Source organism: Lupinus angustifolius, chromosome LG02 (assembly GCF_001865875.1).
Source record: "Lupinus angustifolius cultivar Tanjil chromosome LG02, LupAngTanjil_v1.0, whole genome shotgun sequence".
Taxonomy (NCBI): Eukaryota; Viridiplantae; Streptophyta; class Magnoliopsida; order Fabales; family Fabaceae; genus Lupinus; species Lupinus angustifolius.
In genome coordinates, this window is record NC_032010.1 from 22,360,917 (window position 1) to 22,500,078 (window position 139,162).

The 139,162-nt window shown below is 32.3% G+C and overlaps 16 protein-coding genes across 28 annotated transcripts in view; 6 read left to right on the forward strand and 10 right to left on the reverse strand.

Moving 5' to 3' along the window:
• The window catches only part of LOC109340023 (probable methyltransferase PMT11), a 5,122-nt gene extending 795 nt beyond the window's left edge, over positions 1–4,327 (reverse strand). The window contains exons 1-8 of the mRNA XM_019577582.1: positions 3,530–4,327; positions 2,734–2,883; positions 2,376–2,646; positions 1,898–2,008; positions 1,190–1,349; positions 557–814; positions 345–467; positions 140–217 (exon numbers count right to left, since the gene is read on the reverse strand). Coding sequence (XP_019433127.1) covers positions 140–217; positions 345–467; positions 557–814; positions 1,190–1,349; positions 1,898–2,008; positions 2,376–2,646; positions 2,734–2,883; positions 3,530–4,312 — 1,934 coding nt within the window. The 5' untranslated portion in view covers positions 4,313–4,327. The remainder of the gene's footprint in view (positions 1–139; positions 218–344; positions 468–556; positions 815–1,189; positions 1,350–1,897; positions 2,009–2,375; positions 2,647–2,733; positions 2,884–3,529) is intronic.
• LOC109340043 (ultraviolet-B receptor UVR8-like) lies at positions 13,893–22,904 on the forward strand. 4 transcript variants are annotated; one of them, XM_019577623.1, is made up of 13 exons: positions 17,091–17,439; positions 18,115–18,188; positions 18,558–18,642; positions 18,787–18,918; positions 19,642–19,866; positions 20,017–20,256; positions 20,652–20,695; positions 21,282–21,320; positions 21,409–21,591; positions 21,990–22,080; positions 22,214–22,257; positions 22,410–22,542; positions 22,575–22,904. In XM_019577623.1, exons 1-12 carry the CDS (start codon positions 17,253–17,255, stop codon positions 22,518–22,520), a joined length of 1,455 nt encoding a protein of 484 aa, XP_019433168.1. In that variant the 5' UTR covers positions 17,091–17,252; the 3' UTR covers positions 22,521–22,542; positions 22,575–22,904. The 4 variants fall into 4 exon arrangements, with proteins under 4 accessions (XP_019433161.1, XP_019433168.1, XP_019433156.1 ...); XM_019577616.1 differs by lacking the exons at positions 17,091–17,439; positions 18,115–18,188; positions 18,558–18,642; positions 18,787–18,918 and adding exons at positions 13,893–14,241; positions 14,917–14,990; positions 15,231–15,315; positions 15,460–15,591 and having other exon boundaries at positions 22,410–22,904; XM_019577611.1 differs by having other exon boundaries at positions 22,410–22,904.
• LOC109340066 (mannose-1-phosphate guanylyltransferase 1-like) lies at positions 24,980–28,258 on the forward strand. Its single transcript, XM_019577638.1, has 5 exons — positions 24,980–25,143; positions 26,331–26,451; positions 26,772–26,834; positions 26,942–27,181; positions 27,264–28,258. The coding sequence occupies exons 2-5, from the start codon at positions 26,341–26,343 to the stop codon at positions 27,933–27,935; spliced, it is 1,086 nt and encodes a 361-aa protein (XP_019433183.1). The 5' UTR covers positions 24,980–25,143; positions 26,331–26,340; the 3' UTR covers positions 27,936–28,258.
• Positions 28,630–35,254, reverse strand: LOC109340032 (folylpolyglutamate synthase-like). Of its 3 annotated transcripts, XM_019577591.1 has the most exons (18): positions 35,146–35,254; positions 34,854–34,999; positions 34,697–34,762; positions 34,370–34,479; positions 33,926–33,986; positions 33,079–33,162; positions 32,905–32,961; positions 32,683–32,743; positions 32,475–32,521; positions 32,261–32,338; positions 31,708–31,872; positions 31,341–31,619; positions 30,534–30,612; positions 30,140–30,292; positions 29,625–29,776; positions 29,188–29,243; positions 28,956–29,031; positions 28,630–28,743 (listed from the first exon to the last, which is right to left on the reverse strand). In XM_019577591.1, exons 1-17 carry the CDS (start codon positions 35,156–35,158, stop codon positions 29,007–29,009), a joined length of 1,632 nt encoding a protein of 543 aa, XP_019433136.1. In that variant the 5' UTR covers positions 35,159–35,254; the 3' UTR covers positions 28,630–28,743; positions 28,956–29,006. The 3 variants fall into 3 exon arrangements, with proteins under 3 accessions (XP_019433136.1, XP_019433149.1, XP_019433145.1); XM_019577604.1 differs by lacking the exon at positions 28,630–28,743 and having other exon boundaries at positions 28,983–29,134; positions 29,176–29,243; XM_019577600.1 differs by lacking the exon at positions 28,630–28,743 and having other exon boundaries at positions 28,983–29,243.
• Positions 36,603–44,368, reverse strand: LOC109340073 (protein NEDD1-like). Of its 3 annotated transcripts, none has more exons than XM_019577658.1 (11): positions 44,359–44,368; positions 41,976–42,130; positions 41,631–41,743; positions 40,731–40,991; positions 40,540–40,644; positions 40,154–40,219; positions 39,803–40,024; positions 38,531–39,091; positions 37,462–38,088; positions 36,996–37,169; positions 36,603–36,922 (listed from the first exon to the last, which is right to left on the reverse strand). In XM_019577658.1, exons 2-11 carry the CDS (start codon positions 42,109–42,111, stop codon positions 36,815–36,817), a joined length of 2,373 nt encoding a protein of 790 aa, XP_019433203.1. In that variant the 5' UTR covers positions 42,112–42,130; positions 44,359–44,368; the 3' UTR covers positions 36,603–36,814. The 3 variants fall into 3 exon arrangements, with proteins under 3 accessions (XP_019433203.1, XP_019433197.1, XP_019433193.1); XM_019577652.1 differs by lacking the exon at positions 44,359–44,368 and adding an exon at positions 42,161–42,292; XM_019577648.1 differs by lacking the exon at positions 44,359–44,368 and having other exon boundaries at positions 41,976–42,292.
• LOC109340091 (serine/threonine-protein phosphatase PP1 isozyme 4) lies at positions 46,211–51,653 on the reverse strand. The gene is made up of 5 exons (XM_019577666.1): positions 51,348–51,653; positions 50,032–50,272; positions 48,638–48,956; positions 48,305–48,530; positions 46,211–46,637 (listed from the first exon to the last, which is right to left on the reverse strand). Exons 1-4 carry the CDS (start codon positions 51,541–51,543, stop codon positions 48,342–48,344), a joined length of 945 nt encoding a protein of 314 aa, XP_019433211.1. The 5' UTR covers positions 51,544–51,653; the 3' UTR covers positions 46,211–46,637; positions 48,305–48,341.
• Positions 52,708–57,284, reverse strand: LOC109340098 (mitochondrial substrate carrier family protein B-like). Of its 3 annotated transcripts, none has more exons than XR_002106753.1 (8): positions 56,886–57,284; positions 55,863–56,039; positions 55,588–55,737; positions 55,386–55,487; positions 55,229–55,299; positions 55,055–55,122; positions 53,038–53,491; positions 52,708–52,841 (listed from the first exon to the last, which is right to left on the reverse strand). XR_002106753.1 is itself a non-coding variant. In XM_019577674.1 (7 exons), the coding sequence occupies exons 1-7, from the start codon at positions 57,054–57,056 to the stop codon at positions 53,253–53,255; spliced, it is 978 nt and encodes a 325-aa protein (XP_019433219.1). In that variant the 5' UTR covers positions 57,057–57,284; the 3' UTR covers positions 52,708–53,252. The 3 variants fall into 3 exon arrangements, 1 of the variants encoding a protein (XP_019433219.1); XR_002106752.1 differs by having other exon boundaries at positions 52,708–52,951; positions 53,018–53,491; XM_019577674.1 differs by having other exon boundaries at positions 52,708–53,491.
• Positions 60,056–61,786, reverse strand: LOC109340110 (ras-related protein Rab2BV-like). The gene is made up of 2 exons (XM_019577683.1): positions 61,490–61,786; positions 60,056–60,758 (listed from the first exon to the last, which is right to left on the reverse strand). Exons 1-2 carry the CDS (start codon positions 61,652–61,654, stop codon positions 60,276–60,278), a joined length of 648 nt encoding a protein of 215 aa, XP_019433228.1. The 5' UTR covers positions 61,655–61,786; the 3' UTR covers positions 60,056–60,275.
• LOC109340116 lies at positions 65,086–67,045 on the forward strand. The gene is made up of 6 exons (XM_019577691.1): positions 65,086–65,288; positions 65,546–65,597; positions 65,720–65,892; positions 65,970–66,042; positions 66,632–66,690; positions 66,945–67,045. The coding sequence occupies exons 1-5, from the start codon at positions 65,145–65,147 to the stop codon at positions 66,646–66,648; spliced, it is 459 nt and encodes a 152-aa protein (XP_019433236.1). The 5' UTR covers positions 65,086–65,144; the 3' UTR covers positions 66,649–66,690; positions 66,945–67,045.
• On the forward strand, positions 75,139–77,003 carry LOC109340122. Of its 4 annotated transcripts, XM_019577719.1 has the most exons (5): positions 75,144–75,564; positions 75,658–75,951; positions 76,003–76,306; positions 76,429–76,539; positions 76,627–77,003. In XM_019577719.1, exons 1-5 carry the CDS (start codon positions 75,238–75,240, stop codon positions 76,734–76,736), a joined length of 1,146 nt encoding a protein of 381 aa, XP_019433264.1. In that variant the 5' UTR covers positions 75,144–75,237; the 3' UTR covers positions 76,737–77,003. The 4 variants fall into 4 exon arrangements, with proteins under 4 accessions (XP_019433258.1, XP_019433243.1, XP_019433250.1 ...); XM_019577713.1 differs by having other exon boundaries at positions 75,139–75,564; positions 75,670–76,306; XM_019577698.1 differs by having other exon boundaries at positions 75,141–75,564; positions 75,658–76,306.
• Positions 85,797–86,344, reverse strand: LOC109340142 (17.8 kDa class I heat shock protein-like). Its single transcript, XM_019577726.1, has one exon. The coding sequence runs from the start codon at positions 86,270–86,272 to the stop codon at positions 85,850–85,852; it is 423 nt and encodes a 140-aa protein (XP_019433271.1). The 5' UTR covers positions 86,273–86,344; the 3' UTR covers positions 85,797–85,849.
• LOC109340150 lies at positions 94,652–98,335 on the reverse strand. The gene is made up of 3 exons (XM_019577738.1): positions 97,868–98,335; positions 97,437–97,778; positions 94,652–95,304 (listed from the first exon to the last, which is right to left on the reverse strand). Exons 1-3 carry the CDS (start codon positions 98,159–98,161, stop codon positions 94,669–94,671), a joined length of 1,272 nt encoding a protein of 423 aa, XP_019433283.1. The 5' UTR covers positions 98,162–98,335; the 3' UTR covers positions 94,652–94,668.
• LOC109340158 lies at positions 104,735–107,570 on the reverse strand. The gene is made up of 2 exons (XM_019577750.1): positions 106,868–107,570; positions 104,735–105,128 (listed from the first exon to the last, which is right to left on the reverse strand). Exons 1-2 carry the CDS (start codon positions 107,233–107,235, stop codon positions 104,897–104,899), a joined length of 600 nt encoding a protein of 199 aa, XP_019433295.1. The 5' UTR covers positions 107,236–107,570; the 3' UTR covers positions 104,735–104,896.
• LOC109340167 (myb-related protein B-like) lies at positions 109,588–112,414 on the reverse strand. The gene is made up of 2 exons (XM_019577758.1): positions 111,409–112,414; positions 109,588–110,340 (listed from the first exon to the last, which is right to left on the reverse strand). Exons 1-2 carry the CDS (start codon positions 111,503–111,505, stop codon positions 109,934–109,936), a joined length of 504 nt encoding a protein of 167 aa, XP_019433303.1. The 5' UTR covers positions 111,506–112,414; the 3' UTR covers positions 109,588–109,933.
• On the forward strand, positions 112,082–115,668 carry LOC109328313. The gene is made up of 3 exons (XM_019561727.1): positions 112,082–114,283; positions 114,401–114,959; positions 115,058–115,668. Exons 1-3 carry the CDS (start codon positions 112,082–112,084, stop codon positions 115,666–115,668), a joined length of 3,372 nt encoding a protein of 1,123 aa, XP_019417272.1.
• On the forward strand, positions 136,981–138,806 carry LOC109340175 (60S ribosomal protein L35a-1-like). The gene is made up of 5 exons (XM_019577768.1): positions 136,981–137,108; positions 137,525–137,560; positions 137,726–137,954; positions 138,032–138,156; positions 138,594–138,806. The coding sequence occupies exons 1-4, from the start codon at positions 137,077–137,079 to the stop codon at positions 138,071–138,073; spliced, it is 339 nt and encodes a 112-aa protein (XP_019433313.1). The 5' UTR covers positions 136,981–137,076; the 3' UTR covers positions 138,074–138,156; positions 138,594–138,806.

Here is a 139,162-nt window from a genome sequence, read left to right on the forward strand (position 1 = left end):
GTGTATTTGTGTCACCTCATCTTACATTTTAACTTGGCTTATTTTCACTACAATACTCATTTTTCTTTCTTATCAGCACAAATACAACAATAATTAACATGTAATAAGATAAAAGAGCAACCAGTTACGAAAAGGGTACCTTTTCTTCTCAACAGAAAGCAGGTTAGCAGCATGCAGTAAATCATAGGTTCTTGGGTAGGTGTCAAATGGTTCACACCTGAATTGCAAATCACATATAGAGAAATAATACTAAATGCTGAGAAGTTCAGGAAATATCGGTACAAGATTAGGCATGGAGAGAAAATGAGTACACTTGTGCTTCATTAAATAAGTTTTGTAAATACCAGTCATGCATAACTCCAATCAGCCCACGGTCAAATATAACAGGCAAGGTGTTTGGGCCACTAACAGGAACAACATTCATAACCCAGCTGTCAAGCTTGTGATCAATCAATGCAGCCGCAAATCTGAAAAACAATCAAATATATTTATGACATTAAACAGAAAATCATTGGTACATAATATCTGTAACAAGAAAGCAAGATAAAAACAATACCCTCCAAAACCAGCTCTCATGTCCAGAACATTTCTTAATTTCATCTTCTTCCAGTGCAATGCCCGTACATAGCCTTCTATTATCTCATTCCAGTATTTTGATTCAGCCTTAAAAAGCTCTTTTCTGGATATGAAAGCATCAATTTTTATGCTTTGAAGCCTATCAGATGGGGTTTGCAAACGTTCAGGCCATCTGGTAACATTTGCTCCATATCCGTTCTCAGGCAATGGAGAGATGCATGCTTTTAGATTAACATACCTAAATTGATCAAGCAAATAATTAAATCACCAATAATGGATCTGTAAATTTTAATAAAAAACTGATGCATGTTAAGCTATTATAAAGTAGGGTCCAACTTGTTCAATTACTAAATTTTTTTATCTAATAAAACAATGCTAAAATATAATTTAACGTTTTAACATCAACGAAGGAACAAACCTATTCAAATTTTATAGGTTGTGTCAACCTACATGTTGGTATAATTCACTATTTTAAAAAATCATATATATACACACACGGTTTGAGGAAAGCAAGACGATGATAATAAACTTATATATTGTCTGTGACAATAATCATATAATTGGAAGAAACAGTCAGAATTATCAATAGATCAGGAACGCAACAACAAAATACCAAATATTGTCTGGATCATCACTTGGGTCGCATAGTGGTGGTTTGATTCCTGCCTCACGGTTTACATAGCAGCTATTGTCGGAAGGTTTCTGCCATATTGCAACGTACCCATCTTTTTTCAAAAACTTCCAGCATAGACGAGTAGTAAGATTAACCATCTCTGAAGATTAAAAAAAACCTTAAACAGAGTTAGACCAACGCTAATAAATACAAAATATTCACGTAAGTTCAATACGGGTAGCAGAAATATCTGAAGTATGAATGTCGCAGCAGATAAGCAGGTATTTGACAGTTAACACCACCACATTTTAAGATGGTTCTCATCAAACATCTTTTAAGTCACAGCATGCAGAAAAGAGAATAATAAATTATAAATTATTACACATGAACATTAAACAGGAATGTGAAATTTCAAACTTTTGCTTACAGCAATGAATGAATCATTGGGAGAGGTACTAGGTGAAAGGGTTAACCATTAAAAGATTGAATGTTAACTCTATTAGATATCCTGTGATATTTAAGGAAACATGGTAAAAAAAATTGGTTAGGCAATCATGGTAATAATTAATAAACAATCTGGATGAATACATCATGTCTGAAATTTTAATAGTAACACAATTGAGCAATCCCTAAATACTATAACTTTGTAGCCTGTAGCTAAAAAACATCAAAAAATTCAATCTACAAGGAAGTCAATTTGAATAATACCTTCCCATTGTTCTTCTAAAGCTTCCTCGTGCTTATAAACTGGTTGAGCAGCCCAGACAAAGTACCCTCCTGCCCTTAGAATCCTATTAACTTCAAGTAGCAAAATACCATCTTCATCAACAGTAAAAAAAACTGTGTTAGATAAAATTTAGAAAGAACGACTAACACGAAGGTGGGAGTGACACATTGAAATAACACTCCTTTTATTTTTACTAAAAGTGTTTTATTAATAAGATTTCAAGCAATCAGAAAGGAGCCCAGCATCCTCTTCATTTTCCTTTTCTATTAATAAGCCAAAGATGACATTCGCAAAAGATTGGCATTGAATGATTTGAATCTACATCTACAATTATTAGTTATTACTTATTAGCTTTCCCAATAATAAGACATCTCATGGGGGATGACATACGGGTTCAAGAAGAAAGATTCCAATTATCAAAAGAAAGACTACATGATCTTTGCTCGAAATAGTAATTACCATCTCGAGTCCAATTAATTCTACAGCGCGAACAATGTATCAAGTCAAAAGCTTGGCTTGGATATAATAAACGTCTAGTTGCAAATGCAGCCACCATCGCTGGTACACCACGCTCAAGAGCAAATTGGATCTGATTCTCATGAACGTCCTTGGGAGCTACAGACATAGTGATGACATTTCTTGACAATAAGTATGCACCAAAACTAGCTACGCCACAGCCAACATCAAGAGCAACTCTTACATGCTGACCAAATGTAATTTCAGGAACCATCTACAAAACACAAATGTATAATAACATCAGAATCAGAGAGGCTGCACCTATACCGATTTCAGAAGTGAAACCAAAATACATAATAACCTTAGAAATATGGTCCAAGTACTGATCAGCTCCATGTATAAACTGGGTACCTCCCCCTGGAAATTTAAACTTATCTTTGTCTTTGGAAATCCAGTTTTGACCCCCTTTATCATCAACAAGCCGAGTGTGAGGAACATTATTGTACCACACCTAAAAGAAGAAGATAAGAAAGATAACCTTGTATTAAGAAACCAATGTACCCAGAGAATAATATATACCTGCATACTAAATTTCACACATAAGTTTTCTAAGTTCTTATTTTTCTCAATAATTTAAGGGCCATAATAACCATGGTTTAAAGCTGGTATTGCATTTAAGCTGCAATAATAAATTTTACGCACAATTGTGGTTGAGGGAAAATGGGGTTGATGCGGCTGAAATTCAGGTAACAGAGATCTCTAAAACTGCAACTTTTAGACTCAGTAAGGCCAGAGTCTGGGTAGTTAGTTTAGTGTATGGTTGAGACATTGAGTAAGCTAGGCTGGTAGTTATACAGAGGGATCGATAGTTAAATAGACAAAACTGCATAGAGGGAAGCATTCTTTGAGTTTGTGAAGTTGTAAACAGAGTTTCTGCTCAGTTTGTGAAAGGGAAAACCTTTTTCATTTCCTTTGCTTGTTGTTTCTACCAATTTCTCTGTTTTTCTTTTTCTTTTCAAACAGCAACATTGTGGCCACGAACTGCAATTTAAAATCCTATACATAACTAAAACATATTTGGCTAACTAAAATCCAACTCAGTATAATCTGATAAATCATGCATTGATTCTTTTCCACCAACAAAACAGTATCAGTACCTCATCCCGGCTTTTCGGCCACGGAATTGGAGAACGGTATCCTTTAGGCGGAGGAACCACACAATCCAACCCTTTCCCCTGAGAAGGACAATGCCGCTCAAACCTCTCCCCTCTCTCCGTAGATTCGAGATTCCGAATCGCCTCTGCATTATCCAAACAAGGTATATACTCACTCATAGCACTAGGGCAAACCCGAAACCTCTTGATCGCGAAATTCTGAGCATTAGGCATTGCAGAATTCTCAATCCGGGTCTCGTTATCACTCTCACTATCCACCATATCCGGATCAAATTCCCCAACCTCGAACTCCTCAGACATCGTTCCATTCTCGTTCACAATCCCAAATTTCTTAACCAAATCCACCGGCGGCGGAGGCGGTGGTGAAACCGACGGTTGCGGTGGTTCTAGGGTTTGAATTTGGGCAATTAGGGCAGAATTGTTGAATGAAAGGTTGAAATTTGGGGAAATGAAAACCTGAGGGGACGAAACAGTTGTTGAAGTAGTGAAGAAGATGAGGTGATGGTAACCGTCGGATTGAGACCATTGTTTACCGAAGAAGAAGAAAGTTACTGCGACGAAGAAGAAAGCTGTGATTTTGAGGAAAATGGGTGTTTGGAGAAAATGGGATTTCATGATGAGATTCAAAATTGTTACTATTTTTGCATCTGAAGGAAGTGATAAAGATTGAAGTAGGTTGTGAACTGTGACTGTTATGATTGTTAAGGAGAACGAGAGTGATGTGGGGTAAGGATCTCTCAAAGCGCATGTCCCAACTAATGTCATATCAATTAAAAAAAATTAAATACTTATGATTTTATTTATTTCTGCTTTATCGTGATTGGTTAGGGACAAGTTTTGAGACATACTTGAGGACAACAGATTCATCGAAGTGTAAGCGGTGCTGAAACGGGAAATTTGCTGTGTTGAAACTTGAACCCGTGACACACCACAGTCATTAATGGACTTTCCTTGGATCCAAAGTTCCATATTTCATTTCTTAATCATTATACATTTTAAGGTTCTTTAGTGCTGGAATTCGAGGGAAAAAGGTGTTTTGTAATTTTAAATTTTATTTTATTAAAAATAATTAAAATCTTTACAGTAAAAAAATATTTGTCTAGTGCAAGCATCTAAATTCACTATTTCACTTTTTAGCAATGTTGTGATAATTGGATCAGACTAGACGCGGTTCGATTGATTTGACCACTGGTCGAACTTAAAAATGATTCTGATTTGTCCCCTTAACCGAGTGAGGGGTTGGATCACTTTGAACCAGAGAAATTCCGGTCCAACCATGTTAAACTCGGTTGAACCGAATAACTCGGGAAGTGAACCAGACGGTTCACTTAAGATTTAAAAAAATAGAACACTACTCTAATGTTTTATTTTACTTCGGTCCAAAAAAACAGAAAAATGTTACTTCAGTATAATTATTAATTATATAAAACTTTATATTTATATATAACTATATAATAAAAATAATAAATTATATATGAAATCTCCTGGTCTGCCCGGACGATTTAATCGTTTTAACTGATAAAACTTAATACGAGACCTCTTCTAATTTAACGTCCGACTCAATATTGATTTTAAGTGTTAGGAGGATCTCTCCTCACATTTTAAACTCATAAATGAACACATGATTTTACCACCAAGAATAAGGTGATTGGATACATAAGGAAGCATGAATCAACTATGAATATTGAGTTTTGAAATGGAAAACATCTTAGACTTCATTTTTAATCTAAGACTTGCTTTATAACTAGGTTAAGACTAGATGGTAAAATAGTCCCTTTTGCACATATTCGCAAAATTTTAACTAGAGGCAATATCTTGTATTATCTTAAATGAATAAAGTGTCATATCATGTTCATTTTAAAATGATCTAACGGATATTTGACCAGCCCACAGACGCTGATAAACAATATAGAAAGAAAAAAGAATTATAAAATATTAAAAAAATGGTTAAAGAAATTTTTTAAATTTTTTTTGCTATTTTATATGAAGTTGAACAAATTATATTACAAATTTTTTGAGACAATAAATCACATATTTGATAATTTATTTGAAATTTTCTTCATTTTTTATCTTACATACACCCACAAATCATTCATATTGCCTAATAGAAATGTTTTTGGATAACAACATGACTAAACGTGCAAAAAGACAAATTTTATAAGCTTGCTAGCAAAATTTTGTGAGCTACATTGGCCCGGAGCTTTTGCCTCATCATATTGTATTCATTAAAAAAATACATACACCAATCATATTATCTTTCCATCCGAGTGAGAATTAGGAAATGAATATTCTCATGTAAGATCAACACTCAACTCACTTAGTTTAATATAAAAAGAAATAATTTAAACACAATTTACATTAGTTCTGCTCATGGAACCAAATAGAGGAGTTGGATACGCTTTTTCCTTTTTAATAGGTGATACTATCTGATTAGATGAATGCTTTATACTCATGATAAATTATTGTAAATAGTGATACATGTTGTTTTCTAATACTAGGAAGCTAATAGAACAAAAAAATTTATTCTTATTTGGGTCTCACACATTATTTTATAATTTATTATAATTCCCCATAAAATAAGAACATTTACTTCCTTCATAATTCTTATTCTTATTTGGGCCACACAACATACCCCACACTTTTATATTCTACAATAAATATAGCAAAGTATCAAGAATAAATACTTATTTATTTATTAATAAATTAAAAATGTTATAATTTATTACAAATATTAGAAATCAATTATAAATAAAAATATAATTTTGTTGTTGACATATATGCAATTGGTGGAATTTTCGTTCAAGGAAGACGAGTTGAGGTTCTTCCATTTTTTTAATTTTCGTTTCTACAAAATTTTAATTTTTTATAATGATTTTGGACTTTTGATATTTATGGAGATTTTGATGTTTCTAGATATGATCGTGTTTGTATTTATTCATGAATTGTGTATTTTCCTAGTTTTCTTTCCTCAACAATGAGTGTTCTTATTTAAGAACAAAACACAAAAAAAGAAGAACAGCCTTAAAAAACCATGTATGTGCTCTAATGAGTTATATGAAATAACACAAGTCACTTTTAATGGTTAGAAAAAATTTAGAATTTTTTTTAAAAATGAAATAAGATTTGTATTCCTTCACCCCTTCTTTCTCTCTTCTATTCATTTTTTGTCTTTCTTTCCCTGATATCAAACCGAAAATTGTCGCTGAAGCAGAAAAATATAGAATCTGTAAAAATAATTTTGGTAAACAAATTTGTATTAAAGAAATATAAGAAGGGCTAACTCAATATAAAAAAAATATATTTTTTTGAAGAAGTTAAAGGTACTTTTGATATGATACATATAAAAGAAACAACATAAATTATAAATCTGTTGCTATGGAAGCATGTAAGACAGTGAGAAACATTAATCTCTTCTCGAGTGTTAGGCTTAGAGATGGATTAGAAACTTTAACCTCTAGGAAAAGAACATGTTTTCTGTATCAGTGTATGATTCGATGATACAGATGAAAAAACAGTTGAAACCTTAAAATAGAGAGTTCAAGTAAACATTATATTATACAGTGAAGTAGTATTTATAATCTACACAACACCATTTTTTGTTTCTAATAAACATTCAAGCAAAAAGTAGTATATATAATCTACATTATAATTTCCTTGTTTCTTACAAACATTGAAACATGTAATTGCACTATGTATAATTTCCTTGTTTCTTCATGACTTTGAATGTGTAGGCCAAAGAAAAGCACCCATAGCAAACTCTCTTTTGTAGGCCAAATCACCATGTGTAGGTAAACCATACTCCTTCAGGAGCCGGTCCAGCTTCCACTCAGCCATGTCCTTGTAATCTTTCTGGGTATATCTTGGATAGTGAAGAGGCATCTGAAAGAAACTTACATTACTTTGCTTAGGGCTTTCCATCTCTCTCTTTTTTCTCAATACTAGTTATTATACTTAGCCACAGTTTGAAGATGCTGCTGCTATATATATATATATATATATATATATATAATAGTGTGTGTGTGTGGAGTGTTATTAAGTTGATGTTAGGCTCTGTTGGCATGAAGGGTATCACATGAATGAGTTGGTGTACCTTCTTGCATGCATTAAGTTATAGTGGCTCAAATGTTTCATGTCATGTGTGCCCGTGGGTGGGTGTTTGAGAAACTAATTAAGAGGACAAACAGAAGAAAAGGTGATATATGAGCATAAGAGCATCACATTACACATGTGACCTAGCTGGGATAGGGATCACGTCTCTCCAATAGTGTCACATTATCTATTCCAAATCGATGATATATTATCACATGAATAAAATAAAAAATTTGAAAACAAAAAATAATATTATGATTAGCTCAAACAAGACAATGTTTGTTGCTCTCATGGATGCACCAATTGCAGAAAAGGATCCAAGGTATTGGTATTTTATGAGTAAAACAAATCTTGTGTCTAAAAATATTTGCTAGTAAAACAACTGCGCTTAAAATTGTTATTTAACAATGTTTTTATGGCGTTTCTATGTGAATGCAGTAGTACATAAAGTTATATTCAGCAATGTTTTTTTGTAGCTTTCGCTTACTAAAGCAAGCGTTGTTAAATGTCTAATTTATAAATAAGACAATATCTCTCTCAGACATTCTATCAAACAAATGATAAACATGCCAAACTCCACCACATTTACAATAGATTTGTTAAATCACCAACGACTCTAGCTATATTCAACCTTAATAGATTCCAATGTTATAATAAAATAACATATGAGTAATGAGATCTTACGCAAATTGTTCATTCTTTACCCTCCAATTAATGTGCAAGTCCTTACAAAGTGTCTTGTGTTCCTCAATGATCAATGCAAGCTGCAAATATAAATAAAAAATGACATTTTTAAACAAATTGCCAGAGTTATAAAAAAAAATACAAAATTAGCAGTAATTCATAAAGAAAATTTACCATGTACTCAAATCATGTCTTCTAAACCAATGAACCATAGTCAAAAACCTAAAACACCAAAGGTGTATAACTTCACAACAAATAAATATCACATCATTAGTGAAGAAAGAAATAAATAAGCTAAAATAAGATAACAATTTACCTTATGCTTGAAGAGAAAAATGAGAAATTGAGAACTTGCTTGAAGAGAGAAACTAAAATCAAAAGAGAAAAAAAAATGTAACTTATGGAGAAGAAAATGAAAGTAAAGGAAATAATAAACGAAGTGATATGTGTATTATTGTATTATTGTGTGAGGTTTTGTTTTTGAAAAGATTTTCTCTCACTCACTAAAACAAGCGTTTAACAAAGCTTATTCAAAAAATGATATTAAATATATGACCACCTTTAACATCAATGTCTTCAATAAGCACTGTTAAACATAACACATCTAACCGCGCTTACTGAAGAAGTGTATTATTAAATATATGAACTATGACATTTAACAGCGCTTTCTTTAATATGCGTTGTTAAAGTTGTCAAAGATAACACATTTAATAGCGTTTTCTTCAATAAGTGATGTCAAAGATAACACATTTAACAACGATTATTGAATAAATGTTGTTAAATACATGAAGTATGACATTTAACAGTGTTTGCTCCAATAAACGTTCTTAAATGTGTTATCTTTAACAGCGTTTACTTCAATAAGTGTTGTTAATTCTTTTTCACCCTACATTTAACAGCGTTTAACACATAAACATGGTTAAATATTAATTTTCACACAATGAATGAATAAGTTGATATATATAACTTACAAGGCTAGCTATTAGTCATTCATGTGGCATATAAGCAAAAAAAAATTGGATCAACTTGTTTGTGATTCCCTACAGAAGGTCCATTAATTGTTCCCATTCCCAAGTTTGTTCATCAATTAAAAGAAGCGTGCCATGTGTCATAAAAAAACTACTAGGTCGCCTTAGCATGCAATGTGTCATAAAAAAACTATTACGTGGCTTTAATGTGCAATAAAAAATAGAGTAAATTATACTGTCACCTCCTGAGTTTTAGTGAAATTATATAAATTATCCCTTACTTTTCTACACCTACACAAACCCCTCATTTTTTATACTTTCATTACGCTGACCACCCCTGCATGAGAAATAAATGTAATTTTGTGAACAAAAATGCAATTAAGTTAAACAAAACATGATATACTATGGAGACAAGTCCAAATAATATATGAGTTGATACCTCTTTATTATTTTTGGTTTGTTACGATATAGTATAAGAGTGATTTAAACAATATCTTTTCAAAATTGTTGATACATTTTGTAACCAAATATAATAAAGATACATTAATTTGTATATTATTTGGATTTTTCCTCATAATATACCATGTTTTGTTTAACTTAATTGTTTTATCATATTTTTTGTCTAAAAAATTAGACTTATTTCTCATGCAGAGGTGATCAGTGTAATGAAAGTATAAAAACTACGAGAGGTTTGTGTATGTGTATAAAAGTGAAGGGTGATTTTTGTAATTTCATTAAAACTCAGGGGTGTCAGTGTAATTAACTCTAAAAATTATCAAATAGGATAAAAGAAGAATAGAAGTAATTAAATAAAGTCATGTACTTTTCACATTACTTTCACTTGGTGATTAGTACATGACCCTACCCATTCAGCCTGTTTAACTCAATCATTATTTATTCTAGGGTTGAAATCGAGTTCAAAAGTTAGACCCAAATAATATTTATGGTCAAATATGAACAAGAATGACTCATCCTGGCTTGTCTCATGGACATTAACTTATCAGGTTAATATGTGTTTATATTCATTTGTGTATAGAATAATGACATCGCTTTAGTTGAAATATTATTGATTCTCTATTTTTTATCATATATACATATATTATTTGATATATCAAATTACACATCCATAATAATAAGTAAAATATATCAATCAATATTTGAGGTCGAGTTAGCTTTGTGTCTAAGGTCGGATTATGTTCAAGAAAAAAATCCTAACTGATAATATTTAAGGTCGGATAGGAGACAAATCTTACCCGAACCAACCTAACCCATACTCACTCCTAGTTTTACTGCTAATTTATAAATTCATCCAAAAATGTCCTTGAACAATGCTGGAAAAGTTTCCCAATATGAAATCAATCCTTTATTATATATTGACATGACAATGGATTTCTACACCAAAAAGAAGGAATTGTAAGATGTCCTAAAGTCAACCTGAGAATAAAAATTTGATCAAAGCTCATGTCTACATCTCTTTCTATATAAAAAAAATTCAAAAATAATGATTTAGGATTTGAACCTTAATCTCACATACAAACAACACAATTTATATTAATTATGACAAATCACTTTCTTCCAACAAGCATTTCAGTGAAGTTTTGAATTTTCTTTTTTACACATATTTTTTTTTATTTTCGTTTCCATCACCAGATAAAACTAATTGCTCGAGCTTAACCAAGTTTACTTTGTTACACTTGTTATATTATCATTACTACTACTCCAGTTAAGATCCCTTGTGATTTCAATAATTGAATCATGAAAAACTCCTTGTTATGTCACTACACAAACCATTCGTCCACACATGCATGCTCACCACACGATCTAATTCCAAAACGCAATTACCACCATCCAATGATTGATGAGAGAAACATCTAACGGTTTTAACTGAATGGGTCCCAATCTGATACTTCACTATTACCATGCTTCTCATGGAATGCAACGATACACGTCGTTATTAATCAAAGGCTCAAAATTAAAAACGTGAAGGCACGTGATTGCCTCAAACTTCACGGAAACTGTACTTGATAAACGGTAGTAAAGCATTTACCCATCGCCTTATCATGGGTCCGACCACACTTAATTATTACCGACTTATTCTTCACCTAGTTATCCAAATCATAGGGCCCGGCCCATACGACTATTGGTGGTGACTGGTGAGGTTTGCGTCACACGTGACGTCATAAATGCGTGGGCCTGATTCATGATCTTGATATTTGAGGCCCAAATAGCAATACCCATAATTATAATTATATAAAATTAAAAGTTCAAAAGTTCAATTCATGAGATGAGAGTGACACTTGTTGGGAGGAGCAATCACGAACCCAGAATAGATTAGTTTCTTATGCGAAAGAGTGATGAGATATCCTTGATAGTACCAAAAATATCATCATATAAAATAAATAATCTAATTTTAACAACTCACTGAGAAATGATATATGAGCGTACACCAACATGTCTATAGTAAAAGTTAGGCATTAAAACATACACATGTTGATCATCTTATGAATTTTAAGGTTTTTTTTGGGTACTATCATGACTATCCTTTCACCCAAAGAGTAAAAAAGTAATCATTTTCGGTGTATATGGTTGTCCTTTTCAACAAGTGTTGTTCCCAAGAATCTAAACATTTGATCTTTTGATCATCTTAAGAATCTAGTTGGGTCTTATATCACTAAATCAATATCTTGATAGACACTATGAAAGTCATGTCAAAGAGGTAAACTCATCCTAATGACTAAGTCCTCACTAATATGAAAGTAACTTAGTAGAACATATACACATAATGTTGATAACTTATTCTTACTCTAGGAATTGGTTTATTAGAATGTCGAACAATACAATTAATGATGAGTCAGACTTAGGTAAGGATTGATAATAAATAGGGATTGGTATGCTTTGATTTGAACATGAAGGTGTTAACCTTTGCTTCACCTTTATGAGAGTGATGTGGTGGTTGTGACTTATGGTTAATACAGTTAACAATGACATAACTAGTGATGTAACTGAGTCTTATTTGTGGCTGTAAGGGAGCAACGAACCGCAAAACTATTACGTACGGTTAATGCATGTGGTTCATTCGTGTGCACATATATGTCAATTTCATCAACAATTATTGAAGAAGCACCCATAATAAGAATTTGGACCTTATTCTAGAAATAAGTTAATGAAACTGTAGTGTTGCAAAAATCTTAATGTATCCATCACAAAATCTTCAAAAAACAAAGTTTTGGGACCCTCCCATGTAAATATATGAGATTCCTATTCACTTTGCACTCTTTAGCCATTTGCCTTTTATTTCGCATTCTGAAAACTGTGGTCACCAATGGCACTATATATGTATGCAAATTAGTGATGGAAGTGATGGAGCACACTAAAAAGTAGGAAGTGGGGAGAAAAAAAGAAAGTCAATAAGGACGTATGCTAAAAGTAATTCAATATGATAAGCGTAGAGGGACCATAAAAATTAATGCATGACATGTTTATATATGATGACTTTTCTCCATAAGATAAATAAAAACTTTACATTAAAAATGTGTAAAAGAAATTTAATCTTTCATTTTGGTAGTCATTTTTTGAGCAATGTCACCAATCCAAATTGTATTAAGACTTGTGGATATTTACATTGTTGATTGAGCCATTGTTAGTATTATCCTTTATTTGGCTAAGTCTACTATCCAAATATGATTGATAATTATATAAATTGGATCTTCTATATTGATATTTGGCCGAGATTTATGCCAATATAATCGGACATGAAGAACAATTATCCTGGTAACGTTTTTGGTATTTTATTAAGAATGAAATGATGAGGAATTTCTCGCCCAAAAAAGGAACAGGAAGAGGAGTTTGAAGTGATAGGTTACAACTTTATTTCCAATTAATAGTTAATCAATTATTTGGTGTGGTATAACATTGTTTTTGAATAAAATCACCTTCATCGATGAAAAAACAAATATTTGTTTATTATTTATTTTTAATAACAAAAATATAAATTTATTGTGATTAAAAAAAATGTGTCATTAAAATTTTTATTAGCTCATTATTTTCATATTAGTTACAACTTTATTTTCAATTAAAAATAAGTTTAATGTCAGGCTTACATTTTCGTTTTTTAATTAATAATAATTAGAAATTAAACATGGATAGTAAAATATTTATTGTTAATAATATAAAAAATATATTGTACATTTATACATCTAAAATCCTTAAACAATCATCTAATTACTCACAATAATTAAAATAACATGAATAACAATAATTTTAAATAATGACATTTCTTTTAAAAAAAATACTAAATATTAGATTGTATTTTGGTATTTAATACAAAAATATTGAGTAGTATTAATTATTTTTATTTCCTTTTCCGGCATACAAAACAACACGTAGCAACACATAATGATTGGAGTTTCCTTCTTCGAGCACCACGTGGCGAAGAGTGGAAGCAACACGATAGCTCTTAAACCCACATGAGTTCCAGAAACTTCCACGGAACTAGTGGCCAAAAATAACAGAGCCTTTTAGAGGCCAATATAAAGCCACGTGTTCAAACACCCATGTTAGCATCCGACGTGGCAAGCTGAAACTTATATTAAAATAAAGAAACTCGTGACTACTCCAAAGTCCAAACACACACAACACAATCTCTGTTCCTTTCAGTTTTGTCTCTCCAAACAGAAGAAACTGTCACAAAACAATAACGAGAAAAATAAAATCTGAAGGGGAAAGAGTTTTAAGTTTTAAGGAAATTTGGTTCATTTGATTTTGCCATGAATGTAAGTGGAGGAGTTGAAGTAAGACATGGTCAGAAAATGGTTTACATGTGTGGTTATCTTCCCGGTGCTACGACGCAGAGGTTGCCTCTGTTGTCTCCGGTGGCGGTTAATTTTCCGGGGACTTGTTATTCATGGAATGATGTTTGTGGTGGTGGCTGTGGATTTGCAATGGCTCTATCTGGTGTCTTATTCTTATTCATCTTTTCTCCTTATATGCTCGCTTTAATTTTGAGTATCACGGTTTTATGAGTTTTTTGCGTCTTATTAAAATGTTGTTGCCTTGAATTTTGATACTCAAAGTGGTTGTGATGAAAATGATTAAGTTTTTGCATTTTATGTTTCATTTACTTTTAATGGAAACTCAACTTGGTTTCAGATGCTTGAGCTTATTTGGTTTTATTCTCGATAAAGTAATGTCTTTTTTCCCCATGTGTCCATGGTTCTAAATCTTTTGACTTTTGTATTCATCCACATAATTTAAATTACTATTTTTGGATAAGGGTGTGTTCATGGAAACTAACCTTATTCATTAAGATTCTTTAAAGAGCATTGCTATATCCTCCTACTATATGGAGGAGGATACACTAGGAGGATATATCATTTTCCTTTTTTAAATAAGGAAAAAAGTGCATTAGTTTCGTGGGCTTTAAGACATTAGTTTTATGGGTCTTTCCTTCTTATAAACTCTTTCATTCCTCCTTGCATATTCAATGTGCCCACAAGGCTAAATAAGCTTGACAAGCTCTTCCAATAGCCCTTCAAGGCCATGTTTTTTTTCCTTTACTTCTACTGTCAAGTTAGTTAGTTATGTCTATCTCCTCTATTCATAATAACTCATTCGTTCTTCCTTAATCAGAGTCAGGAAAACTCATCACATGGGGTTCAACTAATGATCTAGGCCAAAGCTATCTAACTTCAGGCAAACATGGGGTAATCCATAACCATATTCAATGACACTAAGTAACTATATCGATGTCCCAAAAAGTTTGTCACTTCATGTATCCACTTGCTCTTATTGGTCAGAGATATACATTTTTTAAAACCTAACACATCAAGTGATGCATAGAATGATACATTTTTTTATGACAACATATATGGTTTAGTAGTTATCACTCATCTTCTCTTTTGTATGTTTGTAAGCCAGCTAACTTTTCTAGTTTAATTGTAAAGGAAATTCCGGAGCCTTTCCCTCTTCCTCCTGAAGCCTATATCGTAAATGCTGCAGCTGGATGGGCTCATTGTGTAACTGTAACAGGTTGGTTGGATTTCCTTATAATGTGTACAAAGTAAATTCAACAAATTAGTATCAATATATCTTCCAATTGTGAAGGATTTTATCCATTAGGCTAAGCTTTCTTCCTGGTCTTACCCGAAAAGTATGTTCGCTGTTCTTTTTCAGATTGTGGAGAAGTTTACACATGGGGATGGAAAGAATGTATACCCTCTGGGAAGGTATTTGGTGAACCATCTATAGGGATAAGTCTTGAACAAGATGTACCAGGATGGCAGAGTTCATTGTCAACAGAGCAAGGTATGTTTGCAATGCACTCTTTACAATGGCCTTTTATCTACTCTACCGCTATTTGTCTCTCTCAAGGAATGGTCTAAGCTAGCTAAGATGTACCAAGCAAGGAGTAGGGAAGCAAAGATATTGGATGAAATCTTCACAACCCGAAAAGAAAGAAGAAAAGAGTTTTAAGTTTTAACCCTTTTATGTTGAGCATTACTTCCCCTTCCCGGTGCCTCCAACAGTTCCTCTCCGGAGGTTGTTAGATATATAATACACAAAGCCATTCAGATGTATTCACCTAACAAGTCTTGCCACAACATTAAGGTTGTGGCATTGTGACATGGAGGTCATAAGTTTAAATTCTAGTAATTGTCTCTATGCTTACGGGGTTTTGTACGTTTACCCTCTCGAACTCCCACCACGTGAGCCTCGTGCACTGGATTGCTGATGATATATGTCTTCACCTAACAACTTAAAGCTTCGGATTAATAGTTGATTCATGGGCATGGTCTTAGAGACTCTATGACCAAGTGGGCTAGAGTTCGATCCATGCTGCTCTCATTGCATTGTCCACCCTTTAAGTTCAACGCGTTCTTGTGAGGGGATGAGTTAGATGTATAATCTTCTATATTGATATTTGGCCGAGATTTATGCCAATATAATCGGACATGAAGAACAATTATCCTGGTAACGTTTTTGGTATTTTATTAAGAATGAAATGATGAGGAATTTCTCGCCCAAAAAAGGAACAGGAAGAGGAGTTTGAAGTGATAGGTTACAACTTTATTTCCAATTAATAGTTAATCAATTATTTGGTGTGGTATAACATTGTTTTTGAATAAAATCACCTTCATCGATGAAAAAACAAATATTTGTTTATTATTTATTTTTAATAACAAAAATATAAATTTATTGTGATTAAAAAAAATGTGTCATTAAAATTTTTATTAGCTCATTATTTTCATATTAGTTACAACTTTATTTTCAATTAAAAATAAGTTTAATGTCAGGCTTACATTTTCGTTTTTTAATTAATAATAATTAGAAATTAAACATGGATAGTAAAATATTTATTGTTAATAATATAAAAAATATATTGTACATTTATACATCTAAAATCCTTAAACAATCATCTAATTACTCACAATAATTAAAATAACATGAATAACAATAATTTTAAATAATGACATTTCTTTTAAAAAAAATACTAAATATTAGATTGTATTTTGGTATTTAATACAAAAATATTGAGTAGTATTAATTATTTTTATTTCCTTTTCCGGCATACAAAACAACACGTAGCAACACATAATGATTGGAGTTTCCTTCTTCGAGCACCACGTGGCGAAGAGTGGAAGCAACACGATAGCTCTTAAACCCACATGAGTTCCAGAAACTTCCACGGAACTAGTGGCCAAAAATAACAGAGCCTTTTAGAGGCCAATATAAAGCCACGTGTTCAAACACCCATGTTAGCATCCGACGTGGCAAGCTGAAACTTATATTAAAATAAAGAAACTCGTGACTACTCCAAAGTCCAAACACACACAACACAATCTCTGTTCCTTTCAGTTTTGTCTCTCCAAACAGAAGAAACTGTCACAAAACAATAACGAGAAAAATAAAATCTGAAGGGGAAAGAGTTTTAAGTTTTAAGGAAATTTGGTTCATTTGATTTTGCCATGAATGTAAGTGGAGGAGTTGAAGTAAGACATGGTCAGAAAATGGTTTACATGTGTGGTTATCTTCCCGGTGCTACGACGCAGAGGTTGCCTCTGTTGTCTCCGGTGGCGGTTAATTTTCCGGGGACTTGTTATTCATGGAATGATGTTTGTGGTGGTGGCTGTGGATTTGCAATGGCTCTATCTGGTGTCTTATTCTTATTCATCTTTTCTCCTTATATGCTCGCTTTAATTTTGAGTATCACGGTTTTATGAGTTTTTTGCGTCTTATTAAAATGTTGTTGCCTTGAATTTTGATACTCAAAGTGGTTGTGATGAAAATGATTAAGTTTTTGCATTTTATGTTTCATTTACTTTTAATGGAAACTCAACTTGGTTTCAGATGCTTGAGCTTATTTGGTTTTATTCTCGATAAAGTAATGTCTTTTTTCCCCATGTGTCCATGGTTCTAAATCTTTTGACTTTTGTATTCATCCACATAATTTAAATTACTATTTTTGGATAAGGGTGTGTTCATGGAAACTAACCTTATTCATTAAGATTCTTTAAAGAGCATTGCTATATCCTCCTACTATATGGAGGAGGATACACTAGGAGGATATATCATTTTCCTTTTTTAAATAAGGAAAAAAGTGCATTAGTTTCGTGGGCTTTAAGACATTAGTTTTATGGGTCTTTCCTTCTTATAAACTCTTTCATTCCTCCTTGCATATTCAATGTGCCCACAAGGCTAAATAAGCTTGACAAGCTCTTCCAATAGCCCTTCAAGGCCATGTTTTTTTTCCTTTACTTCTACTGTCAAGTTAGTTAGTTATGTCTATCTCCTCTATTCATAATAACTCATTCGTTCTTCCTTAATCAGAGTCAGGAAAACTCATCACATGGGGTTCAACTAATGATCTAGGCCAAAGCTATCTAACTTCAGGCAAACATGGGGTAATCCATAACCATATTCAATGACACTAAGTAACTATATCGATGTCCCAAAAAGTTTGTCACTTCATGTATCCACTTGCTCTTATTGGTCAGAGATATACATTTTTTAAAACCTAACACATCAAGTGATGCATAGAATGATACATTTTTTAAAACCTAACACATCAAGTGATGCATAGAATGATACATTTTTTAAAACCTAACACATCAAGTGATGCATAGAATGATACATTTTTTAAAACCTAACACATCAAGTGATGCATAGAATGATACATTTTTTTATGACAACATATATGGTTTAGTAGTTATCACTCATCTTCTCTTTTGTATGTTTGTAAGCCAGCTAACTTTTCTAGTTTAATTGTAAAGGAAATTCCGGAGCCTTTCCCTCTTCCTCCTGAAGCCTATATCGTAAATGCTGCAGCTGGATGGGCTCATTGTGTAACTGTAACAGGTTGGTTGGATTTCCTTATAATGTGTACAAAGTAAATTCAACAAATTAGTATCAATATATCTTCCAATTGTGAAGGATTTTATCCATTAGGCTAAGCTTTCTTCCTGGTCTTACCCGAAAAGTATGTTCGCTGTTCTTTTTCAGATTGTGGAGAAGTTTACACATGGGGATGGAAAGAATGTATACCCTCTGGGAAGGTATTTGGTGAACCATCTATAGGGATAAGTCTTGAACAAGATGTACCAGGATGGCAGAGTTCATTGTCAACAGAGCAAGGTATGTTTGCAATGCACTCTTTACAATGGCCTTTTATCTACTCTACCGCTATTTGTCTCTCTCAAGGAATGGTCTAAGCTAGCTAAGATGTACCAAGCAAGGAGTAGGGAAGCAAAGATATTGGATGAAATCTTCACAACCCGAAAAGAAAGAAGAAAAGAGTTTTAAGTTTTAACCCTTTTATGTTGAGCATTACTTCCCCTTCCCGGTGCCTCCAACAGTTCCTCTCCGGAGGTTGTTAGATATATAATACACAAAGCCATTCAGATGTATTCACCTAACAAGTCTTGCCACAACATTAAGGTTGTGGCATTGTGACATGGAGGTCATAAGTTTAAATTCTAGTAATTGTCTCTATGCTTACGGGGTTTTGTACGTTTACCCTCTCGAACTCCCACCACGTGAGCCTCGTGCACTGGATTGCTGATGATATATGTCTTCACCTAACAACTTAAAGCTTCGGATTAATAGTTGATTCATGGGCATGGTCTTAGAGACTCTATGACCAAGTGGGCTAGAGTTCGATCCATGCTGCTCTCATTGCATTGTCCACCCTTTAAGCTCAAAGGGGTCTTGTGAGGGGATGAGTTAGATATATAAAATCATTTATGTACATTCACCTAACAATTAGAGAATTTGGAATAGCTGATTCATGACAGAGGGACAGTGAGCCCTCTTTCTCAAGAAATGAGTAATAACTGATGCAGAGTTGTTTTGGAACAGTGAGCCCTCGTTGTCAAGGTTCAAGATCTACCGAAGGTACTGCCTCGACTACCAGCGGAGAAGATAGCATGAAGCGACGGAGAGTCTCTTCAGCAAAGCAAACTGCTGAAAGCTCGTCATCCGGTGATGATACTCTGACAGCATTGCCTTGTCTTGTAACACTGAATCCGGGTGTAAGGATAGCAAGTGTTGCTGCTGGTGGACGTCATACCTTAGCATTGTCAGGTATAGACTTTGATATGGACTACATAAAACCTACCGAAGATTTTATGTATGTTATTTTTACTTGATTGTACAATGTGGTCATGTTTTCACTGAAGCGCCATTTTTGTAGTCTAAGACTTCTCTTTGATTCTAATTTTCTGAGAGTTTCAGATATAGGACAGGTTTGGGGTTGGGGCTATGGAGGTGAAGGGCAACTTGGTTTGGGTTCCAGAATACGTATGGTCTCCTCTCCTCATCTTGTTCCTTGTATTGATTCCACTTCTTATGGTAAAGATAGATCTACGACACTGGCTCGAGGAAGAATGTGTTCAGAGGGACAGGGTTTAAGAGCCCCTGGAAGTTATGTAAAGGGCATTGCTTGTGGAGGTCGACACAGTGTGGTGATTACAGGTACATGTTCCGGCATTTTAGTTACTTCTCAAAACTTAAACGAGGATATCGATATGATTGGTTTATACTGTTGCCTTTTACCTAGCTGGTATCATGATTAGTGCTTAAAGGTGTTTAGAATGAGAAAACAAGTATTACAATAGATGAGATGGTCATATACCTGCAGGAATTGTATGATTTGATAAAGAGAAGGAGAAAAAAGTATCCCTACAAAATATCCTCAATTTTGTGAAATTATCTACAAGTGTTGTTGTCTATGTAGATACTAGGTTTAAAATTGATTGGTTACAGTATTGAAATCCGAACAACTTGCTTAGTAGCTTATCAAAAACAATTATTTCTTCGGTTAATTTCAGGAATACTAATATTTCAATATCTATCTGTTGAATTAACAGATGCTGGAGCTTTGCTTACTTTTGGTTGGGGACTCTATGGGCAGGTAATTTAAACTGAACTACCGATGTTTTTGATCGATTTTGCTCTACTTGGCATGCTTATTCTATTTGGCAACTAATCTTGCTGAGTTTTTAGTTATTTCCTATCTCCAGCATATGGCCAAATTATTATTTTTATGGCTTTCTAACAAAGAATTACAAGTGAAGAGCTTTTCCTATTCAGCAACTTTTATCACTATTAATCATAATTGAAATCTTATGACGTGTTCCATGTCGGAAGCATGTAGTTGCTCCGGTGGGTGCTAATATTATTATTATTAGAAATTTAGAATGCATGCACTATCTGGTGCAAAGTTCCTCTAGGAGCAAACCATGAACTTTACCTTCTGGCAGTAATGGACCCATAAATTTTAGCTACTCTGAGCAAAAATAACATTTAAATACATAAACACAATTCTATTAAGGTGGAAATAAAAAATAAATTTCATATACAATAGAAAGTTTTCCAATTTGAGTGGGGGCAAGTGCCCTCACTCTACCATGCAGATGGGTACCTAAAAAGAAACATGATGAAAAGAAAATTTATTTTCTTCGGTGTCTATAAATTGAGCTAGTTATTTTTCAATGTAGAATATGGTGGACAAAAGCAATGTAGATGTTGAAGATGAGGTTCACTCTAACAAGGGATAATCTGTTCTATTCTCTTATAATATTTATTCTTGCTAAACTATATTGATGTCATCTTGTTTTGGTCAAGTGTGGGCAAGGAACTACAGATGATGAACTAAGCCCGACTTGCGTATCTTCCCTCTTGGGTATCCGAATAGATGGAGTCGCTGCAGGACTATGGCATACCGTATGTACATCTGCTGCTGGTGATGTATATGTGTTTGGTGGGAATCAATTCGGGCAACTGGGAACTGGCTCTGATCAAGCTGAGGTATGCCCTGATTATTGTCATCCTATATATTCCTCGCTCGGTTTGTCATTAAAACGACAGAGTAATGCTAAACAACCAGGAAAAAAGGCCAGTTTTTGACAAAACTACAAGGGTGGTTGTTGGATGGAAGAGTAGTATGGACCACTCATCCACCCAAGAATCAAGAAGAATGCTACATTGTTATTGCAAATAGTTCTGGCTCTCTAACATTTTTATAAAACCAAACATTTTTACGAGATTACATCAATCGCTAGCATAGTAGCGTACTATGATTGTTTCACTCATCATAGTTTCTGTAACCCAAAGCTCAACTATGTATGTCATTTTTATATTTCTAATAGTCAAGGGCATATACTATGATAGTCGTTTTTTAAGTGTTAACTTCAATTTTGAAGCAGGTTCTACCGAGACTAGTAGATTCTCCAAACTTGGAAAACATGCATGCAAAGAACATATCTTGTGGTTCTCGTCATACTGCTTTACTAACAGGTATACCATAATACACAGACTTCAAATGGCATGTACATTGATGTGTTTTTTTGTCCGAGATCAAATTTGTGTGTCTATTGTTTTAGAGAAAGATTCTCATTAGTTCTGTTCCTTTTGCTTGTGTTTCTTCAAGAGGGTGGCAAAGTCTTCTGCTGGGGATGGAACAAATATGGACAGGTACTTATATCACTCTACATTTTTGTTATGTATCTCCTTTCTATTTCACATTTTAATCTAACCACATGTATCTTAAGTGATGTTCTAATGTATCATAATGTTCTAAGTTGAGGTATCATAATGTTCTAAGTTGTAATTTCTGGGTGTGGCAGCTGGGCCTCGGGGACGTGATTGACCGTAAAATTCCTTCTGAGGTCGCCATTGAAGGTTATGTCCCTAAAAATGTTGCTTGTGGTTGGTGGCATACTCTTCTTCTGGCCTGAGTCCCCTAATTTTGTTGAATAGTTAGCACTTAGCAGTTCTCTTTGACAGGTAAATCATAAGTCACGGATATATGTACATGCAGTAGTGTTATACATAAGCATATATGCTTGTATTCCTCGGAGCGACACTTGTTGGGAGAAACAGTCACGCACCCCGAATGGAATTAATTCCTCACCAATAGTGTGAGGGGATACCTTTGGTTATACCGAAAATATATATGCTTGTATTATTTCATGGTGTGAGTCACACCATGAATGGTCTAGTTTTTAAGAACACATGAAAGCAATTTCTGACTTGAGAAGGAAGTATTAGGTCCTTTTCATGTATGTAAACATTCTGCACCGTTCTGTACATTTTAATTGAATGTGTATACTTTCAAGTATAATTAGATGCCATAATCAAATGTATGGTTCAGATTTGTGGCTTGTTTGGTCCCAATAATCCTTGAACAATCTACTTAAAGTAGGACTCATTCCATTAAAGCAAAGTATTGAATATGCTCTCGGATCCATATTTCTGGTAATTCTTCAATTTCAGAGACATTGGTTGGACAGTTTCTATGATGTAACATAAATTAATACTTCATGCTCATTAAATTCTTATATGCAAGTACACCCTAAAGAACCTTTACAATTTTTTGGTAGATCTGCATTCAGACATAATACACAGTCGATAGCCAATAATTTTCTGAACCCGTGATTTGCAGTATTCATATATTTCCTTTAAGTAACATTAATCTATAAAGTAGGAGGGAGCTACATTACATCAAGCAATTGCAGCGTCAGTTTTTGTATTTGGTTCATTGCTGGCATTTGAACCAACATATTATCATAACAAAGAAATAAGAGTGTAACATTTTCTACCATTTTCATTTAAATTACTTTTATTTAAGAGTCAATAACAATTAAAAATAGATAATAAATAATACAATAATAATATAAAAAACTCGTAAACTCTTGGTGTATACATATATTTCTCTTTCTCAATCAATATAATCAATTGGATACATAACCATATCAAAGTATTTGAACAATGAGATGACAGCTAATCTAATCCATGTGAAGGTTGAGGCCACACATGACAAACATTTACATATTCATTGCCACAACAACCCAAAGTTAATTAGCATTAGAATATTTATCTATGATACAATAAGGTGCATTATAATGTTTTTCTAATAAACGATCCAAGGTAAAAGCATATTTAATAACTCACTTTAAAATAAAATAAAAACTTACTTTACACTTCATAGAATCCAAACACATGTACATATGCATGTGTATAAGTTGCAAAACCCGATGATATAAGAGGAACATGACCACTATTGACCAGATTACTAACTTGCAATTTTGTCAAAGGGAAAATGCCAGTCAACGCGTATAGTTAGGTACTGTATAAAATTTTAACATCAAACTCATCCCTTAAAGAGACTTTGACTGCAATTTAAAGGTAACATAAAATAAATTGAACTGAATGGAGAGACAAGTCACTTTTAAATTTGTATGTTAGGATAAAAATATCCTCTCATTTTATATTAAATAAAATTGCCAATTATAGTACATTTTATTATCTTGTTTTATGTGTACTTATTGATCCTAACTATGCAAAACCTTCATGTGTGCTGAAGGTTGAGAATATTTTAACAAGAATCAATAAGAAGGACCAAAATGATTTTATTTATAAATAAAGGAGTAAAATAAATCCAAATTGATACCATGTTAATGATAATACTAATATATATATATGAGATACCATATTCTTTTGGGCTTTGTTATGAAGTTTTTTATATTGGTTAAAAATATATAAATTTCATTATAATTATTTTTAGGTTTATTTTCTTTCCCAATTTAGACAGGTGTATCTTCTCTTTATCTATTTTTTAAATATAAAAAGTGATATACAATTATTCACAAATTTTAAAAATAGAAAATGACGAAACAACATAGGAGATAGGATCACTTAATAATAGATGAAGCTGTGTACTAGTAAGCAAGAAAATATAAAAAAGTGATGCAAGCAAGTGTAAAATTGAATACATTATCACATGATTAACAATTAATAGTCTTAAACACATTTTCATTGTTAATATATAATAATAGCTTAAAGTTAAATTGATTTATTTCAAATGAATAATGTGAAAATAGTTACACATGATTGGTTTTCAACCATATAATATTTTATAAAAAGTAATACCAAAATTTGAAAGAAAGGAATTGACCAAAGTGTGAAAAACATGGAAGGATGCCACCGACGGTATTGTCCTAACAAATAAGGGAAACCCCACACCCATGCCTACAGAAAACAACTTGCTTCTCAATAATTCAATTAAATGAATAATTAATTTTCAAATCCACACAGAATAAATATTATAATAAATAAAAAATGCATGAAAAATAATAAATAAAAAAATGTTTTGGCGCGAGTGCGGGTATATAAAGAAGCCTCGTTGGCATTGGTTCATTCATTATCTTAATTTGGCTCGTTCTAGATTCACTCACTCGGACTCGGCGCGTTGACTCGGTCCGTGTTGAGGTTTAACCGTGAGACTCTGTTCTGTTTTTTCGGTTTTTCTGTTTCTCGTTTTCGACGAACGACACAGATCTAAATAAATAAAATATAAAGGTAATTCAATTCTCCATTCTCATTCTAACAATGTTTCTTCGTTTTGTTCAGTTTTTTTCTATTCCTTTTCGGATGTTTGGATTTGTTATCTAATTTCAATTTCTGTTAAAAAACTTTATTCAGATCTGTTTACGTTTTATGTGTTGGATTCGTTTATTTAGTCACTGTTTTTACTTCCGTTTTTTCATGAATCTGGTTAATTTCTGATCTAATTTGCAGCATAAGAATAAATAGAGTAATGTGGTGGACCAAGAATTTTTCATTTGCAAAAAAAGTAGGTTCATATGGATAAATAAACTACCATTCAGGATAATTTTAAAATGCAAGGTTTTAAATCGCTGTTTAGACTTCCAAAACTTTCACACAAGGGATAATTGCGGTTGTGATTCAGTTTCAGCTAGTCCCAAAACCTTAACATATCGGGCGTATCACGGATACAGATTTAAAACCTTGTTAAATTGTGTCAATTTACTCAATGCTACTTGTTCTATGATATATAGAATTCATAACACATCACTGCATCTTTTGATTGGGGTTTTCTTTTTATCAAGTAAGTTTTTAACTTTTTTGGTTTTAGATTTTGTTGAGAGTAGTAGGCCATGTAAATTGTAGAATAAGGAGATTGATTGAAAGCTACCGTTCCTTTACAACTCACTTTCTTCCATGATAGCCAACCTAATATCTTTATGTTAAGTGTATTTGGTTCTCCTATGTTGAATCAAAGCAATGTGCTTTACTTTGAAGGATTTGAATGCAGAATTTCTTTTAATAAAAGCTATATAAAATAGATTATTCCATTGAGAGAATGAAATAGCTGCATATTTTAAACTCCCTGTTCAATGTAGTATACCAATCATTTACCATGCACTGTGAACCCGGGTATACATTTGTTATTATTCTGTGCATAAACTTACCTACTTCAGAACTCAACCATTTTGTTGTTCTTATTAAATGCCACCTCATAATACAACCTTTCCTGGGTTTTTGCTTTCCTTTCTAGCTTATGTCTATGACACATATAAGCTCGGTTTCAAGTTACTTGCCAGTTGTTCACTTAAGAATTCTGTGCAACTTCTTCTTTCTTGCCATTGTTATTTTTAGGACTGGGTGGAACCTATCTTATCATATTTCAGACTGTGTTATCTTTCGGCTTTTGTTGATGTACTTCAAATTTTATAAATTTATAGGAAAAGCAAAATGAAGGCATTAATTCTGGTCGGAGGGTTTGGAACAAGGTTGAGGCCATTGACACTCAGTTTCCCTAAGCCTCTCGTTGATTTTGCTAACAAGCCAATGATTCTTCATCAGGTAAAGCTATTTTAAGTTAATTTTCCAGAACTCTTAAAACTGTTATGCTAGATATGTAAATTAGGGATATGATTTGCTTTTGAATTCCTTCTCTATGCAATATCTGATGTATTTATTCTCGACAACATGGATCTGTCAACCTTTGAAAAATTAGAAGACTTCTCTTTGTATATTATAGATATATGATAAGAAAAAAGCAACTCTTTTTTGTAGGTGCATGAGTGAGTATGGCTTTAGGTGCATCTTTTATGTCTATTCCCATTAGAGTGGCTTGATAAACCATCCTACTGATATACCTTTTAATTTGACTTATTTTTCAGATTGAGGCTCTTAAGGCCATTGGAGTTACTGAAGTTGTACTAGCTATCAATTACCAACCAGAGGTAAGAGTCTTGGCTCTCATTACAACACTTCTTATGCAATGCTTAAAAAAGTTTATATGGATGAAGTCTCTTCTTTGTTTTGAGTCTGTTGATATTTTCTACTGCAGGTTATGTTGAATTTCTTGAAGGATTTTGAAGCAAAGCTTGGCATCAAGATCACTTGTTCTCAAGAAACTGAACCACTTGGAACTGCTGGCCCCCTGGCCCTTGCCAGGGATAAGTTGATAGGTGATTCTGGAGAGCCATTTTTTGTTCTCAACAGTGACGTTATCAGTGAGTACCCACTGAAAGAAATGATTCAGTTCCACAAAGCCCATGGAGGAGAGGCTTCTATAATGGTGACAAAGGTACCTTAATTGACCAAAAAAATATCCATTGCAATCATGTGAGTCCCTACATTTAATTTATCATTTTCCTCTATATGTGTAGGTTGATGAGCCATCGAAGTATGGTGTGGTTGTGATGGAGGAGACTACAGGGCAGGTTGAGAAATTTGTCGAAAAACCAAAGTTATTTGTTGGCAACAAAATCAATGCTGGAATCTACCTGTTGAACCCTTCTGTTTTGGATCGAATTGAACTGAGACCCACTTCTATCGAGAAGGAGGTTTTTCCGAAGATTGCAGCAGAGAAAATGCTATATGCAATGGTCCTGCCTGGATTCTGGATGGACATTGGACAACCAAGGGACTATATTTCTGGCCTGACACTCTACTTAGACTCATTAAAGAAAAAATCATCTCCCAAGTTGGCAAGTGGCTCTCACATTGTGGGGAATGTCATTGTAGATGAGACGGCCAAAATCGGTGAGGGATGTCTCATTGGACCTGATGTTGCTATTGGTCCTGGCTGCATTATTGAAGCAGGAGTTAGGGTCTCTCGCTGCACAGTAATGCGAGGAGCTCGGATTAAAAAGCATGCTTGTATATCTAGCAGTATCATTGGGTGGCATTCTACTGTCGGACAATGGGCTCGAGTAGAGAATATGACTATCCTTGGAGAAGATGTCCATGTATGTGATGAAATTTACAGCAATGGTGGTGTTGTTTTGCCTCACAAGGAGATCAAGTCAAGTATTCTGAAACCAGAGATTGTCATGTGAGTTTAATGTTCAAATTGGTTCTGAAGAGGTAGTAAGTTATCGAGTCTGGAATATGTTTGTATGTTTGTTTTATTGTTCTTTATTCAATTCCTTTTTATTCTCCCTACAGTGTACAAGTCAGTTTTTCCTTTAAAATGAGTGATGCCATTACAAGTTATAAGGTAAAAATCTTTGTAAGGGGCATAAATTTGGTCTTTTGTGCAAAAGTTGTGTATTTTTAATGTATGGTCACTATGGTGTGTATAGAAATAAATTATTATTTGTTTATCTCCTATCATTGCAACTTGACAAGTGGGGCACCCTAATATAAATGATTAGTTGGTTAATGATATCTTGGAAAACTAGTCATGTGGTGTGTTTCGATGAGTTATTCTGGTGTCTGATTGTCTTGACATGATTAAGTTTTCCTTCAGTTTAAGTTTGTGTTTGTCTAATGGTTCAAAGAGAAGGGATGGTAGTAAATGGGTAGTAATCTTTATTCCACAATTTTAATTCGTTTCCTATATTATTATCATTATTAATCTAATTTATTTACAAAGCATTTTTTGAGTTTAATATCATCAATGCATATTGTCAATGTAAAATTTCTTATGGCGTCAATGCATAATTTGTCATTCATGTGTTACTTTTATTTAGAAGTTGATGATGATTAATACATAAATGATATATGATGTGCTTACCGTAAAAGACACTCTTCAACTGTGAGTGTAGTACACTCATTTTTTATAATGCAGACTTCAATAATTTATGAAGGAGTTTTCACCTGTGAAGATATGCTCTCTGGTAAAGGGCTACAGGTTTCAATGCCCCATTTTTTTTCTGATGTATCTATTTATGTGTGAAACTTATCTCCCTTCATGGAGAAATTACTGTGTAGTCGTGGACCAAGGATTCCAAACACATATATCCTATTGATATTATAAATATATGTAAATATAATTGAATAATGCATAATCAATAATGTGATGTATCTGGGAGTATCTGTCCCAAACCACACAAATTTCTCCGAGCGAAACAGACATATTTTCACACTTGTCTGCATTCCAATATCATGATCGTGTCCCTTATTGGTCATAAATTGCTTCCATGGATCCAAATGGCAAGTATAATATAGCACAGGAAATTACAATGAACTGTTAGTGCCAGAGAAAACTCATCTGCAGTAAGGTCATGAACACTATCACTTCACATGTTTAGAAATTAGAGTAGACACCTATCTTGAAGGAAACTTCAAATTTGTCCAATGAGTCACTTCTTCACTAATTTCAGCACGTCACCAACAAGATGCAAAGAACCAGTCACTAGGACCTGATGCATCAACCAAGCCACATAAAGGGTAATCATTTTTATATGAAGATTTATAATTGTATATATTTCAAGAGCTATTTGTAGATATCCATATTCTTTTCTTTACCCTGCCTATGTACTAGAAGAGAATAGATCAAGTCTGACATGTAGAAAAAGATAGTGAAAATTTTGAGCCAAAATTCAGAATATAGTATATACTATATATACAATCTTGCATCAAATCTTTCAAGTAAAAGAAAAACTAGTTTAAAATGAGACCTAACTGTGTGAAAACATAGAATAACACATACCAAGTGCACATTATATAAGAATGAATTTTATAATTAGATTTCTTATCTTCTGATGTGAGTAATCACAACTCTCCGGCGTAATTTATGTTACCTGAAAACGAACTGATCGGTTTTGTTGCACTCTGTCCCGGATCCATTTGATAGCAGCTGGCAATGAGGGAAACACAGCACTATGTTCACAATTACTGGCACTCATTTCCACATCATCTTTTAGCTCTTCAGAATCAATCTCAGTACTTTTACCTGCTAAGTCAACAGATTGGTCAGAAAATTTTCTAAAGCTCTACAACTTAAAAGTCATGTCGAGGAAATAAAAATGCAAAAAGTTGGGTATTAAGAAGGCATTTTGCTATTACTCCACCTTTTAATAAATCTCAATGAACCCAAAAGAAAAGATAAGTTTAGAAATGAATGTATGTGAGTAATGAGTGTTGAAGAGGCTTGATGGTGTAGAGTTAATCATGGGCCAGATTTATGTCATAATGAGGGGATATAGTGAGACAAATGTTGGAAATCAACTCCAAGGCCACTGTAAAGCTTTCATTACATGAAGATGAATGCATCAAAATTTAAATACATACATAACAAATGTTTATTGATCAATACCTTGGTTATCTTGCATGAGATTTTTCCACACTCTCTGAAGGGTGAACTGCCATGACAGATCAACATTAGGATCACTCAGTGTTAAAGCCTGGGATCCAACTTTGTTATAGACAGATAAACTTGGTACAAAGAGGGCCTTCTTGAAGTGGACACCTACAATTTCAATTTACTTGTATCTTTATTCCATGGATAAAGAATAAAGAAGTAAAAATTGCTACTGAAAAAGAATATTTTGCATACTTTTCTACCGACGGAGAGAAGTAACCACAGAATTAATAGAGGAGAAAATCACTTTTTTGCTAAATATTACTAATGTATCAAGTTATTTTAATTCATTACTGGACTAGACCATTACTGGGAAATTATGTTCTAGAAAAGTCCCGAGACTACTCACCATGATCAGCACATGTTTTCATCAGGCGAGGAAGAAGCATCTGAGGATCTCGTACTGGCAAACAATTGAATAGCAATATCTGCAAGTAAATCAATGACTTCAACTCAAAAAAAGTTCCATGAAGCACGTCAATTTTATTTATAAAAAATAGTAGCTGTTCCACTCTTATCAGTGTGAGAAAAGGGCCCATGAGTCAATAGATGTGAAGCAAAAACATAAAAACTGGGTGTGTTCTATAGAAGATCGACCAAAGGTCGTCAAATATCAATCAGGAAAAATGTCCAAACTAACTAAAATTAAAATGCACACAGATAACAAAGGTGCAAGTATAACTCCTTTGCCAAGAGTAAAGAGTTTAGATACACCAAGTCCCAATGTCCCATGGCTGATTTAGTTAAGATAATGCTAGCTTTAAACTGAAATCTGAATAGAAGATTATGGTAAGTTTACCAAGAAGATGATCAATTCACCCGTCTCAAGTTAAATACTTCAGAAAGAAAGGTCTAGGAAGTTTGAACAAATTGATAATGTTTACTATAATGGTTCCTGATTAAAATCAATCTTACAAGCCTGAAGATAAAATTAAACACTTGACAGTCTCCCCAAATTGTGATTATCTAACTGAGGGCATACTAAACATTAGTTTTTCTTATTTTCGTTACTTCGCAAGTTTCATATTGACATTCTTAAAACTTCTGTGCTTGGTCAACAGAATAGAAATTGCAAAACTTTATTTTATAGTGACAGATCCAACTTCAGCTGTTATTTTCTCAGCTACATATATAATATTTTAAATATGCACTCTACCTGAATGGATTTTCTCTGGACTTCGCTTTCACCATTATGAATCTTCACTGCTTCATCAGGTTGCTGATGAAACAAGGTCTGATCCAGGTTGTATTCCTTAATTGCAAGAGAGAACCACCTTGCACATACTTCCATGCTTTCTGGACTATGAGCACCATCTAAAAAGAAGACAAGTTCATTTGGTTTTTCATTATTGATGTGTTGGTCGGGAACAATCTGAGCCCTTCCTTGCAAACTTGCACTTGTTAACCCTTTTATGATCGGCTCTGGCAAAGTATTCTTCATGCAGGTATATAGACTACTTCAGCAGTAACGCATAAAAAAGGAGAGAGAAAAGAGTGTAAAAAGAACCACTTTTAAAACTTACAGTTTGTTCTAAATCAGTGTCTCCAAGATGTCCTGTCCTTTTCAGCCATGTAGAGCACAATGCAACGGCAAGACCAGCATTTAGATACTGGTGCTCACCCTTAAGACCAAGTGCTAAACCATTTAGCAATTTGGCGTCTAATGGGGGTGCGACTTGAAGAGGTACCTGAAGTTAGCAAGATTTGCTCAAACATTTCCTGAAAAAGCTGCTGAGTTGAATTTAAAAAGTGCACAAAATGTGAAGACTGAAGACACACCCTAATCAAATGCCACATGTATATAAGGCATGCAGAATTAAATTCTCGATATAGAAGTTTTAAAGATATATCATCCATTAACAGAATAATCAAATGTGCTTGCACAATATGCAAAATTGCTATTGAACTCATCACATGGCAAAATAAACTTGGACTTTTGATCTGAAATAAACATGTGCCCAGTTGTATCCTTTTATTTGATTTTAGCATGCCAATTTAATACAGTTACACCAAGTTACCAGCCATTCAAATATATTTCAGAAGAAGCAGAACAAAGTCAAGAAAGAACATACTTACATTTAATAGAGAAGCTTTCTCTTCAAGTACATGCATCGCTTCATCAGGCTGACGCACTGTGAAAGCTGGAATCCGGTCCTACATCAAAATCAAAATAGAAAACAAACAAATAAAAGGACTTCATTGGGAAGAAAGTGCAGATTATTGACACATGACAGACTTCCAAAGTATTTTTCATTATTGAAAAGAAGAAATATTTTACTCCAAAAAATACCTTGAATATGCCAGCCTTCTCACCAGCAATTTCTCCAAGAGTATTTCCTGTTGATAAATCCAGAAGAAGTAAACCAAAGTACCCAACTGACTGAATAAATCAGTGACATTGCAACATTATGTTCAATCATACTCTAAGTAAGAGATTGTATCAATTTTAAAAAGACATATTTTCATAAGCTATATGTATGCATTAAATAAGTGATCACCTAGAATCTCCATGTGGTCATACCCAAGGGATGTTATACCACAGACAATAGGTTCTCGAACCTGAAATATTAACATGTCAATATGAGCTCGTTCGGTCGTTCCTACATATTATCATAGTAACTTCGAAGAAAATATTAACACAAATACCAAGATTCAATACTCAAGCAGTCGTATAGTGTTAGGGACCGATAGATTTCTGCTGAAATGAAAACTATGCATACCACATTTGTTGCATCATATTTGCCACCTAATCCAACTTCCATTATAGCAACATCTACCTGCACAAATATTGAAAATAAAGTAACTTTAATTCATTAATAACAGCATACAAGAAAATAGTGTATCATTATCTAGAAAACAATTTTGCTTAGAAATTTAAAGCAAAGGCATCAAACCTTCTCTGCTGCAAATATCTTGAAGGCAAGTATAGCAACGAAGCGAAAATAGTGAGGCATTGGAATATTGTCATCAGTTTTTTCCTGTGCACCATATGAGAAACCAGTTATATGAGTACTATGAGCAAGCACATCAAATAAGAAACATTCTCTTCAGAGATTGTATCAACATTTCTAAGTGATCACTATGATGACCAGGCTTAAATAAAGCTAACAATATGGTATTATTACTGTTATACAACAACATAATTGTAATTATTGTATTAAAATTGTGTTGCTCTTTTTTCATTTTGTTTTGTTCCAGATGACATTCAAATTGATAAAGCCTTAACAGTTTCAGCTTCAAGTTCAACAGTCACAAATCACAACCTTTTGTCCCTTTCTCAACTAAATGATATTCAAGACCCTTTTTCATCATATGCTTTACAAGCTCACACTAAATATTTGATTAGGGCACCATCAGGCTTAAGAATAATAATAATAATAACAAATATTATTAGATGATATAAGATAGAACATACAAGAAGAGGATAAAATATCCCTGTGAAACAAAAAGAAACACCTAAAAACTAATAAACAGGGCCATCATGCCTAACTATTTCCTCTTCCATCACAACTATCTTCTGAAGTCAATGCAACTTAGAAGAGAATAATGGAATTGCTTCAAGACTTCAACAAAATTAGCTTATCCTTTTGTCATTCTTAAGACTAACTGGAAGACTTGTTTGTAGAACTTCAAAGCTAAAGTTGGGATAAGCTACCAGTATACAACTATAGTAGAAAAACAATTTGGTTCTGGTTCAAAATAAAAGACATTCAAATGAAGTGTACATGCAGAGAAACGTACCTTTAGTCTATCATAACACCACCAGAAATATGCTAAGAATTTCTCTTCACTGATATCAACACTGAAGAAACAACAAGAATAATTGTAATGAATCAGGGAACAATAGCTATGTTACAATAAAGGCACCATGCAAAGTATTTTACAGGTCTGTGAAATGTAGTAAGAGAACAAAAGTACAAAATCTAGGACTAGTACTAAAGTGTAAAGAATAACTTTGTACCAAAACAAGTCTAGTTTTAACAAAATTATCAGAATTCATAAATTTAATTGGTAAGCACCCTTGATAAAGCAGATGACAGACACATAATCAAGATTGAAGAATTCAAAATTGCCCATTCAAATTAGTTAACGAATTCAATATGAAAAGTGACACGAGTTACTGGTGATTGATGAATGCATAGTAAAAGCCTAAAAGGAAATAAAATGAGCATATGAAACACTCGCCCATCTAAACGAAATCTTTCCCGGATATCAATGAGGTGAGGAGATGTGAATAGACCGGTGTGAAAACCGTAGTTACGCAATATAGATTCTGTAAAGGTACATGTAGATCCCTGTGAAAACCAAAGTTCAAAAGAACAACTTTCACCATCACAATAAGCATAGAATTGCTAATCACAACAAAAACAAAAACAGAGAATTATAAATTCATAGAAGCCAGAAATCTCTCTAACAAACTATAAGAGGTCATAAACTACCAGCTACTTATGAATCATTGCAAGAGTTTAGTTGAACCTCTTATGATAGCTTCATGTTAATAAAAAAAAGTACCTTTCCTTTGGTACCAGCCACATGAATAATGTTCATATTTGAAATTGGCTCCTCCAAATCTAGCATCTATGTAGTTTCACACACCATTATTAATATTAGCACTACCAACAAAATTACCTTAACATTCAAAATCAAAACCAATTCACAAACTTTTTACCTTAAGGTACTTGAATAGCACTTCGAATTGATCCTCCAATATGCTACTATCTACACGAGTGCGTCTAATGATTAAAGAGGACAAAACCTCCAATGCTTCTTCATAAGGAGTCAAAGATGAAGAGTTTGGGGACCCATTACCACCCTCTGGAAAATAAATAAATAACATAAAGATCAAAACTTTAACTTGAATTGAAGTACCCAGAAGCTAGAAATGAAGATTAGATTGAAACGAATCATATCTGAAAATTGAAAGTATATTAGTATACAAAGAGATCATTAGGGAATAGCACCTTGTTCAGACATAGTGATTGAGGATTTTGAAATCTGAATCAAACAGTGAAGAAATTGTGAATGAGAACTGAATGCCAAAGGGTATAGAAAGAGTTGTCTCTTGTGGTTTGCGTTAGTTTAATTGATTGAATAATAAAAAAATTGGATGATAATATAAAAGTTTTATATATCGTCAATCAATCTCTTGATATGATAATAAGAATAATTAAAATTATATGTATTCTTTTGTCTACAGCAATCTATAATTGTGTTATTTAATAGAGAAAGACGATGTATAAGATTTATACATTGTCATTGTATCATCCAATAACTGATGTTCAATTATTGTTGACTCTATTCAATATGATACATGTATACATTATAAGCTTCAATTGACCATAATGTGATGCTCACAACATATGATTGTAAATTGAGCTTAAAGCACTAAATGCTATTTCCATGTCTTCCTAGTGTTTTACTGTTTTTTGGTAAAAAGAATTCTCTTAATTACATTTATCAGATGAGATGTTTTTGACAAAAGTATGTCATATTAAGGCAGTAACCAAATTCATATTCATGCTTATTCACAACATAAGAGCTCGCACATACAAAACTTCTTCAAATATGTAAGTTTAGCACATAAATATCATTATATAAACTATTGAAGAGAAACTGAACATGAATCACATGATGCTGACCAACGTTAAATATTCATCAACTGGTTTTTATCATGCCAAGTTATAATCCGTCAGTTTGAGTATATTTGTGAGTTGAATTTTAGAATGAAAAGAATAGAAATGTTCATTTGTAAGCTATAAAATACATTTATGATATTAATATTTAAGAGTAATGATTATCTAACTAAATTTTATTATAAATCATTATAACCAAAAAAAAATATGACATATATCTCTTGCAAAGCAATCATTAATAAATAAATTACTTTATGAGATATCATTTTCTTTCTTTAAAGGAGAAATATCATTTTCCAATATTTAAATCTAATCCGCTTTGTTTTAAAGGATTTAAAGCCCATCTACCATCAATTTCATACCATAATTCGTTGGTCATTTGATTTAGTCAAATCTAGGTACATGTACTAAGGTATGCTAATGAATTTGACGGAGGAATCCTCTAAAATCCAGTGTAAATTGAACCGGTTAAAAATTATAATAATGCAGCATTTCTTATTTAATCAAGGTGTATTGAAATTTAAACCCACTTTACTAATCAACTGCAGGTATATTAATACTTTATCAATTTAGATTTGAATCCACTTTACAGGAGCATTATCCTATAATATAAAATCTTAAAACCATCTAATCCATCTAATCCATCATGCATGTAAATTTGATTTCGTATCTAATATAATATTTCAAAATTCATAACTAATATTCCAAAATCAATTAGCCACTTGACTTAAATCTCTGACATAAAGGCAAACATTAACCAATGTCTCAAAAGAATAGCAGTAAAGTGAAAATAGTAGCTTAGGTACCACTGCAAAGAAATTTTCACATTTTGAATAGTTTTTTTTTTGTTGCAATTTTTGAACATCTTTTTGGGATAGAAAGAGGGGTTATAAGATATAGATCAGATCAACCAACAATTCCATAATTGGAAAAGTATAATCTCTGTACATTTTCAATAACCCTATTCCATAATTGGAATCTTATATATTCACATCAATCAAAGCATTTGTCTGAGCTGTTGGTTTTCCTTGCGAAGAGACTTCACTTCATTTAACAACTCAGCTTGGTTTTCCATAATAGATTTCATCACACTTGACATTTCCATCTGTTCAATGTGATAATTAATTAGGAGAAGAATTTAACAAAATTGAAATAACCAATTAATTCTAGATGCACACCTCTTGCAGATGAAACTGTCTTAAAATTTCAATATGAAGGTTTCTCATGTCCTCGTGTATGGATTTCTGAAATGAATCTAGGGTTTCTTCCAGGGTTCGCTGAAAAAGCTGAAGCGTAAATGAAGATCCTTGTTGTGCATCTGATTGAGATGCTTTGTGTTGTGAAATTACCCCCTGTCATAAATTTCACAAATCAATGAACATAAGACTATAGCAACTAACATAAATATGTATTACCAGACGTAACGGATTCTATAGAAAGAAAAAGAAAAAAGGATTATGATAATGGATTCTACAACTAATTTACATTCTGAGTGACACCAAAACTAAAACAATGTATATCAACTAAATCAATGTATGGCCTGTACTATGATGGAGAAGAGAAAAATGTTCTAGTCTCTTCTAAAAGCAAACAATATATGCAATGCAATCATGAGATCTGATTAACTTGTATATATTAACGCACATTTGTTAGTGGTAGTGAGCTTGATTCAAGTGGAGCAGAAGTATCAGACTTTGACAGAAAACTATTTAGAAGTTCTTCTCTGGTTTCGGCGCCGGATTTCTTTATCTTAGGTGAACTGACTGAAAGAGATACTCCATCGCCAAAGGTAGATGTAGTGCTGATTCTTTCCGCATAAGTAGAAAATCTCCGAGGAAAAGGTGACATTCTTGGAGAATCAAGGATTCTTGGGGAATCAATATTAGCTTGTCCGATGCTTGTTTTTGTATTGATGGACAGAGACGAAGAAGTAGAGAACAAGTGATCAGGAAATCCCAACGAAGTCTCTTGGCTTGTAGAAATATCCTTAGAACGTAAGTTGGCATAACTCAGGCTTGAACCTGTATAGGAACCGATACCCGTTGATGAGGATGTACCCTGCAATCCAGAAAACATAGATCCTGCTATTTGACCACCAGAAGCCAACATCCCAAAATGAGATGGTGCATTGATAGGCTGGCGTGAGAAATTATATTTATCAGATAGCTTTTCACCACCCCAAGCTTCTGGAGGAGTTGTGGAAGAATCTTCATTCTTTGAAGATAGAAGAGGAGTTGATCCCACAAGTGAAAAGGAAGATTGAGTTATATCCTGTTTTAAGTAAATATATCGATCAAAATAGGACGAATCAATGAATAAAACAGACATATTCTCAAGCTCGCAGAACTTCAATTAGAAGAAGCATAAACCATCAAAATAAAGATGGGACTTATATTAGTGGTGCAAATAAGATCTAAGATGATTAAAGTAAAAACAACACAACCAACAGTTTGGCAGTGTTCTTGGTCAACAAGGCACTTCTTAATAAAGAGGGAAAATGAAGAAAGAAAACTGACATTTATATTTAAAGAATTCCAATTAAACAGCCTATATCAACAGCCAAATTCTCCCATTGTGAATTATGGAATTCAGGGGCAATACTGTTACGTAGATGACATGGATAGCAGGATAAACAATTTGAGCTTTGAATTGAAGGTATGGTTTTGTATTTCAGAGAAGTTAAATTCAAAATAAGGGCGAAGGAAAAAAGAACCTGCTTGGCATTTGAGCTAGATTTCCAATCTAATATTGGGTGATCAATGCTTACTTCCTCTGAATTAGGAAATCTCCGACTAGAAGATGGAAACTTCATTGATGGTTTTCTATCTGCAAACATACTATCCTTCTTTATTCCATTTTCATCCCATATTGATGGTGTAAATGGCTGAACATCCACAAGAGGGGAGAATACCTCCATGTCATCCTTGACATTATAACTAGAATGCGGAGCATGCAACCTTGACAGTGTTCCAGTTGGCCATAAAGAGTTTCGATGCGGTGTTTCCTCTCCAGCAGACACATTTAGTAAGGCCGATGAAAATTCACTGTTGGAGGCAGTAAGTGAAGATGCTTCAAAGGAGGCACCCAAACGACCAGGATTCCTTGCGGTGGACACCGATGTCGATAGGAAAAAATTTGAAGTAGCTGAAGGTAAAGGATCAGGCATAAGGATTGAATCTTCAACTGCATTCCCCACAAGGGCAGTCTCAGGAGTGCAATTCCTTTCATCAACAATAACAGGTTTTGACCTTTGCCAGCATAAGCTAGTAACAGCCTGTTGCATGCCAAGAGAATTTATAGTAGAATAAGATATTAAATTCACAAACATAAATCAGAGTGCTATAATCAGGGGGTTGTTTTATTCAAAACAATTTCATTTTATAGTATTCTTGAATGACTAATGACATAGGAGTGCACCTTTACTACACACGAAGTACTTGTCAAAGTGATTTAATAGAACAAGAAATCTCTGACTAATGACCCACTGACTTCTATTAATTTGAAAAAACCATATGATTGAATAATAGATTTTGAGCAATAAAAATTTATGAACGTGAAAGAAAAAAGACACGATTAACATAGATTTGTGAAGGAGCAAACACTGGTGTAGCGTTGCTCAATAAACTATGGTTAGAGAACTATGGTGGAGCAAAAATTAGGAAAGCAAGTACTAGCTGTTGATCGGAAACCAAAGAGCCACTAGTGAATCGATCTTGTATATCACTATATCCTATAATGCCAACTTTAACCAATCCCGGTTTGAGAGACATTAAGTACTTTGGGATGCTTAAAGTAGTTTGCAAAGTTTCATAATTCCATGTTAGTCATATGCAAATTTACAAGATAAATCAAGCAAGTGGACAAGTGCTTCCACAACCATTAGTCCATCTTATCAGCTCACAAATACTAAACTGTAGCCAACTGACAGGGAGTGCAATAAACCATGCAAATCAAGACAAAATATTGTAAATGAGGCAAAACTTACCTCTGAACTACCATGAGCATGAAGAACAACGAAAGGTTTTGGTTTTCCACGAACATCATAGAATGCCACATGGCCATTGCTAGTTCCAGCAGCCAGCATCAAACCATCATCTCTAAAGGCCAATGAGGTGAAAGGAGCTTCATAAGATATGCAAAATGATGGTTTTCTAGAACCAGAGTCATAAGTATATAGTTTTTTGTCAAGACCCACACTAGCAAGGATCTGTCAATGGGAGAACAATGTCAGAAAGTAAAAGTATCCTCACTAAAAAAAGGTTACTGATAGTAGGATGAAATGGTCCCACTATGTACATATGTATATAAACTTAAAACAAGCCATGAAAAATGAAACCTTGTCATTGGATGGAGAGAAGCTAATACCAGCAGTTGGTGCAGAATGCTGCTTCAACCATGAAACCTTTTTTTTCAAAAAGCAAAGGGAAAAGGAACAGAAAATATATATTGTCAACTCAAAAAGATCCACTTGAAATCATAATAAAATAAAAAGAAAAGCCGAGAAAGGAAGAACTTGCTACAGGAAGAGTTAATTTTCTGAACTACAATGTTATTTGAAGGTAGTATGAGAAAGATGATAAGAGAATAAGTTATTCTCTATTACAAACCCTAATGGAGAAGATCAAATAATTTCTTCTAATATGAACCAATTAAAATGACTTTTCATAATTGTACAATGTTATAGCATATGCAATATAATTATTAGATAATACTATTGCACACCTTAGGGCTACGACCAGTTGTATCCCACAAATGTACTGTCCCATCATCACCAGCAGTCACTAGAAGGTGACGACTAACCCGAGAATAATCAAGAACTCTCAACATCTGGTCTTACAATTTCAAATATGAGAGATTAGTCCACACACTGATGCAAAGCCAAGCACCAAGAAGTTTCAACAAAGCATAAAAACCTGTTGATTGGGATCTTTGAGATCTGCAGCCCTAGCCCCAGAAGCAAGGTTATGAAGTATAAGGTCCCCACTAAGACTGATAGAAGCCAAATGTTCATCTTTACAATTGTACATTACACCTGTGACAGTATTAGTATGACCCCTCAGCCATTTAATGCAGCGTTTCTTTTGCAAATCCCATATCCTTACAACTTGACCACTTCCTCCAGAACACATGTATTTGGATGCCTTGTTGCTGAAGCTGATAGCTGATATAGACTCCTGAACAGGGGACCAGACAGCATGAAGTAACCCAAAAAGAAACAACTGGAAGTGCTTAATTTTGCAGGAATCATGTTAATGTCAGGACCACTAACACTAAGGAGTGACCAGATAATTAAAGCAGATAAACCAATAGAAAGAACGTTCTTATGAACCATAAGCAACTCTAATTACAACACAAGGCCAGACTAGAATTTTGGCTATTTCTCTGTACCGGCTTAAAAAGTTGAAGCAGATACCAAAAGATGAAACAAAAGTATTAAACAAAAAAGGTGTTGTTGCCTTTGTTGCTTCCTCTACAAAAATTTAGAAAAGGAAAACAGCCAACTTTGACAGGACAGGACAGTTTTCCCCTATGCATAAATTCTTTGAAAAAAGGGTTATAAGACCTTCTTTGAACTAAATTCATTTTACACTTGAAAACACTACAAAATATATGCCAAGAGTTTTCATATACAAGTTTATATTGATTATAACATTGCATTTAGCATGTCTGAAGTTATAAATACAACCACTTGAAACAATGCTAAACAAGGCAACGATTCAGCACCAGTAGACCCCACGTCAGGCTTTTGAACTTTTGCAGAACGTTCATTATTTTGTGTATACACAACATATTCCAACAACAGCAGAAATTACCTCAATACCATCTCCACTACCAGTGCCAGCAACATGAATGGTTCCCATGCTGTTTCCATTCTTATGCCACAATGAGATCTTCTTATCATCTCCAGCACTTGCAACAACCAAATCTGTTGAAGAAACCAAATTCAATAATAACCATAAAAAAGAAGCAAAAATTGCTTAGCCATAGCACATTTTTTTGTTCAGCTTGAGCTCAGTAAGATTTTGACCACAAAATAACACAATCTATACACACTTAACATAAAAAAGAATCATCCTATTCTATAATTTTGAATCTACAACAATTTGTAAAAAAACAAACCCTAGAAATCAAAAAATGAGAGAGAGAGAGAGACTCACTAGTGTGGTTCCATTTCACTGAATTGACTTGATAACCAGGGGAAGAGGTGTAGCTAAGAATGCAAGGATCGCCGGGCTTGACGGAGGCGTCAAAAAGCTTCACGGTGTCGCCACCACTTACCGCCAACAAGGACATTGACGGATCCAAAAAACTTCTGACACTGTCACTACCAAACAAGATCGTATGAAATCAGAAATGGATTTGAGAGATTTAGGTGCAAATTTTTGGGGAAATCGATTTGGTTTTGATTTTTGGAAATGGAAAACCCTTCAACGGTTGAGACTTTCGAAAATTTTGAAGTAAAAGAAGTTATAGAACGTGAGCGCCTTTATATGCATCATTTATCACATTTTTCCATTTATATTTTGTACTTAGGCTTAGATCTGATTTATTATTTAGATGTATAATATAATTTTAAATTGTGTGTTGTCACAAGTGGAAAAGTTTGGGTCCTTTGAGCCATATCTACTTAAAAATTAATAACTTCTCCAATTATCTTATATATAGAGCAGCAGATAAATTAATTTTCTGATCACATAATGAAATTGTTAAGAATTTCCAAAATATGAGTTATATGGATTAAGAAAAGTCTTATAATAAAACTTCTTGAATATCTCTTATAGTTTTGAGCTCCTCGTTAATAACAAGTAGTATAGAGTTGAATGTTCGGTCCAAATAAGTATAGAGCCGAATATTTGATTCCTCATTTTATGTCTCAGTCCATTTCGAATATGTATTGAAAGTCATACTAAGAACATGGAATAAGATGGAGTGTTCAATGGACAAAGGGATACAACTAGAGAATGAAAAATCTATCATGAGCTGTATGGAATAGTGGGGAAGTGAACTAAATCTTCTTGACATTATCAAATACTCCAAATTGTTTCCACTCAAGGGGAAGTGATCATATGTTAAGGACTAACATTTGATGAGAAGATTATTAGGAATTTTCAAGTGTCAACTATGTAGATAAAAGAAGTCTCATGTTCAAAGAGAATATATAAGATAAAATTCATATAAATGATAAGACTCATAAACCTAATACCTTAAGGTTTTTGATTAATGTATATATTAAGATAATTTATATAATTCATCACTTAACCCATTTGATCATATACCTTTGGACTCACCCATTCTTGAGAGAAAATTTGTTTTTTCCATTTTACTACTTAAGTGAGAAGTTTATGTTTATGGAAGAAACATATTGGGTAAAATCCCCACCGTAATAAGTGAAAGGGACAGAAAGGTGAAAATACAATATAAAAATTTGATGTTCAAATAATGAAAGTAATAAAACTTTTAATGTCGTACCATATTGTCTTTGTTTGACACAACTGATTGGCTAAAAAACTAAATACATCCTAAAAATGGTTACACCCTGTAAAATTGGGGATTGAAATGCTGATGAATTAACTTATTGAACCAGAAATGTTTTATTAAACTAGCTAGTAAATATAAAATTATATAAATAGTTTATAAAATATAAGCCTGCTTATAAATCTAGGACTTTTTCTCAAAACCTCATATAACCAACTAAGGTTAAAAACATATTTTTCATAAAAATAAAATCTTTGACTCACTTAGGTCCAAGCTTATAAACCTATAAAAACAAAATTGTAAAGAGAAAGACTCCCATATATAGTTGTAAACATGCATACGAATGGCGTAACCAAATATAAAACGTTCGACTGTACCAAAAATATTAGAGTAATTATACCGACACCCCCTGAGTTTTAGCGAAATTATATAAACTACCCTCACTTTTCTACACCTACACAGACCCCTGATTTTTATACTTTCATTCCATTGATCACCCCTACATGAGAAATAAGTGTAATTTTTAAACAAAAAATGTGATAAATGCAATTAAGTTAAACAAAACATGGTATATTGTGAAGACAAGTCCAAATAATATATGAGTCGTTATATCTTTATTATTTTTGGTTCGTTACTATATAGTATAAGAGTAATTTAAACAATATATCTTTTCTTTAGAATTGTTGATGCATTTTATAACAAAAAATAACAAAGATACATTGATTTGTATATTATTTGGATTTTTCCTCACAATATACCATGATTTGTTTAACATAATTGCATTTATCATATTTTTTTGTTTAAAATATTACACTTATTTATATTTATCATGCAGGGTGATCAGTGTAAATGAAAGTATAAAAAACTAGGGGAGGTTTGTATAGATGTAAAAAAGTGAGGGGTGGTTTGTGTAATTTCACTAAAACTCAAGGATTTAATTAACTCAAAATATTAGCAGTATATTAGCAGTGTTTATGAGAGAAAAGAAAATAATAGTTTGACAAAAAGGAGATATTAAGGTTATTTGTCCATAAAGTAAAAAAAGGAAAGGAGAATAATGCAAACAAGAAATTTTGAAATCTTAAAGAGCTATATTTAAAGAATACAAAATTTGCATTAAAATTGGTGTTTTCAAATCTTGAAATTCTTAAAACTATTTTAATGCAAAATTTATATTTATTCGATTCTTACACAATTGTAACAAAATACATTTTAAATAAAAAATGGAAAAGTTAACGTGATGTTTGAATTACGAGAAAACACAAAGCAAGACATGTTATAGGCTTGGACCATGATATGGCTTGATGGAAAATAAAAGGTTGATGCATATTATTAGTCATCTTTTTCATCTACTACAGTATTTCTTCTGATAAAAATAAGTTCAAATAAAAAATTAAAATCTTCAAAGCGAAACATAAAACTCAATAAAAAAATAAGAGAGGAGGCATTGGAATCCACACATTTAACTTTTTTATACAAGATATAGATAAAGATATAAATTATGGCGGTGGATGAGTTAAGCAAATGGCCTACTAATAATTGAGGCATAACCATGTATAAATTCTTTGGTAAGAGCACAGGATTATAGTTAAGGTAATGGAGATGAAATGTTGAATTCCATTGCAAATATCAATTTTAAATGTCCCTTCTTATAACCTTGTATTTTTTTTTTTAAAATTAATCATATTCATTGAAACGTTTTATTATATCAATAAAAGGAACAGAACTTACACATACATTGGTTTCAGTTTGAATAAAATTATTATTCCTAGCCCTTAAGATAAAATATTAAACACATTCACTACATCAAATATCCAAAGCAAGGTTGTTAAAGCATAGAGTCAACCTTGGAGCAAAAGGGTGGGGTAGGATCGTAGAAGCGGTGGAGCATAACACGAAGCATAGCTCTACCTAAAATACAATGTTACATTAAAAAAAGACACGGTTGAGAAAGTAAACAAAAATGTTCAGGAGGGAGAAGAAGGAAAGTGGGGATGGGTTGCCCTTCTGTTTTAAAAAGGGGAGGGAAAGTGTTTTTATAAAAGAGAAGGGAAGGTGAGGGTTGTAGTTGGATTGAGCTGGGCAGCAAATGTTTATAAAAGAGTAGGAAAAGTGAGGGCTAAATTACTAAAAGCCCCATGCTACGTATTAAAAAATAAGGGCAATAATAACTTCTTATTTGTAAAATTAGGGTTTTCCTTCGCCAAAACAACTTGGAGCGGGTTCTGACCCACAATTTGGAGAAGAAAACCAATGCTCTTCAACCCTACAGCAGTGACGGCTCTCTACACTGCTAACCATCATTTTGTAGCGTTGAGGGGCTGGCAACCTCCAAAAACGGAAGTCTTCTTCCACAACTCGAAAACGCGCAACGATTCTACGATTCGATGCTCCAACACGTCGCTCTGCCACTGGTTCGCTTTTCTTCCCGTTTCAACACGGTTTCCACCATGAAAAGCGTTGAATCGTGCGATTCAACGCTTTGGAGCACGCTTTAGATAACCATGATGCTAAGGTATTCCATTGTTTCATGGGTCAGGTTATCATGGTTAATGTGACAAATAAAATAACATGGTATGCTGACTCACACAATGTAACTTGTCTCTTGGGTTGAGCAAAGAAAAAGCCTTATGTTACTTGGAATCCAAGCAAAAAAAGCCAAATATCAATATTTCTGTATTCTGATAAGAGAAAAAAGTATCTCTTCATAACATGAAATAACTTATCTCCTCCCTCCAGTAAAAACATGACATGTGAACTGTTTTATTTAGTTTTAGAAATATTTTTGTAGAAAATAATTAATTATGACCCGTGTGATGATTTTATTGGCTGGAAGAGATAACTTATATCCTTATCACATGAGATACATTATTCTCTTATGATAAATAGCATAAGATCTTAATCTAACAGTGCAAAATACAAACCAACATGAATCCATAAAATCCAGCAAAAAACACCTTTTCAATAAAATTGGCTAGAATCATCAACACAAGCTGCTTAACTGCTTCATGAATGTAAATTGATAGTCTAATACAATAAGAGACCTTTCAGTGCAAAGGATGTCATTTCAAAGGGCCATCTACAACACATATATGTACATATTGTGTTGTAGCATAATTATGAAAAAACTAAAGAAGAAAAAGAGAGATAAAAACCTCTTTGCTTTATGGTCATCCAGCAATGCTTAATAGCCTATAACTAGTAAATTATGCTCACTGTCTGCTTGGATGGATAAGGCATTAATTAAAGATGCTCTTTGTCACCACGGAATGGATAAAACTCAAGACCAGATAATCTAAATCATCTTCTGATTTTAGTTTAAGTCGACAAATCAGCGAATATGCCTGCACCAGAGGAAATAGAAATAAAGAGGATAAAGGTCAATAACTATGATGCACCAGCTGGTGAAATCACAAATTAAGCACATGATTGGTTTAACATGAATACATAGAAGCAAAAAAAATAAAGTAGTTTCCTTTTATCATTCAAGAATACTGACCGAGGAGATTCCCTGCTGTGTGCCAAGATAATATAAGAAAATCAATACCTTTGACACTCGGAAAATATTCAGGTACACAAAAAAGTGGAATATACATACTTCAGTTTTGACCTAGTTATTTTCCAAAATACAGAGAATTTTGAAGAAAAAAACTGAAATTATTACTTGAAGAGAACAACAAAACAGAAGAACATTCATGAGGCATATTATGAAAAACCACACAACAAAGCAGCCTCTAAATATCACTAGGTTTGTATAGTTTTGGAATGCCGAATGAAATGTCCAAGTTTTCTGACTAAAACCACAGACAGGTGATGTTATATTTGCATGTAGTGCTTCCTAGAACGGTTTTATGGACTATAGAAAGCAATGAAATATTGAATTCGCAACAACCAGCAAGAGTTTGATTAGTTAGCCACAGAAATTTTGGTCGACAATGTCACGTTTTCCAATATGAATACTCTCATACATTCTAAGGCAAGGTCTTCGATTTTTTCAGGTGGGGTGTGTGCAATGGCAGTCAAACTAGAGGATGAAAACTCAAATTGAAGAAAAAGTTTCCTATGGGAAAGAACTGAAATATATGACCTTTTTAATCAGAAGGGAAAGAACTGAAATATACTAAAATAAATCATACTAAAAACATGTTCCTAATTAATAATCAAGATAACGGTACTACAGATTCTAGAGGTGATCAAAGTTGGAGGCCATAAAAGAGTCATCTTTCACAAAATTGAACTAAAACATGATGCCAAAAATTGGGTTTAGTCAGTTTGGTACGAGAATCAATAAGAGATGATAGGCAAACAATTACAGGCCAAAGAAAAATCCTGCTTATAAAAGATGGGGTATGTTCGTGAATTAGGAAAGCCTTGCAATTTTGTTCTATGCTGATGAACAACATGTAAGCAACCAAACAAGTATACTGGAATTATGAAGAACGATAACGAAGAAGAAAGAGAAGGAAGAAAGGTGGAGTCGAACAAAAATCACTTGATGTAGGAAAATCAACGTGTTAAGTAGAAAGGAAAGAGGTGGAATGTTAAATTAGCTAAAACTCTAGGGGGAACCTGCCACGTATTAAAAAGAGGGTCAAAACATGTAGCGGGTTGTGACCCGCAATTTGACCTATGATTCTGCTGCAGCTTTACCTGTTATGAGCAATACAGCCATCTACACCACTATCCCCCATGGCATCACGGGGAATGGCTGAAAACATGTGACCCTCTGTTGTTGCACGCTATTGACTACCTAGATGTATAATTTTTATAAGTAATCAATGCAATCCCCCACCATAAACATGACCAAAGTATACCTTTCTTTCATTTTTGAAAAGCAATAGAAAACTTTTATGAAAGGAAAGAAATATTCTAACTTTGCAACAAAAAAAAAACTGAACGGTTCCAATACAAAAACCAGAAATCTGAAATTAACAATACTGCACATTTTAAGAATATAAGTTCAACTAATGCACTTATAATACCATGAAAACAAAAGAAATGATTAACAGACCATAGTTGATTAAGGAAAAGTGATGATCTTTGAACCATCACATTTTGTTTGGCATCATGAACTTTGTCCTTTTCTCTGCAGGCTTGAGAATCTGGAAAGAGCACATCAAGTTTTCATCCACACTCATCATTGCACCAGCATTGTCAAATTCACCACAGTAGTTTGGAGCTGAAAATATTGTAACGAGTTGCCGATCTGCAAAGAATTCATACCCATCCTCTACAACCTATAGAAAAATTATAATATCAGCTTCTAGAGAAGCACCAAAAGTTTCCCATTTTATTGGAGAAGAAAAAATGGAAGGGTGACAAGAGGTGAAAACCATAGAGTGACCTGATGAGCACGACAGATCAGGTCCAAGTCATGCTTTGCCAAAAACTCAGCCACCATATCAGGGCCAAAGGTGAAGGAGACTCCTCTGTCATTCATACCCCAACCCTTCACATCTCTACCAGGATCCGACCAAAGCAAATCACAGAGCAAGCCAGTGTCCGGGATAGCAATCGGACGGGGCAGATTCCTGATTTCATCCAAGTGTGTAAGTTCAGGAGAAAGACCACCATGCATGCACAATATTTTATCATCTATGAGGGCTGCCACAGGAAGGCAGTTAAAACAGTCTGTAAAGGCTTTCCAAAGCCTCACATTAAACCTTCGTTTACATTCATCGTAAAATCCATATATTCTGTTAATGGAAGCACACTCATGATTCCCCCTCAAAAGGAAAAAGTTTTCTGGATATTTGATTTTATATGAAAGCAAAAGACATATGGTTTCTAAGCTCTGCTTCCCACGATCCACATAGTCTCCTAAAAAGAGATAATTAGCATTAGGAGGTAAACCCCCATACTCAAAGAGCCTTAACAAATCACTGTACTGCCCATGAATGTCCCCTGAAAAAGAAGAGAGATATTTCAACCATACCAGAAATAAAAGAGTACAGGCAACCCAGAGTACAGACACAGTAAGCTTAACAATAATCAGCAAATCAGATCACGAAAAGCCAAGGGAAAATATGTCTAAAGATGAAGCAAAAACATAAAAACATTGAAATACTACCTGCATTGGAGATGAATAACTTAAAATATGGACCAGTATTTCAAAATCAGTGGAAAGGTTAAACAAAGAAAGCGATTTAGACAAGCTTAAAACAAATTCCTGAAAATTTCTCAGATTTGATTTGCCGTAAGAAAATTTTACCCACGATTATAAGACCTACAATGTCATGAGACTGAATGTTGGCGGTAAAATGTGAACAAGAGAATAAACTCAATATAGCATAAACGAGAATGTTGCAATGGATAAGTGAACACGCTAGACAATATAGGATTATGAATGAATGCATTATAGAGAAAGTTGAGGTAACTCCTATTGTAGAGAAGATTATAGAATCGTGTCTTAGGTGGTTTGGGTTGTCACCCAGAAAAAAGAGTTCAACTGTACCAAAAAGGAGTACAGGCAAACACCAAATAAACTAAACTAAACAGCAATCAGCAATCTACAACATGAAATGCCCAAGGCGCATGGGCAAAAAAGAAAAATGTTGAAATATTACTAGCATTGCAGATAAATGTGGAAATGTTAAAATTACATACATAAGATTAAAAACAATTTTTCACAATCCTCTCCTCCACAATTTTGTAAGCCCTAAATACTACAAGGGGAAACGCCAAAGGTAAGCATGGCAAACATGGTCTGTAAAGGCTTTCCAAAGCCTCACATTAAACCTTCGTTTACATTCATCGTAAAATCCATATATTCTGTTAATGGAAGCACACTCATGATTCCCCCTCAAAAGGAAAAAGTTTTCTGGATATTTGATTTTATATGAAAGCAAAAGACATATGGTTTCTAAGCTCTGCTTCCCACGATCCACATAGTCTCCTAAAAAGAGATAATTAGCATTAGGAGGTAAACCCCCATACTCAAAGAGCCTTAACAAATCACTGTACTGCCCATGAATGTCCCCTGAAAAAGAAGAGAGATATTTCAACCATACCAGAAATAAAAGAGTACAGGCAACCCAGAGTACAGACACAGTAAGCTTAACAATAATCAGCAAATCAGATCACGAAAAGCCAAGGGAAAATATGTCTAAAGATGAAGCAAAAACATAAAAACATTGAAATACTACCTGCATTGGAGATGAATAACTTAAAATATGGACCAGTATTTCAAAATCAGTGGAAAGGTTAAACAAAGAAAGCGATTTAGACAAGCTTAAAACAAATTCCTGAAAATTTCTCAGATTTGATTTGCCGTAAGAAAATTTTACCCACGATTATAAGACCTACAATGTCATGAGACTGAATGTTGGCGGTAAAATGTGAACAAGAGAATAAACTCAATATAGCATAAACGAGAATGTTGCAATGGATAAGTGAACACGCTAGACAATATAGGATTATGAATGAATGCATTATAGAGAAAGTTGAGGTAACTCCTATTGTAGAGAAGATTATAGAATCGTGTCTTAGGTGGTTTGGGTTGTCACCCAGAAAAAAGAGTTCAACTGTACCAAAAAGGAGTACAGGCAAACACCAAATAAACTAAACTAAACAGCAATCAGCAATCTACAACATGAAATGCCCAAGGCGCATGGGCAAAAAAGAAAAATGTTGAAATATTACTAGCATTGCAGATAAATGTGGAAATGTTAAAATTACATACATAAGATTAAAAACAATTTTTCACAATCCTCTCCTCCACAATTTTGTAAGCCCTAAATACTACAAGGGGAAACGCCAAAGGTAAGCATGGCAAACATGAAATATTACTTGCATTGCAGATGAAAGTGGAAATGTTAAAATGACATACAAAAAGCTTAAAAACAATTTTTTGACAATACCCAACAATTTAAAAACCCTAAAACTAAGAGGGTTGCCCACATTTTCTTCTACCCCTAGCAACCAAAAAAGATACCCAGAAACTAAAATCACAAACTTGCAACAAATAAACGATACACAGCACCATCCAATTAGAAAAAAATGTAAATTTTAAACCCTAAGAGCAATTATGAAACAAAAATGAGAAATGGGTATACCACAAATCTTAATGGGGGCTTCGAGTTCAAGCAAATTAGGTTGGTGGAGGAAGATATCTCTAGAAGCAAGACAAAGTTGTTTGATTTCGGATTCGGAGAGTTGAACCTGTTTACCGGGTCGGGCCAATCGGACCTCCGTGAGTCGCCGGATTATGTCGTCCAACACCGCTTCATCAATCCCTATTTGTGTGCTCATCGCAAATTCGGTAATTATGAACCCTTTTTCTTCTTCTTCTGAGTTCTTATGTTCTCACTTGTGAAACCAACCAAGAAAGAAATAGGACTAGTGTCTTTTCTTGGTTTCTTTTTGCTCTTCCACTCTTCTTTTTTTTTTCTCCATTCTCATTTTTTATATTTAGGGCTTGGGAAAAAAGTTGACACTTTTTTTTTGCCTTTAATAAATTAATTGCGTACTTTTTTGAATATTAGTACTTTTTATTTATTAAAAATTATTATAAATTAGAAAAGATAATGAAAACAATGCACATGGTTCAGCCAAAAGATGATGCTTAAGACTATAGTATAAAAGATCATATGAAACGTGTTACTTTTGGTCCAAACTTGACCAAAAAAATCAGTACATCAATGTCTTGTCTTAAATAAAATGTGTGATATTTGAATGTCATTTTTTATCAATATTGTCTTAGATGTTCTAAACAATCATACCATACTTATATACAAAGATGGATCACATTGCACCAAAGCAAGTGCTTTCAAACTATCTCCTAATGAAATATCTTCCTCAATTAACCATTGAATATGTTATTTGAGATACAATTATACAATTATTTGAGCACATTAAACATGGTATCCTTAATCTGATCTCATAATTTATATATATATATATATACTTGACTTGAGAGATCATTCTCTCACTAGGATACTCTAAAAACCAAAAAAAGTAACCCGGTTTATTTTTGTCAGCATATTGTTTAGGAATTAGGAGTATCAATATTGAATTTACTCTAAACCATGTTTTGGATTCCTCTTTAACATATTTGACATCTCTAAAAGCTTGTTAGTTTGGAATCCACGACTTCATTAGATAGTAAATGAAAACTTATGATTTCTCCATTAACAAAGACTTTGCTTCAGCTTTCAACAAACAGTAATATTGGTTGAATAAAGAGGTAAAGTATGCCTATGACACCTGTACATGGCATTTTATTATAATGAGAAGTACATTTCCAACAATTCTATTTTAAAGTTGATTTCTCATATTAACAGAAGCAAAGTTAATCATAATTTGTATCACCCCGAAATGGATTAATTCTTTATCCAAAAAATGATGATAACGTATCAATGGTTATATCAAAAAAAAAAATACTTGTGGTATGACTGTATAACAAGTCAAGAGTTATTGATAATAAAATTATAATTTGCCAAGTGCAAAGTCTTGGACAATGGAGTATTAATCACCTAAAATGACAAAAATAAGGGATCTAAAGTACTCATGTAAGTGTCATTAATACATGTTAGTTCTCACAAGATAATCTCTCGAGAAATTACAACCGCAAAGCCTTCAACTTCACTTGCTGATGATGATCAAACATAGATATATTGAACAATGGCCTCTGAAAAGCTTTTTCCTTTGAGGCTCTCACTTGCACATTATAACACTTCCATGCTTTCTTTCTCACAGAAAGATAGCAAAAAATAGACCATATCACAAGAGTTGAAGACCCATTACATCTAATATTAAATGTTGTATGTATAAGTAAAACTATACAAGAGAAAATGCAATCCCCTCAGCAGCATTACAAAATTGCCCACCATGTGAATACATTAAAGAAAATGAACTCAATTGGTAAATGTAACTCTAACCCATTTGCATGGGTGAATACCGAATAACTTAATCGAAATTACTTGTAGATGTAGACCATCCTCCAAAGTTGAAGGGTGTAATTATGCAGAACAAATATCTGCTAAAAGCATCTTCAGTGTCTCATAAGTCATAAAACAGATACCTACACCTGGCACCACCTTGTAGTATTCGGGTAAAATTCCTCTATATAGGCCACGCACACCTTCTGTCCGGATGATTTGCCTAAACACACCAAAGAGACCCATGTTATACACACGAGCTCGCCCACAAGCCCCTTCCAATTGCTTCCTCCGCCTCACAAGATCCAAGGGAAATGTTGCTGCATATAGGATAGCAGATCAGTTGAACAGTCAAAAGAGATCTACTTTGATATGGGATTTTATTACTCAACAGTTCATGAATCTTTCTTACCTATCATAAATTATAATAGTGATAAATTAACTAAAGTCTAAACAATTCCAAAACCAATGTTGAAATCAAAAGTCACTACATTTGAAACAAATAAGCCATGCAAAAAAATAAGACTTTCTTATGGTACCGGACAAAGTTGCGAGTCTGCAACATTATATGAGCTAGTCTAAAGAATAGCCCCAGCAAACATATTATAGGAACTATGGGGGGATCTTCTCATGGAAGCATTAAATAAATCCAAAGCATGAAATAGTACTGCTTGCAAAATTGGCACTGGAAAGCTGCAAAGCAATAACAACCTTACTTGAACATGTAATTGCTGTAGCATAGTGGTAGAAAAGTTGCATGAAGCAATTGATGAATGGGCTATTACTAGGGTTTTGCATGCATGAATACTTTGGAGGAAGGTAGTTAGTGTCTATATAATAAAGTTTTGATACAAGAAAGATCAATCCCCCTAATCAACAATATTTGGTTTTTCTCCTATGAAAATATCCCCAGCTCTTTCCTTTGTTATAAATTGATGATTTCATTTATCCATTTATTTATGAGTTTTGTTATATCCTAAAAATTCTCCCATCCGATGTCTTGGGAATGAAAAGGTATTCCATTCTTTATTTAGTGAGTAGAAAGATTTGTATGAGGACTGACTAGAGGATTTAGAATTATTCTTTACGTGTATCCTGAGCATACTATAATTTGCTACCGCATTTTCCATCATTTAGGATTATGATGAAAGCAATAAAGAATAGATTCCTTGTAAACAGATCAACAAGGGCCAAAGGATTTGGATACCGATCGAAACAACAGGTGAAGGTTGCCTAAGTGAGAAGCATACCTCAAAGAGGGCACCTCTCACATTTGGTAACTGAGGGAATGACACAGGTTCATCCAAGTAATGCTACCTCGAGAGGTAATCCACTGCATAGCTTGGGGAGATGTGTGTCATAGTATAAAACTCGGGATGATGGTTACTCGTGCAAGATCTTTAGAAAATAATTGAGTTACAGAAACAACAGGTGAAGGACTTTTTCTTTCTTGTCTTCCTTACTAAGTTCTCAATGCAGATAAAATAACAACTCCAACCTCATCTCTGATTCTAGAGGTCAGTCTGGTTAGATAGTTAGTGCAGTACCTGCACCAAACCCTCTTTCTCTGCATCAAAAAGCATAGTGAAGCACTACATATATTAAATTCATGAATATTGTTGGGTTCCGCAAATTCAATAGTTTGACTGGAGGATTCCAAACTGTAATTTGCACATCATATTCATAACCACAATTGCAAGGAAACACTGTAAGTGTGAAACTGCGAATTGCCAAAAAAAACATTTGTATGCCAAGTAACATCACATGTGCAACATATCAAGAATACTTACCTGACAAAGCACATCAAAGTTAAAATTATCGAGAATATTTTAGACAAGGAACATAAAAAATGCAAGTTCGCTATTCGCCTTACAACCACTCACTTGTTGATGATGCAATGCCTGAAAGGCTGCCGCAGGCTAGACTGACAACAACTGTTGAATCGTCGGATCTGATGTATACAGATAATAATATCAATCTAATGCTAGCTATGAAGTACATGATATAAGGAAAAATTAGAGGTAATAGAGTGCTGAAATAACGTGTGGACTGGTCACCTATGAGACTGCCAAAAGGATCTTAATGTTTCATATACGGAGAAGCTGATTGCTATACTTGGCCCTACAGTCTGCACTAGCACCATAGTTGCAGCTAATTACACAATAAGAAATCATCTACTTTTCATGTAATTTTAAATTGATAATAACAGCATACCAATAGTGTAGTTCCGAGACCCTTATATAGGCCAAGCACTCCCTCTTCCTTGACAATTGTTTGTAAAGCATGCCAGATACCTCTATAGTAGATAACATTTGTCTGCAAAATATTACCATAGCTAATTGTTAATAAGCAGAATATGAATGCCAAATGCATGGAGTCAAAAGGAGAAAAGAACCAAACAAATCAAAAATCTCACCTGGGCAGCAAGCCTTGTTCTTACAAGATCCAAGGGATAAGTAGATGTAGCAGCAGTTATTCCTGCCAAGCCACCACCAACAAAATGTACGCAAAGGTCTGAACTGGCCTTATCCCTATGACCTTTCAGTCCTGGAACCATCTTTAATAACTGTACACATAAAATTCTATCAAATATAAATCAATCTGAGAACAACAGTGCTTTCAAATACAGCTTTCCCTGTAAGATAGTTTAACGGAAATAAGTATATCCGTACGAGTAGTAATGCCAATAACCTTCTTGTAGTGCTCGTATGAATAAAAGTTAACAGAAGAATAAGGCAGGCGGTGAGCAATGGTAACCAGATTCCCTTTCCAGAAAGCTCTAAACCCCTCTTCATGGATAATTCGTGAAGCCTCATTCCACATGCTGGCTTTTCTCAAAGTTGCAACATTTGAATGCATACCTTGAATCTATAAACATTGCACAATCATTTTACAAAATAAAAATATACCAGTTAGAAGCTACATTATCTCATTGTTTAACATTGCAAAGAACACACATAAAATATCCATCCCACTAATATGTTTCGGCGTCATGACATTTCATATGGAAAATTTCTAGTAAAAAGAAAAGAAATAACAAAGAAAATTACATATCCAACTCCTCCTCACAGGAACTACACAAAAATATAATTTTCTAGTTTTCCAGCGTAGAACTATCCACTATCACTAATTTCTTGGGGTAAAGTCAGAGGCTCCAAATAGTATTATTTTTTTTCCTCATACAAATTAATATTGCGTACATCTACCCTACCCAGATTATGATGTCACAGGTTCAAATCCTAGAAATAGTCTCTCTGCTTGCTTGTGGCGTAAGGCTATGTACATCTACCCTCCTCCGACCCCAGTAAGTGGGAACCTCGTGCACTGGGCCGCCCTTTTTATGCAAATGAATACTGCCATCAACCTAAGGACTACATGCTTAAGGGACACAAACTACTTACATGCTTAAGGGACACAAGCTCCTTCCAAAACACATCTGTACAAACAGTACAAAAGTATATGACACAGGATTGGAGTACAAATCACATACTGTAAGAACATATATAGTACACGACCTAATAAGCAAACACGGTTATCTCTCTCAAACAAACTCTATCTCAAAAACTCTTTAATGAGAACATGAGAAGCATAAAATAACAACTTATCACTACTAATTTCAATTCAAGTAGCCATAACAAAACGACCGAGGTTTAAAAAATTGAAATTTATCCATAAAAACATCAAAACTAGACTAAAAAAGCAAAAATTTGGAACCTGAAAGAGGATAGTGAGTCTAGCAAGTGGCGCCGTACAAGTTTTGCTAAGAGCGCCGGCAACACCTCCAGCGAGAAGCTGAGAAACAGTACCAACCTGCTTCTTCTGCGGCTGCACCAACTTCCTTACTCCTCCATCCACCGCCACACCAACCCTAGCCTCTGTTTGCATCTCCACCTTCACTTTCACCACTTTCTCAACAACAAAATTGAACCTCTTATAACAATGAAACGTTTCAAAAGAACGAAACTTTACTATCAGAAGAAGAAGGAATCGTAACTGGGTATGCAGAATATCTTCTCCCTCGTTTCAAACAAGGGGTTTTCTTTCTGTCACGTTTCAATTTCACCTGGTTGTTGAGCTGGTTTCAGCGACGTCGTTTTAAAAACTCGGCGATTTTGAAACGATGTCGTACTAAGTAGGGTTAGTTCACTAGAAAAGTGGTTCTATATGTTGCGGTAGGTTGCACGGTAGTTTTGTGTTCTGCGTAAATCAGATTTGAGTAAAGCGATTACGTGTGTAATTCTAAAAGGTAGAAGGAGTGTTTAGCGTGGAAGCGGATGCATGAGAATATTTAAAGGTATTTTTGATGTGGAATATGCGTGACCTCTACATTAAGTTGAGAATGGGTTAAAAGACAGCTGTGTAAGGTCAGCTAATGTCGGTTTAACCTTGTCTCCTGTTAAAGTTAAGACAGGCGACATGATTTTCGTAATATTATATAGTTTATTTTGTTGTTTCAGGATCAACCGCCCCGTTTTCATTGTGCTTGCAAAAATTTAAGTCGACACAAATATGTTACTTAATTGATAAATAGTATATAATGTTCGTTTTAAAATAGACTAACAGTTATACAAGTAGACTGCCGACGTTGATGAGTAATTTAAAATTAAAAATATTATATAATAAAATAAAAATAAATTAAATATAGTAGTTGGAAGAGAACAAAATTTTAAAAAACTTTGATATTTTTATAAAGTTGACTAAATCATATTACATCATAATTTTTTGAGACATTAAATCATATTATAGCATAATTTATGGAATTTTTTTTCTTTATTTCCTTACAATATGTATGTGGGCTACTCGCATTATCCATTAGAAAAACTCACAGGTTTCGTGGGTAAAATGGTCGAGCAAAATAAATAATGAACAAATTTTATATGTCATGCGGGCAGGTCCACTAGCAATACCATTTTGCAATGTATAATAAATTCTAACAAATAAATTAGTCTATAAAAATAATAAATTGAGTTATCACATCTCACTAAAAAAATTATCAAACAAATTAGGATACCGTCCATGTCCTGGAAATTAGAATCCTAGATTTCCTTATTAAAATTCAACAATATGCTTTACAAATTAGTGGAAATACTATAATGCCATTCCTTTTACTTCAATGTCTTTATTATTTTAAAGATATTCCTTCAACTATTAAATTATATCACTTCAACACCCTCTCTTTTCTTTAGAGTTAACAAAATACATACATTAACAAACGGCCATTCATCCTGTAATAACCATATTTATTCAAGAAATTACATTAAACCCCTAACTATTAAGTGCCAAATTGTTAAGTAAATTCATATGTTTTTGGATACTTAGTGTACATTTATGATGTAATTGTATAAAATTTCTTATAACTTAGTAATCTTGTTCTGTGTAGGAAATTTTATGTGTTTATGTTATTTTAGGATAAAATTTAAGAAAAAAAGGAGAAAAAGAATAAGATTGGTACTTTTGAGCACTGCAAGCCTCGCCCAAGCCACAAATAGGAGAAAAATCACCATATATCACTGTTGTGCTTGCCCAAGCGAGGGATTGTCGCCCAAGCGACAATTGGAGCAAAAATGACCTGATGTCAGGCCTGATCCTCGCCCAAGCGAGGGATCATCACCCAAGCGAGATGCTTGGGGTCTGAAATCGGATCATCACCCAAGCGAGATGCTTGGGGTCTGAAATCCTCTTATTTAGTCGCCCAAGCGAAAATCTCTAGCTTGAGCGAGGGCTTGGAAGTTGGAACTAATATTGGCGGTTTTCGGAAGTCAGAGGGGTCTCTATTCACTTTCAGAACATATTCTGCACGAAAAAGGAGAGGGAAAAAGAAGGAGATTATGATAGAAACCATGGAAACGATTCTACTTCACATATTTTCTTGTATGATTTCATGATTCAGTGTTGCAATAGCGAGAATGAGTGATTAGATCTTGCTGAGGGATTCGAAATGTAATCTTCTAACCTTTGTACTCCTGGATTCGATGCTATTGTAATTGTTATTTGATTTTGGGAAGTTAATCTCGTTCTTAATGCATGAATTTAATTTGCTACTAATTTCTTGTTCTTGGGTTCAAGTTTAATTAGGAAGTTAAACTTGACACTGAACTTGGATCATCTTCCTTCATACATCATTTACTCTAGGAATGGAGAATAATGCATGAATTATTTTTACATGGAACGTAATGCTAGTTAATTAATCAAATATCCAAGGAATTGGTATTTGAGCAATTATCTAAGGATTTTACACTCAATGGATTGATGTGAATGATTTGAATGATATGAATGATATGTGCATCTGAATCAGTAACTTCATAATTCACTTGGAATTGAATCTATGGATGTCATTGGGAAAGAACGATGCATTTCGATCCCAATTTATTTTACTTGCATTTTGTTCAATTTATGATTTTTTACAATTAAACAATTAAACATCAAATTTTATACAAACACCATTGCAAATATATACTCAATTCATTCCTGTAGGAATTAGTGTAAATCCACTCTCCTCCCTAAGGACGATATTTTAATACTTTATCGGATTTTATTACTTGTACGATACGTGTACTTGCCATTCCCTAAATATATAACACTAACTTTTCTTAGAATGTATTATATGATGTCAAAAAGTTTGTAGTTCAAATCACACAACTCGTAAATACAAAATGATGTAGTAAAGGAGTGAGACTCTAGAGGAAGTACTTTCAAATACCAAAGAAAAAGCAATATGCATTTACATTTGTATCCTTTGAATTTATAGTGACATTACATTATTACCCTTGAAACTAGAAGAAAAAAAAAGTATTTTACTCTCCATTAATGGAAAGGAGTCTCACTAGTAGTACATATTGAAAAATGAAGTGTTTTTTTTTGGAACATGCACAAGAACAATACAAAATAGAAGCAATATATTCATGGAATATTTCACTTTCAAATGTGACTATTGAAGGCTATAGAAATATGCATCTTCCATCTAACAGAAGAAATAAATACAAATCTGGCAAAATTAAAGGTAGCAACTACCGAACTAGCTACTATTCCTCATATGTTTTCAGACACTAAAATTTCTCAGAAATCTTGTTTTTCCTTCTCTTTTCTACTTAGTTACCCTACAAATTAGTTTGAGCAACAAGCTTTATTGCCAGTGTTACTTGACATATTTGAGACATTTATAGTAGTTCCATGAGGAACACTAGTAGAACTTGCCTCTTGAGTTGCCAGTGCTTTTTTACTTATAATATGATATATATCAAACAAAATGGTTTGAAATGCTTTCTCAACATTATAAGCCTCCAATGCTGAAGTCTCTAGAAAGGACAAACCTTCTTTCTCAGCCAAACTTTGAGCATCTTCAGTAGACACTGCTCTCAGATGATTCAAATCAGATTTGTTTCCAGCCATCATTATAACAATGTTGGAGTCTGCATGGTCCCTTAGTTCACGAAGCCATCTTTGAACATTATCAAATGTTTGTCTCTTGGTTATGTCATAGACCAATAATGCACCAACAGCTCCTCTATAATAGGCACTAGTGATAGCTCTATACCTTTCTTGGCCTGCAGTATCCCATATTTGTGCCTTTACTGTCTTACCCTCTACCTGCATTATTAATTAAACATGCATTTCTAGTTAGGAATTATGCTGGTAATTACTGGGATAAGGTATCAAATTGATGTGAATTGGTTATTTATTAAGAAAAATACTAAAATAATCTTATACTTTCACCCATCACAAAAAAAGAGCAATATTATCAATTTCAACCTCTCTCAGTTTAGATATGATTTTACTTTGGCCGAAGGAAATATAGAATTATGTTGCGGCATGTCTTATGATTTTAGTGATTGGTTTAGTATCTCCAAATTACCCACAAGTTAATTTCCTATCTGATAAGCTCTCAAACAATTGTTGTAACTTGTGAAACCTGAGATAAATATATTTTTGCCAATTCAAAACAATAGCAATTCCTACTCTCAGAATATACCTATCTAAGTAATCTAATAAGAATAACACTTCACATTAATTAATTATAGTATACCTGAAACCATGAATATGGATCTTTTTTTTCTTAAGTGTAGGGGGTTACAAATGTTTTAATTTGTTGGTGATTTCACTCAAAATTTATGAAATTCCATGTATAATCTTGTGTTGATCTCTCTTAAGTTTTAAATAAATAACAATCGGTGTTAATGTATATACTTTACAAATAAGAAGGGTAGTCAACATTCAACAACAATCACAGAAAACAAATGCAGAAGAATAAGATCATAAATTATACCACATATCAATAGAGAGAAATATAAAAGAAACATGAAGGAACAGAAACCAAATACCTGCAATGTTCTGGTTGCAAATTCAACACCAATGGTAGACTTAGACTCCAAACAAAACTCATTTCTCGTAAACCTAGAAAGAATATTGGACTTTCCAACACCAGAGTCCCCAATCAAGACAACCTTAAAGAGATAGTCGTATTCATGGTCCACTTTGTAAGACATGCTGTGCTTTGATTCCTATAGTAGTTGCACCAGAAAGATAAAAAATGATGGGTTGAAGAATGAAAAGATTTGCAGAGAAATGAAGAAGGATTGAGAGAGAGAAGATTAGGGACATTGCAAGGCCAAGAGGAAACCGAATAAACGGACCACAAACTACTTCGAAACTACCCTACATGCTCCAAAACCAAACCTCCGCCAAACTCGCAACATGTTTTTCTATTATTTATTCATTATTATTACCGGCTTCAATTGGCATTACTAATTTTTTATATACTAAGCAATAAAATGTATATATATTGAGAGATTAAAAAGGATTTAAGAGTTTCTTGGTTTATCAATAATTCTAATGTTGGACATTATTATATATATAACTTTTTTTTTTATTGGGAAAAGAAGATTATATTAATAAAAGATAATTACAAAGGAAAAAATAAAAAAATAAAGCAAAACAAAGAAAGATAAGAACCGATTACACATTCAAATTAAGACAAGATATTGGATTAGAAATTCAATCCGAGTAAGAAAAAGAATTATTACTCATTTGACCATTAACCCAAAGCCAATAATTAACTCTTGCAGCTTCAAAAATCTTATGAAGAGAATGATTGACAGTGTTGAAAACAAAGTCATTTCTAAAAAGTCATGTAGCCCAAGTTGAAGCTAACCAGATGATACTCCAAAGATTTGAACAAGTGTTGTTTGATAGCATACCCATGTGAGTAGTAAAGTGGTTTATGGATTGGAAAGGATGCGTTATGCTAAAGTTCAACCAATTGTAGAATAGCTGTCAAACCGAATAAGTGATATTGCAAGTAAAGAAAATATGATTAGAAGTTTCTGCATACTCGTTGCATAAAAGGTATAAGGGACCTCCTCCATGAGATAAAGGAACCCCCTCTTGTGAAGAGCATCCATTGTACGGAGTCTATCCTGAAAAAGTCTCCAAGCAAAGTTAGTGGCTTTTAAGCTAGCTTATGATTTACAAAGGAGACGAAGATGGTTGATGTTAAGAGCTGATTGTTGGTGATGCTAAGTGAGAAGATCGTAAGCAGATTTTACCGAATACTGATTGGAATTGTCATGACGCCACTCCCACGAATCAGTATGCCATCAAATTGTAGACATTAAAATAGTGGGGCAACGTATAGGAATGGAATCCATTTACTCTTTAATATTATAGGGTACAATATTAAATGAGATGTGGACACATATTCTATACAAATAATTAATAATATAGATTTTAAATTGTTTTTTAATTATAATTTTTTATAAATCAACAAGTTTATTATATTATAAATTCATATTTTAGATAAGGGTCTACTAGTAAGGAATATAAATTTCCTGTAAGTGTGCAAGTTGTTGTGGTTGACAAATAGAAACAACAATCTTACCAAGTCATTATCCATGTTTCACAACCTCTACAATTTTAGTACAAATTTTTCTATCCACAATATATTATTTTAAACCAATATTAATTAATAAATATCATTTTATAATATATTGTGAAGAAAATCTTGTTCCTGACCTTGACACAGTTTTGAAGAAGACACCAACATCACCAAAAAGAAGAAAATGAAGAATATTTATAAAGACAATGAAGATTCAAGCTTCAAGATATTCAAGACTTTTAGTCTAAGTCTAAATAGGTACTTCTATCATATACTCTTAATTATACAATAGTAGTAATGCTCAAACTATTTTTTAAGAAAAAATAAACATTTTAGAATACTTAAGATAATTTTCAAAAATAGTGTGTAACATGTTACCTCATCTAAGTAACAGGTTACAAGTGTAAGAAAAAGTTATTCAACTTAAAATTGATCAAAGTAATCCATTGCTGTCTTTGAGTAACAGATTACTAGAGTTATTAAAGTTGAGTAACGGATTACTCAACTTGTTGTAGTCGATTACTCTAATTCGAAAATAAATGATCAGTGGACAGAACACTTGAGTAATCAATTACTCAATGCTGTAATCAATTACTGAGAGTTGTTATATTAGATTTTCAAATTCAAAGTGGATGAGTTTTAATCCAAAAGACATGTTTTCATTCCAATCAATTCCTACATTTTCAAAGAAACATTTTGTGTGATTGGAAAGCCTATATAAAGGCATTGAAACTCACAATCACAACACAGCATATATATAACTCTTATAAAAATTTCAAAAGCTGTTGCACATATTCTGAAATTATTTTCCGCACTTTTTGCAACAAGTTCTTAAACTTTCAAAGTATATATATATATATATATATATAAATTTGTATAAACATTTAATAGGAGTATATATTATTTAGTAAGAGAAAAAGTCATAAAATATTATAATAAGATCCAACATTATTTATGGAAGGCCAATTTATCCACTCGGATATGTGACCACATGGTAAGCTTCGAGAGGGCCTTTCATGAGTAAAGGTACTGATATTTTGATTTAGAGAATATTTGTAGTTAGTTCCCTAAAATTATCCCATGCATGTCCTTTCCTTATCCATAATTATCCAGAAGTAACCCCAGGAAAATAAGGAAATTCTTTCAGCATCGGTATAGTTATGTTGTGTGTATATATTTAAAGCTGAAATAAAACATGGGCACATTTTTAATTTAAAAAAAATAAGAAGAATAGAGAAACACAAATGTTTTATTTCACATTTTTCCTTTTTTTCTAAAAAGTATGTGTCTATGTTTGATATCAACTTTAGATGCACACATAACATTATTCTCACCATATATAATTTCATATGATATGATTCCCACATATAAAAAAATTCTCCCAATCCCTTTACATGCATATTCCTCCATTAACTTGGTCCACCCTTCATTTTTGTGTGTGTATCCCGTGTGACCTTCTAAAAACATTCCTCCATTTCCTCAAACTATATTTTCTTATCTAATACTCATGCATATCAAGTTCACTGCATTTAAAGGTAGGTCATAAATGTTGGAGAAATATTATTGAATCTTGTTATGAATTGTTTTGGTGAATTAACTCACTTGAGAGGTGAAATCTCATATATTATCACACATCAATTCTAATAAAACAAAAACAACAATAATAATAAATATTTAAAAAAATTAACCGACATATACATGTGCTAACTTCATGTGCTCTCCCACTCCTCTTCTGAACAAGGATAACATCCCAAAAAATTCATTATGAGCTCGTGTCTCAAGTCAATCACATTACATCAAATAATATAAAAGAGTTATTTTTTACTTAATTTTTTTTAAATAATTGATATTTTTTATTGGACTGAGACACAAATACGACAAGTAAACTTCATTCCTTCTCTACCCACTTCCCACCTCTCTATCTTTATGCTTATCTTCTTTTATTTGTTGGATCCAATGCTTTCCCTTATTCTTGTCTTTGGTCGTTAGCGAATATAATACTCATCCAATTACTAGTTTTGTTTGTTGATTGGTAAAAAAAATATCTACGATCAAAAGCTTGGTATATATCTATTAATAGCATAAGCCCCCCTTGTATAAACATGGAGAAGAACAAAAAGAAAATAGTTGAGGGTTCTTCTTCATCAACCATGAACTTTGATTATCTTTTTGGTCCAAAGAAATCCTCCTCTACTTTATCTTCCTCATCCACTCTCTTTGGCTCCATATTCCCGCCTTCATCATATGTATATGCATCACCTTTTCTCATATATACTTCTTCTTTTGTTATATATACTCATGAAGATGGTTATGATCTTATTTATTTTAATTTATATGCATGCTTGTAATATATATGATTATGATCAAGGCAACCTTTGATCAAAGTTAATAGCATCTCTACGTTATATATGATTATATCATACCTGTTTTTGTCTTATATATATTTGATATATCACATATGTATCACACATACTCAACCTTGTTACTTTTTATAACTTGGAAGGTTGGTGGGAGAGATTGGAGAAAGCAAGAGGGCAAAAATTATGGAGCATCAGGTTGGTTCATAAGTATAAAAAATATCAAACTTTTAATTTATATAACAAATTGTTATTAGTGCGAGACAACATATAAGATATGATATCTATCATACAATATATTTCAGTTGGATTATTTTCAGGAACTCATAGTAGCAAGGATGAAAGTAGCGGTCGAATTTCTAAGAAGAGTACTAGTAACAATTATGAGAATGAGGCAGTGGAGCCTAGCTACTTCAGCTCTTCAATCTACTATGGAGGTCAAGAAAATTATTTCCCTAGAAGCAGGACCATCACTGAACCCCACCATGTATTTGTGAGTGCCATAATTCTCATATTTATATATGGTCCTTGTGTAACTATTTTCTAGCTTATTTGGCTTCATCTTCGCAGTCTAAGAAAGGTGAGGATGATGATCCAAATGGAAAAGATTCAAGCACTGCTTCAAGAGGGAACTGGTGGGAAGGTAGAAGCAACACACTTTCTTAGAACAATAGATCAAAGGAAGTATAAAGAGAATAAAGTATATTATAGTATAAGGAGATAAACTATCTTCTCTAGTCACTAAAATTATGGCATATGTCATATTTAATTTTTTCTATACAAATATTTTTATAACTAAACAAAATTACTACAAATGTTATACTTTTATTGACTGGAAGAGATAAATCATCTCCTAATATGAATATGGATACTTTGTTCTCAACTATAAAAAAAACAAATTTAGATATAGAGAAATTTTTTACTCAATCACCTAATTTTTTAAATTGTCACTATTCATTTATATTTAATTATCATTGACTAATATAAATGAATGAGACTACTCACCGTTATTAGAAATGACAATTAGTTGAAAATATAAAAAAATTCAAAAAATGAAGACTTTTATGTTTTATTCCTTTAATTTATATTAATATTACAAACAAATAATAGATAATATAATAAGTGTATAATTTTTTCCTTTTTCTTCTTTTGCCTATAAAAAAAATCTTTACTTTTTTCTAACTGAAACACAATTTTCTGACATTCATTTATATTATTTTCTGTTTCTGCAGGTTCCCTTTATTATTAGCATCACTTAGACAAAGTCAAAAAAACAAACTCATTCTGTAGATCAGGTATATATCTATTCATCTTCTTTAGTTGCCTAGCAACATGTATACATAGAAATGAAGAGATTAACAATAATCATTGATTAATCTGGTATCTAACTAAGGTAATGGGTATGAAGGACCAACTCTCCTAATTAAAAGTTTAAGCTATTTAAGTTATATTTATGTTGGGATCTACCATTATAAGAGGCTAAGAACTTATGTTCATTTTAATTAATTAATTGGTCAATTACTCAGCTTACATATATGGATTTTGTTGGCAATTTTGCAGGATGGTGTTCCACTCTTTATTATCATGTTTATCCCATGGGAATATAACTATCATTGTGTAGAATAAGAATATATCGATTTTCTCAAGTGGTTACAATGTCATGGCTTTATTTATATCCTTCAAAAAGCCATGTAAAAACCACATGAGAGTATATAAATACTATGAGTCTAGTACTCTTTCATAGTCCAACATAGATTTTCTCCATTTCCCAAACAAGTAAGATGTGAAAGGAAGGGAAGGGTTGTCCAAGCACATTCCAGTATCAATATATTAATAAACTCCAAATATATAGTGCAAAAGTTAACTATCAGTAACTATTTAAAATTTTATAAAATGGCATTTACATTTTTTGACTATTTTATCTTAAGCATACATTTCAGCTTAAGTAGTGCTCTTGATAGCCATGCTGTGTGCTCTTGTTACACAAAAGAGCTAGCTTCTATGCAACATGTAGTTCATATTCACACACAAGAAATATAACTTCAAAAACAATTACGCCGCTGCCGGAGATCGAACCCGGGTCACCCGCGTGACAGGCGGGAATACTTACCACTATACTACAACGACTTATTGGAAAATATTTTCACTTAATAGTAATTATTTTATGATAATATATACGACCAAAAGATAGTTAATTCGGCAGAAGGGCCCATGAGAAATTCATAATGGCTATTTATTTTTTGTTTTCATGCCATCTAAACAACTGTTTTAATCTGATATAACAAATTTTCAAATAATTTTAGACAACTAGTTACAAATTTGGACTATTTGATAAATTTTAAAAAAATGAAACAAGTGTAACTCTCTAAGTTAAAGTATATTTTTAGCCTTTTATCTTATTAGTAGGTTTTGATTTGATAATTTAACCAAAAAGAACCGAATTGATCCTATCTTTTATAAAGACTAATGTGAGTCGTCACTCTATTCTTTATAAATCAATTTGATCATGTCTTTTATTTTATAAGGGTTGATGTAATTGTTTACTTTGTTTTTTATTGTATTAGGTTAATGTGTACAAAATTAGAGAATTGAATTTTTTAAATGTTTCCTATTGTACTTTTCTCAATTCATGTACTCACCTTACTATGTGTTAAAGTTGTTAGTTGATTTCAGTTTGTTAATTGTAATATTGTTTTCGTTAATTGATTAAGAGTTTAATTAATCGTTTAACTATTTAGTTATTAGTTAGACATTGTAATATATAAATGGTGATTTCATTATTCTTTGTAACTCAGTTCAATATAGAAAGTTTACATTTTCTCATTCATACTTCTTGATTTATCAAGAAGCTTTATATTTTAACACTGTGCAATTATTTTTTCTCTTTTCGGAATAACCAGAGAGTGAAAATATAACTGATAATTAAGTAATTACTATTGTTTTGAACTTTAATAATGCCAGATAAATATAAAACAATCATGAATGTCACTCTCTTCTAAAGCTTCTGGTCCTGTTTATACAAACTTATGTTGGTGCCATTATTTATGATTAATCATAAAAACATTAAAATTTTAATTCAAATATTTTTTTTAATCAATTATAAACAATAACATATAGAGCATTGATGGGACAGCGATCCAGAATTCTAATTACCCACTTCAAGAATGATGTCTTATTTCAATGAGTAGTGTTCAATGGTGTCTTGAATGTTCTCGGCCCATTAGGAACCTCACTCGTTATTCTTTTCCATGTCCTATTAATAACATTTGTCTACCTTACTTTGTATAAACAGGGGGGAAACTAAATTTTCTATTAATTATTAATAACATTTGTCTACCTTACTTTTTATGAATATATAATGATAATTTAAAATAAATAGTAAATAATACAGTAATAATGTGTAAAACTTATACATTATTAGAGTATATATTTTTTTCTTTTTTACTATTAGCACAATTGAACAATCATTCTGTGAGCACTAAGGTGATTATAAATGAACCTTAATCGAATTCTAAGCCATTACTCAATCAACATTTTGTGAACTCTTCCAATAATATATTATCGGGCAATACCTAATGGATAACTCGTGTCTACAACAAGACACGATAATGTAATAGAATAGCTTGTAAAAGTGAAGGCATGTGCAACTTCGACAGTCGTAGCACGCCCATAAATGTAGCAAACCAAGGACAACACTTTAATAGAATAAATACTATAAAGTAGAACCTTAGTACCTCATGTTTCAAAAAGTTTGCGACCAAGACAACTCTTATTTACATAATACGAATCATTGTCCTTTAGTTGCAATTCTTTGCCCATTAGTTTTTAATCACACCAAATAAGCTACTAAGTTATTTGTTTTGATATAGAAGTATAGTGGTCAAGTTCAATGAATAATATTAATAAAAATAGTAAGAAACGACTTTTTTCAAATCTCTCTTCTGTAGTGAGAACTAACAAAGTGGCATGGCATTACGTAATTTCCACAAATAAAAGGAAAAGGCGATTGAAATGAAATCAAAACTGAAAAAGAGGTAAAACCAAGTTAAAATATATGTTAAAAAATTATGTATAATTAGATAATAAATAATTAAATATAAAGTATAATTCTAATTTCAAGAAACAAAAATTGTTTTATGGTACTAATATATTTTCACTTTAGGTAAAGAACTATTTTTTTTTTGTGTATAGCTGCATTTCCTAATAAATATTGCTTCCAAAAATTGTATCTTTAATTTTTCTAAAAATATAGTGGAATATTATATCACTATATCAACAAGTTGTTGATATAAACAAAAATGTTTGAAATGGGACTGATATGGTGTGAGCTTGAGATGTGAGTTATGGCATGTGAAAATTGGACCCTACAGAATATAAATGTTGAAATTGGCAGCTTAGAGTATGAGGTGTTATTAAAAAAAGGAGTTTTGAGATTATATACGGCAACAAAGATTGAGGTTGGTACCTAACAGCTATGATCATATCTCACTGGTCAGTATCCACTGCTGGACACCAATGCCAACATCAAAACCTTTTAAGCGAGTGTGTTGCAGGATAAGGATTATGTGTGTTTTGGTATTTTAGATTATTTGCTATTTCAGCTTTTTTTACATCATAATAAAAAGCTTATTATGAATGGTGTTTTATGTTTCGCATGTGTTTGAAAACCCGGTCAGCAAAGTTTAAGATATGGGTTTAGACTTTGAGTTGAATATTATAATTTGTAATTCAATTTATTGGAGTTAGTTAATTATTCAATTTAATTTTTTGAAAACTGTAATTCAAATAATTACTTACAATTACTTTTGTCAGTAAAATATATAATTAGGGCATAATCAAAGAAATAAATTTATCATGTTTAGAACATAATATATAAAGTCTTTGAAAACTGTAATTCAAATAATTGAATTACTTACAATTATTTTTGTCAGTAAAATATATAATTAGGGCATAATCAAAGAAATAAATTTATCATGTTTAGAACATAATATATAAGGTTTTCATGAAAATAAACTTTTATCAATTACATTCTTTTTCTTGTAATAATGATTACACAAATTTTATTTATATGCTTTTTACCTAATGATTAAGATTAAGAAGGAATAAATTCCCAGAAAAAAAGAATGTAACTAATTATTATTACTTTAGCCATGAATATTTATACTAATAATTATAACTGATGTGTAATTAAAATAAATTTTTTGATCCAAGATGAAGAAAATTTGAATTTATTTAAGGTTTATTGAGAAATAAACTTAAAAAATATATTTGACCCCATTCTCAAATAAATAATAGCAATGATAAAGTCTTAAAAAATATATTTATGTCATCATGATTATAATAAGACATTTTTTGTTAGAATGTATTTCAAAACTATTATATGCTTAAATTCTTTTGATTAACAATCAATGTCATTTTCATTTGATCCTTTTTACAGTTTATTTTGTATACGCAGTTTTGTTCAGAGTTAATAATGTACAAAATATAGTATCAAAATAGTAATATAAAGTACCAAAAAATAATGCACAAAAAATATATAATTATTATATTTTTAAATTGAAAACACCAAAATTTTAATACAATGCCTATAGAATATTAGCTATAAACCAGAAGTTTATAGAAGCTTGTTATCATATTGAAGTGTAGAAATGAGGATACCCTCATTAGATTTTTAAGATAATCAAAAGATAAATCATTCAATTTTTGATAATGTTATTTATTTGGAAAGAAGCCACACACCTATAAAGAAATTAGTTTCTTTTAGCTTTTCATTGGTAGAGGGGAAATAGAGGAGAATGAGAGAGATTATCTCTTTCATTTGGCTAAGAAGAGACTTTAGAAGAGAGAGTAAAAAATTATGGAAAAGTATATAAAACTCTCATAAACTTTATCTTTTGCGAATAGGTACTATAAACTTTTTTATTCTTCCTGAATACCCCTTAAACTTTATCATCTAATGAAATTAATCCCTACATAAACATATTGTTAAATTATTAGTGATAGATAACAAGGAAATTACTTTGAATGTTTTTCTGATGTTTAATCATACAATCTTTATGGTCATTGTAATAATAACAAAATTTTGAAAAAATAAATTAGAACGATAAAAGATCCATATTGTTTTGTAGTAGATAAATTATTTTCATTTTCTTCGGGTTAGGTGCATCATGCATGGCTGAAACCTGATTAATAATTTTATACGTAATAGTCATAATGTTATGAGTGTTCTTCGATTATATGAAAAAAAATAAAAAAAGAAGAATGTGTAAGTAAAATAGAAAAGGAAGGATTATCGTTATATAAATTTCTTCAGTACTTGGACATCAATATAAGTAAATTTCTTCCCTCTAATTTGAAGAATAAATCATTGAATTCTAAACTATTGAATGAACTTCAGAAAGAAAAAAATAAAAGTGCTAAGCAGTAAAAAATTGTTGAATCAAAGTTGAAACAAAAACAAGCAAAGAGATGATATTATGAAAATTAATTGTTACACATGTTATCCCCCATATCCTATTATTTTTTACAATTTTACAAGAAGCATACCCAACACTCTTAGTATCTCTCCCTAATATTAATTTGCATTCAAAGTAATTTCTTTTTTATCTATGACTAATTAAATAAGATATTTATACATGGATAATTTTATCAAATAATAAAGTTTATGGGGTAATTAGGAAGAAAAAAAGTTCATAATATCTATTTGCAAAAGCCATAAAGTTTATGGGGTTTTATGCAATTTTTCCAAACAAATTAAGTAAGGTCTACCAAATTTTCTTATTCTTATTTGTGAATAAAAAGTGGGAGAGAATGAGTAGGGGATTTGGACAAGGATTAATCGTTCCAAAAATTCTTATCCCCATGTTTCAAGTTAATTATAAGTAATATAAAAAAGTTATATTTTATCTTTATGATTTTTTTTATTAACAGTCACCTTTTATTTGGATTATACACAAATAAAAAACCAAAAGTAAGACATATAATATCTATTCAAAGACTTTAATAACTTCTTTATTTTATTTTTCTATAAAACCAAAGAGCACAAAATCTACCTTATTTAGCCTTATGAAGTATAAAAAAATATTCAAGATAGAAATTTACCAAAAAATTCAATATTTTGCGTAATAATACCAATGTATTAAGCTCCCGCCATTTGAGTACCGATGTTAATTTGGCGGGAACCGGAATGAATGAAATTGAATGATGAGTTTGGAATCCGAAGTTTATGCGCAACTGGTTATGAAAGAAATACTTGTTTACTCTCCTTCACGGGATATTTGTGGAAACATAAACAGGCATAGAAGCTTCAATAAATGCCACACGTTCTCTTTTATATTTGTTGCAACACAAAATTCTTAAATATGTCTTGATTATTTTATATTTATTTATATTTTTTAATAACTTAAGTTAAAATCAATTTTAATAGTGTAATTTTATTTATATTCTTCAATAGACCCAACAAACCTACTATATATTTATTTTTATCTCTCTTATAATTATTTTTTAATGTTAATTACAACTTTAATACCGATGCTTATTTAGCTTAATGTGAAATAAGATTGTCTCCTCTCTATTAGCGAACTTATCTTGACATTTTTGTTATGGGGCATAATATACTTCCATCTCTTAAATATCTTTTCATTTTCAAAGTAATCCATTTAAGAAAGATCCAAAAGAAAAAATAATATTCAATTGGACTAACATAAATTTATTTAATATATATTGAAAATTGAATTATAAATAAATAAAATGAAAAAATGAATGAAAAATAATATCATAATTAAAAATTAATAAATGTTATTGAGCTTTCACAAATATTAAAAGATTTATAACCCAGGCAATTAAAACATTAATTTATTTTTCATTGACGAATAAAAACAATCAAACTTTTATCTTATAAAGTTAATTTTATTACATGAATAGAAAAACACACACCATAATATTATGTTACATATCATATTTGCATATAAAACATTAATATCTACCAATAATTTAAAAAATAGGTGAGAAACTTAACTCTAATTACAATAAATCTAAAAAAAATCTTGCGAAGTACCAGAATCTACTAACATCAAATAAAGACAATGAAAAATGAAAATGGAATTTGGTGACTTAATACCAATTCCCTCAATAGTGCAAATTTTGTGAATTTGTTTGGGAAAAGATGACAAACATATGGGGAGAAAAAAAGCAGCAACTGTAGACCCATTTCATGCCAGGATTATTATATGCTATTTTTTTAATGTTTAAAAACTGTAAATGTGTGGATTAAAAGTTTTTAAATTTACAAGGTTTTTCCGTATTACATTTTGAACTAATTCTAATTTTATAATTGTTTTTCTCAACAAAGTTGTTGCTATTAAAAATAAAATATTTAATATTTTAGTTTTTTTAAAAATTTAACTGAATATTACACCATCAAATCAATGTTTTTTTGGTAAATGGTTGATTTATTATTGAGTAATTGAAATCAAACTAAAAAATAAAACAATCCATATATGATATATCTTTCACTCTGTAACCCTACCGCCTTATTATCAATTTAAAAGTTGGAAGAGTAGTGATAGAGTGTACAAATGGCAGATGGGTAGCACAAAAGGACATATGTGTCCAACTGAACCACATCTGTTGTACAATAAAGTGTATTACTATTTGTGATTAGTTAAAAATATATATTCAAATTAAAAGTTTAATAGTTAATTATTTTTTGACTAATCACAAACAATGACAAATAAAGTGATACATTATTTTGGGACAGCAGATATCCATCTGTGACCCACCACTGGGCCACTATTCCAGTTTGCCAAAAATCCACATTTTTCTCTCCATTTGCCCCTTGCCCTTTGTACACTCAAATACTCCTCATCTCATCTTTCTATTATCCCACTAATTCTTATTATATGTAGTAATCAATTTTATTAAAAATATATTATAAGAGCTATAATATTACTCACTGACATTATATATATTATTATTGTATCATCTAATATTTATTATAAACTATTATTGACTTATTAAAAAACGCAATACAAATGAATAATTAGAATATATTGATTCTATATAAATCTTTAACTCATTATACATTATGCTAGATATTATATAGTTTAATCAAAGATATTATTAACTTATTAATAAATCTTTACCGTCATTGTACGTAGATATTATGTAGTTTAATCATAGATATTAATATGACAAATGAAAAAATGATGACATAAAATTTCTAATAAAAGAGAACAAACAAAACCCTATAAGGAATCTTATGTCATGGATATATTTTTATTAGAAAATGTATATAATGATAGTATAAGATATTATATTATCTATTATTTATTTTTAAACATTATTTATTTTTAAATAAAAGTAATATAAATGAATGGTGAATAATACATTGATAATATATAAATCTTTATACAATGATATATACATATTACACTCTATTTTTTTGTATTATTAATAGTATCTCTCACCCTTTTGATAAAGAAAATAAAGAACTAATCTTTTTAAATATATGATGTCATTCTAACAAATATCAATCATTCATAGAAATCAAATATTTAATTTTTTTATCATCATTCTAATTTAACATATCATTATATCATAGACCAATACCTTATAAATATTTTTATTTTAAACTATGTCTTTAATATTTGATAGTGATTATAAATAAATGGTAAAAGTAGGGTTCTCTTTGCCTTTGAAAGGACCCTCTATCCGGAGACGTCCTTGTGTGTGGTGTGACCTTGAATCCCTAATAAAAGCAACTTCTCCTCAACATTCTATCATCCTTCCATTCAATTCAACTTTACTCCCTCTTCACCCTTTCCCCCCTTTATTCTCTATGGCTAAAGCTTCTCACTATGCTCACTTCGATAAGGACAACAATCACAACGGTTTCAACACTACTGAGTTGGAAACCGAGTTTGGTTTCCCTTCAGAGTTCCCTTACGAGTTTGACTCGTTCGGCTTGGAAAATCTGAACTCGCCGCTTGAGTCGGTAGAAGGTTCTACTGAAACAGAGAGCAGCGACGAGGAAGACTTCTTCGCTGGGTTGACTCGCCGGCTGAGTCAAGCTTCACTTCACGAAACTCGCCTGAGTCAAGCTTCACTTCACGAAACTCGCCTGAGTCAACTCACGGTTCCCATCAGCAATATCAACAAAACTGAGGTAACAAAAGTCAAAACTGTCTTGTAAGATTTAAACACTGTTTTTACCTTAGTTTCTTTGTTGCTAAGTTAACTTCTTTGCTTGTTTTCGCAGATTCAGAAGAAGGTTCGGGTCATATCCGGGTCACCCCAGTCAACACTGAATGGAATAGGATACTGGTCGGGTCAGAGTCCCGGGTCGGGTGAAGAAAGCCCGAACGAATCTTCTCGTGTTCCTTCTCCAAATACGACACCGTTTGCAAATGACGCTTTGGATTCCGTATATACTGCCGCAGAACATGTTGCTAGGTTGAAGATAAACGACGACGTTCCAAACCATGATTTTCAGAAGAGAGGATTTCATAGTATTTTCCCTCAACACGTTGCAGCTGATAATCACGCCACTCAGTTGTTCAATCACAATAATCTCAACCACGCTTCTCGAATGAGTTATTTTCAGTTGAAAGAACAGTGTGGTTCTGTCTGGGGAAGAGAATCGAACCCTACTTTCTCAACTTATCAGCAACAACTACAGGTTCAGAACAAAGTTCGGGACTTTGGGTATGGTTGTGTGAAATGCACGCACCCTTTACCTCAACCTGCATGGAACTTTCAGCAACAAAACCAACTTGTACAAGGTCATGTCGGATCCGGGTCAAGACCCGTTTTGAATGGTGGATCTAGTGTAAAAAGGGGTTGTGCTGGAACTGGGGTTTTCTTACCTCGTCAGTATGTGGTCCCTTCTGAACCTCGCTCGAAAACAAGTAAATAATTTACTAGAATCTGTTTCAGTTTATGTTGATTCTGTTACATTATTTAACTAAACAAAGTTTGTTCTTTTTGTTTGTTATTAATCAATTTGTTGTGCTTACTTTTTTGTTAACAGCTTGTGCTCCTGTCATAGTCCCGGCAAAGGTTATTCATGTTCTGAACTCTAATATTGAAGTCCCAAATGCCACAGCTCAACGCTTTGTTAATGCTTATGGTGCAGATTATAGTAAGTACTTAAATCTGCCTTCAGTTTTTTTTTTGTTTAGTTCTTTGATGTAATTTTGTGACTTACTGGTTTGTGGGTTTTATGTAGATGTGTTATTAGCAAGGAGAAATGCGATTCTAATGCAGCAGAAGTTAAGTTTAGGTCGAGAAGAGGCAACAAGCTTTAAGATCCGCTTGCCTCATGAATGGACTTATTGACTCTGTTGATTGTTCAAACAAGAACATTCAGTTCCCTGGAGAAGAAGCTAGTAAAGTTTGTAGGGTTTGTGATAGAGTAATTAAAGTTAATTATTTCTCTATTAAGACAGATTGTGGTGAGATTCAAGAATGTGTTTTGACTAGTTTAGTTTTAATAAATCATCTGTTTTTTTGGGAGATGCAGCTGTTTGGATCTTAGTGTTAGTTGGATAAACAGTTTGAACTTTGAAGGAAAGATAGTGCAGTGGTAGTTTTGGGAAAGCTTTATTTTTTATCTTTGATTACTAATGTTATTAGTTATTAATTAATTATCCGTTGTAGTAGTTGTAATTGTAATCATAATAATAATAAGATGAAGGGTCGTTTTCTTCCACGTGTAGTTTTTTGTTTTTGGAATACGGGGGGAAGGTTTTGTGTCTTTGTGATGTTGGTTTTGGCGTTAATTTCAAGTCATTTTTTTGTAAAATTTTGGTAACCAAGATTAGGTAATATTAAATATTATTACATACTATATCGAGTAAAAGACAGCTCATCGTTCGTTCAGTTCCTCAATATCCGTTCTCTGTTTATCTTCTGGTTTATAATTTTAAAAAAGTTATTAATTAATCAAAAAGAAATAAGATTTCACATATTTAAAATATTGATATAATTTAGTAATGTGATGTTAGAATAATAATCCCTAATAATCGCTTACGAAACAATGATTGAATGCATGAACGAAGAGATATTTTGACTAGAGTGAGAAGTGATTGGTGGGGAAGAACGCAAAAGTAAGCATGGCAGAGTATATAACTTGCTGAGTTGGGGAATTGATGCAAATGGGTCCCCCAAAACGCAGTGTATGGGCCCCTCTTATATCGGTTACTGCATCTCCCGCTCAATTTTCTCAATAAAGCAACTGTGAAGAGCGAAACATTTTGAAATTTGTGATTTCATTTCTCTTCTGAGTTTGACTAAGTCAAACTTATCGATTATGATATTAGTGTGTATGTATATGAATTTTCAATGTAAACATTTGTGGTTATACTCAATACATCAATTCAAAAAGAATTTAGGAATACTTTTTTTGTAGTATCAAAAAATACTCAATATCAGTGATTGTTTTATTTGTTTTTATTATTTTATTTAAGTGTCAATTGTAATTAAATGTGAGTAATAGTTGATATTGGAATAATGTATAAAATTTTTACATTGTTAGAAGGTATATTGTTTCTTATAATTTTATTGGCAAAAGGTTAATGATATTTAAGTTAGTAATTATTTTTTGGAAAATCCAAAATATAACATTAGTAGAGTAAAAAAGAAAGCATTTTCAAATGTAAACTTTTATAACTATTTTGTTAAGATGTGTTATGCCACATACATTTAAAGTTATATTTTCTCGCTTAATGCCTTAACAAGACTCATACTCATATAATAAAATATTTCTTACAATCATTAAAATCATCATGTATGTCATTTAATCATTTTCTACAAAATATTTTCAAAACAAAACAAAACAATACACATGTCAAACTTATATCAGTGTGAGAATATAAGTTATCTTATGGTATAAGGAGAAATTTTATTCTCCATTCTTATATATATATATATGATAAGATATCCGTTTACAGCCAATTTAAGTTATACTAATTACATACGATTTCAACCCTTCATTTTTTTAAATCCAATGGACCGAATGGGTGAAACTTAAAAGTTAGTTAATTTTTTTTCTTTCTCTCTTATCATTTATTTTACTCACCCATTTGATATGTTGGATTTAAGAAAATTAATTACTAAGATAGAGTGTAATTAATGTAACTTAAATTGGGTGTAAACAAATTCATACTTTATATATATATATATATATAGATATATATATACCATTTTCAACTAAAAAAGAGTTGATCTAGTAGTGTAATTTCATGCTAAATTTCCGGATGATTAAAAGCGATTCCTGAGAGCGATATTTGGTTGAGAATGACAATCATGCACTATTGAAGAGATTAGTTATTTACCGTATATACTAAAAATAAATTTCTCTTTTCATTTTGATTTTTTGGTTAGTGCCCTTATTATTTAGGATTTAATATGTATATACTGATAATGTCACTGTTTTTTACATTATCAGAAAATTATTCACCATTGGTTTGTTAACAATATTAACTCTAAAATAAAAGTAATGCAAATCAATGATAAATAATCTGTTAATAATGTAAAAAACTTTTACTATCGATGCACAATTTTAAACTTATTATTTATCGGTATGAAATAGTAAAACCATAAATACGGATCTGTTACGGGGTATTGAATACCATTTGTTCGTTTCTATTGTTTGGTCGCTTACTTCTTGATCAACCCAAATTAGTGTCTTAGATTTGTGGTCATTATGGAACAACAAAACAAAGCACCGAACTTCCATCTGTTAAAAGTCAATTATTGCTATTCATGGTGATTGTTTATTTGTTCTATAATCCTATTAATTGATTAAAGCCATTAAACTATATTGTTGAGTTTCAATAGGAAAAGACAAGAATAAACTTATTAGTAAAAATATTTAATTATTTCCTTAGTTAATATATAACAACACTTGTAAGTTATAAATGAAAGAGTGGAAATACACTAATAACTTGTCCTTTTCAAATTTTTTAGTTGCCCTTTCTTGTTGTTATTGGAACCCATTTGGATTTCAAGAAACTCTCTTCATTTGACTTTTTTGAAGGGTCTATTTGTGAATTAATATTTTTGAGCAATAAAATACATTTATGAAATTGTTCCAATGTCTTTCATTTTATCTTTTTATTCTTTAAAACTCAATTCGCAAATAGAATTTAAAAAAAAAAAATATATTTATCAAATTCATCTTAGCTTTTAATGTTTATCCACTCTAACCTGGACTCGGCTTTGGCATCAGTATAGCGAGCAAAGCCTGCTAAATAATTTAGAGTAACATGCAAATAGAAGAATCTCTGTTAACACGTGGAGTGGTTATGACATCTAAGCTGATAATGCTTACTTTTTCTTTAGGTTATGGATAGGTTCCGTCTTAATTCATCTCTGGCCCATATATAGCCGTCAATCACGTTTCATATGGGTCCTAGGTCCATAGTACTTCTATACAGTTATGGGATGGCTCTCTTTAAATTTTTTGAAGTGTTTGTGAAATTAAATTGTATATTTGTACAAGAAAAAAGTAAGTAAATGGTATGTATAGTATGCTAAATACAATGCTGAAAATTTGATATTTAAATATCATAGCTTTAATAATAATACTCCTTACAAACTACAATTAAACTATAGATAATCAAAGGAAAAAAATATTTTTTTTACCTACCCAATTAAATATAAAACATATATTTTTTAGAAAAAATCTTGTCAATATTTTATTTATTATTGTGGATATGTAATTTAACATATCAAATGATACATGTATATATATTGTTAATCATGTATATATGAAGAATTTTTTTGAGAATTAATAATACAGTCGACCTAAGAGATGTCATTAATTTATACACAATTGAATATATACTATTCTTTCCTGTTAAGAGTGGTTGGTAGGAGTTGAGAGCGGATGATAAGAAGAATGTAGGAGAGCAGATGACTTGGTCGGATGATCGTCTGGACCCGTCGGGGGAGGTACTTGAAAAGGTTCTCCGACGATCAAGTCATTAGAGTATTCTTAGAGAGAGAAGATGAGTAAACAAGAGAGAAGTTAGAGCAATAAGTGTAGCAATAAATGAAGGAAAATGAGAATTAATTATACTCCCTACGTGGTCTCTTCTATTTATAGAGCTTAGGAAATGCTGAGGTGACATTTGGTCATTGACCAATATCTAACGGGTACAAAGGAAATACTCTGGCCGTCCTTACTTTGACATGTGGATCTGACTTTGTCGGGGGCAGGTGGAATGTGTAGGCGGTGTGGTATGCGACCTGTTATCCGACATTTGAGGCGAGTCAGAAGCACATTAAATGGTGGGTCAGAGATGCATTAAATGGTGGGTCATAGATGCATTAAATGATGGGTTAGAGATGCATTAAATGGTAGGTCAGAGATGTCAATGCTGTGTCAAGAGCATTTACGGCTTCTTCTACAAATAGGTCAATCTTAAGGCGAGCGACGGGGGCCGTGCGGGGCAGTGAATATCATGCTCGGGTCTGATGGGTAATTGCCCGGTTACGAACGGGATAGAACAATTGCCCCCAGTCTACTAGGCCGGTTAGGGACGACCGAGTTAGTGGACTATAAGGGTGGGTTGGAGGTATACTGGTTATGGCCAGGCCTGGTTTAGGTGTGTAAGGATAGGTCATGATAGCTATATGTTTCTAAGTTGACACGTGGGTGTTCAATCAATGTGTCTGCACGTTTCGGTTCTATCGTCTGGGCTTTTGTGCTACCGTTTGATTGTTCTCGAGTGCTCTAGAACGAGCGGATTTGCATTTCGAATTGGGCTTCTAGGTAGACATGGGCTTGGGTCTTTTATATAAATAGGGGTTCTTTCTCCCCATATTCTTCATTCTCATCTCGCCGACCTTTCAACCATCTACTGAATATGGGTGTATTTTTTCTATCTAGAATAGGTTGAGGCGCATATTGAACTTGCATAGTCGGCCAAAGACGACATTCAGGATTGTTACATGATCTTCTATGGGTAGACTCTTGACGATCATATTGTCCACATAGACTTCCATGTTCCTTCCAATATGATCTTCGAAGATGGTGTTCATCATTATCTGATATGTAGCCCATACATTTTCAGACCGAATGGCATGACTGTGTAATAGTAAACCGCCTTGGGTGTAATGAAGGTGATTTTGTCTTGGTCTGAGGGTACATGAGGATCTGGTTGTATCATGAATAAGCATCCATAAAAAACTGAAATTGGTACCCAAAAGAATTGTCAACGAGATGATCGATGTTGGGGAGGGAGTATGGATCTTTTGGGTACACTTTGTTCAGGTCTGTATAATCTACACACATCTGCCACTTTCCAGATGATTTCCTGACTAGCACAATGTTTGACAACCAGGTGGTATATGTTATTTCTCGGATGAAGCCGACCTCTAAAAGTTCTGAGATCTTTTGAGTAACCTTGTTTTTCTCTGGGCGCCCATCTTTCTTTTCTTCTGGGCCACCGGTCTTGCCCCTGGGTTTGTTGTGAGTCGGTGACAGGCAATTGAGGGGTCAATTTCGGGCATATCTGTAGCGGACCAGGCAAAAAGATCTCTGTTGGAGTTCAAGCAGTTGATTAGTTCGAACTTCTAAGCTTCGTCAAGAGTACTTCTAGGGATGGCAAAAAAACCTGACCTGTGGGTACCTGTGGAAATATCTGCAACGGGTATCCACAATAATAGCTTTTGGACGGGAGCGGGTTTTATGATATCCGCCACACGGGTACCCGCAAATTTATATATTTAATTTTTAGTTAAAATTTAGATATATTTATTATTATTTTAAGATTATATGTCATATACTTTATTATTATTTCATAACAAATTACACCTATTTGACTATGATCATAAATGTATTATATAAATATCATATTATTAATGTAACAATTATTTTTATATATTGATTATTACAAATTATTTAAATATATAATTAAAATTAAAAACCCGTTGGGTACTCGCAAATACCTGCTACCCGCATGGGTACTCGCAAATATTGTGGGTTTGGACACGGGAAAGCACAACCCGCGTCCGTTGTCATCCCTAAGTACTTCCAATATGCACCAGATTTTCTTTTAGGGGACCGAGTTGAAGGGTTTTTTTCCTCTTTTTGGCCGAGGTCGTAGGTCTTCTGCATCTGCCGTGCCATCTAACTCCACTAAGTGCACGCCCTGTTGTTTTTTCTTGGGGGGTGGTGCCCGTAATGGAGTGTGGTTTGGCTGGAGACTCATCTGATAGGAACTTCTTGCGCTATATTGGTCTCCCTTAACCATGCATACCCGAAGGTCAGATGAGAGAAATTTCATGCAAAGGTGTGGGGTGGAGATTATTGCTTCAAGATGGTTGAGCGTTGGTCGATCGAGTATGACGTTGTAAGCTGAGACACAGTCGATGACCAAGAAATTTGCTGGAATTGTCCGGGTTAGAGGCTGTTCTCCGACAGTCAACCATATATCAACATAGTCCCTGGGGGTGATTCCTTGTCCCGTGAGACCGACAAGTTGTCCATCATACGACAACATATCTCTGTCTTTGAGTTTCATCTTGATGAACAGATCTTGAAACATGATGTACGCTGAACTGCCTTGGTCAATAAACAAACGTCTCACCTTCTTATTATTCATTTTGGTGGTGATGACGAGGGGATCATCATGACTGCAGACGATGCCTTCATAGTCATAGTCGTCGAAGGAGATCAGGGGCATTGCTTGGTGGCTCTGGCTCTAGAGGGGTGTGCAGATGGTTGATTGCATGACCTCTTGGACATACCTTTTCTGGGCTGCCCTAGATGTACCACCAACAACGAATCCGCCAGATATGGTGTTGATGTCCACTGGATCGACGCAGAGGTGGTGATCGATCTTGATGGGTCCGAGCTATAAATTTTCGAAGGTGCCCGACTTGTATCAGGTCTTCGATAGTGCCCCATAATTGGGTGTAGTCTTCTGTTACATGGCCAAAGAAGGTGCATAAGTCACAGTATTTTGAGCAGTCTTGGGTCCCTGGTTTCTTGCTTGGATTTGGTTTGGAGAGTTGGACTAAGTGGGTGGCCATAAATTCTTGTAAAATTCTAGTTCGACTAGCATTGAAGGGGGTGTAAGAGTTGTATTTGGGTTTTTTAGGTTGTTAGGGTGGATCATCTCGAGGATGTTCATGTGTTTTTTGGACTTTTCGCTTCATGTGAGGGGAGTTGATATTCTCTATCCTCAGTGGGTGGGCAGTTAGGTTGGGTTTCTTCTAGATTGATGAATTGTTGAGATTTAGATCGAAGCTCTTCCATTTCGAGGTCTGAATATTTAGCCAATTCTTGTCGGAAGAGGCCATTCTATAAACCGATCACTAAAATATGCACCGCCACCTCGGGGCTTAGGGTGTGAACCTTTATGGCCTCCGAGTTGAATCTGTCTAGGTAAGCTCGGAGGGGTTCATGGGATTCCTGTCGTATACCGGACAGGGTGTAGGAAAATGAGAATGCTCTCTACTTGTTGTGAAGCGGATGTTGAATCCATTAGCGAGAGTGGCCTATTGGTCGATACTGTTTGGTGCGAGTCAAGTAAACCACTGTAGAGCAGCGTGTTTCAGAGTGAGGGGTAATGCTCGACACATGATGGGGTCGGTGGCCCCATGGAAAAGCATCGAGGCTTTAAAGGCATTGAGATGATCCTTTGGGTCACTTAATCCATCGTACTGTTCGATGTTGTTGGGTCGGGTAAGGTGTTTTGGGAGTGGCGAAGACATAATAGTTTCTGTGAAAAAGTGTTTTGCTCGTGAGGAGCGGTAGTCGGAGGGTTGAGTTATCTGAGTGATTTTCGTGTTTGTGGGGCTACTAGCCTAGAGGCTTCGGCGGATTCCGCGGAGTGCTCGTCGACAACTGGCCGTGAGGGTCCATTATTGGGATTTGGACGATGTTGGCGAAGCTCCGCTAGTAGTTGGGCCTTTTATTGGATAATTTGGCCTTGAGTTTGTATCATGTGAAGGAGTTGTTGGGTAGTGGGTGCTTATGGGGTGGCATTTGGGGGATGACTTTGGTTGGCCTGGTGAGATGGTTGCACTAGTATTAGAGGTTCGATGGAAGGGGTGTCATGGTTCGGGTTGAGTGGTTCTGCATGGCTAGGTGGTTGAGCTTGATTACAGGTGGTCATCATGTTGTAGGTAAGCCACAGACGATGCTAATGTTCTTTCCTATTAAGAGTGATTGGTCGGGAGTCGAGTGCGAATGATCGGAAGAATGTAGGAGAGCAGACGAGTTGGTGGGATGATCATCTAGACCCGCCGGGGGAGGTACCTGAAAAGGTTCTCCGACGATCAAGTCAATAGAGTATTCTTAGAGAGAGAAGAGGAGTAAACAAGTGAGAAGTTAGAGCAATAAGTGTAGCAATAAATGAGAGAAAATGAGAATTAATTATACTATTTGCATGGTCTCTTCTATTTATAGAGCTTAGGAAGTGTTGGGATATCATCTAGTCATTGGCCAACATCTAATGGGTTCAAATGACGTACTTTGGCCGTCCTTACTTTGACTTGTGGATCTGTCCTTGTCGATTTGTTGGGGGTAGGTGGAATGTGTAGGCGGCGTAGCAGGTGGCCTGTTATCCGACATTAGAGGCGAGTTAGAGACGCATTAAATGGTGAGTGAGATATGCGTTAAATGGTGGGTTAGAGATGCATTAAATGATGGTTCATGATGGATTAAATGGTAGGTCAGAGATGTCAATGCCATGTCGGGAGCATTTATGACTTCTTCTACAAGCAGGTCAATCTTGAGGCGAGCAACAGGGACCGTGCGTGGAAGTGAATACCGTGCTCTAGTCTGATGGGTAATGATAGAATACTAAATACATGCTATCCCTTTGTTATAGTTAGCTTAAAATGGTTTCAAAATCAATTATACACTGATCAGAAATCATAAAAATGATAACATTATTAATAATAAAGGATAAGAAATTAAGAAGGATGAAGAATGAATAAACAAACCCTATTATAATAATTATCTCTGATGATATCTTTGTTGGAGACATGCAATTTTGTATTCGTACGTAGTAGCCACTTATTGTTGATTCGACTTGAAAGAAACTTATAAAATTTGATTCAAATGATCTTTACAAAACATAGTAGGCATGAAAATCAACACAGCACAAAACAAAAACCATAGAACCCAAACACCATATCACAACAACATTCCTTGTAAGAACTGAGTTCATATACGTCTAACTCACACTGCTAGAACGAACTCAACTACTTATACTTATTTTTTACCTACACACCACCTTATTCACATTACAAGCTGTACAAATTTACTATCCCAAATTATGTCTCAATTCTTGTTCCACACCAAACACAATAAAACAAAAAAATAACAAATGTTTAATTTTTTAGTTGACATTATATATTTTTATTGGTGCGAGACAAAATTTGAAACATGTTTTGAGATAGCAAATGTATTATCATGGTAGTTACCCAACCTACCCTGTGATAGGAACAGGCTTCTTGACCTCTTCCTTTGGAAAAGTGACAGTGAGAACCCCATTCTCCATTGAGGCCTTCACATCGTCAACTTTTGCACTCTCCGGCACCCTATAGCGGCGGAGGAATCTGCGGCCACTGCTGCTACGCTCCATGCGGTGGTGCCTCGCGTGGTTCCTTTCCTCCTCTTCATTGCTTTTCTCAACACTGATCTGAAGAACCCTACCTTCTATCTCCACCTTCACCTCCTCTTTCTTCAGCCCTGGTAGATCAACCTTGATCATGTGTTCCTCTTGTGTTTCTTTCCAATCCTTGTGGCTGTAGGGAATGGCCGTAATAGTCTCCTTGGTGCTGCCAAGGGAGAATGGGTCCGCGAAGTTGGTGCTTCTACCGGTGCCAAAGAAGCTTGGAATTAGCGACATTGTTATGTTTGTTGGCTTTGTTGTTTGGTGAGTTATATATTTGTGAACAAACAGTGAGACTAGAGGTATTTATACATGTTGGAGGATGAGGATATTTTGGTCATTCCACACGAACAAGTTGTGCTATTGTGCTATATACTCATTTTGGCGCAAATGGTTTCATACGAAAACCAATGTGAATGACGCGCATGTTCTTTTAGTGATTCGGGAATTCTTACTTTTGGTAATAATTTGAATTTGTTAATTATGATAAAGAAAATGAAAGTAAGAGGAATATTATTAGGCGAATAATGTAAAGCCGCGGGAATATTAAGTGAAGGAGGAAAGGAATATTGTTAATATTAGCTGCATTTATTGATACTTATCGTTTTAGGCAAGGTAAGAATATTACGGAAAAGAATAAAGATGAGTTTACATGAGTTGATTCTTCTGATTGGTTTCAATTATAGTGGCATAGACATAGGGAAGAATGAAGATGTTTCGTGAGTGTTCTTAACTTATAATTTTGGATATCCACTAACGTAGCATTGCAAAAGATAAAGAAGAATAGACATGGGTAGGTGATATCGTGCGCATGCATATGTAGGAGAATCTATTATATATGGATGACACCCTTACAGAGAATGTCAGCTAGGATTAAAAGAAAATCACAACCATAAAGAAGTATGATGTATCCTTACTTTGCACTCAATTCTAATGAGCTATGTCCTATGCTTTTCAACAATCAGCATTAAAAATATGATAGTCCATTGCTACGTACATGTACATCTTAAGAATGAAAAGTGGCAAATGAGAAATTATGTTTTGAACTAAAATTTTAAAGTAATAGTTCTATTAGTCTTTTTCACTTATAAACTCTTATTCATCCATTTATAATGAATATAAGACTTTCAACTTAAATATACATAACAAAAAACATATCCAATTGCATATGATTATTTTATCTATTTTTTAAAGTAGAGTATCCTACCATGTAAAGAACTAATGAAGATATTGTTAGCAATTAATTTTTTTATATATTTAATTTAAAATTTAAATATAAAAATGAAATAGGAATGGAAAATATTTCAAAGTAAAAAAATAAAGTCTTAATTCAATTTGAAATGACTCTAAAAATCGATAACCTTTTTTATAAACAAATGCTAGTTCATTAGTATTTATAGTGGGTAACCCGAATTTTCAAACTTTTTATCACTCCCACAGTTATTGAATTTTTTAAACATGCATTTCTTATTATTTTCTAAGAATAATGATACAGCTGGAAAATATTTTTGTAATGCAAACTGAAATATAGGTTGATATAACAAGAATAAAAAAATATTGCTTAAATGTTATTCGATTGAAAAGTATTTAAATGATAAAAAATATATTAAATTAAAAAAATACAGTTTTGAGCCTATTAAAATTATGAAAAGAAACCAAATTAACTTTTTTCACCTTGAAAAAAATCTCAACGAATTCAGAAGGGGTTAGAGAAAGAAATTAGTTAGTTTGATTTAATGTTAATTTATTTTTTATATCCTAAGTTAGTAATGAAATTCACCAAAAAAAAAATGATGATTGTTTATCATTTTCAGTATATTCGTTTGACACGGATGATTTTCTAAAAACCGCAATGAACTGATGCGGCTGTTTTTCAGTCATTCCTTATGCTGTCTGTCTATAACAATTTGCATTTGCATCTATACAAAAATGAAAGCAAAAAGAATATTAGTTGAATATTGTTTGGCCATGAACATTAAACGAAGAAGGAAAGGACACGTTTAGGTTCGGTATAGAAAATTTTACGAGTGTTCTTAATTGTAATTATGGATAACAACCAAAGCCCATTGGAGGGAATAATGATGTGATTTAGGTGATATACCTTGTGCGAATGAAGCTTGGACAACAACAGTGTTACATTTCTTGTCCTAAATCCAAAGTCAATAACGTATTGTTACATGAATAAAAGAATTTTTTTTAAAACAAAACATATCATTCTTCAAAACAGGATCAAAGCTATGTGAGAAATGGTATAAAGCATCCAATAGATATGGATAATAAGTCAGCTAGGAATAAAGCAACCACAACTATATAACAAGTTGTGGGATGTAGTAAAGAAAATTCTAACCAATATCATAACGACTTAAGGCACTTCTAGAATCAGTTTTTATTTATAGAAAAAAGGCACTGCCAGAATTTTCCTAATTATGTCATTGAAGTTGTTGGTAATGTTAAAACATCGTCAGTAAAAAAAAATTATAAATAGATTATGGACGATTTCAAAATAATAGATACTACATGTTTGGAAAAATATTATTGTATGGTATTGAAAGTTGTTGATAAACACCAAAAAAAGTATTTGATGGCGGTAATAATAGATTATGCCACAAGCAAATTTTATTTTATATGTGAGATGAAGAAATACTAGAGTTACAACTCTAGGAAAGGTTTTACCCCACTCCGATCCAACAACTTGTTGTGGGATTAATTACAAAGATTTGAAGTTTCAACAAAAAAGGATGAGAGTGAGAGAGAAAAACCTCAAAGAGAAAGTTTGAGTGAGTTTTTCAATAGACAAATATTAATATGTCAATCTTTTATTATGGACGACACTCAAATCTACAATCTTTTTCACTCCATTTCTTAAATTTTTCGTTCTAAATATCTGACTACCAACTCGAGAAAGCTTGAATGGTGCACCAAAAACACTAGGGTACGGGAAGGATTGTTACGATGTACGTGGCCAATTACATTGATGAGGGAAAGTTTTTTTGACATGATAGAATTTCATATGATATAATTAAGTTAAAGATTCAAGTTGTTAGTTAAACATTTATTAGTTTAATAATACAATATAAATATTAAAGTTGTAGCACTTGTATGAGTTGAAACAACAAATAGTCATGTAAGTCAAAATAATTATAATATAAAAGCAAAAAATAAATGTGAAAGAACAATTTAAAGTAATAAATTTTAACGATATAACTAACATTTTTTGTAATTCATTACATGTGAGGACTTTGAATAATAAGGGGATTAATGCGAAAGTTCCCAACAACTAACAATGTGAAAAACAATAAAATTTAAGGAACATAAATGAATACACAAACAAAGTTTATGATATACATAACAACAAAATCTACCATGGATTTGTAAATCATGATGACAAATTAGTTGTTGTATTTTGGATTACAGACTCCACTATTAAAGTAACCATCATTAAATTTCAAGATGTACCTCTATGTGATTTTTCATATGGGTAGGTAGGTTTATATGGGCCAATTAACTTTGTGGGTGGAAGTGCTAAGAATTTGAGAAAGTACTTGAATGAAGTTATTTTGATTATCACAACCAAATTAAATTGCTTTAATATTTTTATTGTCGCATTCTATTAAAGATTAAAGAGAAATTCAATTCAAAAGCCCAATCAAAAATTAAATCACAAAACTAATTTTGAGAAAAAACATTTAATTTTTAGATAACAGAAAAAAGATATTCAAAGACAATCATACCTAATAACTTTAGCTTCTAAAGTGTAACTAACAATTGATTAATTGTGTATAATATCATTTTTGTAACTAACTGAAAATTTTTGAACTTTTATGTTTCTTTATGACATTATTATTTAATTATTTTTTATCAGTATAATTATAAATATGCATTAAATTTCCAATATTAAAGTAATCATGTAATATGCTAAATTAATTACGCATATTATGAAATTCAATGAATCAAGACAAATTATATATAAATATAAATTGATCCATAAATTCAAATTTTGTAATTGATCCATAAATTCAAACAAATAGAATATAAATGGAATTAAATATAAATATATTTCGCAAATTTATTATTTACAATTATGCAAATTTATATTCATAATGAGCATTGCTTAAAATTAGCGAATCATAAATAATTTAATCAAATAAATTAATTATCATAATCAAATGAAATTGCCTTAATATTTTGATTATTACATCCAAAAACACAATAAAAATCAAATAACAAAATTAATTGTGGAGGACAATTATTTAGTTTTTAGATAAGGATCAAAATACATTCAAAGACAATCATGCCTAATAATTTTGGTTTCTAAAGTGTAACTATCAATTAATATTACTCAATTAATACATTCAAAGATATTAATGAGTAAATATTACTCAATTAATATTACACAAATTTATTAGTTATAGAGTAGAATATTATGCAAATTTATATTACATTTTTGTAATTAATCCATAAATTCAAACAAAATAGAATATAAATGGAATTAAATATTAATATTCCACAAATTTATTAGTTATAGAGTAGAATATAAATGCAATTAAATTGTCTTTAGTGGTTATGACTGATATGATGATCATATTTACTATGATTAATCAGATAAAATATACATGTTCAACACTTAAACATGCCAAATTATTTATGATTAACATAAAAAAGATTAAAGATTATTCTTACTAATATAAGGTTGACACATTCAGATAGTGAAAAAAATAACTTCGAATGAAAAAGGACAAACACATAATAAAATTTGAAGAACTATTCTTCTACACTCAGAAAATGAATATGGTCAATTCGTATTTCCTGCTTTAGAAAAATAACCACCTAGGAAAAAATATTTTAATAAATGTCATGTGAGAAAAAATAATCAAATTCATTTGTTGTACAAATGAGAATAAAATTGAAGAGTTTAGTAAGATAAGGACAAAAAAACATAACACTAACCTGTTGATATGCTTTAAGGGAAAGTCAAACTGCAAATGAAGAAATAAGATGATAAATACGAGATAAGATGAGAATATAAATAAATTCATAACAACAAACAAACAAATACAATATTATAAATTGTAACTAAATGTGTGTATATATGAAAATGGAGATCGAGTACATAATATATATTGAGGGTTTGGTCATTGTTAAGGGTGAAATCCTTGTAATTCATACACTAAGGAAGATGATTATTAGAAGAACAAATCTACAAAATAATGAAATCAATCATACCACATATACAAAATAAACAAATCAAAGAAAAAAAATAAGAATATACATACATAATAAACAAAAAATCAATTAAAAGATCTATAAGAACATATTTAAAAATAAACAAATGAATGAAAAAATCAATAAAAATGCACTTTAAACAACATATTTACAAAATAAGAATAAATCTACAATGATGAAGATTGAGTAGCGGGATAGAGAAGCCATCATATTAGGTTAATGAATGAAAAAATTCCTAGAAATGCACTTTAAACAACATATTTATAAAATAAAAACAAATCTACAATGATGAAGATTGAGTAGCGGGATACAGAAGCCACCATATTAGGTTTAAACAAAATGAAGATTGACGAATGAAATATTGGATTGTAGACATGCGAGAGAAATATGAAACGAAAGGAGAGAAGAAGATGAAGATATAAAATGATAATGAAGGGAGAAGTAATTCACATGTGAAAAGGGAATTCAATCCCCTTGATTGTGAGATGTAATTTATTCATAGAATAAAAAACAAATAAGTCCATTAATCATTAGAATTAAAATGTAGAATGTATAAAAAGGGAAGATACAATATTGAAATGTACATATGATTAACATAAACATGTTTTAGAGATAAAGTTTTGATTGAGAGATTGACACATGTCATGAGAGATTCACACATGTCATGATGACCTTTTATTATTATTATTATTATTATTATTATTATAATATAGGTAATAGATTCTAATTGAAAGAAGGTATTTTTCTATGAATGATGATCACCTGTCCGTAACGGTGTCATATTTTCTATCCCAAACCAATCATATGTTAATATATGGATAAATAAAATTTTAGAAAACAAAAAACAATAAAATTGAGCATTTTGACTTGAGATACGAAGTAAAACACCATTTAGAACACGTGATCTCCATCCATTTTTTATACAAGGTTTATTTAACCGTCCCTTGCTTGTGCTTGTGGTTTGGAGAATATATGAGTGACAAACTGATAAATTTGGATTATAATAGATAGATATAAAAATCATTGACTAATCTATATAAATATTTTTAAATTATACAATTTATTCATGTCCAAATTTAATAGATGAATTATAGATAATTTTGATACCTATATTATTATCCTACATAAATTGGCTAGTGAAAATTAGCGCTACCTTGTAAGAAAAATTTATACATTAACAAACCAATTGAGAAACCAATTACATATTAGAATTATTAGAAGCTGAAATTAATAGGTAGATTTAGGCTAGACTTTAGCTAAGTATGCTTAAATCTATTATGTAATGTATCAGTCTTAATGTATGTATGACTTATTTTAAGGTTGGTCTTAACCTATTTATTTGTCTAGTTTGTCCGAAGACTAGAAGCCTTTATTTTCATATATAGAGGGAGAAAGTGAAATTATATATCAATCATAAGTTTTTAATTATACTAAATTATGGTCAACCAACATCTTTTTTTGTAATTCGACAAATTTATCATGGCAAGCTATACACTAAAAATTTTAAAAATGAGAAGTTGAAATTATTATTAGTGATAATATAAATTTAAATTTAGAGATAACAAAAATATGATGTAAGTTGAAAATATAAATTATTAGTAAGAATAAAATAAGAGAAAAATTGATTTACTTCGTCTAAATATCAAACTTCACATGTAAGTTTATCAATATATATATATATATATATATATATATATATAATAAATAAGTTTGCTTAATAATCTACATAAAATTTTCAAAAGTTGAAGACTAGGCATACATAATTAAATAACTAGTGCGTCACAAAAAGCCGAAAGTAATAGGTTAAGTGAGTAAGTGCAGAAGGGTGGGGTTTGTATTTAAATCCCATGGCCCAGCCCAAAAGTTGTACATGTTCTGCAGGAAAATTATTATTAAAGGCCCAAAAGTCATTACGCCCTTTTCTGTTTTTTCAAAATAATTGTAGACTGCATAAAATAATAAAGAAATATATGCAACTTGTGTATTACTTAAATGCTGTGGTAAAAGAAAATTAAGGGCAAGAAAAAGTTCTCTTATTATAACGTAAGGGGAAACTTTTGAAGTGTATTTGATTTTGCAGTGAAAGAGGACAAAATCAAATTGGTAAAAAACAAGTTGGTTTTGCACATTTGCCTAACTAGAAACGTGCAAATAACAATAACACTATTAATCTTAAAAAGAACTTACAATGGGTTTACACTTTCTTGACTAACAAGAGATATCATGATTTGAACTCAAAGTTATGTAGTTATCATGAGTTAGCTGAGCCAAACCATAATCATGTTGAACATATAGCTTTGGAGTAAAAACAAATAATTGATACATTTTCACATAAAATGGCAATCATTTTGCATAAATTAAATGCTTGAATAAGTATTTCTTTGCACCAAATATGTTTAGCTTGAGCAACACACTACACTACATACGTTTGATTTAGTTGCATTGCATTTCACTTTATCATAACATACTGTGTCTGTAAATGTATCGGTTTTTAGTTAGAAAGCAACAATTGTAATGGGAAGCAATCTGATTCCTCTTGTAACAATAGATTTGTGGGGAAATTCAAAATCATTTTTTTTATATCCTCTTATGATGTAAAATGAACATTTATGGAAATGTTAAGTGAATAAATAAAGTAGAAGAATGACATTGACAAACTTTAACTTCAAAAACTTCCTAATATTAGAAGTAAAGAACCACAATACCTATTACATAAATGTATTCATTATACATTATATATAGTAGGATTCCAACATTTCTCAAAGATGATAACATCCAATTGAAGTTTGGAATACAAAACTCTCTTTAATTTCTTACTAAGAATATTAGTATTACATTATGATATATATCAACTCTCTCACTTATTTTATTTTGCTCTTCTCATTTATTTGTATGTTCTTCTCTTTCTCATAAATCCCCTTTATGTAGTGAAGGAATGAATGTTTAATGATAATGATATAGTGTAAGATTATTTTCAAGACGCTATGTAAACTTTACTTCAATTTTTTTATATTGAACTTTATAGTCTTCAAGATTCAATGAATAATTTCAAGATTTTGAGAATACCATCATTAAATGTATTTAATAGATCATTTAACAAGATTTATTGGTCATTTATTCATATTTAATTGATCACATATCAAGATTCAATAGTCATGCTCTCCTATCACTAAATAAGGATTGTGGATAAGATTTCATAATGATTTTACATTGTTTCTTTATTTTAAATATTCATTGAACATTGAAAATTTACTATCCTATATTGTGTCACCAGAACAAAGAACTTGAAGGAGTTAAGTTATATATCATGAGTCATGAATTATAACCTATAGTATATCTCCCCTACAATTTTCATCAATTACAATTGGAATGATCTATTTACAAAATGGAAAGTACATGTTTACATATCTTTAATTTTCATCACTTTCACTTTCACTTTCACTTGAATCATCCACATTGATAGCAACAACTTTGGAAGCACTAATCTTAACAGAAGAAGACCAAGTCTTATAAGGTAACTTTGCATTATTTGCAACTACCCCACATTCTGCTACCTCTTTCTCTTCATCTCTCTTGAAATCACTAGGGCCTAAGAAACAATCCATGGACAACCCTTTAATATTAAAGTCAACTTCTTCAATTTTCCAAGTCTCTTCCATTCTTGTCCTTGAATGACTCTCAGGTCCTTCACCAAACCTTGACAATGAGACACAAGTGTTACCAGAATGTGCTATGTGAATTCCATCAACTTCTCTGTAGTCTTGTATAAAAGACTCAACTTTGGTTTCCCAGTAAATGGTGTCACTACCAGGGGATTTGAGTTTGAGCCAGTATGAGTCTTCAAATTGGACCAAAAGCCCTGTTTTTTGGCTGAAGTAACCCCATACTGTGTGTTGAATTATGTCTACGTTGTTGCTGTTTCTTGCTTGTAGTGAACTTGATTCAGCTTCAAGTTTCAGTGTGAAACATTGTTCATTGTTCACTGTCTTCTCCCCTATGCATATGGAATTGTTGAATAGATTGGCCGTGGATTTTGGATCAAGACCCTACATAGAAGAGCATTATCATTTATTAGTATTAGATTTAGAGGTGTGTTGAATAGGAAACATAAATTGCATAATTTTCATATCAAATTGTACCATGCTTATATTTACGTTTCAATTTATTGTGTGGGTTAGACTCCTATCCATTAATAAAGAACGGGGATCACCTGTCCCTATTTTTATCCCACTCGGTGTCCTTGTCCAATTAAAAAATTTATCTTAAATAAAAAATATATTGTAATAATATAAATTAATATTTTGATATTATTCTATGTAATTCCATTGGCTAGGTACATGGGGACAGGAATATCTTGGGACAGATGATCCTTGTCCATTAATAAAAAGGGAAGTACAGTTTTTCCTTCAATTTTAAGGATAAGTTTATCTTGTCATAATAAACACAAGAATACAAGTGTAATTGCATATGATATTTTCTTTGTTTTTTGGCAACGTTTCCCTTTCTAGAGAGATGAGTATCATTCCTATTTTTTCTTTTTATTACACATTAATAATTTTTTATGTGATATATAGTAGAATTATGTAAGTAAGAATCTATACACTAATCTAAGATATTTTTTGTTTTGTTATCATTTTTTTTTGCAAACATGCAACTATTGAAAAAATATTTTTTGTCTCAACCAATAAAAATATCACATCAATTAAACTTTGTTATTATTACTATATTTATTTCATTATTATTAGTGCATGATAATATATAAAATATGATTTAGTACAACAAAATAATTATGTATGTGAATCATCCTATATCAATAGAGTTGAGGCAAAATTAGTGTTGAGACAAGATGACACCAAAATCCATATGCTCATTCTTAAACTAGTTTAAGGAAAAACATGTTTTGAGAAACATTCTATTTTTGTTTTTGGTAACATTTCTGAAATTGGGTGGAGTGAAAAAGAAGTTACCCCAAGATGTGCATGTCAAACTTGATTTCTTAGAAACGGCAATCAAAAGAAGGGGCAAAGCCAAGTTTTCTCTCGCTGACCGTTGAAATGCTTGGGCAAAAAACAATTGGTATTTGAAAGTGATTTGGTTATTTCAAAAAGCATGATGTAGTTTAGATAATACTAAGGTTAAGGATTTAATATTTACAAAATACATAGAAGGAATGCGAACATGTTGTCGTGCAGACTTCTCGCAATCGCAATTGCTACTTAAGAATTGGAAAATTCCATGTTTGACTTTAGAGTTTAATATAAAATAATTTCCTTAGATTACCTATTAGCAATTTAGTATATTGTTGACCTTTCTTATTAAATGTAGACCTTCTAGTTCTGGCCGGGGATAAGGACTAATTTCTTTGAAAAAACAATACGAAAGTATTTCTACCTTTTATAATTTTCTTTTCTTGCTCTTTTATTCCTTTTTATAGATGAAAAGCATTTGGTTATGGTTGGGTTGGGTGGGCTTTGGTAGGCAATGTTTGGTTATTGAAGCTGACAGCATTCAAAGTGTAATAGGAAGCTAGACATTGAGGTAGAGAAAAGTGAGTGGAGAATAAATAGTGCAACACATGCAATTCAAATTCACATTAGACGATACCAGAAGGAGAAATCAAATCAAATTACTAAAACCAACAAAACTAGACAAATATTGTTTGGTGGGTTGAAGGGCCATCTGAAATATGTCACCATAAGAATGTAAACAAAATAACATAGGCTAAGTTTTTAGCACATATAACCTATTTTCTTAACGGTGCTTCATTTTTTGTTTTGAACTAATCAGATATTGATATATAAATAAATAAAAGGAAAACTTTTAAAAACAAAATATAACATTTTTATATTACTTGTTAAAATTTAATTAGTCTAGAACAACGAATAAGATATCTTTTCATGAAGGGTGAAAATTTATATTTTCTATTATACTTGGCATAAAAATTGTCAATTACATGTTAGGTAGAGGAAGCAAAACACCATAGAGAGGACAATTGATATGAAAATCAAAGAAAAACGTAAGTTGGATGAATCAATCATGACCAATCATCTGCATTTATCTCAACTTTACCCAAAAACTTCCACTATGCCTAATATAAACAAACACATCTGAACAAATTTAACTTCCCATGATTAAAGATTAAAAAGAAAATATGAAAGTTTGAATCGAGTTAATTTACCTGAAATAAACGCCTAAGTGGTCTAGGTGGTACTCTAGAAGCATGAGCATGGTGCCAAGGTGTTTGTCTCCACGTTACTTTTCCATCACTACCAGCACTAATTTTGTAACCAGAAATCACCATCTCCAAGCACCATAACTCTGGTTTCTTCTGCCACAAAACAAACCCTCCTATCTCTGCTTTCTTCATCTTTACCCCTTCATTCCCTTCCCCTCCTGAAAACTCTGATGTTGATATTTTCACTTGTCCCATTGCATACATGCTTTCTACAGATTCCAATTTACTCTCTCCCCCAACAGCTGCAAGGTATTGTTTCACTATATATTTCGCCATTGAAGCTTCCTATAACAAAACATTCAAACTTTGGTTATTTCATTATCATCCATAGCGTTCGTTTAATACACACAGAAAATAGTTTTGTTTTCACTAACAATGTTTTGGCCTTTGAGGCTGTGACTTGTGATGGGTTGTTGTTTATCATGGCTGATCGAGAAAGGGAGTAACGGTGCTCCTGCAACACCCAACAATAACTGCATCTCTGTGTTTCTTCCTCCAAAAAGTGATGATTGTGATGAAGATTCAATGTTTGGCTTCATCCATGATTTCATGTTACGCCATGCTTTGTTTGTTCCACTGAATTTTCTGAAAATTTCGTCAGGGACTGGAACCTCAAGCACTGTTTCTAGTGCACCATCACGATCAAGGTTGGGACAAAGTTTCTTCATATCAGAGAGATTGAACACAAAGCAAATAGATAATGTTTTGAATAACTTAGGAACAAGAAAAACTTTGGAGATAAAGGTTATAGATATATGTAGCTTTAAGATACGAGGAAGTGAAGAAAGAGGAGGGTAATTAGGTAAATTAGTGTGAGTGTTGAGTATTTGAATACGAAACTTCTGAAAAAAGATCATCACCTAACAAACTATGTTCTCACCCTGTATAACTTACGGTTTGCTTTTAATATGAATATAAGATTATTGTTCCTTTCCAATTTCATAATAATATTTGATAGTTTTTTTATTTTACATCTGGGATTAAATTTTGAATATTTATGATAATCTTTTAATTTTAATAGGAAACTAGAAAAAAGTTGTTATTATTTTGTTCTATCTCTTTAGGACTAGTCCTGACATATTAGAGGCAGGCAGTATGCAGAAGAAAATATGAGCCCTAAATTTATTTAAAAAAGTATATATAATTTTTTTTGTAGTGTTTGAAAAATTTGTGTGATTATTTTTCTCACACTTTACATTTACAATATAATTAATTTTTTAGTTATGTAAAATTTAACATAAAAGTATCAATTTATAAATTTTAAATTTGAATGAGATAAAGTTTTAATAATTTTGTATTTGTTATAATGATTACCAAATGCTTCTAGGAATGTACTAAAATTATGATTTATGAAAATAAAAATATTAATAAAATAAATTGAAAAACAAAAATATTAATTAAAAAATTAAAAATGGGTCCCTTATTATCTTGATTCCGAGCAATCGTATCTGGTGCATTTGCTCAGGGCCACCCTAAATCTCTTTGTCACTAATAAGAAAAAAATCTTCTTATTGAGAATTCTGATAACTTACAACTAAGCAAAATTTTCTGTGTGACAATGAAAGTGACACATAGTAGTGTATTTCGAAGATTTATGTTTGTCTCAATGGTTATGTTATATTATTTTATAGAAAAAATGTCTAGGATTAGAGACATAAAAATAAAAATCCATAATACTAATTTGGTTTAAGGTTGGCATAGGTTTATCTTTAACTTTTTATTTAATTTTATTTGCCTCATGATTGGTTTCCTTATTTTTATCATATTGTTAAAGTATATAAAATTAATTTGGGAAAATCATTAACAAGAAAAAGAAAGTGTAACATTAACTACTATTAATTAAGTACTAAGAGACACACACAAATAATAATGAGGCAATCAAGATGAACCTTGTGCTAATGAGAATAAGAAACCTAAACCAAAAACTCAAAATTTAAGTGTTTGTAAAACTCTATGGGTGATAGATAATTTTTCCACCATGTTATTTATAGAATTTTGGTTTTGAATAATGGAAAATAGAATTAAAAGATATTAACTTTTATGAGATGCATATTATAACTAATGAGTAATAGCAACAAAACTTATTTTCTATAATATAAAGTTGTAATCCTATAAATTGAAAGGTTTACAGAAATAATAAGTTACTAATTGTAAGCGCATCTTAATTTTCTTTGGTAGACATAGGAGACCAAATCGGAATAAATAAAAGTCATCATGTATTAATATTGCCCCTAGCTTCTTCTAGAAAATGATTTTTTTTACAGTTATATTATATGTTTTGAATTTAGTGTTAAATTCTATTTCATTTTTTGAGTGAAGGATATAAGATGAGATTAACAAGCCGATTCTCTTAATGATATGGTTATCCACTCTATATTGAATCTTGATAACTTAAGAGTAAGGAGAACTCATACAATTTGAGTGTTGAAATCTTCTTATCTTAATTATTACTTAACTCATCCCAATAGCTTCTTCTACTTTTCTATTCCTAGTTATAATTTGAGCAACTAGGAATAGAAATCCTCTATACCATTATCTTATGCTACCAATAAGAAACAATTACACCATTAAAAAGGTAAGTTATTAAAATATTTAATAAAGTATATATTTTTTATTGGTGGCAAAAATAATAGCATAGAATAGTGAGTATAGAAATATTAACATTGGTGGCAAATGCTATTATTTCTTCACTTCCTCGTATAAAAATAATAGCATAGCATAGATTTTCACCAGGTTTTGTTATTTGTTCGGGTTTTCATTCATATTATTACTTCAAATCTTCAATGTCACAAAAATAAAGAATAAATTTTCGATAATTACATTTTATATGAGCAGTGAACATTATAAGCATCAGTAAGCTAAAAAGGCGATGGCCTCTATTTTTCCGCATAATAATTCAAAATATCTCCAGAATCTGATTGTGATCATACAAAATTACATGTCTTGGTGTGTCCGCTAAACAATTAAGGACATATACATGCATACAATTATTATATGAATTTGGGTAAGATGTAAAACAGCTTAAATCCAAAGCGAAACCAACAAAAAAGAAAAAAGAAAGAAATTCACTTAGTCTTTTCTTTTTTTATTACGATCACTTAATCATGTTGCAAAGTGCCAAAAAAGGAGAAACACGTAAAGATGCATGTCCCAACAATAAGATACCTAAGATGCGACCAACATTTGAGAATGGTAGCCCATGATTGTGTCTTGGGTCGTTAAGGTTTTATTTCAAAACCAATTATTAATGAGAGTGATAGTCCAATAAATATTTAAATTATACTTAAAGAATGATTCAAAACGATATGAGACTTCCTTCTTACACTAATTACTGGTTTGGAACACATGAATCTACTAATGTCTCCAATGGAAAAGGACCATGTGAGCTGTGTTATGATCGTATTTCTGATTCATTTGTGTGGTTACGCTGACAAAGATGCTATTAAACTACAAATTGCATTGTCGTTTATCAGGATTTCGAATCATGTCATACACGTTCTCGTGAAAATAATGTTCCTGACTCCCTGGTCTTTATTACATGTTGCTATCAAACAACTACAATACGTTTATTAATTGGGAAAAAAGAGACAATATTTTGTTTAGGTAGGTAGATAAAATTTCCTAAGGTTTTTTATCCCATGTGAAACCTTTGGGGAGGGAAGGAAGGGCAACTATAGGATCGTACCCCTCCTTCCTCAATATATTATCATCATTTATATGTTTTGTAGCACCCTAATTTTCATAATAAAAATAATAATAATACAATATACGGAAGCTTAAAAGTTACCAAATTATAAAAAAAATATCTCTTGGAATTTCATTCAATACTAAATAAAATACATTATAAAGATGCATGTAATTTTCATAATAACAATGAACATTAAACTAAAAGGGTATAACATAATTCACACTACATCTTCAACTTAACATCAATCATCTAAAATAACTTATACAATAAAAACTAATTTGTAAGAAATTCAAGTGCATGATCACGTTCTTTAACATAGTTTAACTCAAACTCCTTAGGCGCCTCACTTAGAAATGTCAGAAAACTCAAGTATAGTGAGATAAAAATCTCAGTAACACTATTTCAGAAACCTTCAAACAATGACATTTCTAGCCGTAAAGGGTACGGAAAATCTTCATAAAGAATCGTAATAGATATTAATATTCACATTACATCATATTATAATATCATTAATAACTTACAACTTATATATGATCAATTAGAAGACAAGTCATGCACAAGCAATAACACATTAAATTTACATACTTAACATTAATTGCCTCAAACCCACAGTCCATGATTAAAAGTTTGTACACAATATGCCTGTTGGAGGTGCCTACCCCTCAATTGGTGCCCCGAGTTCGTAGGAATGTCTTACCCCATTTCCAGGAATAAGCACGTCGTCATGCAACTGTGAATTCATTTGTCTGTGCCCAGGCCAATCATCGAATCATAAAATCCTCTAAACAATCAACATAATTGGGTAATGAACCCCAAAACTTTATAAAAACCTTATAATTTCATCAATATAAATAAGACACGCAACTAAATATTATATAACAACTAACCACACTCATTATACCACATAAATTACACATAAATAATTCTTACATTTACATATACATTTAATAGTCTATATATATACACACATTCAAACAATGCACTCTAATTACAATATGAATATAAGTGTGCACTCATCATCACACATATGTTTATAGATTAGGAATAAAATTGGGAAAAAAATGTACAAAGTGTCATTATGCATTTAGCACTTGCATATAGAATTCTAGAAGGCATAATATAAATATATTATAGTTAGGATTACATCATACAGCGAACAAACATATATATATATATAATAATTTAACTATACATATATACAATTAATTAATAATATTGAACATGAAGCAAAATCATCACCAATTGTTTCATCTTTCAATGATGTATATTAGCATATGATAATATTTACAGAGTTGCTATTTGTGTTATGTTACTATGAATCTTTTATTTCTAACTCTCACTCAACAAACACAATAAAGAAAAACACTTTTCCTTTGATCAATTCATGATTCAGTAAGAATGAATTTCAAGCATAAAGATGATAAGAAATTAATTGAACAATGACAATAATATCAATCTATAAATTCTCCAATAATTTTTTCATGGATGCATAAATCTTTATCCCATTCCTTAGTTTCTTCTCATCTCCTCCTTTCTCTTTTCCTCCTTTCTTGGTTGCTAGTGGCCGCTAGGTCTATTTTCACTTTTATGGTTGAAGAGTAAAGGCTAAGTGTGAGATTCTTTTGTTATTAACTAATATAATTCTCATTAATCCACTAATTCCACTAATTTCTTATTTTTATTAAGGATGAGATCTTCTATTATAATTAATCTAAAATTTGATAGCAAATTGTAAAATTGTAAACATTATCACAAATTAAACAATTAATCAATCATTTAATGATAATTATCAATTCTTATTATTTTGTAGGCTTAAGCGGATAATACAAATTATATAAAGAAAACATATAATCATAATAATAAAATAAAATAGTCTATACATATATTGTATCGTGTAAGATCAAACAATATCTTAACAAACATAATTGTATGATAATAATAATGATAATTATAACAATAAGAATATAATAACAATACAATTATATTATATTTCTTATATTAATCTTGAGATACATTCTTAAAATAAATTGATTATATCATTGTACATATTTTATCATAGAATAAAACTATAATATGAGGTTCAAAAATTTATTTCTAAAATATTGTAATTTTTGAGATATTACATGTTTCATACTTAGATTAGTTTAAAAATATTTTTTATAGTATTATATAAATTATAATGACTTTTTTACGGCGATTGTTGATTTAGTGATATATTAACTACTATTATCCCAAGAAATTTGGGCTAAATTTGGTTCATAACATTTTTAAGATGTGTAAAATATTACTATTTTAATAAAATTAAGCATTTATAAGAATATTTTTAATTAACAAAATAAAACTTGTAAATAACTATTCAATGAAAATTAAATAATTATTTGAAGAAACCCATTTTTATTTCTTTGAAGACAAAATATTATAAGAATTAGATTATTATATTACCGATGGGTGAAATTAAACCCATTTTTCAGCAGCCCTCATGAAAAAAGAAATAACATCCATTTTTTTTACTGGGTAAACTATTATTGTTTTTTTTAAGAACTTTAAAAAACAATATAACAGTTGAGGGAACTTATAATACAATCTATATGAGTGTGTTTTTTATAGTCTAAAATCAACTTTGAACATGTATATATTGTTTTGTCAGTTTCTACTCTGGCTTGCACATGAGAAAAAAGATATCACACTCACTTAAAGAAAGGATTTCCCCAATATCAGAATATAGATCTATTGTCGAGATATTATCTTATATATTGTTTTGCGTCAATGAAATCATGACATAAAAAAACTAAACATTCACTGTTATTGTTATTTTTGCTTCATTATTATTGGTGTAGACAACATATGGACAAGATCTTTGACAACAAATATTTGTTCAGTTTATTAATGGTATTGCATGGAGAAGATGTGAGTGATTAATTACTTATGTGTTGATTGATAAGAGTAATTGTTGTGACATTCTTTTTCTTTTGGAACTAGAACAGTTTTGGAGCCCTAGCTAAAAAATGCACATGTATTGCATCAACTATTGATAGATGTGGTTCACTTTTAGTCCAAATTAAGATGTTTGCTCCAAAGGGTTCTCACTTTTACTTATGTATTTATGAGTAAAAATTTGATTTCATTATATCTAGATGGTAAAAATGTATCCTATTTTTTCCTTCTGTTTTTAGGTACTTCCCTCTCTGGATCCTGACCCAAGTTTGATTTGAGGATCTGCTTGGGGATTTGGGTTAAGAAAATATTCAAAAATTGTAGTGAAAAAAGTACTTTTACATTTCTCTTCAATTTGTCTTTGTTTGAAACTAGGTCATGAAGTTGAGGAACCAGTCCAAAGTTATTTAGTGCGACAAAATTTTAGTACCAGTCTCAAGATCATTAATGCTGGTTACTAAACATTCAAAGGCAATCTTCATACATAGTACTTAGTCATATACTTGCTTCTCAAATTAAAGCATCTCTGGCTCCAAGTTTTCATCTTGTCTATGCATTCCATTATATACACATTTAGGTAAGGAAATAAAGATAATACAAGTCTAGGTTGAGCATAAAATACACATGAACATTATCATATATCTAAAGAAAAACATAGCTAGTTAACTATGATATATGGGGACATAGCTATTAAGCTTGATACCTGTGTTAAAGGACTATAGTTTGCTCCAATATCCCTCAATCATCTACCCTGCTTCATTCTCAAGTTACACAGCATTATTCATGAGGGCACATTGAAGTGAAAAAGCCATGATATGACAAAGGCAAAGACCATACAAGCTAGAAGGAAATTCAGAAATCGATGGCCCTTCCAGAAACTTCGAGTTTCTGCAGGGGATGCAGGTCCAGTTTGTACCATGGAAGCATCATTTACTTCATTCCATTGTTCTGTAATTTGAACTTCATTTGCACCTGCTACGTTGAGCGCAATTGATCCACAGATTTCACAAGTTCTGTTAATCATGCAGGTATCAACTAATAAGTGAAAGTTACACATCCAAAAGGAAAACGTTAGTGCAGTAAATTTCTGATATTGTTTAAAAACCTATAGTAGAGTAAATGAACAGCATGGATTAAAAAGCTGCTTTGACAAAAATGTACTATTTCAAATGGAACTTAATAGATGGAGAGGTTTATCAGCCTAGACATCAAAGTGTCTTCAACCTTTTCCACCACACAAAAAGATGCAATAAATGACCAATAAGACACTGAATGCTTTTTACGTTGTTGTCGGTATATTATCCGCCATTCATAAACTTGGTAAAGGATATAGGGAAACATCACTGTCTAGTTTCCATAATTTCCTTCAAAAAAAGTGTATAAACAGGAAAGAAAGTAAAAATAAGGGGACATTTGTAATTATAGTTCCTTCAAACCAAATGTTGCCTTATTTCCAGGCTTCTGAGTTCTTATCACAATTCTCAAGTAACAATGCAGAGTGTATAACAGGAAATAAAAATTGGCAAATAAATACTGAACAAGAAAAAGATTAAATGTAACCATGTTTCATACTTGCCAGCAGTTTAATCAAATTAGTGCTGACCAGTAGTGAAAGGCCATACAAAATCACATTTGGAATCATAAGTATAATTTAACTACATAGTGAAATTTCCTGGTTTGGACTATACTATAAATGACTAAACTGTTTCTGTGAGCTTCAATAAGTCAAGACTCTCCACTCTTTCTCCCTCTCATTTTTGTTTTGCTGAACCAAGCAAGTGTAAACTAAATTTCATTACAAAATTTCTTCCATTCCACTTTTCACCTTCATGCAGACTCAGAAGCTTGTAAAAAATAATTATGCAGACTCAGAAATATAGAACTATGTGTTCAATTTCCAAGAGATTCATTTTTTTTTCATTCTTTGGGGCATACCCAAAATTTCTATTATCATTCAGTTGCTTTTTTAATTTGGAAATTGCCAAGGCCCCTCTACATAAAAAATGAAAACAGGTGAAACTACACTATTTATTTTAAAAAGAAAGAAAAAATAGAGGAACCAAAGGCAGCCTAGTGAATAAAAAAATTGTGGACATAGACACCAACACCATATAAATTGACTTCAATAGACAAAATCCAATCTGTCTAAAAGAAATATGACAGAGTGGAGTAGAGAAGCAAATCAAACATAATATTGGGAAAAAGTTTGACTTGTATGGTTGGACCAGCAAATAGGATATGTTCAGCCCCCTCCTACTTTTTTCTACTTTATCTATTAATCATTTAGTCTTTACCTAAACTCTCTATGCAATAATGTAGCTTCATTTAGTTTTCACTATGTCCAAGTCCAACCATGCATGGGAGAGAAGAATCTTATTCTAGTTCACATTCCACTATTATAAGGCCCGTTACATCAATCATGGGAGAGGTTCTTTACCCCCATTTTCCCAAGTCCTCTTGCCCTCTTGGTATCATATGCATATGCTAGAATGAAAAATAAATAAATCATATGCATATGCTAAGTATAAGTTAGAATTAAACATTTCAAATAACTCTAGATTTGGTAAAAGGGTATTTTTATGCCTCAGTTTAAAGCATGAGCACTCAAGTGGCCTAAAAAAGCATGGCAACTTAAATAGTTGGTATTACACACAAATTGACCACACCAAGAGGGTGAAGATCAATACTTTCTCAGAAACAATCCAGCAAAACCCATTCCAAAAACATCAGAAGTTTGTTTCAGTGTACTTACTTATTACCCTTGATCTTGAACCAAGCCTCGGCACACTGTTTATGAGCAGCAGCTAAATCATCTTTACAAGAACATCCAAGCTCAATGGGGGTTCCAGATTCATGGTTTGTCATATCCATGCTGAGATGACAAATCCTACAATCTCTCTCAACCTTAGCCAAATGCACCTTAACATCAGATACTGTACCTTCCAGATCTAACTCCAATGAACACTCTGATGCAGAAGATCTTCTCACTTTTTCAGAAACTCCAACAATCTCAGGACCAGAATCAAGGGTGGATCTTTGTTCCTCATCAGAACAACAACCTTCACTGCCATTGTCTATGTTAACAACAACAACATGGGACTTGTCCTCAGTTACCAACATTGTGAACACACAAGTTAAGAATCTTCATATAATGGAAGCAAAAGTCATTGATGCCGCCCACCAAACTTTGAAGAAGAAAGTTGTTGTTTTTCTGAAACTCAGCATAAGTAATAATAGTGATGTGAAATGTGTGAGAGTATATTAACAAACAAGTTACTCTAATGTGGTATACAATCTCTCTCTTGGAAATCATAGTTATTTCACAAAGTTTAGTATATTATGCATTATGTTATCCATACCATGATATAAGCAAAAGAAATCTTAAAACATGAGAAAGATTCTTCAACAAGGTCCGTGGTGTGGAGAGATTATAGGGTACTGGGACATCAATACAATAATTTAATAAAGACATAACATGTCACATTTATGACTATACACACATATTAAGTGAAAGTTTGACAAATATACTAAGCCATTACTATTCATCGGTTCATTTAAAAAAAAATTCATTTAGAAGTTTAATAGAATACTGATTTTTTTTATGTTTATCATTATTTAATATTTTATTAATTTAGCAGCGCAAAAAAGTAATGATCACTTTGAAATAATATATTAGAAAAATGTCACATAATTAAAAATATAATAGTTATATTTAGTAAGTAATATGTTTTTTTTAAATGTTTGAGGGGATGATTTATAAGTGGGTCTCACTTAGTCTCACAGAGACACAGACTAATGATGTTTTTCTCTGTTGCTTCTTCGATAGGGTGCCAAATCATGAGTGCAATAGAGTAGAAAATAGAATAAAGAATAGAGAAAAGGGTAAAAGGAAAAATAAGTTTATGAAGTTGAAGAGGGAGCTTATAATTGAGCTCACCTAAAAAGATTTTTCTTTTGCGGCTGGCGCTAACGGATAAAATTGTGAAAAGCACAAAATTCTTTGTCCTCTTCTTCTCTTTAATCTTCACAGCTTTTTAATTTTCTGTTATTATTTTTTCAGCGTGTCTTCACAACATTTTTAGCCATTTGCAATCCTTTTTAATTATAAGAAAAAACTCAGGCTTAATCATTAACTATCATACATCTAATATTGAGTACAATACTGTTAGTATAATTGTCTCAAAGGATTTCTTTATTAGCAAAAAGTTACAAAGTTCTTCTTCTCTCATTTAATTTCAACAAATTCTTCGCTATAAATAATGTCACCTGGTATACAATAAAGTGATAAACTATTCACTCTTATTATAAATTCAAAAAGATTTAATATGTATGTACTATCAGTGTAAGTGTTTTTTACACTGTCAACACATTATCACAGCTGATTTATTAATTAGCATTGACTCTCAAACAAAAGTAATACAAATCAATGGTGAATGATGTGTCGACAGTATAAATTTTTTTACACTGTTAATGCATAAATTTTAAACTCATTCAAAAATTGAAAGTTTAACTATTTCTGTAATTTCTTAAATATACTTAGTCATCCTATTTATAATAATTAGAACTAACATAATAAATTATGAATCCTAAACTTCCGTTACAAAAGCTCAAATGATAGGAGATTCAACTATAGAAAATCTCAAAGGAGATTCAACTATAGAAAATCTCTCCATTAATGTTTGTGCCACGTGTAATATCAGAAATTCAATTGTTCAACACTAAAATGTAATTATCTCGTGCTTCGCTCCATTAATTCAATCACGTGTAATATCTGGTGGTACATATGAATTAAATTAATTCAATAATTAAATCCGTTGACATCTACATTAAATTGGTATGTATTGCATTGTGAGTAATATTTTAAGGAATAAAATTAAAAGTTATATAGATATAAACTAAAATTTTAAGCCCATATAAAAGATAAATAATTTATTCTTAGTGTTAATAATAAATTTAATTTTAGAGAGTTAATAAGAATATAATGTAAGATAAAAATATGTAATTCTTAATAATAATAAAATAGGATAAGACAATATTATATCGTCTAAGTATTAATTCTCCTTATCCTAAATAAAAAATATATATATATAGACATGTGGATAATCTAATTATTAGTTTAGTTGATATGTTTTGAGAATTTGAAATTATGAGATACATTTCTAATAAGTTTCCCTACAAGCAAAATAGATATGTATATTGGTTAATGAAATTCAACCAAATCTTGCATTAGTTTGCAATGTATGTAAAATATTTAAAGCTATTCCTTTAATGAACTAATTGTCTTAATTATTTAATCATTTTAATATATTACTCATCTATATATGAATGAGAAGCTTCTCTTGATCTACAATTTTTCTCTCACCAAAAAAATCATGGACATTCCGAAGCAAAGGAGAGAGTCAGAAATAGACAATGAAAGTTTTCTTACCTTGCAATATGCAGGCCACCTTAAGAAATAGTCTTTTTTGTTACATGTGAATAATTTTTTGTTACACCTTTAAAAATTGTTTAAGAAAACATAAATGATAACTTTGCATTGGAAATACCTGTAACCAATTTGAAGGGCTACTCACTCAATTGCACTTGCATAGAGCACATCCATTTTAGCTTCAACACATAATAAACTATACCCACATGTGCTGAATGCTGCCTAAACAGGTGTTTGTACAACAACTATTCAGAATAATAACATTTTAGTGAAATAAATACCCTCAACAGTAAGATTGACTACATAGCGAGATAAACTTACACCACCTTATGATCTACCCATCCACTAGAATATGCCAGAAATGAAAATTTGAAATCCACTAGACAAGGTTCAGATTTGTGTCAAACTTCTGCAGGCATTGCAAAATGCACTAATACCTGATACTGGTCGATAAAGTGTAGGATGTCCCTCCACTTCAGCAACATATTTTTTTGGAGGTTTCTCTGCATTTTGTTTAATTTCATTAAACGTCACGATATTTCGAACTTCTGGAGGATTCAACGAATTGATATCCCCAAATGACATGGTTTCTTCAGAAGATACCTTTGCTCTCTCAAAGCTACCATCTTCTATCACATCGGCATGTGCTCGGAAATATGTTTTCAACTCCACATGCCTGCGCTTTAGAATAGAATTCCAGTGGTTCTTGATGGCATTATCTGTTCTGCCTGGAAAAAGCCTTGCAATTGCTGCCCATTTGTTTCCATGGGCTGAAATTATAAGTCTGTCCTCTTCCTCTGCAGCAATTAAAATTTCATTAGTCATTGATAACTGACAGGCACAATAATCATCACAGGTGAAGGTGGCTGATAAACACTGGTATCAATGTAAGAAGAATTAGAATAGTAGAGTGAAAAGAAATGCATCATGGGGTATGTTTTTATGATAGCAGGAGCTCCAATTTCATGGTGCTCAAAGAAGCAAAGGGTAGTGGCTCTCTCAACCTGTGAAGCTGAATACATAGCAGCTTGTCACACTGCTTGCCAGGCTCTTTGGATTTGTTCTCTGCTACAAGAACTGGGTATAGAGAATGAATGTGCTATGGAGTTGCTTGTAGACAGAAAATCAGCCATTGATTTGGCAAAGAACCATGTTTCTCATGGTAGGAGCAAATACATTGAAACCAAATATCACTTCTTAAGACATCAAATAGCAGAAGGGAGGATCAAGTTGATTGATTGCAAAACCGAATTTCAATTGGCAGACATCATGACAAAGCCATTGAAGGTAGATAGATTTAAAAAATTGAGGAAGAAGATTGGAATTCACAGCTTGAAAGATTGATTGTGTTTGTAGTTGTTGATGTTACAAAATTCTGAATCATGAGGGTGCTAGATTTTGTAATTTAAAATTCTATTTTGTTAGTTAAGTAGTTAAGGGTTGCTATAAATAGACTTGCCTTGTATAGAAAGTTAACTAACATAAATTCATATTCAATACAAACAAACCAGATTGCATTTCCTCTCTTCCTCTCTTTCTGCAATCAATCTTCATTTACTTTTCTTTGTTCTAACAAAATGCCAGAGCAACAAGAAAAAATATTCTAGGTAACTTCAACACTAAGAAATGAGACAACATAGTATAATGTCCTTCTGAGTATTCTTTAAACTGTAACAAATCTAAAATTTGATGGATATTCAATAGCAGGAGCAGCAGTGAACACTAATCTAAAAAAAATAACATAAATAAAAATAGAAGCATTATCATCACATATCACGTGAAACAAATACATAAACACAAACATAGTTCTAAACTCCTACCTAATTGAAGTAACATGAAGTAAAACACAGTAACTGAGAAGTTACCAGTGAAGTGGTTGCATATAACGGAAGGGTCAAGCTGATTACACCACCGGAGCCGGCAACACTTGTTGGACCTCCCAGGCACTTCCCGTGCGATCATGGTCCAGTTCCTCGCCCCAAACTGCGCCACCAATCGGTTGAGAACCGCGTCTCAATCTGGAGACCACGGTCCCTTCACTTTTCCCGCCACTATACCTATTCCGACCACCGTCATCTAAACATTTATGTCGGCGGTGGAAACGCCAACAGGAACGATTGTCTCGGCGGAGGATCGGTCTTCTGTAACGAATATACAAGGACACCCAGGAACAACTACAAGCAGCCACACTGGAACAATGCCAAAAAGAATTCAGTTAGGGAAAAAGGACACATGGCAACAGATGCTGAAATCAAGGAAGTAGGAGTGTGGAAAAGCAAGAGAGAAAGGAGACCCAACCGTATGCTAGAGGGATTTGTGAAAAGAATATAAAAAGTAGCACAGTGTAGGAAAAGGACAGCTTGATGTATTAACACTCTCTTTTGCTCTATTATTCCCTTGCCCCAAATTTCCCTCTGCACTATTTTCTCTTGTACTGAACTTCCTTTAAATTCAAAGTCTTTTTCTAGTTATTTCACAGCTCTTGGTTGAGTAATATTCTGAGGTTACTGTTACATTGGTGCTTTCATTGACTCTCTAATGGCGGAAAACACAAGAATGAAGGATCTAGCAGCTGAGGTGAAGAGAATTTCTGATGCTTTGGACTTGCAAACAGCCCAATCTGACCAACGTGACAACCAGAACATGGCTCGTTTCAACCGTTTAGATCACAGCATGTCTTCCATCACCACTGGTATGGACAATTTAATTCAGAACATGGACGCGTTACGCAACTCTGCCTTAGTGACGAACTCAACCGTACAGTACACTAACGGTAACCGAAATTCTTTTCAAACCAGGAATGTTAAGTTAGATTTTCCGAGATTTGATGGCATTAATACACTAAATTGGATCTTCAAGGCAAACCAGTTTTTTGAATATTATAATACCCCTGACATTGATAGAATTACTATTGCTGCCGTGCATATGGAGGGTGATGTCATCCCTTGGTTTCAGTTACTTAACAGAAATAATCAGATCCAAAATTGGTCTACACTGGTCTCAGCCATTGAAACTCAGTTTGGCCCCTCACTGTTTGACTGTCCTCGTTCTATGCTCTTTAAACTAACTCAAACCGAATCGGTTTCTCACTATAACTCTGAATTCACCAATTTGGCCAATCGTGTCATAGGGGTCAGTACTGAAGCCCTTCTAGATTGCTTCATTAGTGGCCTAAAAGAGGATATTCGTCGCGAAGTCATCGTACAATGTCCCACATCCTTAGTCAAAGCTGTTGCCTTAGCCAAACTCTATGAGGAAAAGTACCAACCAGCCACCAACCATTCTAAAACCAAAACCAATTACATCTCATTCACGCCTCACACCCACAAACAACCCACCCCATACTTCTCCACCAAACCCACAAACACTTTACCTCCATTACTACCTACACCTCATATCAAGCCACACACATTCCAAAACACAAACCACAAAACCCCACTGGTGAAAAAGATGACAACAGCGGAAATGCAAGTGCGCAGAGAAAAGGGTCTATGTTTTACATGCGACGAAAAATTGTCATTTAACCACAAATGCCCAAACAAACAGTACTACCTCTTACAATATGATGAGGACGATGATGAAACCCCAAATGAACAAATTCACCCTGACCCACCTCACCCAAAGAACCAAACAGACACCAACAATGCCTTATACCACCATTTGTCATACAATGCATTAAAGGGCGCTAATAGTATCGGAACAATGAAGTTTACAGGGCAAATTAATGGCGTGCAACTTCAGATTTTGCTGGACAGTGGCAGCTCAGATAATTTCATACAACCACGGATTGCCAAATGCCTTAAGCTTCCAATTGAACCTGCCACCAACTTCAGGGTCCTTGTGGGAAATGGAAATTACCTTATTGCAGAGGGCCAAGTTAAACAAGTACAAGTGATGATTCAAGGCCACATGCTTCAATTATCGGCGTACTTACTCCCAGTGACAGGAGCTGACCTCATCCTCGGTGCTGCGTGGCTAGCGACAATAGGACCCCACGTGTCCGACTATGGTGCTTTGACAATCAAATTTTACCTTGGGGATGCTTTTATCACTCTCTGTGGGGACCGCCAATCCACACCTACATCGGCCCAACTTCACCATCTAAAAAGGATGCAACATACTCAAGCAATTGTTGAACTTTATACCCTACAGGTACACCATGAAGACAATAGCGTGGTGCCACTACGGTCAGTACTCAACAATATGGAACCTGACATAGAACAATTGCTACACAAGTACAGCTCCGTGTTTGATAAACCTATGGGTTTACCACCGCAGCGAATACAAGATCATGTGATTCCCCTTGTGGAGGGCACTAGTCCCATTAAAGTCAAACCATATCGGTATGCTCACAGCCACAAAAATGAGATTGAGAGGATGATTCGTGAAATGCTACATGAAGGCATCATCCAACCAAGTTCCAGTCCTTTCTCCAGTCCCGTATTATTAGTAAAAAAAAAAGACGGCACATGGCGTTTTTGCACTGACTATCGGGCTCTTAATGCAGTCACAATTAAAGACAGTTTTCCAATGCCAACAGTTGATGAATTATTGGATGAACTCCATGGTGCAAAATATTTTTCTAAATTGGACTTGTGTTCGGGATACCACCAAATTTTGGTTCAACCCAAAGATAGACATAAGACGGCATTTCGCACTCACCAAGGCCATTATGAGTGGCTTGTCATGCCCTTTGGCTTGAGCAATGCTCCTGCGACCTTTCAGGCCTTAATGAACCAAGTATTCTAGCACTGGCTCCGTCAATTTGTTCTTGTTTTTTTTTATGATATCTTGGTCTATAGTCCTTCTTGGCATGAGCATTTGGCGCACCTAGCAACTGTTTTACACACACTACAGCAACATCAATTGTATGCTAAACTCTCCAAATGTTCCTTTGGATTAACCGAAGTGGATTATTTGGAACACTTGGTTTCTGCTGCTGGCGTAGCAATGGATAAATCCAAGGTACAAGCAATATTGGATTGGCCTCTACCGAAGTCCATCAAGAAACTTCGAGGGTTCCTTGGCATCACTGGCTATTACCGTCGCTTTATTAAGAGTTATGCAACCATTGCAGAACCGTTGACGAATCTATTAAAAAAAGATAGTTTCGAGTGGACTGAGTCCACCACCACTGCTTTTCAAAGCCTGCAACATGCAATCACTCAGGCCCCAGTGTTGGCACTCCCTAATTTCACACTACCCTTCATATTGGAAACAGATGCTTCTGGCATAGGCATTGGGGCAGTCCTCAACCAAAACCAGCACCCCATTGCTTTTTATTCAAAGAAACTATCTCCGCGAATGCAAGCCAAATCCACATATGTAAGGGAACTCTATGCTATAACGGAAGCAGTGGCTAAATTTCGCCATTATCTCTTGGGCCACAAATTCATTATCCGCACTGATCAGAAAAGTCTTAAAGTCTTACCGATCAAACAATTCAAACTCCCGAACAACAAGAATGGCTGCCTAAACTTTTGGGATTTGATTTTACCATTGAATATAAACCAGGTAAAGACAATGTTGCAGCGGATGCCCTCTCACGATCATTTCATTTAGCTTGGTCAGCTCCCACATCAGCTCTGATTGAAGCTATTAAACTAGCACTTCAGCAGGACCAATTTTGGCAGCACATTATGCAACAGACCACATCGGCAGCAACACTGAATAACAAATATTCAGTGCAAGACGGGTTACTGTATAAGAAGGACAAATTGGTTGTTCCCCATTCCCCACAATTAATTGCTCAAATTCTTAAGGAATTTCATGCTTCAGCAATTGGGGGCCATGCAGGGATTCGAAGAACACATGCTCGCATCACTTCTCAATTCTATTGGCCGAAAATGGGGGCTGACATCAAAAAAATTGTGCAACAATGCCAAATTTGTCAACAAGCGAAACATGTTAATACATTGCCCTCTGGGTTGCTACAACCACTTCCAATTCCTAATCAAGTATGGGAGGATGTGGCAATGGATTTTATCACCGGGTTACCCCCATCACATGGCTACACAGTAATAATTGTGGTGATAGACAGACTCCCCAAATATGCTCATTTTGGCCCTTTGAAAGCAGCATATACAAGTACAGGGGTAGCTGAATATTTCATTATCACATTGTGAAACTGCATGGGATACCAAAAACCATAGTGTCAGACCGGGACAAGGTATTTACCAGTCAATTTTGGCAACATCTATTCAAGCTCCAAGGCACCACTCTAGCTATGAGTTCAGCATATCACCCACAGACCGATGGACAATCGGAAGCGGTTAATAAATGCCTAGAGATGTATCTTCGATGTTTGACATATGATAATCCAAAAACCTGGAGCAAATTGTTACCACTAGCAGAATTTTGGTATAATACAGCTTATCATCATAGTACAGGCATGACACCATTCTCTATTTTATATGGAAGAGACCCTCCAAAGATCACACCTTATCGCAGTAGTGAAGGGGACAATATTATATCCATGGACATGTTACACCATAGAGATGTTGTGCTGCACAAACTTAAGAATAATCTTCTTCAAGCTCAATCGCATATGAAGAAGGTTGCCGATGCCAAACGTTCTGAATTGCATTTTCAGATTGGGGACATGGTGTTTGTGAAACTCCAACCTTATCGACAAACTTCCATAACACTGCGCAAAAACCAGAAACTGGGCATGCGTTACTTTGGACCATTTCCTATAATGGAAAGGATTGGTTAGGTGGCATATAAGCTCCTTCTGCCTCCAGCCGCAAAAATTCACCCAGATTTTCACATTTCCGTTCTTAAGAAATGTATAGGGGATCCCCAGGCTCAATACATCCCTCTTCCATTGTTGCCCGTTGCACAAGGTCCAATTTCCCAACCACTGCAAGTGTTACAGACCAGAGTAGTTAACAAGCATGGGACATGGATCAATCAGGTTTAATACAGTGGGATGGCCTTGATATTTCCAAAGCTTCTTGGGAGGATGTCACCACTATCCAGCGGGAATATCCACAGTTTGACCTTGAGGACAAGGTCAATTTTAATGGGGGAGGTAATGTAACGAATATACAAGGACACCCAGGAACAACTACAAGCAGCCACACTAGAACAATGCCAAAAAGAATTCAGTTAGGAAAAAAGGACACATGGCAACAGATGTTGAAATCAAGGAAGTAGGAGTGTGGAAAAGCAAGAGAGAAAGGAGACCCAACCGTATGCTAGAGGGATTTGTGAAAAGAATATAAAAAGTAGCACAGTGTAGGAATAGGACAACTTGATGTATTAACACTCTCTTTTGCTCTGTTATTCCCTTGCCCCAAATTTCCCTCTGCACTATTTTCTCTTGTACTGAACTTCCTTTAAATTCAAAGTCTTTTTCTAGTTATTTCACAGCTCTTGATTGAGTAATATTCTGAGGTTACTGTTACATCTTCTTCGATCATGGCGGTTAGGCAATGCTAGTGTCAGTTTTTTTTTGTAGCTCTCTAATTTTCTCTCTCTCTCTCTAACTAACTGGAATTTCAGATTGAGACACACCTTAAACGTTTCGCCTTCTTTTTTTCCCATTTTGGAACAAAAATAAGAATCACAAAAAAGGTAAGTACATGTTTTTTCAACTTATTTACAAGAGTGTAGTTTTAGTGTAATTAAATGATAGATATATCATTCAAAGTTGTATTTCTCTTTGATTTTTTTTCAACCTACTTTTTTAAAATTGACTAATTTGTCTCCATAGCTTCAACTCTTAAACGGCGTCGCTTCACGGGTCAGGTGGGTGAGTCTTTGCATTTTCGCTCTCGGAGTTGACTAATGTGGTTATCGATCACTTCGGACAGGTCAGATTGAGTGTTTTGAAATGACCTCTAGTTTGGTCATGATTTACTGTTATACCATTCGCGATAGAAACAAAGTAACGTGGTTTGAATTTTGTTTATTCTTCCAATTACAGGCTTGGGCTTTTTATAAGTAATCCAAATCTATGGATTCCTCTTATCCCATTTATAATTGCTTCAAGTTTTACCCAAGTTTTGTTAAAGCAAGAAAAACGATAAAAAAAAGAAGAGAGAGGTGGTTATGGAGAAACTCAGAAAAGTTTCATTTTAAAACGTAAGAAATTTTTGTTGTTGAATAAAAAATGTAAGAATTTGTTAGTATAATGGGCATTGCTAGTAATCATAAAAATGTAAACAAACTACTTTTTTTTTCTTGGAAAAGACACATCTTCCGAGAGGTAAGGTATTGCTTTTACATATAGATTTAAAGTAAAAGTGTTATTACATTTATTGACCAATTATTTTATGTGTAGTTCTTTATCAAGTATTGAAGAAGATTTTGACTCTTTTATAATTGTTTGGAACACCTGACTTAATATTTTTATCGATCAACTTGTTAGCATGTAGTTACGACAATAACCACTGGTATTAAGGCTTTGCCATATTTTGTCATGGCCAATGCTAAACCATACCAACTGATCAAATTTTCCTTTCCTCAGTTCAAACCTTTTTTTCATTATATTTTTCTATTTGTTTCATGGAATGGCTAAAGAAACAAGCTTATTTTGGATCATTACCATCATTGAAGGAGTAAAAGGACAAGCTTTAAAAACAGGTGATGAGCTTCTATTGCACATTTGCAACCAACCATAGTGCATGTACCTTAGTGAATCAGCAAAATTTCCAACCTAAGAGGACCACATAAGAAAGTAGATGCACCAACTGACTGGGCCTTTTCCTTTTTCAAGACAAACACAATGTGCCATCCCATTTAAGTTTTAAATTTTATGGTGCATTAGGGGATTAAAATTTGTTGTACAATACCTCATTCACGTGTCCAGGATTCGCACAATCCAAAGCTAAGTGAAACAACTCTTCTCCATAAGTGCTTAATTAGAAAAGAAAAGAAATTTGGAAGTGCTTAATTGGCAAAATTGCTCGGTAGCACATAATGACAATTGTATATTGAAATACTATGCAATGTGCACTTTTAAACTACTATAGTGTGATTGTTCCAAAGAGTCACTTAAAATTAGTTAAATCGTAAGATATGAAGTATTGAAGTTGAAAGCTTAGGTTCGAACTTTAGAAATGTATATTTCAACCCCTTTTCATATTTTTCTCTCCCTCAAAGGCCTCCTAGCTATGAATCTCTACTTGAAAACAATTTGTTATACTATATAAGTTGTGGCTGTCATAATAGTTACTTGATAATAACAATGAAAACTGCATGTTTAAGATTCCACTAGTCTAGAATGTATAAAATCCTAGGATTTAATTTATCTCCTCAGAAGTTGAAATGTTTAATAGAGCTTTAGACTGTTCAGTGCCAACCAAACTTTAGATTTGTTATCATCATTTTAGTTGTGACCCATGATTAAAAAGATTCCCAAACTCCTCAAACCATAGAAATTAAGAATCTAATTAAGGCCCCCATATCAAACAAAACTAATAGTAGTTGGCATTGTAGGTGCTAGCTAGGTCCCTGGATTATGCTGCAAACTTGAAAGAAATTGCATCTTTTAGAAACTTTCACTAATGATGATATTGATGATGAGCACCAAATGCTTAAATATAAATATGTAGGTTAGTCTATTAAAGCCGAAAGTTTAGGAAAAAAGGAAAGGTGATTGCCCAACTTAATGTTCAAAGAAGGATCCAACGTGACTGCCATAGGAAAACAAAGCAAACTAGATAAAAGACAATTGAACTCTTAATTCTATGCATGTGAGTGGCCCAAAAACCCTAATTCCTTGGCAGACCACCTATGCCCCATGTACCAGAATGAAAGCCGTAGGGTTCGATACCAAAGTAATTAGGGTAGGGTATAGAGAGGACGTGGGGTAAGAGTAGGTTGAAGGTGAAGGTGTTAGCACTAATTGAATTGTCCTTTGTGAGGGGTAAGCATAATTTCCATTACTAGAAAGATAAGTGTCGGGGAGTCATAAGGTGGTCTGATTGTGAAGAGAGCGGTCGTAAAGAATAGAGTGTAGGAAGTTGTGGGTTCGAGTCCCACCATCAACAAAAATAGGACTTATAAGAGTAGTTTGATGGTAGGATGTAGGAGGTTGAGGGTGGAGTCTCACCCACAACATAATAACAAACAAAAGATAATATGTAATGATATTTTTATTTTTTATTTACCATGAAATTATATTTTTGTCATTCAAAATATGAGGAGAAACAAATATTTATTAATCAGTGGAGACTATACATTTTCCATTGAGAGAGACCCTCCTAATTGAGGCCATATAACATTGAAAATCCACGTGCTTGTTAGAAAACAAGCAAGCTTTGTGTCTTAGTTTGAACCTCCAACCTTTGCTTCATAAATAAATCAACTCAATTTCCCTACTTATCATAATGATTAATTAATGGGCTCCTTTTATTAGTAATATCCAGCCAAATTTTCCTTCTTTTTTCATATTAATGATGTCTTTTCTTAATGTGACTAGGAGTTAAAAAGGAATAAAGAAAAATGAAAAAGATTACCGCTTACGTATAGGAAAATTCATTAGTCAAACACATGTGGCTATCGTATGCATGATTAAAGACTTGGCAAATGCATCAAACATAATGAATTCAGTATTGAAAAACTTACTTTAGTATTTCTTGACATGTTAAAACATTAATTTTTTTTTTAAATTAAACAATATAATACTCTAAGAGCACTATTAAACATTCTCCTTTTTTTTTCTACATAAAACTTCATGATATACACATGCATGCAAATCATAAGCAAAACATACATATATCATTCTTCCTAGCTCCCATAAATGTGTCAATTATAATTGCAGATATAGTTTTAATTTCTCTTTGCTAACTTTATTTTCTTCTTCCTTTCTTATTTTCAAAATGAAAAAAAGAGTCTAGAGCGCACGGTAGTTGTGGTCCATGCTTGGCTTCAAACATTCAATAAACAAGATATAAGAGGAGTGGTTAGCCATAGGGACCACGAAACATATTCTTTAAAATGACATAATTACTCCTCTTATGAAAAAGAAAGATTAGAACTCGAAAAAGGAAAAAGAAGGAACATCAATTCATAAACAAATTCGTACATGTGAATTGTGATGTCAACAAACATCTAATATCTTTAGGATTAGATCATTGTGTATATATTTTTTATAGAAAAAATTAACACAACTTGGCTGCTTCAATTATAATAGCCACCTTTTGTAATCTACATATATTAAGACAATGGGGGGATTTTAGGTGAGAAAAATATGTATGCACTAACAGTGTAATAATTTTTAAATTGTTATTGTATCATTCACTATTCATTTCTAATTATTATTCACTTTTAAATAAAAGTAATATAAATAAGTAATAAATGACATGAATGGATAGTTATTACAATGTCAAATTGATACTACATGGCCCACACTTAATTGGCCATCACTTTCCTTTATATATTTCAAAAAGGTGGCAGGAATGGTTGACACATTCAGAAGAGTGGAGCTGTTTGGTTATCCATCTTACTCATGAAATTATTTACCATGATTAGAATCTTGACCTTTCACCTTGCATAAATATCTTGGGTCAAAGGTTTTTATGGCTAGACCAATTTGCATAGGTATTACGCATCACTTTAATTTTGCAATTAATGTTGGATTGGAAGACAAATGAATTACAGCCACTATATTTCTCATGGTTATAATTGAAATGCAATAAAGTGAGTAAAAAGGCATCTACATCAAATACTTAGAATATGTGTTTCTTAAAGGGTTGAAAACCTACTAGAATATGAGGAGATGAAGTTTGACAATTTTATAACATTATTTTATTAAAAAGTAAATAAAATATGATCCATCAAAAAGATTTGTGTTACATGTAAGTATCTGCACTCAATATTGGACTCTTCACTCTTGAGTATTTGAGAATATTTTATTTGTTTTTAACCATTTTTTCCTGAACTATATGTTATTTGATCCTAATTAATCTTCATTTAAACACATAATGGAAATTAATATCACTCGTGATGGAAGTGATAGGTACGACGTATGACTTTGTTACACCCTAATCAGATCCCTGAAAGTGGAAAGCATAGAAGAAAAAAAGGTAACTTAGTGGAAGTTTTGACATAGCAAGAGTTATTGTGTGTAGGAGATGGATATATCCAAAAAAACATAAGGGGCAGAGGAAATTAAACAGTGCAAATAGGTGTGTGATAGAAGGTCCTTTGTGCTCCACTGGTTGGGAAACAAAGGCTGGGTGGAACTAATATTATGTCCTTTAAATGACAGACATATAAAGTCCTCTCCTCTCACGGGTTATACCTCAACCAGAACCTACTACTTTCAATTCACATCAAACACTATAGCATGTATAGTTGTATACGTACAAATTTTATCTTCACAACTTTCATATTTTCTAATAGCCCCTTCAGAAAAACTTCCATGGAGACAAATACGTCACATCATATTTAGAGATAAGTGTATTTATGCTTTTTGATTCTTCATTCTTTCTCATATCAAACAACCCTTCAAATATATATTTTTCTACCAATATTATTTCTTTACATTTTTAGCCTTTTCATTTTCTCCCTTACACCAACAAAAAAAGGAAGAGCTTCTCCAATGCTATGCTAATTAAGAGGTGTGTAATAATTAAATTCTTAGCATATGATGGTCGGAGATAATTCAAAAAGTACGTTATACTCAGCTTATATACTAATTAAGGGGAGGGAAAACAAATCAAAAGGTACTGGAGGAATAACATATTGCAATTGATATGTGGTGACTCGTTTTAATTAGTATATGGGAAATATATATGCTAATTAATAGTGTACTAAGTTATTTAAGAAAGTATACTTAAGAAACTAATGACTTAATAAATAAAAAGCATCCTTATACATAAAGTGTGTGCTAAGAGTTGGAGATGCTCTGATGCTTAATTCATGCAGACAATTTTAAAAATATTAAAGTGAGACTAGTGTGTTGTGATAGTTTGCATAGAAACTTATTTGTGCAAATGTTAGTTTAGATAAATTCGTGTAAAATGAACTTATTATTTATTTTCTTAGATAAGAAAATAAAGGTATCCTCGCTCTTGGATATTTAACTGATTAAAATTTACATTCAATACACTATTAAATAAAATTAGATATTAGTTTTGCTTCTTATTTATTTTTTACGGATTAAGCTTCATACTTTAAAGTTTAAATACAAATTCACTTTAAAGATGCTTATACTATTTTACACTTAAAGCACATAACTAGGTTAATTGTTTGATTCAATTCCTCTCCGGTATGGAAGAAACTTGTACTGAAATATGATGTTGAGAATTTTTTAAAGAATTTTTATTTATTTTTAATAAAAAAAATATGTAATTATAGTCGTTAAATTTTTTTTACCACATGTCATCATCCTATCCAGCACTCTGGACTCTCCAGGAGAGATCCATTTCCATTGTTTATAGGGTCTACCAAGCACCATAAATGGGACGACCATTGTGATCCAGTGGTACGTTTTCTTGCTTCATTAGTGTTGACAAGATCTAGCACAATGCATCATAATCTGGAATGCTCCAAATCTGTACCTGAGCATAGCTTGTATCTAACCAATTATAATGAAATAAAAATTGATAAAGTTATGAATATTTAAATTTTTTAATTGATATGACATAATATAATTAGTTTGGGACAAACTTTAAAACATACTTTGAGACATCATATCCTTATCTCTTATCCCTCAGCTGATAGATACAAGCACAATTTGCTGGCGGGAATGTATGTGCTCTAACCATCTAATGAATCCATCATCTTCTCTAATGGATGATTCAATACTGAATGAAGATGGTGATACATGTATTTCAAAAAATTAACATTATAAATTTTAAATTATATTTAATAATATTTTTATATATAAATCATCAAATTCATTTTCACCTTAAATTTCAGTATTGAAGAGAATCAGGACCGACTTATAATAATGATTTGAAATTAGTATTTTGATTTTCCTAATTAAATATAGTGTGAATTTAATATGTACATAGTGATAGTGTAACTGTTTTTATGTTGTCGGTAAATCATCTATCATTAATTTATTAACTATCAATAACTCTCAAACAAAAGTAGTACAAATCAATAATTAATAATATACTAACATTATAATTTTTTTACACTATTAGTGCATAAATTTTAGGATTATTGTACATTTCTACACAAACTATAAGGACACCATTGTCGGTCGTTTCCGGTTATTTTTAAAAGAATGAAATTTTGTAGTATTATATGAAAAATAACATATTTTTCTACAATTCCTCCTCAATTGTATCATATGTAAAATAATTTATAGAGCGAAAAACTATCGCATGTACTAATGTTATAGGTCCCAATATTTTTTAAATGTGTCACAGATTAAAAATAAAAATAAAAGGATTGTATGTGGAAGTAGTAATAATTGCATAAATGCGGAACCATCTATAAATTCCAATATTTCTTTTTTAAAATTTGATTTTTAAGGGAATAGAAAGGGGAGGAAAAAGCGGAAATGATTTTAATTAAAATCTCTTGTTTAATTTAATATGTTGAAAGGGGGAGAAAATGGGGGAAAATAATGTTATACATATATATTTCCCATCCCTCCATATTTCTACACGATATTTTGGTTTCATCTCTTTCCCATGAGTTAAAAAAATTTATGGATTGGTTTGAGTTAAAAAAAATTGATTAAAACATGTGTGATTTTGCTCTTGAGGATCATTTTAATTGGACTCGAACTAACTTATAAAGGGATTCCGCTTAAGCAAGAATGACCACAAATTAAGACTTATATGGGAAGTTTCACATTAGTGAATAATGGAAAAATTGGAATAGATATAAGTGACAAGACCCATAATCATAAACCTAACATCTTATATGGGCGAAGATATAATGTCAAATTCCATTTTGTGATTCTTCACTTAAGTTTGTTAATTAGATTTTCCATTGGTTTGGACTTCCTCATTCCTATCAAGGATATCAAAGTTGATAATTCAAGTGGGCCATGTATTGACATGATCGATTTATTTAATCTCTTGTGTTGAAAGTCTTCCTAATAATATATAGTTTCTAGGTGGTGTGCTCTATTTGATATAACATGATACAAACTTGAGGAGCATTCCTGACCGATAGTGCTGTGGCAGCTAGGTTGAGCTCTTGCTCACACTGTCAAATACTCGGAAGCAAGACTTTTTCACACCACTCGAGGGGGACATATTAATTTTGGATTGTTAGAGTGCAAGTGTGAATTTGCTGAAGTCACACCTTGATTATGTATGTTTTTTAAATGCCTTATAACAATATAGATTCATTAACTTGATATCTTAATTAGGATTTTGAGTCAAGATATAATGTTAGATTTGTTTAACAATTTTTATATCCTTTGACCCATTTATTCATAAATTTTTCTGGTTGGACTCCCTAATTTCTTAACAATTTTGACCCTAATTTTGCAAATTTGTATGTGTGCACAGTCTTTCTTGTACAAATGATTATTGATTCATAAGAAGATCATGCAAAACATGAAAATTATATTTGAATTAAGAGTTTTAGAGTTCGTTTACGATTTAAGTTTTGGAGAAAGAGAAAAGGAAAGAAAAAGCTTCAAAACCATGAAATATACACTTGTGAAATGACTCTTAAATCTTTTATTTTCATTTTTTTCCTTTTAAAACTCAACTAACAAACAAACTCTAAAACTCTTAATTCTTATTGATCTTATTGTTTGCACAAAGATAAATGTAATCCTCAAACTTTATGTATGATAGGAACATTAGATAAAGCATATATGATGATGCCATTTGTTCAAGAAAATTAATTTCCACGACCACGTGAGAAAGATTTTCGTCAGATATGAAGAAAGAAAAGAAACTATTCAAAGTTCTAGACAGGTAAATTAGCCGCTTATTTGTGCCTATGCATGTGCAAAATTACTGGGTTGGATTGCAAAGGAAACAAATGCTCCTCTTTTTTGTACCCATTATGCACTTCTCTGTCCATTAGAGAGAGGAATCTATAAAAAATCATTCTTACTTTTAATGATTAATTAACTTATTCAATTTGTACTCCACCAAAAAAACTGAGTAATTAAGTTAATGAAGAAAATATTTATATACACTTAATTGACGATAGCTTAAGAAGATGAGAAAGATGGTTAAGCGCTGGCACTAAAACTTACTAGAAACGGAACATGATCTCAAGTATTTTTTAAATGAAGTTGGGTAATACTAGATTAATTTTAAAGTCAGGAGCATTATTATAATGTAATTTAATTAGTCCATAAGTAATCTATTAAAAATTCAAAGCATCTTTGACCAGCATGCCAATACTTGGATTTCTTCAACTGTGTATGTGTCCCATTATGTATGTTTAGTTTCTCGCCGAGTCATATGGATTGTTGAGAAATTCAGAACCAATTTCTCTTTTCTGTGTGATATAAAATTGACATTTATAGAAGCGGCAAGTGGATAAAGAAAATAGAGAATTGTAGAAGAATAACACCAAAAATTTTAACGTGGAAAAACCCCCTCAATGTGAGAAGGAAACAACCACGGGACCTAGTCCAGAAAATATCTCCACTATAGAAAATAGGATTACAATATTTGACTCTCTCTTACAAAGAGGATAACACTCAATCTCATATAATAATAATAAATATGATCGGTGAATAATATAATGATAATATGTAAATCCCATATACTTTCTCTACACAATTTTCTTATATATTATGTAATATGGTATCATAAAATTCATAACGTATACCTCTTGAAATAAGTATGTTTATAATTTATATAGGTTGTTGTGTATGAGTGGGAACAGGGATTGGACCACAAACCTTCATTTAAGTAAAGAAATTAAAAGAAGAAGTATATATAAATTAGATTAAAATATGTGCACTGACAATGTAAAACTTTTAGTACATCATTTATCATTAATTTGTATTACTTTTGTTTGAGAGTCAATGGTGATTAATAAATTAATAGTGGATAATTCACTGACAATATAAAAAACACTTACACTATCGATATATTTATTTTAAATCCTTATAAATTATTGGTAGCCAACTCTAAGAATTTCTAATAATGGATATCTGACTCATTGTCGGGTAAAATTTCTTCCCGTGTGTCTGGGTTGTTAGGGAATAAGGCCTACATCTGAATAAATACCATAATTTTGTGCCAAACATTTTCTGATGATTCTGCAAATCAAAATAAATATAATCAATTTATTACAAATTTGAAACGAACGAAAATGATAATGTAAAGACTAAAGATAGTCATTTTTTTTAAAAGTTATTGGATCGAAAATCTTTTTTGAATTGAATATGATAACCATGAATAACAAAATTGATCCAAATATTTAATATAATTATATATAACTCTTGAACACGATTTTAAAAATTAAACTAAATGACTTCTTGTTAATATATATAAGTAATGTCCACTTCAATCTCTCTTATTCAATGCGTGAACCTAGAGCCATCCACTTTCCTTCACAACCTACAGCCATAGAGAGCTAGGACTAGGAGAGAATGTCTATACTCTTGAGCTAGCCTTGAAGCATTATGAAGGCCATGTTTTGTTACTAATTCCACTGCATCTGAAGGAGGCATCCAAAGGGATCGCATTGATCCTAAATTTTAGTGTTAAATTTCTCTTTATCTTCACAAAATATTTGGGATCATGCTATCCCTTTGGATTCCTCCTTTGGTGGCTTCTACTATTATGACAATTACCTCTAATTGCAGCATTAGAAAACATCATATATATACTTCATTATCCACCTGTTCACATAGCAACTGCATTCAATAGCAGAAAGAGATCTTGACATAATTCATGTAAGTTCATATAATTGAATGCAAGGAGAGAAATTCTTCTACTTTTTTCTTATTTTTGTCCCCCTTCTTTTGATCTTAGGGAAAAGTAAATACTTCAGTATTCAACAAGGTGAGCATGGTTGAATTCATATATCAAATCTGAATAATTCTTGATGAAATTGTATCTCATAATTAGATCTTTCTATTTTTTATCCTATGGTTGTTACTTGTTACATATTTTACCAAAGTAGTTTTCTATGAATGTCAGCATATGTTTCAGACATCATTGTGAGATCAGCATCTAGAACTGGGCACCAATGTACCTTAAAATCACAAGTCACAACATGCAAGTTGTGTTCTACCTTTACAATTTGAAGCACAAATGGAAACCCTTTCAATGTTTCTATTATCTATTGTTGCCTTTAAGTTTGTGTTTTGATATATATGATATCGATCCTTGAAGTTTGGGTAGTTGTGTAGAAAAAAAGTAACAACTTTTTAGTAAGAAAATAAGCTATATTGTTAAAGCTGAAGTGGCGAGCTGTTGCATTATAATCTAGCTTCTGCTTTCAACCAAAACACCACCATCCATTCATATTTTTTTCTTTCTTTCTTTCTATAATTTACAATATAAAAGTGATTCCTTTGTAACTATCCAAATAAAAAATAATATCTTAAAATTATTTTTCAACAAAATATTCAACTTATAATCAAGTATACATATAGTTGACTATTTAAATAATATAATATTTTTTCGGTTATCCCAAACACAGTACTTTAAATGGTGTGATATACTATTGAGATGAAAACTATGAAACAAGACTTTGCAGGTATCTTTTATATATCTATGAATAATTAAGAAACATTTATACTTCATTAAGTGACTTTATTTTTATTTTAATCAACAAGAGCGTAATTGTTCACATGTTTAGAAAAGAATGAAACAGCAAAATAAAACAAGTATTACAATAAAAGGTGGAAACAAGATAATTAGCAATGTGTACTAGGAATAAAACAGTACCCAGCTGATTCATGAGAAGACAATAATTAAAAAGTCTTTTCTACCCCATTGGAAGCTTTTTTATCATTTCATATATACAACAATTTGATTTCACCTTTTGATAAAGTATCTTTAATTTTTTTTCCATTTAAAATGATCTTTCTGGCCACAGTTAATTAAGTTTTCATGTGTGGACATGTTGTTCTGCTAAACCAACCAGACACCAGTGTTTCACTGCAATATGAATGCTTGTGTTGGTTTTATTGTTACACACAAGAATAGCGCATCATTTGTGGTGGCCCTGAGTCAATTGTACTCCAAAAACACATGCTTTTGTGGACTTTAATTAGAATCCAAGGCAGTGAAAGTTGTTTATTATAAGCGGTTCTTTATAACTCTTTGAGCCTCACACTAAGTGTTCCTTAGGAAATGGAATCACACACATGTGTAGTCTGTGCTGAGAGATTAAAGATCTCTTTGTGAGTTGGTTTTTTTGAATGACAAAAAAGAGAAAGAGAAGACTTGAGAGCCAGAGCCATGAAATATACTTATGAGATGACTCTCAAACCTTCTATTTTCATTCTTTGCCCTCCAAAACCAAACTCTCAAACATACCCTAAGAATTTTTAAAATATAACTGAGTATCTCAAACTCACATTATTTTATAATCTATTAAACTTCTATATAAATTAAGAACAATAATTAGATTATTTTATAATCTATTAAACTTTTACCTAAATTAAGAACAATAATTACTTATTCACTATATCCTAAACTATCATTTATTTTTATTGAGGTAAAACAATCTATGAACATATTCTAGCATAAGATAATAACATATCCAACAGTAAACAATTCAAAGAACATGTTCTCATGGTCTCCTTTGTCACATGGTTGCACTCACTTTATCAACTACCCTAAAATGACAAGAGTTTCAGACTAATACATTCCATTTATGTAAGGAAGGCTAGTTCAGACAGTTTTTTTTATAATTAAAAAGTATCCTTCATCTTATTTATAAAGAATTAAGCGTTTCTAGGATATGTGAATATCTCTCTCAACAATTGTCGCTCATAAAAATTAAATCATTGACATTTTAGTCTATTTAAGAATCTAGTTGGGCTTTGTTGGATATTTTGGTACGACAAATGAACCGTATCGTTCAAGTAACAAAATCCGGTAAATACTAGGATATCACTTTCAGAGATAAAAATGAATTTATATTAATTCCTAAAGAAGTAGATCGAGTATGTATTTACAAGATTTGAAATTTTGATATTCATTTGGTTTTTGAATCAAGTTGTTAATTTGTAAGAGTTAAACTAGGAAATTAAATGAGTTGGGATTGAAGTTCATCTTTCTTTCCCTTTGCAATCCTTAGATTCAATTTCGTATAATTTGTGAAGTTACTGATTTTGATGCACATTTTTTCCGAATCATTTGTATCAATTACTCGAGTACAAATTTTTTAGATAATTACTCAAATACCAATTCCTTGGATATTTAACCAATTATCTAGTCTTAAGTTTAATGTAAAAGTATTTCATACATCATTGTCCATTCTTAGAGTAATTATGTATCAAGGAAGATAAACCAAATTCGATATGAACTTGGATATAAGATCAAGAATTCAGTAGCAAAGTAAATTCAAACATTAAGCGCGGGATATACTTCCCAAAATCAAATAACTAAATACATTAAAAAATTGAATCCAGAAATACAAAAGTTAGAAAATTACATTTTCAATCCAACACTAAAGAACTAGTCACTCATCCTTGCCATTACAACACTCTTATCATGAGAAATAATAAAGAAATTCCGGATCTAAAGTCGTTCTAACGACTTCTCTCTTCCTCTCCAATGTTTCTCTCTCTAAAATTCATGTGAAAAAACTTGACAAAATGGTTGGATAACTCCTTTTGCTTTTCGTAACCGCCTATATTTGTTCCAAGTTTCTGGTCTCTCGCTCAAGCTAGAGATTCTCACTTGAGTGAGAGAGATGACCACTTTCAAATATGAACACCTCACTTGGGTGAGGACTAGGCAGAGTAACATGTTATTTTCCTTCATTTGTCGCTTAGGTGAGGGACCTTCTTCTTGCTTGGCGAGGGGTGTAGTGTTCAAAAACCTCAAACTTCTCCCTTTTCTCCTCTTTTTTCAAGATTTTTATTCCGCAATTCACATAAACACATGTAAGTTCCTAAACAAGACGAAATTAAACTAAATTCTCAAAAATTGTACATAATTTGTATCATAACTACACACTAAGTGTCCCAAAATCATATATATTTCATTCACAAAATGGCACTTTAACAAGTTTATTGGTAGCCATGCACACACATACACATTTTTTTGTCAAAGAATACGCACATATAATATCGGGATAATATGAGATGTCCTACATTATGTGATAAAATATTAGAATGCTAAAAAAACATAATTTTTAAAATTTTGAATAAAATTTATTGTATTTCATCCACGACAATTTGCCAAGTGGTAATCTCACATATATTACTGATATTTAGATATTTCAATTTTAATCTAAATCACAAATATCCTCCAGCAAATCAAAGACAAGACTATTGTAGTTGATTTATGCACGTGTTGGTAATAATATTTTTATTTGAGAAAACATAATAATAAAAATATATTTAAGTCACCCGGATTAATCTACTCATCAACATTTTTATACTTTGTAAAGAAAATGAAAAAAACTAGAAAACTATCTTTTATAATAAATATGCTCCATGGGTCATTATTCTTTAGACAAGTTTAAGATGCCATTGAAATTGAATATAACCTTGAGAATTTTGGCTTCTATGTCCTGAATTTTGATGGTAACAACTTTTTCTTTAATCCTTTTGCAAGTGCCTAAAGAAACTAAATCATAAATTAGTTATTATATGATGAATGTCAATAGTAAATGGAAGTGGTTTTGGACTCATGTGTGGAAGTGTAATATTGGTTCTGGGCATTGCTTAATGACTCTATTATCCCTGCCATCTTTTTTGTTGAATTATTATCGGGGAACAAGAGACAAGCATTCTGAAGAAGAATGAAAAAGAGAATAGACAAGGGATTATTAGCTGTGTACTCAGGGTAGTGGTCCCAAACCCTAGGACCTGTCTCCAAATTCAAAAACTCATTCTTTAGTGAATAAACCTTGTAGAGGCATGTGTCTTTATAAATACTGAATTCTCTCATGGCTGAATCCATATACATTTAAAAAAAATTGTATATTATGTTTGTAGTTCCAAAAAAGAATCAATAGATACATATCAATGTCTTTATTAATGATAATAAGTATATTTATTTGTTTGATTTTTCTATCGAACAGACAACTAAAAATAACCACATTTTATTTTCCCTATCTTTATTTGTTAATTTTTATTTTGTGAATCAAACACAATGGTAAAGTTTTTGACTTGTACCCAAATTTTTACCTTTAAATTTGAGTTAAATATCCAAAAAGGTAAAAGGTATTCATGGACATTCTTTTAACCAGTTATGTCAACAAGAAGGCATTAGGAGGTGGTGGTAGAGTTTATTTCAAAGAATCCTCTCCATTAATGGAGAAATAAGTAGTTATTTTTACCCATATTTTCAATGATAAAATGTAATTTCATAGTAAACAAAAAGATAAAAGTATTATTAGATATGATCTTTTGTATGTGAGTAAGGATTCTCTTCATTAATGGAGAGACAGTACCACAAAAACAAAGGAAACAATAATATAATAAGACATTTTTATCCTTTTATATACAATATACTAACATTTTTGTCATTAGAAACACATATAAAATCATGTACTTGCATCGTTATTCGTATGTATGTTATTATGTAACATTTACTTACTTCTCCATTAATGAAGATGATATTTGCTAGTGAAAATAACATCTATAAATAGCTAGTAATGATATCAAAATTAGGAAAAAAAATTCTATCTTCATATTCATCAATCATAGTCCACCAAATAACATAACAATGTTATTTTATATTTTTTCATTTTCCTTTTTAAGTAAGTGACAACTTTTAATTGGATTAAGACATAATATGACATAGAAAATGTGAAAACCTATCCAAATTCGTGATATCAGATCATTTTACTCTTTCTTTTTTAAACTTCATTTTTTTATTCTATTTCTCCGTTATCCCATATCACATCTCTACATTCTCTACTTACATATTGCTTATCTTATCTCCAGATTTTCTTCCTATTCTCTTACCTATATTTTCTACACAAAAAACAAAGTATATGGGAAACATTATTTCAATAAACTGACAATCTACAAAAGCAACTTAAGTTCAAAAAATGATAACTTCCTAAAATCATCCGCATATGAAATTTATATTTTCAAAAAGGCTTTAACGTACAAGTGTAAAACAATAAGAGGGTTTATAGGATGATAGATTGCTTAGAAAATCAATTACATCTACTTTTGAAAAGGAAGATAAACTTTATAAGCCAATAACATTGGAACACATCTTCATGGATAAAGAAGAAAGCTCAAGCAGAGAGGCTTGTGACTTTGCTATATGCACAAATAAAATCATGGGAATTGTAAAATTAGGTTCCCAAGAAGATCTGTGTGCAGTTTCCTTTCTCAGGGCTAAACATTATATAAAGATAATAGAAAACAAACCACATGGAGTTAGAGAACAAGGATAGAGATGTGACTAAATGAATGGAGACAATCTAGAAATCAACTTAAGTTCAAAATTAAAACAATAAAATTGTTAGAGGAAAATAAAATCCTCTAATTTGTTTTAGAAAACTCTCATTGACAAGCGCTTAGTTAAACTATTCACTCCAGCTGCAATAAATCATATCAGTTTGTAAAAGTTACACTCTACCAGCATCGTTGGGACACATGTCAGCAATCATGTAAGAAGCAATAGAAAAACAAATTGGGAATTTTTTTGTATAATCCCCTCACCCTATGAATTTACGACAGATACTTAAATATCAATATCTCAAAAAGAGAAAACGTTTAATGAATATTTCTACAATAGAACTGGTCAAACTCTCCAAGGTAAGAACATCTTGAATCACCTGATGAGAACTCTAGTACCTGCAAACAAATCAATATGAAACTGAAAGAGTGTTGCAAGTGAAATTGTGAAGTTATGTCCATCACCACAGCTTGATCACTAAATAAGAAAATCATTCATTATTTTTCAAACTGCAAATGAGAAGGAAGTAAGAGATAAAGATGCTAACTGATCATGCTATGCTAGCTTTAGATTATTGACTTCACCATTGACCCGCTACTTAAGTTTAAAATTATGGATTCGGATTGATTCCAATGTGAATACTACAATTTTAAAAAACAGCCACGTTGTAGAAGTTATTTCATGCTGATGTTCAACAAATCAACATGGAGGACATCATAAAACTACAGATGACTCAAATTGTGAACTGAATTCATAATCAAATTAAATAAATATAATTCGTGGGAATGTTTGTAGCAATAAAACATATGTCAGAATGCATCTAGCATTACCTTCAGAAAAATTATAGCTTTCATCTAAAAAGTCAATATATAATTCAATTTTCATGTACTTGTTTCATTAATGAAGATCAAGATACCCAACAAGATATTTTGTGATAATCGAATAAAAATTTAGCATCTACAAACATGAACAAAATTAACAAAATACTTAAACCACATCTCAATTCTCTCACCTTGCTAGGCTTTATCCAGAAACCAACTTTAAAATAATGCAGATGGAGTTGAGAATTATAAGAGGAACTCTTAGGTACTGAATCGCATATATGAGACCTAAAACCTGGCCCTTGAAAGTTTTTGTCCTGTTGCCGGAAAAATCTGATAAGCCCCATCCTCTAGGTGCAAGAAAGCGGTCATCATTTAGTATTGCCAGTGAATTTGCAAGCAGCAGGAACCCCTCAACTAATGTCCACAAACCCATTTCCCTGCATTGCGAGGAAACCCAACCCAAGTCAAATAAGTTCAAGTCATTTTCCCTTTCTCTTTCATATACAGTTCAACTATTAACATTAGTAGAGAACAACAGATGACTATGACAAGTCATAAGAAGCTTCCTCATGAAAGGCTGGTGTTGATCACCGCTGAAGCCCCTCCTCATAAATCATCTCAGTATAGGGGTCACAATAAGTTCTTAAAAGCAAGGCAGGCTTAATTTGAATTCATCAAACCAAATACAGTTCTTTGATATTCTTTAAATTAAAACATTACTAATGAATTATTGCATATACGAAGAGTATTTGATGCTTTACAGATCACATAAAACTATGCACTGGCTACTCAGAATGAAGATCAAGTTCATTTAAGAGCATCTACTTTAACATATAACTGCTAGAAACAACATATGAAGTCGTGTATAAATATTAGCAACACTGACACTAGTAGTTCCTTCCATTAACACAATACAATGGTCATTCATGCAGCTGATGTTTGGAGGACAAATAAATCATTAATCATAAGCCATAACCATGAAATTGACAAGCAGCACTATACAAGTGTCTCACTTGACCAAATCCCAGCCTCTCTAACACCATTTTTACATTCATATTGCCTCATCTTTGGTGAAGTAATGTTGTTATAATTGTTGATAGAAAAGTAATTATAAGTATTAATTTGATGCGCAGTTTGTTGCTCGCGGGCCTGATCCAGTAGATAACACTATCTGCTTATATAGAAAATATAAGGCAATGAGGATGCCACAGTTTTAAATAGCGTTTGCAGTATCGAAGTTTCGGACAATTCCGGGCAAATGCAGCCATAGTACCGGCATTTGTAATGATTGCGGATCCAGATTTATAACTTTGTGTGACACTTCTTTGCCATAGAACTAACAAACTAGTTACTGCCAATATGGTTGATATCAATTTCCCCAAACTAAAGGTAGGTGAAAATCAAATTTTCACTTTAAGACCTCCAAATCATTCCATAAAATTACAATATCAGATTTCAGAAAATAGGGATGCAGATTTTAAAATCTTCAAATAGTGGAAATTCGAATTCAATTTTAGGTATAAATTCTACAAAAAACTTAACGGTACTTTTAGTGCAAATCACACACTTCAGAGTTCAAACAGATTAAAACAACAAAAGGAACTCAATCAAATAACAAAAACATGAATCTAATCCACAAACTCTCCAACGTCACAAAATTATAACTGAGAAATAGTACGGAAGCTTAGATCTGCCAACAAATTCCACAAGCTAAAGAGGCATCTAGTACTTCGATTGAAAACGGGGGAAAATATAACATATCAGAAAAAAGGAAGAAGAGAACGCGGAAGAGGTAACCTGAATTCAAAGGTGGCGGAAACGTAACGGTAGAAGGCGTTGCCGGTGACGGTGGTGGTGTCGACGTGGACGGTTGAATGAGAAGACAGCGAAGGATAAATAATAAAAGTTTACAAGATTCACATTAAATCCGTTTTATAAATTAACATTTTAAAACCCAATCACATTGGCTGAACCGCACCGTTTTATAAATTAACATTTTAAAATAATTCATCCGTTAATATGGTAATCGAAGGATTTATTGAAGTAGGAATACGGTAATAAAGGTAGAGCGTAAATATAAATCAGTATGTTTAATATGGATTATTTAAATTAACCTATAATTAGAGAGAAAGGATCTTGTAATATGTGAGTTATTATAAATTATAAATGAGAACGGAGGGGTATAATCAAAACGGGTTTGTGGAAGCCAATTTTCATTTAAGATTTGGGAATTGTTGAAGTTGGCAATTTCACTCTTTTTACTTGCTAAATCTAATGTCGATTCCTAATGTCATGTAAAATATGAAAAGTAAAATATTTTTGGTATGTATGTAAAATATGATAGAGTTATATGTTAGTGTTAGGGATAGGAAAAATAAAGAACTGTACCCCATAGATAGCTAGTGATAAAATTTATTTGGATACGCATCACAAACAAATATTTATAGGTTATTTATGGGTAATACATAGAGACGGGTATGAGTATTATGGTACTCTTGTATATGGGTACCTATTATTTATGTAATTATTATATTGCATTTAATTAAAATAAAAAGTACATTGTCTTAATCTTCATTAGACTATGAACATTTTTTCTTTTATTTGTTTATATTTTTTAACTTGTTTACATCTTTTATTGAATTTGATGGTGAAACACGTTATAAATATTATTACACATGTGGAAATACACATGTCTTGCAAATAAAATATACATTTTTTTGTTAGGGAAATGAGAACAACAAATCACACAAATAGAAAACTCTAATACATTTATTATTTTTGCTAAATATAAGGCACACAAATAATTAAAATTTATCGTACTTGAAACATAATAAAATTAAAAAGTTAAAAAATTATTGATAATATAAAAAATCTGCAAGTACTTATTATACTCACAGGTACCCAAAAATATCCAAAAAAAAACTAACACATGGGTGGTAGCATGTTACTAAATATGCCAGCTGCCATCCGTAGGTGACTTATAAAATATTTATTTAGTCTTTTTTATTTCACGATATTAATATTAATATTTTATTTAAAACACTCTAGTAATAATTAAAATTTGCTAACAAATTTTCTTATACAAACAAATTACAATGTTGAAAATTATTTTGGTTGAAAGGGACTGGGCCTACAGTCCAGTCCAATTAAACCTAGGTTTTGCCGTGTGTTTATAAGAACCCTTGAAATTGATACTTGAGAAAGGTGCTGCCGCTGAAGCTGTGAGCGTGTGTGTTTTTGCATCTATCAATCAACAACCAAAATGGTTAAGGGTAGACAAGGAGAGCGTGTTAGGTATCTCTTCTTCTAATTCCAATTATATCACTTTTTTTCACTTCATTGTTGTTTTGTTATTCTCATGCTTAGAGTCTTAATCGTATTAAAAACCAATTTTTGTTACTGGCTTATACTTGATAAGAAATTAATATGAACTTTTGAATAATTATTGATGTATTTTTGTTATGCTAACAATGATATAGTGTATCCAATGAAATGTCTTTTGTTTATGCAATTTGAGAATTCCAGAATTTGTAGTTTTTTATTCACGATTTAATGTTGTCTTCTGAAAATTTGATATTCAAATTTGTCTAGTTAATGCATGTCAAATATTCCTTTATGGTATCAGCCATTCAAGCATTACATTATTCACTTCATTGGCAGATATGTTTCTGAATATTTGCTAATGTGGTTCATGTTTTTATGTACACCAGACTTTATGTCAGAGGAACAATCCTTGGATACAAGAGGTACATGTTTTTCTTTTATCAATTTCAAAGATCTTTTTTAATTTAACTTTATATTCTATGTTTAAGTCAATCTGAAGTTTGCCCGACATCAGATTGGGGATTAGGAACTTTGTCTTTTTCATTTGAATGTCGTCGTGCTAAGAAGTTGGAAGTATTGTTTTTCAGGTCCAAGTCAAATCAATACCCAAACACTTCTCTGCTCCAGATTGAGGGAGTAAACACCAAGGAAGAGGTTGCATGGTATGCTGGGAAGCGCCTGGCGTACATTTACAAGGCCAAGGTAAAGACAAATGGAAGCCACTATCGCTGTATCTGGGGTAAGGTTACCAGGTCTCATGGTAACAGTGGCATTGTTCGTGCCAAGTTCAAGTCTAACCTTCCACCAAAATCAATGGTAATTTTCATTACATAGAAATTATTATTTATCTGGCCTACTTTTGTATGTTGTTCTGAGTGTTGAAACATTTGCAGGGATCCAGGGTTAGAGTCTTCCTGTACCCAAGCAATATATGAGGTACTTATTCTATTTTATTGATGAATATTCAGCTGACTTTCTTCATACATTATCATTTGTTGTCTTATTATGCTTCTTTGCAAATTGCGGTATTCTTTTTTCACACATTATCATTATCAGTGTACATATCTCATTCTGGATTTCAGTAATAGGAATCATAGAATAAAATGGAATCCCTTTTTCTCTAAAATTCCATGCTGTTTTTGTTCGGTCATTCCTGTATCAACTTGAAAAAAGGAAACACCACGCCGTTCGTCTTGTGAACCTATTTTACCAACAAAAAAATTCGCAGGATTTTATTTGTGCATATAGCAAGTCATAAGCCTCTCTGCTTGAGCTTTCTCTTCTCCTTTATCCATGAAGATATGGTCCAATGCTATTGTCATACAATATAGTACCATTGAAAGTAATTTCCATGTGTGAATGATATTTTAGTAGCCTTTATTGTTTTAATTTTGAACTTAAGTTGATTTCTGGATTGTCTCCATTCATTTAGTCACATAGGTATCCTTGTTCTCTAACTCCATGTGGTTTGTGTTCTGTTATCCTTTCTATAATGTTTAGCCCTGAGAAACCAAACTGCACACAGATCTTCTTGGGGACTAATTTTACAATTCCCAGGATTTTATTTGTGCATATAGCAAGTCACAAGCCTCTCTGCTTGAGCTTTCTTCTTTATCCATGAAGATGTGTTCCAATGTTATTGGCTTATAAAGTTTATCTTCCTTTTCAAAAAGTAGATGTAAGTGATTTTCTAAGCAATCTATCATCTGTATCCGGTCATCCTATAAACCCTCGTATTGTTTTACACTTCATCCTATAAACCCTCGTATTGTTTTACACTTCATCCTATAAACCCTCGTATTGTTTTACACTTCATCCTATAAACCCTCGTATTGTTTTACACTTCATCCTATAAACCCTCGTATTGTTTTACACTTCATCCTATAAACCCTCGTATTGTTTTACACTTCATCCTATAAACCCTCGTATTGTTTTACACTTCATCCTATAAACCCTCGTATTGTTTTACACTTCATCCTATAAACCCTCGTATTGTTTTACACTTCATCCTATAAACCCTCGTA

What these genes read in the sequence shown, in the direction of transcription:
- LOC109340043 (XM_019577616.1), top strand. Translation starts at nt 14,055, where the DNA reads ATGAATGTAAGTGGAGGAGTTGAAGTAAGACATGGTCAGAAAATGGTT. An exon ending in TCATTGTGTAACTGTAACAG is followed by an intron (nt 15,316 to 15,459) that starts GTTGGTTGGATT and finishes GTTCTTTTTCAG; the next exon opens with ATTGTGGAGAAGTTTACACA. An exon ending in TCATACTGCTTTACTAACAG is followed by an intron (nt 22,081 to 22,213) that starts GTATACCATAAT and finishes TGTTTCTTCAAG; the next exon opens with AGGGTGGCAAAGTCTTCTGC.
- LOC109340066 (XM_019577638.1), top strand. Translation starts at nt 26,341, where the DNA reads ATGAAGGCATTAATTCTGGTCGGAGGGTTTGGAACAAGGTTGAGGCCA. An exon ending in AGCCAATGATTCTTCATCAG is followed by an intron (nt 26,452 to 26,771) that starts GTAAAGCTATTT and finishes CTTATTTTTCAG; the next exon opens with ATTGAGGCTCTTAAGGCCAT. An exon ending in CTATCAATTACCAACCAGAG is followed by an intron (nt 26,835 to 26,941) that starts GTAAGAGTCTTG and finishes TTTCTACTGCAG; the next exon opens with GTTATGTTGAATTTCTTGAA.
- LOC109340032 (XM_019577591.1), bottom strand. An exon ending in AGAAGGCTGGCATATTCAAG is followed by an intron (nt 32,339 to 32,474) that starts GTATTTTTTGGA and finishes ATTTTGATGTAG; the next exon opens with GACCGGATTCCAGCTTTCAC. An exon ending in AGAAAGCTTCTCTATTAAAT is followed by an intron (nt 31,873 to 32,260) that starts GTAAGTATGTTC and finishes TGCTAACTTCAG; the next exon opens with GTACCTCTTCAAGTCGCACC.
- LOC109340073 (XM_019577658.1), bottom strand. Translation starts at nt 42,111, where the DNA reads ATGTCCTTGTTGGCGGTAAGTGGTGGCGACACCGTGAAGCTTTTTGAC. An exon ending in GTAGTGGAGATGGTATTGAG is followed by an intron (nt 40,992 to 41,630) that starts GTAATTTCTGCT and finishes TCCCCTGTTCAG; the next exon opens with GAGTCTATATCAGCTATCAG. An exon ending in TCTCTCCATCCAATGACAAG is followed by an intron (nt 40,025 to 40,153) that starts GTTTCATTTTTC and finishes TCCCATTGACAG; the next exon opens with ATCCTTGCTAGTGTGGGTCT.
- LOC109340091 (XM_019577666.1), bottom strand. Translation starts at nt 51,543, where the DNA reads ATGAGCACACAAATAGGGATTGATGAAGCGGTGTTGGACGACATAATC. An exon ending in TACGATGAATGTAAACGAAG is followed by an intron (nt 48,957 to 50,031) that starts GTTTAATGTGAG and finishes ATGTAAACGAAG; the next exon opens with GTTTAATGTGAGGCTTTGGA. An exon ending in TGATCTGTCGTGCTCATCAG is followed by an intron (nt 48,531 to 48,637) that starts GTCACTCTATGG and finishes ATTTTTCTATAG; the next exon opens with GTTGTAGAGGATGGGTATGA.
- LOC109340098 (XM_019577674.1), bottom strand. Translation starts at nt 57,056, where the DNA reads ATGCAAACAGAGGCTAGGGTTGGTGTGGCGGTGGATGGAGGAGTAAGG. An exon ending in GACTCACTATCCTCTTTCAG is followed by an intron (nt 56,040 to 56,885) that starts GTTCCAAATTTT and finishes CAATGTTTATAG; the next exon opens with ATTCAAGGTATGCATTCAAA. An exon ending in GAACAAGGCTTGCTGCCCAG is followed by an intron (nt 55,488 to 55,587) that starts GTGAGATTTTTG and finishes AATATTTTGCAG; the next exon opens with ACAAATGTTATCTACTATAG.
- LOC109340110 (XM_019577683.1), bottom strand. Translation starts at nt 61,654, where the DNA reads ATGTCTTACAAAGTGGACCATGAATACGACTATCTCTTTAAGGTTGTC. An exon ending in TTGCAACCAGAACATTGCAG is followed by an intron (nt 60,759 to 61,489) that starts GTATTTGGTTTC and finishes TTAATAATGCAG; the next exon opens with GTAGAGGGTAAGACAGTAAA.
- LOC109340116 (XM_019577691.1), top strand. Translation starts at nt 65,145, where the DNA reads ATGGAGAAGAACAAAAAGAAAATAGTTGAGGGTTCTTCTTCATCAACC. An exon ending in TATTCCCGCCTTCATCATAT is followed by an intron (nt 65,289 to 65,545) that starts GTATATGCATCA and finishes ATAACTTGGAAG; the next exon opens with GTTGGTGGGAGAGATTGGAG. An exon ending in CTGAACCCCACCATGTATTT is followed by an intron (nt 65,893 to 65,969) that starts GTGAGTGCCATA and finishes TCATCTTCGCAG; the next exon opens with TCTAAGAAAGGTGAGGATGA.
- LOC109340122 (XM_019577698.1), top strand. Translation starts at nt 75,238, where the DNA reads ATGGCTAAAGCTTCTCACTATGCTCACTTCGATAAGGACAACAATCAC. An exon ending in TGAACCTCGCTCGAAAACAA is followed by an intron (nt 76,307 to 76,428) that starts GTAAATAATTTA and finishes TTTTGTTAACAG; the next exon opens with CTTGTGCTCCTGTCATAGTC. An exon ending in TGCTTATGGTGCAGATTATA is followed by an intron (nt 76,540 to 76,626) that starts GTAAGTACTTAA and finishes GGTTTTATGTAG; the next exon opens with ATGTGTTATTAGCAAGGAGA.
- LOC109340142 (XM_019577726.1), bottom strand. Translation starts at nt 86,272, where the DNA reads ATGTCGCTAATTCCAAGCTTCTTTGGCACCGGTAGAAGCACCAACTTC.
- LOC109340150 (XM_019577738.1), bottom strand. Translation starts at nt 98,161, where the DNA reads ATGAAGAAACTTTGTCCCAACCTTGATCGTGATGGTGCACTAGAAACA. An exon ending in GCCTCAAAGGCCAAAACATT is followed by an intron (nt 97,779 to 97,867) that starts GTTAGTGAAAAC and finishes GTTTTGTTATAG; the next exon opens with GAAGCTTCAATGGCGAAATA. An exon ending in CACTTAGGCGTTTATTTCAG is followed by an intron (nt 95,305 to 97,436) that starts GTAAATTAACTC and finishes TCTTCTATGTAG; the next exon opens with GGTCTTGATCCAAAATCCAC.
- LOC109340158 (XM_019577750.1), bottom strand. Translation starts at nt 107,235, where the DNA reads ATGTTGGTAACTGAGGACAAGTCCCATGTTGTTGTTGTTAACATAGAC. An exon ending in TTCAAGATCAAGGGTAATAA is followed by an intron (nt 105,129 to 106,867) that starts GTAAGTACACTG and finishes CATGATTAACAG; the next exon opens with AACTTGTGAAATCTGTGGAT.
- LOC109340167 (XM_019577758.1), bottom strand. Translation starts at nt 111,505, where the DNA reads ATGATCGCACGGGAAGTGCCTGGGAGGTCCAACAAGTGTTGCCGGCTC. An exon ending in TATATGCAACCACTTCACTG is followed by an intron (nt 110,341 to 111,408) that starts GTAACTTCTCAG and finishes TAATTGCTGCAG; the next exon opens with AGGAAGAGGACAGACTTATA.
- LOC109328313 (XM_019561727.1), top strand. Translation starts at nt 112,082, where the DNA reads ATGGCGGAAAACACAAGAATGAAGGATCTAGCAGCTGAGGTGAAGAGA. An exon ending in TTCAGGCCTTAATGAACCAA is followed by an intron (nt 114,284 to 114,400) that starts GTATTCTAGCAC and finishes CACACACTACAG; the next exon opens with CAACATCAATTGTATGCTAA. An exon ending in TATCCGCACTGATCAGAAAA is followed by an intron (nt 114,960 to 115,057) that starts GTCTTAAAGTCT and finishes AATATAAACCAG; the next exon opens with GTAAAGACAATGTTGCAGCG.
- LOC109340175 (XM_019577768.1), top strand. Translation starts at nt 137,077, where the DNA reads ATGGTTAAGGGTAGACAAGGAGAGCGTGTTAG. An exon ending in AGACAAGGAGAGCGTGTTAG is followed by an intron (nt 137,109 to 137,524) that starts GTATCTCTTCTT and finishes TATGTACACCAG; the next exon opens with ACTTTATGTCAGAGGAACAA. An exon ending in ACAATCCTTGGATACAAGAG is followed by an intron (nt 137,561 to 137,725) that starts GTACATGTTTTT and finishes ATTGTTTTTCAG; the next exon opens with GTCCAAGTCAAATCAATACC.